Below are 132,898 nucleotides of genomic sequence, written 5' to 3' on the forward strand. Positions count from 1 at the left end.
AAATACTGTTTATAGAACATCCTTGCAGCATTCTGAATCTAAAACAAATTAGGGTTGAGTCCAGGCACACCCTACCTGTGGCAGTGAAAGTCTTTGAAACCCTCTGATGGTGTGTCCTGGGTTGTAGTTTAGGATGTATTCTATCACCATCTTCAGTTAATGGCCCATCAATGCCTTGTGCATGACTCAGAGAGAACTCCCAGAGGGAGTTATCTCTCCTTAATGGGCCATCAAGGCTCTCTTCCATGACTCATTGTGAGATGCTCCGCCCACGGGGAGGAGCCAAGCATTCTCACCTGGATATAAGCTAAGGTTTAGGGCAATAAAAGCAGCCTTTGCCCACCGGATTCCCAGAGGACAGGAGCTACCAGACCTTTCTACGAGATTTCTGCTTCAAGAAGACCACCTCGTCTGGACTGTTTCCATCACCCTGATCAGGTTGTATTCTGACTCTGTCAGTGGTTTTTCTTTTTGTATTTGTTTTACTTTATTTTTCTTTTCTTATTAAATTTTATTTCTGACTTAAAGCCTCTCACTTGGTTTGTTTTCAAACCACAACATGGTGGTTACACACTTCCAGTTGACTCCCTATCATCTGGTTCGGAGTTCTGAGAAAACCTGTCCAAGTCTGCAACTGTTTGGACCCAGCAGCTCACATTTCCTGCCCTCACACAACAGATCTTGCCTCCCCTGTGTTGGAAAAGGTTAGTACACATCGTTCTAAAAAGTGGCATTATCCTTTCACATGACAGGCTATTAGTGAAAAACTGAAGATGAACTGCAGAAAAATGTCAAATCCAGTTTTCTATTGCCACATAGGAATAAAACCACCTTTTCTGGTGTTTAAATTTCTCATCATGTGAACCTGTAGAACTGAATTTGTATTTACCATTCACAAAAAGCCAGTAGGAAACTCACAGCTGAGATGTGTTTAATACCTAAGAAACATTTTTTGTTTCAGGTCAAAGTACAGCCAGTTTATGAGGTGCTAAAAAAACAAGGAACAAATCCACCCCTGTACCTTCACTAATCACATCTCAACTTCTCAAACAAATATTGGAAGACCCAGAGAAATAATTTTTAAGCTGTCACAGGCAATGATACATTAAAAATATTTCTATGCAAAAACACTGCGAGACTAATAAATTATTTGGCCCTTCCATTAACCTCAGGAACATTAAATTCATGCAGTGTGGCTCCAGAGAATCATTTAAGTTTTTTATAGATCATGGGATTTTATGAGAGTAAATTCCAAGTATCCATTCTTTGCCTAATGTTTTGAGAGACTAAGTAATGCCTTCAAGCTTTTAGCTCCATGGATAGTAGCCTACTGTGAATCAGAGCTTTCCTGTGATTCCCTGGCTCCCAGAACTGGCATTCCAACCAGGACAATGAAGCCACATGGAACAAACAATCCGCAAACCGAGAAGATTGGGGGGATGAATAATCTATTCCAAACTCCCCAGATTTCATAACTACATCACAGATGTAACGCCGCTCAGCAGCTGATGTCCGGAGACATCTCTGCTGCAGGACGATTTGTCAGAGCTGCCACCAGGCAGGTGGCAGAGGCCAAGGAGGGGGCTTGTCCCCCCAAAACAAAACAAAAACAAAACAAAAAAACAACCCCCAAAAAAACCAAAAAAACCAACCAACCAAAAAAACCCAACCTAAAACAAAACAAAACAAAAACCAAAAAACAACAAACAAACAAAAAAACCCCAAAAACCAAAAAAGGCAAAACAAACAAACAAATACACACCATAAAAACCCCAACCAAATCAAACCCTTTATCTCCACCATAAAATCCAGTGCATTCTCACCAGTAAAAGTCCCAGCCCTCACAATGCACTTCTGCATACAGAGAGGTGAAGGGGCAGCATATCTGATCGACCAAAGCTGCTCTAGAGCAAACTAGAATCAGACCTCGGCTGTCCCTGTTGACACACTGGGCTCTGGGGCTCACATCACATCAGGACCGGTGCGGAGGAGCCTGGGCTGCTCCATGGTCTCTGCAGGGATCCAAGTCTCTCACCCCGGGGCTACCGGAGCCAACCTCTTCTGTCCTTCCCAGGTGCCACAGAAGGCACAGGGTCAAAGACAAGGAAGCCGTAAAGTAGCACACACACATCCACGCCCACATCTGGTGAGAAGTACAGACGGGTTTGTCACACTTTCAGCACAAACTGAACCTAAAACGGCTCTGAAAATAGAAGGTGCCTCCAAAACAGCAGTACGTGGTGCTGAGGTGGAGGGTGGCATGTCAGCAACACCACCGACCACACAGCATCATTTCTGAGGGTTCTCTAAGCCATGACACGCAGGCACTGAGTTGAAATTCTTGCTCCTAAATAGTCAAATTTTACCATTTTCCAGAAAGTTAAAAAGAAGAAAGCTCCAAATAAAAAAGCACACCTGTGTAAAACCAGTTACACTGATTTTTGTAGGGGAAAGAAAAAAGGAATTATTTTCCTTAAAGTTCACACTTTATTCCCATCAAAATATGATCATGAAACAGAGGGGAATGCAAATCAAGGCCTTCTTGCCATTTTTTTTTTTATTTTTTGTCTATTGAGATATGTCTATTGAGATATTTATTTTAATTTTTTACAGTTCTGCAAATCAAGAAGTCGCATATACTGTTGATGGTACAAGCAAAATTATGTCATAGTATACAATTCCCAATATAAGCACATCTCCCAAAAAACTTAAATCTTGTTTTCAAAGCTAATGCCCACCTGGAAACTGTTCCGACCTTAACAAATCCTCCAAAATATCACCAGTCTCCAAATTCACAGAATAGGAGGCAAAGTAACAATATGTACTGAAACATTCTCTTCCTTCCCAAAAAGTAACACTTTCTTTAAAAGTGGACTTCTTAGGAAGCAGGGTAACCTTATTGCCATTTTTGACCTAAAAATTAGCAATCAGGGAATTAGAATTTATTTGCACTGCTGATTAAAGTGAAGCAATACTTTGGTGGACTGCAAAGAGAGAATACCAGGAATCCTCAAAGTCACTACCTCCCCTAGTTCTTAAACTGCTCCTTTGCATTTTGAAGCTCTGCCCAAAAACTTCCTGCCTCAGATTTCTGTCTGGGCTACAATACAAATACCTCTACTTCTGTAATTTTTAGGTTTGTTTTGCCAGTTTCATTTTCTTTTGCAGAAGACAGTTGTCATGAGCAGCAATTTTAGAGAGGTCTGTGATGATCCATTGAAGCCTTCTGACCTCCAGCCTAATATTCTTTAAAGCTGTGTAAAGGCTAATACAGATTTAATCTCAAAAAAACCCACCCAAACAACAACAACAACAAAAAACCAAACAACAAACCCCTTAAGAAAATTCTCTATTATAGGACACAAGTCTCATGTGAAAAAATGAAAAGCTCTATCAGCATACTCCTTGAGTTTTGCCAGAAATAGGCACCAGAGCATATCGGTCCCTACTGGTGTTTCCTGATATTTCTACAGGAATCTGAGTGAGAAGGAGGCTACAACTTTTCTGCTTATCTCCTTTTCCCATCCAAGATGAGGAATGATGGTTATGCCCTTCCTTCTTCCATTCTGCTAATGAACAGAGAACAGGCAATTTCAAATGGCAAACTTATACAACTTTTCAGATACCCCCTTCCTTCTCTTGACCATAGGTGCAATACCTGCTCAGAGTTCTTATTTACCCTATCACTTTGTCTTAGCTGCAGTATCAGGACACAACAAATTTAATTGGGATTAAGTATTTATTTGGACTTTTTCTCCCGTCTGACCCTTTTTAGTTGCCTAGTGACCGTCCTACTTGCAGATGGAATAGAGTTCATTTTTTCTTAGTAGCTCTGTTTTAGATTTAAAATAAGAATATGGACTTGGCAGTTTTTGTCCTTGCTCCTAAAGAAATATAGCAAACTTCAATTAATTTCATAGACACAGAGACTCTATTAATCAGTGATTTCCAATGTCAAACAACAGTAGTGTGTCAAACAGTTGGTTGGGTACTATTAATGTGTAAAAGCATGATTTTGAAATGAAGACATTGACTTTTTTTTCTCCTCAGTCAGAAGCCAGTGCTGTCAGTGCTGTAATTTCTCATTTCTGTGTCTTTAGAAACACTGCATTGATCAATGTATCATCCATCATACAGGTACTGTATAAGGAACACCAGACCTGACTGTACAATGATAAGCTGCCACACACGGCTAAACACCCCTGACAGGAATAATTACCTGTTTAACAAACTTAACTGTCTACAGCAGCATACAGGATTTTTAATAAGATACTTGATGCAGGGCATTCATAATGAGCCGGACCAACTATACTCACAGCAGACAATTCTATTTGGTAAACTGCCCTGATTAAGGATATGAATAACACAGTCCTTACTTCATTTGCCACTAAAATGCTGGAATTTAGCAACTTGCTTTTAGTTGCTAAGTTCCTTCTAAAGTATTTTTGCAAGCAGGAGTTTCTGGATTGCTGTCTCAGCTGCCCTGAGGATGCTAATGCAGGTGTGTTGGTCTCACAGCTCACTCTCAGACTGTTCATGTGATCAGCCAAAGAGCAGGTGCTTGAGCTCTTGTTTCCATATCCTCTCTCCAGAGCTGCTTAGCACTGCAGGGATTCCACAAGGCTGGAACCTTCCTGTCACGCTCTCCTCCCTCTCACTGAAATATAGAGCACTGACAGTTCAGGCAGAGCATTAACTCACAGAAAGGATGTTTTAAACCAACTCACTTAAATGCATGAGTTTTCGTTGTAAAGATTCCAATCAGGGAAAAAAAAATCCACAAAGCTGCTCCTTCACAACTGCTTCTCATTTCCATCAATACTTACAGCAGTCATAGTGAGGAAGAGGATGGTAGCACAGTGAATGTTCCCAGTACATATCTGCCCTTCCACTGCCATCCCAATGCACACATTCTTGGCAGCCTTGTGTAACAGAGGCATACCACTGTGCGAAGACATCCACTGAACGGGATTTAAACATCCTATTTTTAATTGGCATTTCCCCACACTAAGGAAATGAATGTGTTTTCATGGCAACCTTCATCAATGTCAAGTTTCACACACAGAAATTACATTGTAAAATGCTGAAAATACCTACCCAGCCTTCTGAGAAGTTCTAGCCCATAGCCAGTTATGTAAAAGACTGAACAAAAGGAAGTTTTCTCAGGAGTATGTTCAACACCCACACATATTTGCTGAACTCTGCCTTGCAGAAAAAAAAAAAAAAAAAAAAAAAAAAAAAAAAAAAAAAAACAAACCAACAGTCTTATCTGGTAGGAAAAAATGTGGTGATAAGCAACAATAAATTATCCCCTATCTCCATGCAAAAGTTCTAGATATTACTCTAAAAATATATATACTTCCAAGTGGCATTTCAGTAACTTAGCTGCTTTGCTCTGATTTGCATGTATAACAGAACAAATAAATTGAATAGTGTTTTTAGTACATCTGAGGATACACTTCATCCAGAATGCTTAGCTCTCACGTGACCTACAGATGAAGAGAGTGGATTTGAAAAGCAGCCAGAAAGAGAACATGAACTTCTAAGGCAGCGACATCTCCCCTCTGTGATCTGGAGAATAAAAGCTGTGATCCTTGGGGACAGATGCTAAAAAGAAAAACAGCATTAGCTGTGATTCCTGAGTCTTCTCCTCTTAACCTGACTGACATGTTCAATCACTTCTGTCACAGCAGGAAAACTTTCTGGGACAGTCTCCTCTCGTAGGCTTCCCACTGCTCCTCACAAGCAGAGACAGAAGTGCTCTGAACTGTTACTGCCCTTTCCTCTCTCTGGCAGTTCCCTCCAGTGGCCCATGGCATTACAGTCGGGAGGGATATTTATAGAAGGTTTCTTGGTTGTGTTTTTGGAGAGTTTGTTTGTTGGTCCATTTTTTAAACTTGTCTCATGGCTGCAGAACTCTTGGAATCGTGTTTTCAAGTATTTCCCCAACATCATGAGAGCTATCAGAGCATATTACAAAAAATCTGATGTTTTCAAAGCAGCTCCTGGGTTCAAGAGCTTAGAGTTAACTGCCACTAAAACTAAATGCACCTAATACAACCTTGGTGTCAGCAGCTATAAGAAGTGGAGCCCATGTCCTGAGCACACTTTTGGCCCTCCTTCTGGCATGCCCTCAACAACAGGCTCTGCACTGAGGAGTGAGGAAAGCTGGGTCTATCACTGATGCTTTCTTCACAAGGATAGGAAGAAACTTTTCTTTTTTTTTTTTTTTTTTTTCTTCCCTGTTAATTTCAGGAAGTATTTCTGTTCTTGGTAAGAAGGGGTTCTTACTTCCTCTACAGACTCATCAATATACAGAAATACCTCCCTCATCCCAGGACTTTGAAGTACCTGGGGATCATGGGGCAGTTGTTTAAAGAACATCACCAAGTTATTTAACTCAGTTAGTAAAAATCTATAGTTACAGTTGTGTTTTCTTGTTTCTTATTTTTTAAGCAGATTTTTTTTTTCATCCTCCTGGAGGAAACAGGGTAAGGAACTATGCCACAATGATCAGGAGAACAACACATCTATTGTAACTTACAAAGACGAAAACCCAGAGGAATAATACTTGCAAATATCAGCTGAATTGATTTATACACTGCTATAGTCTATAAGCAACACTTTTTAAACTGTGTTCGTTTTTCCAGTTCTTCAGCTACCACTAAGCAATTAGCAGAACTCATTAACCAAGTGACATTTTACAAATTAATAATTTACTCCTGTAAACTAGAAATGTGTAGTAAATAAATCTTGAGTTAAATAGGATCACAAAACACTCAGAATTTAATCTGCATTCACAGTTTTAAAAGCACAACTACTGAAAAAATGATCTTCTGTTCCAGCCTAGATTTTACTCTGCAAGACTTTCTTTTTCCATGAAATTGTTCAAGGGTAATTTTGAAAAGACAGCAAACATTAAGATTTTAAGGGACTGAAGAAAAGGCAATGTACATACGAAGAAAGACTGAAGTTCCTTCAGTGGACTTCCATTACTGCAGACATCTTTAGATTTTAGTATATTCAGAAATAATCCCTTATCTCCCTGGAGCAAGAGAGTAATAAGTGAAAAACATTCAGGAGTCTCCACTGTATTCATTGCAATTCAATGACCTGACTTGTGAGCCACCTGGGCTGGGTGACACTTTTGGTGTAGACAGCTCAGTAAATTCTGAATTAAAAGACAACCTTTAATATTAAAAGTTCTGCCTCTATTAATCTGACTGTAGCTGTCACTGCACCTCATGGTTGCATTCTCCAAGCAGTCTCACAGGCAGGGTGATGGCTTTTCAGTAAGGCAACTGTACCTACGCTTTAGAGCTGAAGAATAATGGAAATGTTGATTCTGTGGTTTAGTCAGAGGAGGGAAAATTTAACTTAAGATCGGTAAGAAAGCTTTGGTGTATTACCAAGGTTCTTTACACTGTGTAGATACTATGACCTTTGGTCTAAATAATGAAAACCAACTTATTTATTTTCTTTATTCTATTTATACACTATCCTCCTTTCCCAAGGCATAAGCATTTTCCAGTCACTCTAGCAATTTGACAAAGTTTTTCTCACAGCTTAATTATATTGGGTTTTTTATCATAACAAACATGCTATACATGTATGTCTCTGTGTTACACATGGAAAGAAATTTGCTAACAGCTCCAAATACAACCTATGCAGTGAGACCCACACTGGCTGTGGGTATCAAGTATTATTTCTGCTGAAATTCACTGTATCAGTGAATCCAAACATGAAATTCTGCTATTTTCATCTTGGAACCTTATGCATTTCTTCTGGAGCAGCACACAATTAGAGTGACTCCCAAAGAACAATTACTTTGAACCTCTCTATTCTGCTACCGGACTTGGCAAAATCCTATCACAAAATGAAATTAAAGTGCAGCAGTCTATGCTTCAAGAAACAGCAGAATTTCCTAATACTAAGAACTTTTCCAAAAACATTATGAAATTGTACTTAATAGCTTAGGTACTTTCCCTGTCCAGAGGGAAGAAATACAACTCCAGAAGGAGTCCAGAGTTAACAAAACAAAAAAGGTGTTGTTTGTTTGGGTTTTTTTTGGGGGGGGAGGGAACTGATGTTTCAAGGCACAGGTCACTAGAGCATTTGTATCTGAACAAAAACTAGTTGCTGTCAAAACTGGAAATGAATTGGTGCTCATTCCCTTTGTTAGCTTCAAGTCTTGGATCCTAAGAGTCAGTAATAATTACCAATAACCCATGACATAAGGAATACTATTTGGTTTTCTGTGTAAGTACTCAGTAGGAGAGAAACAGATCTTCAAATCTTCTATTGAGAAGTTTCTAAATACAGAACTGACCTCTCCTTACATTATTCCCCCCCTGCTATTTTTACCTGAATCTTTGAATGATATCAAAATGATGTTATGAGCTGCTGAATTTGTCTTTAGTCAAGTATCAGGTTCTTGATAGAGATAATAATAAATTCATTTCCCCTCCCTACAATGGTACATATCTTTAAAGCCATTGTAGTGAGTACACCTTAGAGTTATTGCAATTTATCCATAACCTTTCCATTGCCTGTCTGTGGTGTTTTTTCTAAAAACTACCAACATTTTTGGGCATCACAGTCAGTGTTTGATTTTTTTACACACTCCCTATCTCATTTGTCACTGTAAAATACAGGATGAAAAAGTTATTTTGAGTGGAATTTTTGGAAGCCTCCAGGAAATCTAATAGAAATTCCCTTTATTTACAAAATTTTTTTTATAAAAATGCAATGGAGAAACTGGTTCAGTGCCCTTATACTACTTCAAAAATTCATATTTTATTATTTTGAAATAAAAAAAGATAATTTTACTTCTTTTTCCCCTCTCATCTTTCATTCTAAATTTTTCACTGACTCTATGTGTCTAGCCCTACTTGTTTTCCTGTACAGTCTTTCCAGAACAAGCAAATGATTTCAGAAACCTGGCAGATTTTAAACTTTACAAAACTGTATTTAAATGAAGGGGATTTCAGCGGATTTGTATTAATTGGTATCAAGCCAGGCTGTGGGGTGAAGACCATTTATCTTCAAACTTCCAAACCTGGAATTGTAACCAGCTCCTGCAGAAAGCACAGGTTTTCACACATGCTGAGTATCAGAATATTACCTGTCTTAAATCATGATACAAAAAGCAATAATAAATTAAAATTACACCAACCACAAGATTAAGTAAAAGGTCATTTTGCTTACAAGTTAAGCCATTAATACTGCTTTTGCTACAAACTTGAAGATATTTATTGCTAGTTAAGTCATTATTCCATTACTCAATATTTAGACTGGATTTTAATAATGTATTTTCAATAGAGATAAAATGCATTTCTGTCATAAGTAATTTAAGTATTAATTTAAAGTTATGATAGCTTTTCCTGTTTTGAAGTATAGAAAAGTTTAGGTTACAAGACAAGGCAACAAATTCAGAAAACTCCACAGCTTAATCAGCATAACCATTCCTTCCAAAAAAATTTTAGAATAAAATACTGACCTAGTTTCAGCCAAGACAAGTACACAATATTAAAAATATAAGAGGAATACTCCATTTAGAACGATTTCTACTATTTTTGAGGAAGTAGATGGGATTTTGAGACAAGTAAAAAGCACAAGACCTTGCTATGTTATCGTAGTCGTCTCCTACAGGATTGACAGACTGACTGACTTTCTAAAACCCTGTAACTCCAGATTTGCATTGCACAAAACAATAACCTGTCAGTGCAGCACTTCAGCAATTTTTGGCAAGACAGCCTACAACCACTTGAATTCCCCATGCAAACAATGGAGCAACACATGCCATGAAGTATGGAAGGGATGGGAGAATTCACCTCATCTCAGGAATCTCGTTGGTTACTCAGCTCAAATGAAAGCATTCCATATTAGTATATGGAACTATTTCTGTATTTTAAGTAATACAAGATAAAAACTGTTCCCAAATTCCCCTGATTGAAACAGGGCATTTTATTTCTCACCAAAACTTCCAGCTTGGCAAGTTTCATGGTTTTATGTTACAAAGGTAGAAAGAAAGGAAATTTCAGTAGATTCCTAGTACAGAAAAGATCCCCTGGATCTCATTTGTCTCTGAGAGCTTTTTCTATCTCAAAGTAAGCTGTGATATTATGATCTACTGTGAGCCAGAACATTGTGACATAAGCACAAGCATGCCTTTGCAGATATATTTACTCAATGGCAAGACAAGATGAATTTTCATTTCAATAGAATTGTTTTCCATCATTACTGGGAGTTCACAGTTAGACACAGTTTCCCACACTAGAATCCACTAAGGAGGCATGCTTAGCTCTACTTCCATATTAGTTCCTCTCCTAAGCAATCATATAGTAAAATTCTGATTTTTAGAGCTCCCAAAGACACACTTAGAATTTCTAATGACACACCAGGGGAGACAAAGAGCACATCTCCAGCTAACCATTGCTACTGCAATTCCAAGAAAGGAAAAGCTCCGGTTATATATGAAATCCAGAAAAGGAGGTTGCCAAGGACCCTCGTCTCCCCAAACACCCACAGCTCTTGCTGGGTCTCAGCCTGATGAATCAGACTGCTCAAATGTGCAGGTCAGAGCTCACACGTTTGGGTCTGGAGTGCTGAGAAGCTCCAGGAGCTGCTTTGCCCTGCATCAGCTCATCTCACTGCTCTGTCATTGAGAGATTCTCAAATCCTCACCTACTTTTAACTGCCAGCCACTGCTCAATGGCCAGATTTCACTGTGAATTTCCACTTGTACCATCTCCAGCTTCCACCGGCTAAGTCCAGTTCCCTCTACAGGGTCTCTCTTCTTTTCATCCACAGTTTCTAAACATGATGCCCTTCATAAGGCTGTCTTAAAATACACACCAACTGTGACTTTGAACATTGTGACCTACAGTGCACAGCTGAATGGCATCAAAAATGACTTTTCTTTCCCTAAATGGGTGTGAGACAGAAAAAGCAATGATGACACAGCTTAAGGCTAACAGTGCCAAGAATCTTTTAGAATATTCTTTCAAGCTGTACACCAGCAGAAAAGAATTTGAGGCCTGAAGCAACATATTCATTGTTAGAGAATATTTCAGTATTTTATTGATTTAGAAACATGATCCACAGTCCTATTAAGTTTGACTATGAAAGATTATGTGCTGGGAATGGGTTCCAAGACTTTCAGGAAGCCTAAAGTCCTGGAGACAGTCATACAGTGGTACCAAACATGAGTAAAATTGGAAAGCTCACCTAAAAAGAGTAAAATGCATCAGAAGGTTGACGCATTGTCTCATAAACCAGCGTTGTCCCGTTATAGCAGCAGCACCTGTGGATTGCTGTATGCAAAGGGAAGCAAAAAGGCCACCAGTCCATACAGTGAATATGGTGTATGCTTTATTCTATTTACAGAACATTTGTTATAAATATAATACATTTTTTGAAAATCTCGAGTAGGTTTTTTTTGAACAGATCAGTTGTTATAGTTACATAATAAAGTAAGTGACAATTTAAATGACAATCTCATGGTTGTGAAATAGTGCATTCTGTTTTGAGATGAATGAGAAAATACTCAAATGGGTTCAAATTATTTTTTAAACACTCTAGGTGGACTTTTATGTAAACCTTGAAAAGCCACCAGTTGCCATAAATATGAAACCAAAATTTTAAACTAAAGAACTGAGAATCAGAAATGCATTTGAGAGACCTCATTTAACTTCACCGTAAGGTTGGGATTTACCATGACTAATGGCTTCAGACAGGAAAAAGCCAATGAGGTTTTCTTCCTGAACCATATCCTAAAACAGCCACAAATATTAAACACACCATGCTGGAAGTTGTAACAGCAGTCAAGCTGCATTTTTGACAGGGCATTGGACATACAAGTATGTTCAGATCTGCAGTTAGAGTATTTTATGAGTATCTTAATTACCAGAGAAGAAATACATTATAAAAGGATAAACGTATTTTCAGTCCAACGTGCCTTGCATCAAGAAACAAACTGATAAGTCATCTGAATATTTTGCTATTTTCTTTTCTACACGATCTTTAGTAACAAGTTAGATGTTTGAGGTGCTATTTCAAAAAAACTGCAGCAAAATGTCAACCAGCAACGTAAGAAAAGAATCCCATTTATTTTGTCTTTTAGTGCTTTTTTTTTTTTTTCCAGGAAGTGGTCAGATATTATTGATAATAATCAGTGCAGGCATGGAGTTCTGCTGACTTGTTTCAAACAAAGTAACTTGGTCCACGAGCTTGGCAAATACTCTAGGGGTTCCAAGGTTATAGACACCTGTATGAACAAAGCAAGCTTTGAGCTGCAAGCTATAGACCTCCTGGCCCTTAAGTTGAAGCTTGTACTGTGTTTGCCCAAGCCATGTAAAAGATCCATGTATTTCTAGTGCTTCAGAGCTGAAAAAGAAAAAGATTAAAATGTTAATTCTCTGCACTTGAAGCATATATTACCTATTTACAGGACTCCTTCCTACTTCAAGTTTTCCCAAGATTTCAGAATGCACTGTGTCCCCCTCACCAGGCCCTTACAAAGATTTATACTTTCTAAAAGCTTTTCAGAAGTCAGGACTAGGGAACTTATGTTACTATTCTGGCTCTCCTTGGATGGGTGCCTGCTGCCATTTGTCTTTGAAGCTGTTGAGTCTTTTTTACTGCTTGCCTACAATCACTACTCTTAAATCACTACCTTCCCCAAATGCATACTTCTGTCTCTGCTCTGAGAGCCCTCCTTAAGAGACTTATGTTTATCTAGCAAGATGAAGCTAAACTTTGCAAGGATTAACAGTTGCCACCGCAGCTACAGACAGAACTCCACTTAACATTTTATCGAGATACTATTATACAACTTAAAAAAAAAAAAAAAAAAAAAATTCACACGTGTCTGTCTTCTTTCCTACTACATCCATACCCACACACATGTGTTCCCACAAATATATGCAGACTCAGAGTACCCTTAGGCAAATTTCGGGATGCTTATGTCCATCCATCAGCTCAATTTAACTCTGGGTCTTACCAAATATTTTTTAATGTTCTCTGACTCACTTAAAAATCCTTAGAGTGGCTCTCCTCTTAGCTGAGCTGAATCACCACAAACTTTTAAAGTATTTCTTTGGTTCCTAATGTACTGTACAATATACACAGGACATTAATCACACATAGATGTACAATTAAGAACTCAGTGTATTCTCAGTATTCTACATAACTAGCATAAAACACTAACATTAAATGTAGTAACAAGATCCAAACTGTCACAGTTCAAACAAGTCCTATTTAAAGCATTCTTAGGCTTATCCCATGAGCTACAGTTAAATCAAACTGCATGTCACACAGGAATGGTCAACATGGATATATGCTGCTTTAGAGACATTGCACTAATGCATTAGAAGGGAGTGTTTGGGGGCTTTCTTTTTAAGCAGTTTCAAGGTACATGAGTACACATGAGTCCTTCCAAACACATGTCTCAAAATGTAACAAAACACGACCATCTGGAGAAAAAACAATAGATCCATGAAAGGCTTCCTAATTGGACCTGAAAAGTAAAACCACACTTAAATCTTCAGCCTTCCATTTCTGAACCTGTGTATTACACTCTGGGCTTTTAATACCTTACTTGGCTCCATGTACTGTCAGCAAGAAGCAGCCCCCAATGTCTTCACAATCTTTCTCCCCTCCCTGGTGCAAACAAACTAGGTACTACTATATCTAAGAGGGCAGAAAGAAGGAAGGGGAGCTGTCACATGCATTATCCATGAGTTGAAGCTGCCTTGTTTGAACAGAAGTGGCAGAATTACAATAATATAGATATCGTGGTACTGAATTCTCTATCCCACAAAAATTCTTCAATAGAACTTTTAGAAGAAATTCATGAACGCTTCCTCAAAGCTAGTATTTTCCTCACATGCTACTACAGTTCTGTGCAAAAAAGCAGTCATAAGAATCAGCTGCTAAACCTAGAGAATGTTTTAAAAATATCCAAGGTTCTATAAAATTTTACACTAAGCCAAATTGCAGGAGGAAGCTGTTGTCCACTAACTACTCAGTATTTTAAAAACGAAACCCTAACAACTTATGTTTAATAAAGGTTGGTGAAGCTCCTATTTCACTAATGGAAAAGCATTTCCCTTTGTCTAGAAAAGATGCACAGAGTTTTAACTATTCAAGAGTCACAATTAAAGGCTCTGTCTTAGCAGAGACTGAAAACAGTTAACTGTATGAACCCTTTATGAACTTTCATTCTTTCAAAGAAGCCACTGTTGAAAAAAAATCCTATTCCAGATATTCAATATAGTTAAAATATTACAAGACTCCCCAAGCTAGGATGGGTTCTTAAAAAATATTGTTTTATTAACATCTGCACACTACCTTGTTGGTTTATGCCTCAAATCAATCATCACATCTACAACAGCCTGGGAACAATTGGAAAGTAGGAGAGTCACAGGTACCAGACAGAGGCTGCAAAGAGAAACAGTTTCACATTAAAGGAAAAAAAAATCTTATTCTGGATTGTCTTAATTATACTTTTAAACAGTTAAAATTAATTCCAGTAACACAGAATTTACATACAGTTGTCAATTATGCCAAAGTCAAGAGAGTGTAGGCAGCAATATAACCATTAGAGTCACTTATAATAAAAGTTGTCAATTAAGGCAAACAGCATTGGCTCATTCTCTCTCAATCTCAGTTTACAGGAAATCTACTTGTGTGACCAGAGACATTTCAGAACGAAGTAACACGATCCAGTATGCTATTTTCTGAATTTCTGGTTGGCACATCTTGACTGGATACTTTTCTTCTGCACTGCCTCCTGTGCAGGAATTGTTGGCATTGGGCCTTAAGTTATAGCATGAACAGTGCCCAAACAGAACACACAGCACATGCACATCTGGATTTAATGCAAGCCTTTAACCTCAATAAAACTAGCAGTTAATGGATATTCTGCTAGTTCACAATTACTATTATTGCTTCTACGAACAATGCTGCAGCAATATATTGACAGGCAGGAACACAAACCTACTGCAGCTGAAACAGCTCTATGTATTCAGCAGGTGATTTGTGTCTTTGGAATTCCTTGCCATCGCTTAACAGTCTAAATATCCTAAAATTTAATTGTAATACAAGAACAGACTATAACCGTAAGAGGTAAATATCTTACAGAGATAATGCATGCTTTATCACTGTCATTAAAATACAGCACCTTAAAACATTTAAATGTTAGATTTTAGAAACAAATCCCTTTCTTTTCACAACTTACATTTAACTGTTATAAAAACCCGCAACACAGCAGAGCTTTCAGATAAAACAACTTAAACCTAAATAGGTACCTTCATGTTTCAAGCACAACCCATTCAATGTTCAGAACTTAAGGCAGGGGGTTTGTTCATATCATTACCATTTAGAAAGACTCATGGATTTTACAGATTCCAATCAATTCACTCCAAAAAGCAGCAGGCTTTTTGACAGAGGTTAATACTGATATTCTTCCAGGAGACAAGCCCCACTGATCTGAACAGTTACCACCTTTGCTTTTGACATAAGTCAGAACCATGTGCAGCTAATCTTGGTGAGTGAGATGCTGTAGACATAACAGCTCCTTTAAGCTAAAAGTACGTCTTTCTTCCTTCTCATGATCCCACTTATTACTCTGACAACAAAAATAAACACAAAGGGGGCAGACTTTTTTTTTCAGTACGTTTGATAACATTACTTGTTAACATTAAAACTATGTGAGCTATGGTATTACAGCCCGTTTTTTTATTACATGAAACTTTAATTTTACCTATAAAATTCTGAAGGAGTGAGTTTAAAAATTGAACGAGATTTCACCAGACTTTGATACCATAACCCACATAGCATCTCTCAAAAGGATTTATGTCCAGTTAACAATGTTTCTGAAGTTTCTAAAGGTAATGTTCCACTAACCTTTTTTGATGAAAAGAATGATTGAAGGACTCTGGATAATGAAGACTTGTCTTAATAAGATTAGAAAGCTGCTCTGGTGTTGGTCTTGCAGGTACTGGTGTGTTTTCTGGTCGAAAAAACTTTAATAGAACCGTTTCTGGTAGTTCCTGAAACAAATTTAGAATAACACTGAAAATAGTAAGGTAAGGTACAAGATATCTTGTTACAGAAGTTACAATTTTCCATTTTGAACTATAGCTCATAAGAGAAACAAGTTTGCAGCATCATGAAGCTCACATTTTTTTCCAATGCAGTTTGTATCTAAGCATGCTGGATGAGCAACTGGTATGATTTACCTATTACCTTCTTTTGAGACAAATTTCACAGTTGCTTACGAAAAAACCTATCTGTACAAGTTTCACAAAAGCATGCCATTGCCGCAATGGTTTGCTAGTCCTTGGATTTGGCTCCTAGGGAAAAGGGACAGCATTTACACCGTTCCCTGTTCAGCAGCTGTACCTAACAACAAAAAATTCTGCCCTAGGAAGTTCAATACAGGAAAGACAATGCACAGGTCTCCCGGAATAGATCCAAAGTGAAGCAAACAAATTTACAGGAACATGTGAACACTGACAGAAGGATTTAATAACAGAGTATCTTTGAAATGCATAACAAGCACTTGCAGATATGGAAGTTACCTTTTGTCCCCAGCTGAATGCCCAAGACAAGCTCTAACACACTACTTGGGATTCCCCCTAACCCTTTGGATGGAATGAGTCTCTGAAGCAGAAGAAATTAAGTGACACAGAAAGCTGCAACCAGCCTGCATTTGGTGCAGCATTTGTGTCCAACATCATCTAATCTCATTTGCAAGCAGGATTTATTCAGGAAGGGGCTGCCCTTTAGAATTTCCCTGTGAACCTATTCTGCAAAAAATCCATCTTTAAAGGAAAAAAAGAATTTACATCAGTAAATGTGACTGCCTACTAAAAACACATGAAACAAGATTTTTTAGAAGCCACCAGTAAGTAGGTACAGTATAATAAAGTTAATACTTTTCATTAAAAGGTGATAGACTGTACCTTCTAAGTTGAAAAGAAACACTATAGGCAATGAAACTTGATGTAAAATTCAAACACTGGGTGTTCAGAAACATGTATTAACACCTTAGTCACTGTGCTGATAATACCAGGAAGACACCAAATGTTTCAACAGGCTTGCAAGTCTTTCCTTCAAAAGGAAGAGTAGTTTTCTCAAAAAGTAATTTGAGAAGAAAAAAAGATATTCCATAATAACAATAAAATATATTTTAAGTGTTGAATGAATTTGGTGTTTCCATCCTACTCCAACAATGCAAACAGCATGAAACACAGCAGAGGTTATATGTTTTCATTTAAATTATTCTCTCCCCTCAAGTAGTCCAACCAATTTTCAAGCCTGCCTTCAACCACACAGCAATATCCTACATACTGTAGTTTGCCCTAGAGTCAATTACCTGTTCCAAGTCCTCCCAATCAGAATTCCCGAGTATTTTTTTAAAACCCTACAAAAGACAAATATGAATATTTACCTCTACAAGTAGACAGGTACATCAAGAAATGCAGCAGAAACATTTACTGGTGAAAGTGCATAGTGCTGTTAATACTTCAAATCTTTAGTTCTAGTATTACACCTCTGTCAAAGGACTGGAAAGCAGCAAAATTAATCATTTTCCAGAAGAGCTAAACCTTAACTCCAGCCAGCTTCTGGGTGCCTGAGTCAGAAAAGATGTCTCTCTCTCCAAGTTTAGCAGCTCAAGCTCTAGGCTTTTGTGATTGTGTACCTAGAACAAAGGCTGAGATATGACATTTAGCCCATGATTCTCTTATCGAATGAATGGCTCAGGAAAGAATTAAGCACTTCCAAATGATAACCAAGAACATCAGAAAGCTATGCAGAGACAGCAAATAAATACTAAGTTTAAGGATGCATTAAACTCCTGTCCTACTCTGGATCTCGTGAAATTGGATCAAGTCTTAAAAAAAAACAAAACAAAACAAAACAAAAGCCCATAGCTACTTGGCACCTGTACCCTCCCTTCAAGAATATACACCAAGCAGTAACAGCCTTATATTTAGAAACAAAGCAAAAGAAAAATCAAGAACTGAACAGACAATACTTTGTTGCTGATATCCTAGACTATCATCCCAAGTTAAGTATTGCCTTTTAAAAGGGGGGAAAAAAATTCTGACACCTAAAATCTGCTTGCTGACCCAGCATGGTTCTTTGCAAAGCCTACAGAAATGTCACAAGCTCCAGTAAACCAGCATAAACTGCACACAAGAAGGCCGCATCAGTGGTTAGGACTGTCTCTTTAAAAAATCAGTTATGGTGTAATTTGAGTGTCTCATCTATACAAACGGGTAGAGGTAGAGAGGCTTGACTGGAAGAGACTTTGTAACAGACTGGAAAGAGGGGGCTGTGTTTTCATAATCGTTTTACATTTTATAGCTGCATTTTAAAGTTTTGGTTTTGCCTAAAAATACGCAACAGGCATTAGAACCAGAATGACAGTGTGGAACCCTCACTTAAGTTTCAAGAGCTACAAACTGCACAACTGGTCCTTGGAAAGTTGTTTCCTATTTTTAAAAAGCTTCTTGTTGCCATTTACAAAGGTCAGCTTCAAACAAATACACTCAAATCTAGACACAAGATTTCTGATTCAAGTAAAATAATCTTAACATCTTCACTTATTTGTGTTACAAAAAAGTCCCAACCTTTAGAGTCTGGTATTTTGCTACTTTGAAACAGCTAGAAATCATCTCTATATACACTTCTAAAATGGTGCTTTAGTCATTCATACCAGTTTCAGATTTCTCCTGCAATCATACTTGGCTAAAAGTTGAAAAGCAACTTTTTTAACAATTCAAAGTATCTTTTAATAGATGTAACAGATGAATCTATCCATAATACATTCCTTAATATCTTAGAATGCATTTTCAAATTGAAAAGTTCTTCCTTTTCATCAGATGGACAGAAGTGATGGTATTTTCCCATACAGTCACTTTACAAGATTTTTATACCTAATATTACACAACAAAAAGGTTTTTTCAGTTTCATAAACAATATTCTTAGAGACTGGGTCAATGTGCTCTTAGGCACACCAGAAAAAAGTAAACACTGCAATTTGATTTCCAAGTTGTATGGAAAATCAGCATATTCGCCCCATAAACCACAAGTCACACAAAGCCAAAAGGATCACTGACATGCTCAGTCAAATATGAGGGAGCAGTATGCACAGCACAGAAGAAAACCTTAACAGGAAACTCTTGAATGGAGCTAAGCATAAGTAAAACCAGAATATATGAAAGCAGTACAGTAAGAGTGAGACATCTAAGTGATGTGCTTTTCTCCCTTTCCCATTTTAGATCTGAGAATTTCCATTTCAAAATCTCAGTTTTAAGTTGCTTCCTTCAACACGTGACTCATCAATATTCATTCTAGCTCTCAACTACAGAAATGACAAGTCCAGGAATAGTATTTTACTGGCACCAAAAATAATACATTTGAAAACAGATACCATGAGGTTTACATTCCATAATGGGTAAAGCAGCAGATGAAATGTTGCAGCTCTTTGGAATATTTCATTCATGATAATAATATAAGCCAGTCTTCCCAAACTGCTACTGTATCTGCTCCATTAATTGATACAAGAGAGTGAAAAATGTGTATTTCAGCTCTTGATGTTGATTTGCCCTTAAGAACTTTGCTTTTTCTCTACTGAGGTGGTTTAAGGAAAGTCTTAAACCCATTCCAACAATCTGTTTTATTCAACCATCTCCTCCCACATATTCTGTAAAAAAATCCTGAAGTAGCAAAAGATGTCCCTTCCAGTAATAGGAAAAATAGTCATTTCAACCCTACCCTCTCCTACATTTCAAAAATTCCTGCTTCCAACTGAACTGTTGCTGATTTACTAAGCTGCACTTATTTTAAGAAGCAGTTTTACCAAAAATTATCCTCTCTGCAGTGAAATACTGCCAAAAAGCCTGCATCCATCCTATATACATTTTATAGATTTTTGGGCTAACACTAGTCTAATTCACAGGACTATATATGCAGCCCAGAACATCACATGCAGTCTTGAAGCACACCTGGGAAGGATAGATGCTATTCCCAACATGCCACCATTCAAATGACAAACCTCTAGGCTGCTTCTCACCTTCCATTGGTGTGGAGTCTTTGCAAACCAGAAGTGTGTCAAATGCCCTATTACTTCCACGATTATTTCCATCCCACCATATTACAATGCACTTTCTTTTGTCATCTTTTGGATTGAATTCACCAGATTAGAAAAACAGGGAAGAGAGCAGTAAGAAAGAATATTAATCAACAGCCCTCACTGTGACTGGATGTTTAATGCACTTGAAATTATTGTCCTTTCACTAATTTAGGGTAGAGAGATCAAGAAGAGGAGGCAGAATAGTTGTCTTTCTAGTGCAATCTTAAATTTACCTTCAGTTGAAACTACCTGATTCCAAAATGCATGTTTCAGAAGAGAAACAGAACCTTTAGCATTACGATTGTCAAAAAAACCAGCCATGACTTACAAATACTCAGCTGAATTTGTGAGGCTTTTATTACTTGGCCTGAAATGGATCTGTTCAAAGCATTTCACTTTACTTACATCTTATGTGATTTTTTTTTGTCTTCACATGTTGTTGCCTGTGACTATTAACGTATCATTTTGTGGCACCCTCTGATTCAAGGCAACAAACTATATTTAGTATTTTTCCCCTACCTTTAGCCAAAGGACATTTTTTCAAAAATACAAATGAAAGGAAGGATAAGAAGATAAATGTTTTCCACATAATCCAGAGAGATTTCTATATGAAACAAATAAATGTTTTAACAAAGTCCATATTCTGTAAGTGTTCCTTCAGCACACTACATGTTATGGCTCCAAACTTCTAGAGCATAAAAGTCTAAGTAAGTAGATCGTCACATCTTCTGGTAGGTCTACTGTTTCCAGTAGCCTAGGCTCAAAAGCAGTGCTATTTTGTTAAACAAGAAAATCTCTAGTGTAAGCAAGAATGAAAAACATCTGTATTCAGTGACAGAAAGCTTTAAAGTCATAGTTTTTAGTGGTTGGAATGAAAAAGGATTACTATTTCTAATTCTAGTTTGAACAAACATGGGAAGAGAAGAGAGCACATGAATTTGTGCATCAACAAACTTGTATAGAATTTCACTGTTACTTACGTTTTTAAAATGTCAGTATATATAAAAATTTTACCCAGAAAAACGTTTTAGCCTTTCCCCAAGCTCCACTGTAAACAGAGGTTATATCTTGATTTTATCAAATACTACAGCAAGTTATACTACTGCAATAACAGTACCCTGCTGTCTGTTCCACATCCCTGATATGCATTAAATGTCTCACAAGGAACCAAGCAGAAGTAACCACCCATCCCTGTGGCTCAGACAGCAGCCAAACATCTTACACGTATATGAGGATGAATTTATGACAGGTCACCCAACCACCAATCTGCCAGCAACTGCTGGAACAACTTAAACATAATAGTGCTGAAGAATATCAACCTCCTGTTCTTCACTACAGTGCTTTACTGAGGCTTTGCTTCCCTGAACAGTAGTAGAAGCTTTTGTGAATCTAAACTACGTATTTAGAAGCTGACAAAGTGTTAATCAGAGATACACCACAGTTGACAATGTAGCAAAAGCCAACCAGAGGATTTAACCGAAATATAAAGTAAGCAATCTCATTTTGTTCAACCGAGTTACTTGAGTAATTTGGTTAAAATTTGAACGATTTCTCAGAGGACTAAAAGAAATAAGGGGCAGGGGGGTGCAAAGAGAAATTTTGTTCATGCTTCCTCAATGTCCACTGTGAGACTGTTCTTGTGCTGGGAGGAGCTGTGTCTGCCAGACACACAAAAACTCATCTGCTAGATACAACAGCATGAAGCAAAAAAAAAAAAATGTCAAGAAAGTCACTGTAAAGGAGCAACAAATAAAACTCAGCAATAAATGCAGAGTGGACTCTTGCATCCTAGGTGACACCCTGTTCAGAATCTGCAAGTAATTTATTTTTTTCCCCAGGTCAGAGCAGTCTATCATTTACGAATTAGTAACCCACACTGTTGGTAAAAAGCATGCACCTCCATCTCCCTCTGCTGTTGAGTCCTCAGACAACAACCAACTTCAATAGCATCAGCACAAGGCAACTCAAGACAGTCTAGCATACTTTTGTTGGTAGTCTACCAACCACATTCATAACTTAGGAGGATAAATACCAAAAATACAAAACTATGTACTGAAAATATTAAATCAGAAGTAAAGTCTGGGTCTGGGATTTTATACCACTGCTCCTCCCCAGTTTTCCACTGCTTGTGATACTTCAATGCGAAAGTGAGATAATTCCAAGACAATATGCAATTCTTAAGAGATTAAGTACATTGTTTTCTCTATCTAGCCTAATTTAATTCTATTTTTGGGGATGCTTTTCATTCTGAAATGTGAACTGAGTGAAGTAAACTGCTGCAAAGTCTCAAATCAATTAATTTGCTATACCTCACCTCCTACCTCAGAGCAGCTTATCTGCTCTCCTCACAGTATAATGAGCCAATTTTAAAAAAGGTAGTATATGTCAGGATATGCAATTTCTCAATTCTTAGCAGTCCTGAGATCACAGATTCTTAAAATTTATGCTAACTCTGGGCTTTGGTTATCATGAGGACACAGAATTTACATGTTTATTAAAAAGATCCCCAACAACCAATTACTCTTATAGCAGATTTTAACTGCATGACAATGCAGATGTTTTTTGCTTCCAACCAAGGTACAGAATGCCTCAAAGGATGTGTGTTCCTCATGCTCAAGGAAGTGAATACAACAACCAATGTAGAACCTATATGAAGATAGTTGCACTAAAACCTGAGGAGAAACAGATTTTAGACAGAGAATGGTAATATAGTAGCATATATTCCTCAAAAAAAATTGAGAGTACATACAGATCCTCCTTGTTGCTGCTGGCAGGATTAATTTCTTTAGTTTGAAATTGATTGTGATACAGATAAATAGAGTACCAGTCAACAAGAAATGCAAACTTCTACCCATACCCTATTCAGTCATTTATTTTAGGATGCAGATGTGACTCATTTCTATTTTCTCTTCCTATTCATTTCTGAAAACCAGAACTTAATGAGATCAGAAGTTCACACTAGTTTATCTCCTAGCCTTAGATGTGTACAGTGTGATCTACTGTTCTACATATACATTAAGATACGGAAAGTAATACCTGAGGGGGCAGTTGTCATTAGATTAACACAGTCTCTTGTACTGCTCAGCATAGCTAGACCCCATGTGTGCAAATTCGCATTTACTTCATAGCACAAAGAACTAAATGGAAAAAATTATCTTAGCAATGTAAAAATACTTAAAGACTTATGAACCAAAGCCAAATGCACAGCTTCAGAGTAATTCACTACATGCATTATAGCATGGTATTTACAGGAAAACATTTGTCCTGTATTGTTTTCTTGACAAAATTAATACATAGTACTCTTTGCTGCAACTTTAAGAGCTCACTAAAAGCTATATATTATGTTTGCAATATTGGTAAAAACATTAAGAATAGCTCCAAAACAAGAAGGAATAGCAATATGCTGCTCAAGGGAAGACAAAACAAGCACAAGATTTATTTCCTCTTATTCTGCACATTAGTCTTCTTCATCCACATAAACTAAATTTAGTACAGATGTTTTTACAGAATCTTATCTGTAACTTCCATAGCTGTTACCAGTTCATGTACCAGAAGACAGCCACCAGTTTTTTACAGATTCTGTTTTCTTTCATTAAGCTAAACAACTATAAATTTCACCATTATACTATTAACTTCATTATGGATAATAATCATTGCCTTTCATACCATGAACAAGTTTCTAGTTCTACCTGAAACACCAAAGAACAGTTTACTTCAACAACAGCTCATCAACATGCTTACCTGCATTTTGCTTTTCTCATGTTTCAACTGGACCTGGCTAGTTCAATACAGAAGACTAAGCAAATCTGGAGTTAGTCAGCCCAAATTATTTAGTAATAACACGTATCTAATTATAAGATTGTACCGAAGTTTCCACTTATATACTAGAGAATTCATTAAGTCCACTTACAGAAAGAAGAAATTCTAAAGGAAAACTTCACAGTAGATTACCTGCTTCTGAGGAAATGAAAAGGCCTCCTTCCCAATTGTGTTAAGGGCAATATGATGCTGGCCCTCCAAAATAAGCTGCTTGCTGTCTTCCACAACATATGCCTACAGAACATAATACAAAAACATCTGCAGACCAGAAACTATGGTAAGATTCACAACACAGAATTACTGACTGCTCCCTAACTTAGGTGGAGCATACTGTACTGATCAAAACTTAGAGGCCAGCATGACATATTTATGCCAACTTTCACTGCTTCAAATGAGACTCTTTTGGTCAAAGCAGACTGGGTCACTCCTATAGTTCTGTAATATCAAGCATTAACAAATATCTTAGCTTAAGATTTTACAATTTTCTGTTTTAAAAGAGAACTTAAAAGAACTGGGCACATCCAGAGTAATGTAAAACCATTTAAGGACACTTATTGCAGTAACATATACTAAGGCTATCTTTGCTTCTTGTATCATTATAGTTCTTTTGATTGTTTTCAGAAAAAAAAATCACCTATAAATTTTATATGCATATGCCTGAAAGTTCAGAATGCCACATTATTTTCTAACTGCATTGTTCCATGTCCAAATGACACAAAGGCCACCATACATACCTTCCACAGTATCACAATGTTCAAATCAACTTCACTGCATCTTTGTATCAATCTGACTATTTCATCAAATGATTGTTTCACTGCCCTTTGTGATGCATGAGTATGAGATTGCACATGTGTTCTTTTATACTCAGAGGATAAGCTTTGAAAAAAGAAGTCTGCACAAGGACTGGCTGAACTTATTATCTACAAGAGAAAAAAAAAGAAGTGTTCAGAACAGGATGTGAGCTGACTGAAGTTGCTCTAACAGAGCTCATCACTGTAGCATTTCAGTTCCATTATCCTGGCTGGCTTTCCTTTGCAAAACTACAGGATGCCAGACACCTTGGCTTCCATGCTTGACCTGTTAGAGATCAGCCCTATCTAAAGGGCTGCTCAAGTTAATACAGGGAAAACAAAGCTATAACTTGCTAGCTTAGAACTACAAATACCAAACTTGGAAATGGGAGCTTTAATTATTATCACAAAGCAGCCTACTGTGATATATCAAGTCTATTAGTGAGAGCTGAAGCATACAGCTACGTCACACAAAAAGTCGTTTTTGCTTACTAATATTTTCCTCAGCTCAGCTAGAATTATTTATCTAAGTTAGGAACATACACTTTGCTAACAATAGCAGAGATAATAGATTGCACAGCACATCCCCAGAGACAGATGGCACAAACAGAAGCACTCTACTGTCATGTGTACCAAGCTCTTCCAACACCAAAGCCCTGGTAAGGAAACTGGTTTTTAAGAGCAACAGTATTGATACTGTGTTCTGCTGGAGACAACACGATAAGCAAGCGACTTTAGCTTAGCAACCCCTCCCTTTCAAAAATGCTAGCTTTTCCAGAATATGCTGTTGCAGAGCTGCTAATTATTGCACTAGCAGAATACTGATACCCAGGGAGAAAACCCACTTCTGGAGTAACTGCACCCTCCTCATCTTCCCACTCTAATAAAATGTTCTCGAGGAAAGCTAAAGCTCCTGTAGCTCAGATTCCAACTCTAAAAATGCAGAGGGATCATCTACCTCATATTTTTAGTTCTAACTTCAATTTATATGCCTATGAAATGAAATGGCAGAGAATAGGTTTGCTTTGGCTTTAAAAGCTGAACACATACAAGAAAAACGTATGCTCAGCAATAAGCAATCTGATATTCAACTGACTAAATCCACTATGCAGATTTCTGACCTAATGCAAGTGGCCTACTTTCCTCAGGTTTTGGAAAAGCATTTGTAGTACCAAGATCATTTACTGAAAGAATTATTCAATATCTGCATGTTTAAAAAAGATTACAAGAGATGGTAGTCTAGAATCCTAAACTTCTAGAAAAATCCAACAGACTCCTTGAGCCCACTGCAATCTCCTGTAGTAGTTTTTAAATTCTGGGACTGACATCCTTTAAGTTTTCCAGTTTTTCAAATAAGCTGCAATTAGAATTTTTAGCCTGCCTTAGTGTAATTAAAAGTGTAATTAAGAACAAGAATCTGCTAACTGCAGGCCTCTACTAGAAAACTAGAGGGCTGGGACATATTTAAAATAACTACTGTGAAGAGCTGAAAAGGAAGGAAAAGCATTAGCAAAAAAAGCCAGTAATGTGATTGCAAAGCAGTTCAACTGTAGAGCTGGGATCCTAATATTCTGACTATACACTAGCCTAGGTGACTCTACCACCTCTTTGTCCTTACACATGACAGGGACAGCTTACACAAGACAAAATATGCAGTTGTACCCATGTACTTACCTGTTCATTTCCAAAGACAATATCTGCAAATGTGTAATTTTCTACGGGATAAAAAGAGAAAGCATTGTTTTAGCATCATGACAAGTTACAACTTCAGCATACAGTATCCAAAGAGTATTTTTCTGAAAAAGTTACCACATTCAGGAAAGAACATACCTTCTGAATTTTTGCATCTCACTGCTTTAAAACATAACTTTGCTCTCTCTCTGCTAGCCAGTTTAGTATCTGAAAGAAAAAGGCGGCGAGATTTTTTTTTCACCCGCAGTATAATCCGAGTCTCTCAGAAAAAAGTCACAAGTCCTGAACATTCACAATCAGGAATCATACTGATGACACTCAACAAACACAGCTGATCAGACACAGCAATGGCACACAATACAACCATATTTCTTGTGAGGGGAGTTATCAGCCACTCCTGACATGGATTTCTCTACATCACAGAAATAATTTACCTGTAAACTAAGCTTGTTTTTAAAATTAAGTATGTCCAAATAAGTTATCTGCAAACACACATTTTTTTGAAATATAACAAAAGAAGGGCTTCAGTATGTTTGAAATCGACTATTATTCTGAAAGTCAAATTCAGGTCCTTGTAAGATTCTTTTAATTGCTTTTATCAGCCAGAAGCTAGACTTGCCATCATTTTGGTGATAAAAAGATACACACCTTTGTCTCCAGAGATGTTAACAGATTTTTGAAGCTTCCAGTGCTTGCTATTGCTTGAAACTTGCACTATGTGAAATTCCTTTACACCCGTCTCACTCTAAGGAACAGACAAAAGTTATTCAAAGGAAACAAATCACAACTGTGACATGCTACATTGCACAGTAAGTGTTCACTGCAAGGTGGCACTGTTAGAATCCTAATTTAACTCATTATTCACACCACACAGTACTTAAGAGACAAGGAGAGATTTCAGACCCACTGTAAAGTAAAGCATCAGTCCCAAATCACAGCAACTTCCAATTCCAGTAAATAAAGCCACACAAAGAAGAAAAAAGGATCCCCCAGAAAAAGACCACAAGCTAGTATTTTAGATTAAGAACATCTTTAAGAAAAACTAGGCTTTTTAACTCCACTGCAGAACACTGTCCACAAGGATATTTAGTTTCTAGGATTGCTTTAGAAGAATTGCTGTAGCATAAATCTCAAGACCTATTTTGCGTGTACATATATACACAATAAAATATAGCTTTTGGAGTTGGCTCTCTTTCTTGTACAGAGTGAGGTGATAGTGGAAAAAGAAGCCTCATTGTTAACTTGCTAAGTCCTTTATAAAAACATTCCTCCCTCCTTCAAGGAGTGGACAATATTCAGTAAATGAAGAAAAAAACCAGAGTGAACACACCTTTAAAAGAAAACTACAAATCAGCTCAGTGGTTCCATAACCAACTAAGCGTCTATGAATTCTACAAACAGACAATTCAGTTACCTTGCTTTGTGATTGAAAAAATGGGAGCAGCTTTACCAAAAAAATGAGTAAATTTAGATTAGCATAGTTTGAAAAACTGAGTATTTTCACCTGCTTTAGTAAGTCAACTTCAGATCACAACGACATAACTGTATTTGGATTATATTAGCAAAAACGTCTTTATAGTTTGGTGACAAATGTAAACACAAACTTCCTTCAAATTGGAGCTTAAATTTTGACTTTGACATTACCACTAATTCTACCAGTGATTTCACTGCAAGGTTGCAGGGGACACAGTTCTGAATGGGACAACCTTGGAATGTGTGATCAAGACATTGATCAATTTGGAATAAATATTCCTAAAAGCACTATGAACTATAGTCTTGCAATTCTCTGGAAACTTCCAGAGAGTTAGGATATAACTTCACATTAATACTCTTTCCAACAATAACTGAATGATCAAATATGCAAGGTTGTTTTTGTTTTTTTTTTTTGCAAAACTACTGTAGAAAAACTTGAGTCTTGGTTCCTATATGCTGAGCTTCAAGACAGTATTATTGTTAAAACAAATATGAACTTACAGTATTGATATTTTCTACATCCACAAAGAGCAACATGTTGTCCCCTCTGCCTTCTTCATCCCCAAGTGCATTACTTCTGCAGACAGTAGCCCGAATGTGTAGAGATCGGCTGGTACAAATAACTGCAGTGTGCCTTAATACTCTATGGCTAGGAACAGGAGGAAAGGGATGGAGAGAAAAGAAAAGAAGAACAAGCCAATATTTTGAACAATCAGGACTAACAATCAGGACTACCGAGATTGTGACATCAAGAAATTTAGCTTTTGTGTTTGTCAGTATTAAGGCCATTAGACAATTTGTTCATTTCAATCAAAGATAAATTTTTCACTGAAGATACCCTATCAAACCTACTTTATTTTTAACCATCTTGCTGCATGGGTAGGTGCTCTTTAAACACACAGTCTCAGCTAGTGTGAAACACTGGAGAAAAAGGTTCAGGTGTTACTATGAGTAAAAATACTTCAGAAACATTTCAGATGTGAGACAACTGGAAGAGTGAAAGCAAACAGACATGTATTGGCACACAGGTATCATTAAGCTATCAATGCCACCAAATGCTGTGGAAAACAGTTTCTGAGTTAATAAACCAGAGAAAGACCATTACTTAGTCACATCTCTTGCCATAAATATTTACTAAAGAGCACTCAGAATACCACTGCATTCAATAAATTCTCCTGAAAAGAGAATTTTAAAAAAAGAGAACCAAACCACTACTATCCTGCCTTTTTCCAGGCATGCTCAACCTCCAGGACAGCAGTCCCTTTGTGGAAATTATCTTCCGGCTTTTCTAAAGATGAATACAATTCCATTCTTAGACACCATCAAAACACATGAGCGTTTCCTATGTAGAAGCTTTTAGTTACCGTAACTTCCACTTGGCAACATTTTAAAGGCATGTAAAAGTTTGATACACATTACTTATTAAATACCTCGAAACATTATGCCACACTTGGTTTTAGGAGGGAAAAACCAGTGGCTTCCTAAACTCTACTTTGCAATGTCACAATTACAAAAGAAATTTTTTAAGTTTTGTCATTAATATTCAGATACACCGATACATGTATAGCTTTCAAGTACCACAAAAAAGTGGTACATCATTTTTTGAACACTTTAAAAAGTTATGCTGAGCGTACAAAGAGCACTGTTAAATCAGCACAGCTCCCTTAAGTTCCCCTCAAAACCTCAGTACAGTAAGGAACAAGTACATAACTCAAACAACCCTCTTCTATCTCTCAATACCTCTGGTATCTGAATACTATCAATTGTAGAGTACGAATTCCCTATTTCTACAGACTACCTTAGAGCCAAATGAAATGCTAAATTTGGTATTTCAGAAGCTACAGAAAAGCTTAAACCAAGGGTGCATTTGCATGACTTCAGTTTTAAGAATATACTACCAATCCACTCTCTCAATCATCTTCAACTTACTCTGTTTTAGTTTAGACTGCAAGCAGTCTCACAGCACACGAACTTGGTTTCTCTCTCAGAACTAGCCTAGAAAACAAGCTTCTGGCACAAGAAGACATTCAGTCCATCTTACCAGAGCTTATCTGAAGTAACCCTGGTACAGATACCAATTGTGAAGGTTTAGGCTGGGATAGTTAATTTTCTTCACAGTAGCTGGTAAGTGGCCATGTTTTGGATTTGTGCTAGAAATAGTGTTAACACAGGAATGTTTCTGCCATTGCTGAGAAGGGCTTGCACAGGATCAAGGCCTTTTCTGCTCCTCACCCCACCCCACCAGCAAGCAGGCTGGGGTTGCACAAAAGGGTGGGAGGGGACACATTGGAACAGCTGACCCCCAACTGACCAACAGAATATTCCATACCACATAGTGTCATGTTCAGCAAAAAAACTAGGGAGAAGGAGAAACAGGACCTGATGACATGTCTTCCCAAGTCATCATTACACAAGATAGAGCCCCCCTTTTCTGAAAACCTGCCTGCCCACAGGAAGAGGTGAATTAATTTCTTGGGGTTGTTATAACTTGTGGTGTCAAACTTGACTGTGGACTCACTCAAGATGGTCCAAAAAAAAGTATACAAAAGCATGCAAGTCAAACTTGGTATTTAACCCCTCCAAAGAGAACATATTTCAGCACAATACAATTACTAACCAAATTTTAACTAAGAACAAAATCTTTCATTCAAGGTAGACCAGATTTTGTTTTATAAAATGTAGAAACCTATTAGGTTATGATTTTTCACTCTATGCTTCAAAGAGGTGGTTCCAGTAGAACTAAATACAAACAAAGTTTGTATTAACAGAATTCAACTCCTATTAAATTATTTGAATGATTTAGTATTTACTACTTCAATAAAAGCAGTAGGCTTTACAATTTGTAGCCTATATAATTTCCTATGGAAATTAGATCATATAGTAGAAAAATACTGCTTAGAATACCAGATAACAGGCCACTCTCACATCATCACAACAATTGAGAAAAATTCAGTAATATTTACTTTTACCATCACAATCACAGAATCTAATGTGTCTAACAAGTATGACAGAAAAGGCATATTAGAAAAACTTACCACATTTTTGAGTGCTTTTTAATACTTTCGTAGTAAAACAAGAAGTTAATTTCATGAACACCTTCTTCATCTGGCCCCCGTAACCACATTGGCAGCTGCACTGAAGCCCCAGGAAGAAGAACAGCATCGGGAAGCGGAACCTGTATTACTTCAGGTGAACCTCCCGTGCCAACCCCAAAGTCTGCAGAAGAAGCTGAAGACAGCAGTGCTGTTCGCACAGAGGTAGGGTCTGTCACAACAGTCTTGTAAGCACTACAGTTCTCAGAGGCTGAAGGACTCAGTGGCGTTAGGACAGCAGTATTTCCACCAAAAGTGAAAAATTCTGGATGCTTGGACACGACCTTCAGTGCAGTAAGAGGACACTTGCTTACGTTCACAAATTCTACATATGCTTTTCTGATTTCTCCACAGAGAAGCCCTGTAGGGAAATTTATAAAGAACACCTGCATGGGAGAGAAAAGCAGAAAATAAAAACCTGAACACTGAGCCAAGGTGGGAATGCTATGAAAACAACTATTAATACAAACTACTGCCTAGAGCTTCCTGAGGGGTAGTGAAGAGAGAGAAGTGCAGATCTCTTCACCCTGAAATCCAGTGATCAGACATGTGGGAATGGCTCAAAGCTGCACCGGGGAGGTTTAGACTGGACATTAAGATGCATTTCTGCATGGAGAGGGTGGTCAAACAGTGGAACAGGCTTCCTAGAGAGGCGGCCAATGCCCCAAGCCTGTCACTGTCCAAGAGGCATTTAGACAAAGCCATTAACATACTGTAACTTGGTCAGGCAGCTGGACTGGATGATCACTGTAGTCTCTTCTAGCTGATCCTTTCACTCTACAGGGCCCTGCCATTAACAAGTTACTCAGAACATTTTAATAACCCTAGAGAGGAAAAGCAGCATATTTGAATTAATCAGCTGGAATAACTTTTCTAGAAGAATGGCAAGCAAAGAGAAAAACATTTCTTTCCCTGCTCCCCATTCACCCTAAAATCTGGCTACCAAAGGTGTTGCAAACTAAAATTCTAACGGGAATATAGCAACTGCAGGAGGATACTAATTTTGAGGCTTCAAGTTTCAATTAAAAAAAATCCACACAAATTTGTCACGGACAGATCAGAAATTACCTGGAAAGATTTAGGCATTAACAAATTCCAAGCTGCCATTATTAGAATTACACTTATAAATTGCATTTAGCAATTTCTTTTCAAAACTGCCAATAGGAAGTAGCTACATACCTCTAACAAAGGCATTTCTTCTGTAATAATGGGATCCAAACGTCGATCAGGTCCATATTTAATCGATGTTTTTTCCTCTTTTGTGTTATTAAGTCGAGGTCCTTGGATTTCTAAATCTTGTCGTCCTCGTACAGATAACCCATTGGAAACAAACTTTCCTGAAAAAAAATTTAAAACTTTTGTTTAATTGGGATTTTTAAGTAATTCCTGACTTTGTCTCTAAGAAATGATCTAAAGCTCTTAATCCAATCTTAAAAGTAGTTTTAATTTTTGTTATTGGGCACACACGGTGTTCACTGATTAAGCAGCACCACCAGCAAAGAATTATTCAAAGCTTACAATCACATAACACATGGCTAGTTCAAGTTCCAACAGCCAGTTATCCATTGTTGTGGACTTACTCTGCCCTTCAACAGTTTGACTACAACTGGAAGGGAAGTGGCAGACATAGTGCATGAAGCTGATGCTTTGATTTCCTTTCCCAATTTCTACCAGGCTGGAAAAGTCGCTTCGAGGATTATTTCCTTTACAGACAGCCACCACTCCTCAAACGGTTTTTCTTCAAAAGGTTTTCAGCCTCTAGATAAACAAGTTTCTGTTTCTTTCAGACACTTTAATACATTTTAATCTCCATTTCATCTAACTACTAAGTTCTCCATGTGTGAGACAATTTCAGATGAATGATTCAACAAAACAGATCAAGAAGCATGCAATTAATTGTCCATTTATATATTAATGTAAAGGAAAGAATTCAGGATGCTAAAAAAACTTCTATCAGCCAAATTTAAATTTAGAAGTCTATAAAAAGGACTTCAATGCAACATTTGGACAAAAGCTGAAAGTTATCACAAAAAGATGCCAAAGAAAAATTAACAGCAAGAGAGTCAGTGGCAGTTTTTGTAGATTCAACATGGCATAGATGGAATACGTACATTTTGACTTTTTAATGGTTTCAAAAACTCAATTTATTGGATTTAAATGGAGCAATAAAGTATGGATCTGGCATCCTTCCTTGTGGGATTCCTACAAGAGCCAGTTTGTTCTTTTCCTGTTTCAGTTGTTTCTTAGTTCTACATCCCTACCTGATGGAAGGCCTTGTATCATGGTAGTCAAACACTAAACACTAGAATGTAGTTCTACTCTGCAGAAGCCATCTCTCCTCCTTCCAGAAACACATAATTTAAGGTAATAATACACTTACCTGCCTGTAATCCAATAGAAGGATCTATCCCATCTAATGACACAGCACCTTGAACACTGCCAAGATTATAAACGACTCCCAGAATATGTAGCTCCCCTGTTTGATGGGGAAAGAGCTTTAGTCTTGCCTGTGGAGATATGTTAAATTTTTGTTGTTGTTGCTACTAGAAAGAAGTATTATTACAGTTAAATGTCCAATCGCTAAACATACTCACAGCTACATTTACTTTATAGCTGTGTCAGATAACTGCAACAGTAAATACAGATCAATTACTAGATTCAAAATTTCATACACACAGAATTCACCAAACCAATTCACAGTTGAGAAATGCTCATTACATTAGGAAAAATTCCTTAAAGTTAACTTTTACTGTGATTAACAGGGCCAGAATCACAGAATGATTGAAGCTGGAATGAACTTCTGGAGGTCATTGTGCCCAACCTGCCTGCTCAAGCAGGGCCATCTAGAGGCAGTTGCCCAGGACCACATCCAAAGGGCTCAACATCTCCAAAGATGGATACTCCACAATCTCTCTGGGCAGCCTGTGCCAAGTGCTCAAGCACCATCACATTTGCAAAATAAGTAAGTGTTATAAATGAAGGTATAACTGTTTCCTGATGTTCAGGAGGAGACTCTTGTGCCCACTTTCTCTGGTCCTGTCACATTTATACAAAGTGATAAGATATATGAGGTACTGGACTTTCTGATTAAGCCAGTGTTCTGCCAGTTTAGCATTAAGTTCAGATCACAACAAGTCTGAAATGCACACTAAAGCTCAACGCTGAAAAGACTATTTTTAAAATGAAGTACAGTACTTACCACTTTTGTCTCCTCACTATTAATTAAAAATTCTGCTATTGCTTCAGTTCCTACCATATCTTCATCACACGTACCCTGAAAAGAAGAAATAGCTCTTTAGATACTATTACTCCTAGGCAGAAAAAAAAGTCATAAATATTTCCAATCCCCTTCCTAAAGTGTTTTGTGAAAAAAATCATACAAATTTCCAAACAACTAGGAAAAACAATCACTGCATGCTCAGCTTCTCAGCACTGATGAATTAAAAAGCAGCTCGAGAGCTCAGTAAACATTTATTTAAGAGAAACTTAAGATTTAGCACTATAAATTGGAACCATTCCCAGTCTGTTTCACTGATATACACAGAAGTATTTATCACATCAATTAAGTAGCAGTTCAGATCCGAGCATTAGGGAAAGTGTATGGTAAGCCTTGAGGCTTAAACTATGTAGAACCATGTTTATAACTCTGGTAAATACTTACAGCACCTTCAAAGATCATGTGCTCACAATATTTTGGGCCGGAAAACAAATTATTTAGAAATTTACTGTACTATTAACTATTAAAATACATTAAAACTTTTAAAACCTGGATATAACAACAGTCCATCAGAGGTATTGGCAGCATTAGTTGAAGTATTAAGTTAAACAGTAGTACAATAGCTCATCTTAAGTATTCAAAACATTAATTTTCAATACAAAAAAATTTTCATTTCTTTTCTAATCAAGATACCAAGATATTCCTATATTATACAGGCAGTTTTTCAGAATACACATTTCACTACGTACAGTAGCTCCAATAAGAAAAGGGTATTTGATAATCTACCTACTGACACTCATATTTGGAGATCAAGGCTAGTGTGACTCAAAACAGATGTAGTACACATACAGTGAAATCTTGGAAGTACCTTGTTTTGCATTCAGTTTTACAATACACATTACAATTCGTTTGTTGACTTGGCTACTTTATGCCCTAGAGAGCTAAGAAAATCTAGCTAATATAAAAACAATATCAGTAGCTACTTTTCTCTTGCCTTTTTTCTTAGTTTACACTTAAACCTTTGTGTTTAAGGTTTATACTTAAAGGTTTTCATACTACAGAATTCTGAATACTCAACATATACTCCATACCTGCAGCTGTTTCAGGTGGAAAAGAATGAAGCTTCCCCTACCTGCCCTTTTGTTTCTCCATCATGTTTTGCACTGAAGTCTTTAGGTTGAAACTTCCACAGCAATGAAAGGTCAGTCAAAAGAAGTGGAACTTTCAGAGGGTTTCGGAAGGACACTTCTACAGTTATTGGTTCTATTAAAAAAGTGCAAGAAAATAATGACAACAGGCTTTACCCATCACAATCTGAAGGCTCACCTATCTCAGAGTATTCACATATGAACAACCTGCACAAGAATGTCAGTTCAAATCTATAATAAGACAGGAAATACTAACACAAATTTATCTAACTCAGTTTATTTCTGAAGTGTAAAAATCTTGACTTTACCTTCTACCACAGCAAGCGGAAATTTGGAGTTATCTGAGTAGCGATTTAAACAGAACTGTGTTGGTTGGAAGTTTGGAGGGATTGTTCCCTTATTTATCACAGACACAACCTGCTCCTCAAGCTCCTTCCACTGCTGTGATGATTCTGAGTCATACTCCTGATCCAGGCTCACGTGCGTAGCTGCCTGCTTTTCACCTGAGGAAAGAAAGGCAGTCTTAGAAGGCGAGGACAGCAACGTACAACAGCTGCATCAGAGGGCTGCACTGCCAGTGTGCTAACCATCCCTGAAGTATTTTAAGTTCTAGGTCACTCAGTATAATTCTTATGCCACAATTGATTTAAAAAAAGTGAATTGCAGGACATTTTGAAATAAACACATGGAAGATAACACTGAGAAGAATTTGAATTTAGTTCAATTTGGAGACCATGGCATTCCAAGATTTTAGCAAGCTACATGGTATACTCAGGCTACAACTCATTTTTACTTTATAACAGACTACAACCCCACAGTACAGCCCTGGTAAATATAAGAATTTCCACTCAGCTTTCTTTACATTCAGGAATCAGAGTGTTTCAAAAATTTCATCCTAGAGAAAGTTAATTGTAAAGCAAACTTGTAGCATTGCCACAGCATCCAGAATTTGCTACAGCAATAATAATCCCTTTCATGTAGTTCACTATAGACTTGCATTGAAGCATTTCAAGTGTGAACAGTGATAGTCAGCACAACCACATACACAGATTTCTTATTTACACAGGAAGTCTGAAAACATCCAGCAAGTAGATATTAAGCTCAAGCTTTCTTTTGAAATATTTTTAAGTTACTCAGTCACTTTAGTTTTACATTACGACAGACTTTTTTTTAAATGGCACCAACTCTTGCATGTATTTTGGCTCCTTAAAGAAAGTGATGTGAAACTGTTTACTTAAAATTTTCTAACCTTCTGCTGGTCGTCGATCGTGGCCAAAGAAAACACGAGTTGCTGAGCTGTTAATATATGGTAAAGGAAGCTGTGGTAAGGGACCATCAGGTGACAGCTGGGTTGCATTCTGGAGCAAAGGAGCAAGAAAACAGAGCACCATGTACATTACCAATGGTTGAATGATAAGGAAGTCAAGTTAAAAACACTCAATGTTTGAACAGGGAGTATTTTTAAGATGGAATAAATAATTTCAATTACCATTTTACCTTTTTTCTTAGTAAGAGTTTAAAGTTTGTGAAATCTTTATGGGAAAAGGAGAATGATTATTTTAACCCTGAAATCTAATCACTACCGTGGCTGCATTGCTGTTACAAGCTTTACTGATGCAAAGCTTGACTCCTTAATGCAGAATGTGATAAACAAATTCACTATCCCACCACAATTAAACATGACTCTCAGGAAGCTGAGCTGTGGACTCAAACAGCAGCCTTTGAGTAAGGTCTGCCATAACCTAAACACCTCAGAAATTCTGTCCATAGGCTTTAAAAGACAGTATCTACATAGCTGTACATTGTGTGGCAATATCAGCACTAAACACCCCGTAATGTATATTATATGGTATTCTGCAATCCAGAATCACCCATGAACTTCAACACAACTCAGTGAGTCACTTGATCCATCAAATTTCATCCCTATTCAAGAATGAAATTCACTGTATGGATGATGACCAAGCTACCTAGCCTTAATTAAACATGTATTATCAAAAAGCCCCCAAAATCATTATAAATTGATCAAAACAGAACAGATCCATTTTCTCTAAAAAACTGTGACTTATGACAACTACAATTCAGCCATGACCCTCAAAAAGATGACTTTATTGTAGTAAAACACATACATTACTATAATAATAACCCATACTTATACCCATCTGTGAAAGTACTACACACATAAGATGCAGCATATGTGGGCTTTCTGAAGTCTGAAGTAAAAATTGAATATATCAACTAAATTAAAATTAAAAAAAAAAAAAAAAAAAAAACCACAACCCTGGAACAAAGCTGGTAAGATAAAAAATCATTTAATGATTTATTTAAAAAATGGTGGTAATAAAATTACTTATTACTCAAGAAACAGAGACAAGGAAGTCATTTACCTTATAGACATAAAGATATTCTCTTAAAAAAGCTCCTTGCTGAGCTGGAGGTTGTTTACTGTCATTGATCAAAATATGCCTGAAGGCAGACACAGCGTTGTCCAGCTGTCGAAGCGTAAAGGACTGACGACCAATGGTGAAGTTAATGTGGTCTTCTGCGAGAGACCAGCCTTTCCCTTTGTAAACCTGCATGGCTTGACAGTAGCAACGTAAGGCATGTTTCTTCTGCAAGAAAAAAGGTAACTTCTCAAATAATCCCATTATGCACTGACCGTAATCACAACACTATAAAGACTGAACAGTAAGTCAGAACAGAAAAGCAGTTTTTACTACAATCCCTGCCACTATAAGAAGTGTAATGTTTCAGAACAGTGTCTCATAGAATCTGGTCAATACTAATCTAAGCACAGAAGTGTTTGTTCCTACAGTATGGAGCCTGGTTTCCAGATTATGTTGACATTTTCAAAGCCTATAGTAACAGGCAGTAAGTTAAAAAAGCAAATAACATGAAAAGACTACTTTTAGAACAGTGCGGGGACTTCCTTTAGGACTGACTGATAAAGTCTACTGAGCTCTACTGCCAAGCCTCAGGACATAAACTGGATTTAACACATTTCATTCAACCCAAAATGAACTTTCAGTGTGCTGCTTTCAGCTACTGCTGTTCAGTATACATATCTGGAACAAAAACCCATGCCAAGAAAACCAACGAAACACAGCCTTACAGTACATACAACAAAAATTACCAATCCTCACATCACCCACTGGGAGATGGAGGGCCTGATCTCAGTTAGCTCCATAGTTCCTTTCCTGTACATTACATCACGACCCAGGCATTCAATCCCAAGTCTAGGTATTGAACACATTCACTGTATAGCTACTGGTCAGCTTCTAAAAATAGAAATAGCAATTCCTTACTTACAGCACCAATGGAGGAAAAAAATCTAATATATGTTCACGTTGGTATGGTGATGACAGCAGAGTACAAGCAGCTAATCCTTAATGTTAGCATATACTAGTGACACTTTAAAATATGGTATTATGGTCTGCAGCTAAACAGCCTGGCTGATTTCAGTAGCATTTTATATTTTGATACCTCTAAGGATATCAAAAAAATTAGCTACATTTCCTCTAACATTGAGAAAGTATTTCTTGGAAACCAGAATCCCTACAAATATTAGACACAAACTATGAAGAGAACTCTTACACAAAGTCAAAACTTTACAAAATGCATTCACTTGCCCAGACAGAAGAACAAGATATAAAAGAATGAATACATGAAAAACCGATCAATAGCTTCCTGTTGGTACTATTCTGTCATAACAACAGACAAGAAAATTATTGCATGAAGAAAACTAAAGAGGGGGAAAAGTATTCCTTCTATTCCACATACCATAGAAGCCAACTATGCAAAAATACATATTTTAGTCCTTACCAGGACAGTGAGGCTGAGATTGGGTAGGGTGGGAGAAAATCCCCAGCCAAGATCGGACAGTGTCCTTCCAAACAGAATTTTGACACCTTGGTTCTCCTGTATTACTGTCTTGCAGTAACAACCTCAGCAGGAATCAAGCACAAGCTATCTTTACAGAATGTATCCCACAACTAATGCAGAAACAAAGCATCAAAGTTCTATCCAAAAATTTTTATCTGCCACAGTTAGAACTGTGAAGGAACATGAATGGGAGTAAAAATAATCTGATCTGTACTGGTTTAACTGCCACTTAAGTCTAACAGCCATAGAGATGCTTTGGTTTTTTGTGTAGTAACTGTTCACGGACCTGAACCTCCAATAAAGAACATGCATTAAAGGCACCAATTGGAAAAACCAATCTAAATTTTGCTATTACTCTAAGAAACTGAGTTTAACAAATAATTATCTCCTACAATTCACTCTTATCTCATGAGTAAAAATATTCCTTTGCCGAAAAAGCCTTGAAAATTACAATGTACAAAATGAGACTCAGAAATGAAAACACACATCATTTAAGTTTCAAGTCAGCCATCTTTAGCATTACTTCAAAAACAGAAGTAAAAGGCTGGGTGATTAATCCGAAAGTAATTTTCAGAAGATTACAGAACAGAATACTACAGACTAACATAGAAGTGTCAGAAGCTGAGCATCTTTTTACAGACTAATGACACACCTTAAATATTTTTCAAAGTATCTAATACTGGGCATATTTGCCATGTGAAAAGATAATACTTACCTGGCCTGCTTTACTAAATCTGTGACCAGCCAGTATCATATGAAATGCAAACTTCCTAACCATGGGACTTTTCATGTTTATAAAACAATGGGCTGCCTGCTCCAACAGGAGTGCACTGCGAAGGTCTGAATCCTGTTTAAAAAGAAAAAAGAAGAATTGGCCTAAGTTGTATAAAACCATAAATGTAACAGTGGCCTTGTTTTAATGCTAAGAGGGACAGTAAGTTGTAGGAGTTCTGTGAAGTTGAAGATGCTTTTATATGGAAGCATTATATACATATAAGGGCACATAAAAATATAACAAAGTATTTTTCAATAGTGTCCAATACCATCATGTTCTTAGTGCTTCTAGTGAAGAATATATGAACCTGCTTCAGCATGAGTAACAAAAGAAATATTTTCTGCTTTTTCAGCTACTCAGGCTACAGTTTCAAACACCTACCACTACCTCTGAAGCACTCTCCTGCCTTTTCCCCTACCTCTCCCTGCAGAAATTAAGGCTAGGAAAAAAAAAAAAATAACACCTCTACCAGGATGACTGAAAAATCCAGGGAGCAATGACACTTGGTGAATTTTTATCACATAAACTTTTTGAACCTATTGATTTCTTAATGTACAATTCCTTACTATTATACCCTTCTTTTCTCCTGCCAAGAAACAGCTATATTACTTCAACCAATGAGAACAGAATCTACTTGATTTTACCAGAGCTGAACTCCATGCTATCAGTGATGTTCAAGTATACATCTTGACTAAAAACATACTCTGAGAAACCAATATAGTATCCTCTGAAGATTTTCCTTGCAACTACCAAAATGCTCCACAGGCATACTGTGTGTAACTTTAAGTTGTAAAATGACCATGCAGGGCTAATAGTATTTAAATTCCTTAGGCTGCTCTTGTAAACACTGGTAGCAAGCTTAAGTTGAAAGGGCAAGAATGAAGCTACAAAGACACTTGAGAAAGAAAATTACAGAATTAAACAGATTTATTCCATGCTGAACCTGTCCCAAGAAAGTCTCGGAAGCATCACATTTGGTGCTGCTGGCCATGAAGTCAAAACTACCAGTTAGACTTCCCTCCAAGCTTTAAAGGAGATGCTAGACTATTACTGGAATTATATTTTTCTTCACTTTTCAAGCAAGACAATTCCTGGGTTAGAAGTTGATTTCATGCTTAATTTCCGCCAATTAATATCACAGAAGTGTAGGGTCTCACTTACACAGTAAGGTTCTAATGGTTCATACCAGCTGAGCTACAGTAATGCCTTAGTTGCTTAAACTATAGAGAACTTCTGATTATACATGGGATGGCATCCATTATGGCTCTGGCAGGCCATGCTAATGCTTTTAACACATGAGTTTGTAAGATACACCATCCAAGAGCTAAGCAGGAGTCAAAGAAAATTAGTTACAAAGCCAAAGATAACATACTTAGAACGGTTAAGGAAGGCAAGCAAGTCATTTGACTAGAAAAAGAATAACTGTTACTATTTCCTTCACTTACAGTGTAAACAGTTTTCTTCACTTCAAGCTCTATACCTGCTCATTTGTTACCTTTGGTTAGAAAATACTGTAGGACAAGAATCAGAAGGTAACCTAGAAGTGTTTGGGCAAGAAAATAAATAGTGAGAGGGCAGAAATGGAAAAAGCTACTAAGTTTTACCTCACTGGTTAAACGAATCAGAAGAGCAGCTGCCTCTGAATATTTGCTTTGACTTTTTAAGATTTCAGCACTAAGCAGTACACAGCGTTCAGCCAGAACCATGTTCCTAAAGTAAAAACATATATATATTAATAAATAAATAAATAGACCCCAGAAATTAACCTCAGAAAACTTTTTATCTCAAATCCTACTAATTTTCTACACACAGCATCAGACTGAAGTTCTGTTGATTATTCCTTTTAAAGCAAAACATATGAAAGGTTACCACATACAGGCTGACACATTAAGTGTCCAATCCTACTATAACAGGAGCTTTATGAAAGTCAAAGCTGGAGAGCATTTTCGAGAACAGTACTGTATTTGTAAAAATACCAACTAAAACAATTTGATAAACAAGAAGACCAACAGTTAGAAGCAGGTTGTGCTAGCAAGTTGTATCTGGGTAGCAGGTGTTCACCAAGCTGCTCTGTCACACCCCCTGCTCAGTAACACAGAGGAAGATCAGACTAAAAACCTCATGTGCTGAGAAAGGGACAGGGAGATCACTCACCAGTTAGTCATAGGCAAAACAGACTTGTTTTGGGGAAGATTAAATTAATTTATTGGCAATTAATAACCGAATGGCACAGTGGTAAATAAAAGCAGAAATAAAACACCTTCTCCTAACAAATCCTCCTTCCCAGCCTCAAGTTCGCTCCCAATTCTTCTATCTCCTCCTCCACACAAGCGGGGCAAGGGAACAGGGAAAAAGAGTTGTGGTCACTTGACAACATTTCTCCTCTGCAGCTTTTTCCTCCACATCCTCCTCCCCTGTTCCAGTGTGGGGTCCCTCCCAGAGATGCAGTTCTTCAAGAATGGCTCCAGCATGTATCCTTTCTGCAGTGTACAGTCCTTCAGGAACTGACTTTCAGTGTGCTTTCCCCACAGGGCACAGCTCCTGACAGCAGCCTGCTGTGGCATAGACTCTGTACAGGCTACAGCCACCTTCAGGGTACATTCACCTGCTCTGGCATTGGGACAGGCTGCAGGGTAGATCCCTGCTTCCCCATGCACCTCTGTGGACTGCAAGGGAAAATCTGTTTCAGCATGGTCTTCATCACAGGCTACAGAGAAGCCTCACCTTCTCCTGACTGTGGTATCAGCAGGGCTTTTCTCTCATCTTCTCACAGCTACTGCACAGCTATTTTTACCCTTTCTTAAATGTGTTATCCCACAGCTAACAGCAGCATGGCCAGTTTGGGCAGCAGCAGGTCCATTTTGGAGCCGAGTGAAAATTGATTCTGCCACAGGGAACTCCTGCTGTCTTCTCAAAGAAACCTTCCTTCCAGCCACTCCACTACCTAAAAATCTACCGTATGAATTCAATACATAAGTTCAATAAGCACTTTGTTAAGAGCAGCCCAGATCTCCTTTCATGCTTTTCTAGATATGTTAGTTTATCTTACTCCTTTTTATCCCCTAAAAAGCTACCATCACTCTGTGATCATCTCGTACTATTACTGGGCAGGGCAAGAAAGTCAAGCCACCAGAGATCTTTCAACTTCAATACAAAAGTAAACAACATACTTGCAGATATCTCGATAGGTCTGAATTGCTGTCTCCATATAATGAGCAGGATATGGCCTAGGAGCTCCAGGCTGAAGAAAAGCTGATACTGCTGCCATTTCCTACAACAGAAATTCAGTACTGTCACTGTAGTTTTTTCAACAAATCATAAACCTCAAAAGACTAAGGAACATGTTTCAATAGCTACTAGATTCAAGATCTCCATCTAATCAGTTATGGGGATAAAAGTATCCAATACACTGTAAGTGATAAAAGGTTTAATACAACAGCCTATTTATGGCTCTGCTTATAATTAATTAGCAAGAGAGTTACACACAGAAGTGTTTGCAGTTGACAGTACCCCCAACATTGTGCAGAAGCATTGACTCGGAAGCATTTACAAGTCCAAAAGAATTTCCTGAAGACTGCATTTTGTTAGCTTCAGGCAATTAGAGATTATTAGAAAAAGTTCACAGAATGTTCATATTATGTGAAGTACCAACCAGTGCTCCAGCTGCATAAAGCATTGCCTGATCATTTAAGAAGTCTTTCTTTGCTGTATGGTAACAGCTATATGCAAGTTCATAGTGTTGCACCAAAAAGCACAAGTCTGCCATTTTCCGAATTTGAAGCTCCGGCGCTTCTGGTGGATACCTAGAAATACAAATATTTAAATTCAAACTCATCCTCTCTCATCTTAATATCTATTCACAAAATAGTAATAAAACCTGCATTACTTCAGACTTGCTCAAAAACAGCTAAGAAAAGTCAATCTGCTTCCTTTCTGTCACATGTTACTTGGTTTCACATTCTACTTTCTGATTAGCAAGATTGACTGTTCCAGTAACATTCAAAGCACACACTCCCCTTAGTCAAGAAATACTGCACAGAGTTTCTAACTACCACCAAAACTGCTGAGATAGATTAATCATTAGAGCTAAACAGAGCTGTATGAGAATAAAAAAAAAAAAAAAAAAAAAAAAAAAAAAAAAAAAAAAAAAAACCCACAAAACCAAAATACTTTGACTGCTCACTTGGCTCTAATTTGTTATTTCTCCACATATCTCTTGAAATGTTAAGTCCACTAAAAAGCTATGCTTTATGCCAAAACTCTGTGCAAGTTCCTGCCCTCTACAGGCATCAATCTAATTTTTGGTTAATCCAATACATATATATGTTGTAGTAAAGTAGACAGGACTTAGTTTCTTTAGGCAGGAAAAGTTAATTCCTTATTTACATAAGTCATTTTATACAGTTTTCACAGACTTCGTGTTTAACTCTAATTGGCTAGTGGTTTCTTGTCACCCAATTAACTGGTTAAAGGGTGTTTTTGTGTGTACGTGCAAAGACTCTCTCTTACTTAGGACTTTATGTATTTCTTCGTGGATTCTTATGGGACAGATGTTTTGTTATAGTAGGTGTAACTTATTTTTCTCTACATGAATAGTTTATGCTGTTTATTCTTATAATTCTTCCTTATGAGAACTTACAAGCTAGTTGTTAGTTTAGCTAGAGGAGCAGGGTCTAAACTATATTTTGTAAGGCCTTTGTCTTATAGTATCTTTACCTGTATTTATGATTCACTTCAATAATAATCAAGTACATTTTCACAAATAATTGTATATCAAATGCTGTAGAAAATTAACTACACTTTACAAGTTCAAAACAGAAAGCTGGAATTAGCAACATTTTGATTACAAATCCAAAGACATGCAACATAGACATCTGAAGCTGTATGTGCATGTCAAGGACATTAACCTTGACCAGGTAATGGCCAAAATTATTTAGATTTCTGTAGTAAATACAGTTGGAGAGTGATTTTTGTGATTATACATCCTAATTCACAGAGGGAAGTTACCAAAGCATCCAGAATTAGTATTTTGGTAACACTTAAAACCTGATGTTAGCGTATATGAAGATATAGGTGCACTAAGTATGAGAGTTCCTTTAGTTTAGCTCTTGAACACATTGCAAAAGCAATATATTCAATACTTTGCTGGAGCAAACTGCACAGTTACATAAGCAAAGACACCTATACATGAGGTTTGATTAAAATGACAGGTAAAAAAGCTTATACGAATTTAAAAAAAAAAAAATCTCAAACCATAGCTTCTTTTCATTACTATTACTCTTAAAAACATGTGTTCATATTAACTTAGAAAGCTTCATTGTAAATAGAGCAGGCAGATGACTCTGCAAACAGCCTATTTTATCCCCTTCTTTAAGTTCTGCTACTGCTTTACTGTACATATTCAGGCACAGTACTTTTCATGATTTTTCTAACTGAAGTCATTCACAACATTGCTGGCTTAGTTCATTTTGCAGAACACCATCAAACAAGCACATACTTTCCCTCCTGCCCCTAGAAAAGGTGCATTTGCAGTTTAGATCTTAAAAATAAGGACTGAGATTACTTACAGCAAACCAGAAGTATTCTTAAGTTCATTTATACTTTTCTCTGGAACCTTGCTGCCACTAAACCATTTCTTAGTAGCAGTAAACAGTGATCGGCTCAAGCCTTTCCTGGATATTAACTGGAGAAAGACACTGAATTAGAGCACTACACTGCAAGAGATGAAAGTTAAACTAATATAAAAAGCCAAGCTTTGTTAGGGCTCTGTAAATTGATTTTTCTTCCATAAAACAGAAATAAATAAAAGGAGTAAAATAACTAACATACTTTCTTAGAATTAATCTCTGACACTGAGACAGACAGTCATATATTTATTTTCATACATTCTTATATTCATAATTCATATGCTTATTTTATCTCAGTTGAGATTCACTATTTTTTCTGTAAACTGGAGAAACATCCATCTTAAGAACTTGAACATTTAACACATCTGTTTGAAAACTAAATTCTAAATAATTGGAATATCTAATTTTGGGTATTAGTCCAACCTAAAACCTAGACTAAGTACATACCACAAGAAAAAACCTTCTCTCTGTCACCCACATAAAGCATTATCATACCACAAACATCAACTTCAAGTGTCAAAGTTTCAAGTGTCAACAAGGCAAGCAAGGTTACACGACTTCATTCTTTTAGATAATTTCCACTTAGAAAGAAACTTCTGCAGGGAATTACCACTCCCATCCTATAAGGCAAACTGTATCACTCCATAAAAAGTGGAGCATCTCTCTCTTTTCTTACCAGGACTAGGAATGTTATCACTGCATTCCTGTTTGCCACACTTTATAAAACCACCTCTTTTTAATGTTTCTTCATAAAGCTTACTAAGCATAAACATGGTCAGCACACACAATTCAATTCAGAGAGTGAGCATTCCTTACAGGACATGATCCTTAGTATGGAAAGCCTTCATACTTAAATTGTAACTTGAATAGACAATCCAATCAAAACAGAATCAGAGCTCAAATAACAGACAGATATTGGGGTCCAAGACAATGTTAAATACAGTAATTTGATTGCACAAACATAAGTCAATCCATCTCTGCAGCTACTTATGAGCATATAAGAGTGAAACACTTGTAAAAGAAATTACTTCAATGTGATGCAAGTAACTTTAACGCATGCCCTTAACTTAACATGGACATGATATTAATCACGCTTCCAAAAAACCCTAGTTTGAGAGCAGCATGTTCCCTGCAAAAATCGCTGAGAGCAACATGGTGACATGATTTGGGGTGTCCCTGCATTTCTTCCTTGTCAAGTAACAACTGAAGGATGCGGCTTTTTTTGCATATTACTGTAGATTAAATACATTTCTTAAATTTAGCTGTGTATTCTGATGTTGGAACACAAAGTCCTTTTTGTTCCACATGCTGGAATCATCAAAGAACATAGAATAGTAAGATTTTAGAGTCAAGAACGGGTTTCCCTAGAAACAGTTCAGACAGGCTTTCACCAAGAAGCCACCTTGCATTGGAGCTGTTCATACAAATTAGTTCTTGCTTTTTTAAAAGACAAACTGAGCAATAATGAGAACTTCAGTTATTTCTTTTAAATCTACTTAGAGTTTTCAGCAAGACTGTTAAATTATTAGATAAAGAAGGAATTAATACTATCAAAACAGATTTCTGGATAACTGGATTTATACTCCAACCATTTTTCCTTATGAGAGCACAAAGCATTTTTAAGGGTAAACTGACCTGATCATTGAGCTGCCGAATTGTTTTCTCTATGTGTGGTAGAAGTCCCCTGAACGTGAATTCCTGTATGAACTGCCTAATTCGATCGTGATCTGTGAGAGTTAAACAAGCACCATGAGGTGTCCCAGAGTTTGACTTCTTTGAGTCCTGCAATGATGTAGAAGCCTTCATGTAATCAGTGCTATCCAAACTGCCACTGGGATGATCCAGTTGAAGGGGGTGAGTCTTAAAGTTGTTTGACAAGCCATCTGTTGAAAGAATCAAACAAAAACCCCAGTAAGTACAACATTACTTAAACATTTTGGGTTTTAAAGGTCATTTTTACTAACCTACTTCAAAGCTTTCCTCACTCAGAACTCTGGAAAGCAAAGCAATTCACCACCTATTCTGCACCACAGATTAATGCTGAGCAGGCAGCAGCAGAGCACTGAGTATTGCATCATTCCTGGAACTTTCAGAAAGCTGAGGGAATCTCAAGAATTACAACGTGGCTAAATATGTACGGTTTTGGTTCTCAACTACAGCGCAAAAAATCTTCCAATATGCTGACTAGTATCAACGACACTGAAGGAAAACTATTGAAACATTAAAATCAAAATAAAACATTAATGAAAGTTGGAAATGCAGCAATTACTACAATGGACCATTGTGTCCATTCTTATTTTTCCTGCTTATGTTTCAAATTTTAAAAACAAACAAAACCCCCAAAACAAACAAACAAAAATACAAACAAAAACACCTCACAAAACTATCCTTCCAAGCAATCATGATGTAAAACAATTTCCTCCAAAATCATTTTTGTTCAGTGAGCAGGGCTGCTCACCACTATTACATTTAGCTCTCTGAAAGTAAGACCATGACACTACTTCACTCTAAGACCTAAGCAGTCCTCTTATTTATAAGAAAATTAGCTTGCCCTATACGGCACAGAGCAGTGCTGAGCTGTGAAAGGAAATCCTTAATGGATTTTACTCTACAAACTCAGCTTTACATTTAATGAGTTCAAAGTTCAACTGGCTGCTCCCAAACCACATCTGGGCTGCAAGACCCTGGAAATATGTCAACTCTAGGCTCTCCCATACGTGCCAAGTCTCCACCTGCCTTTCAGGTGAGTATGAAGGACCTGGGCAGGCCAGGCAGTGCATGGTACCTCATTTCTTCCCTATCTGATGATGCCTCTCATCTGAATCCTATTTTAATTATTTTTTAAGGGTGCATTAATCTGCACCCAATTTCATTTACTACTCTCTCCCATCCACAAGCTGAGTTCTAAGGCAAGTGCTTCCAAACAACTTACAATTTAAGCACTTCCCTGACATTTACAGATTTAATACCAAAACCAAGGACAAAAAACCACCAAAACCTCAGCTTCCAAGTTACAGCAAAGCACACAAACCAAAACTTCCACTGTTATGAAAACTGAGCATTTAATCCTAATTTATTTTTAATAATTACCAGCGTTCACAGACAATACGCTTAAACTTATAAAATATGAGCCAAATACATCTAAGAGATGTCACCAATCCAATAGGTCAGCACCACAGCATTTTTCTTTGAGAAAATTTAGAGCATTTAGAAAACCATTACTATAAGTTTCTTAACAATCACCTAATTAATTACCGTCCAAGACAAAAGAAAGTTGTGTAAATGCTATAACATCAAGGTTTTCATAAAGTTACATTAATACCTTTAATTTCATTGTCTATGCCATCTGATATCAAGTGATCAGTATTCTTGTTTGAAACAACAGTATAATCTTCATAGGAATCCTGCCAGAAAATGGGAAAAAAACAGTCAGAACTTTAATACTACTCAACCTCATACAAAAGTCAGTAAACAGTAGCTGTCAGCTTCAATAAGTTAACTGAATTACTACAGCAGCATGTTTGTTCATATATATTAATTTTTCTAAGTAGTTTCTGAGGGTTTACAAAACTGCCTTATTTTAATGATGAGAGTTACATTCACCAAATGAAGCAAGTACTTTCTGACTTGCTCAACTAGCTTCCCTGTCAACCCAAGCAACTCCAACTCTTACACAGCAGTGCCTACAGCAGCAGAAATATATTCCCTAAAGCAGCTCCTGAACAAGCTCACACACACACAAATCTATATTGCACAGTTGACATGAGACAAGGAAAAAGAAAAATATCTTATTCATTTATGGTGGGCTAAAATCACTGGTCCTCTTAGCTTATAGAATATGAAATGTCTTGATTTTCCAGTACCAGCTATATTCGGTAAAGAAATATGATTCCAGGAAACCTTTTAATCATACAGAGTTATAAGTGCAGGTCAGCCAAAAGCAAACTCAAAAAAAGAGTATTTTTGGTTCTAAAGCAAAAAATTATAGTTATTTATGGCAAACTCAAAACACACCATCACTTGCAATCTTAGCAGATGACAGACCAGACTAGACCACAAGAAATTATCACAAGAACCACACATACTCCCACAAAGCAAGTGAAGTACAGAAGACCCAGGAAAAAACAAAATTTAAGACTGAAGAAGACAAATGAAAATGCAGGTAGAAAGTTACCATGAACAAGACACTTCTGAGGTTACTTCCTCTTACAGCTCTTAAGGCACAAATCTATTGTTTCTGTGCTTCTGTCAGTCTATTTCAGACAGTCCAGTATGTCAGCGTTCCTTACTGTCAACTTAAGCAGCACAGAGGACAGTTCCTACTGAGGACTCATCTCATGCCCTCACAAAAAGTTACAGCTGTGTCAGAAGTGTCTTGACTACCTATTAGGTCATTTTGTAGAAGCACATACATATAACACTAAGGTGAAACAATGTAACTAAAATCGACTTTCATATGCCCCTTAAAGTGTTTTTAGAATATTATAGTACCTGGTTCTGGATAGTGCTCTTCTGAAGGTACTGACTCCAAGGATCTGGTATCTGTTCATCTGCTCCTCTATTAGACACCCGAGAATTTATTTTCAGCAAATAGCAACCCTGAGTTCCATATCTCTGTTTCATCTCTTCATAAATGGAGTCAGCTCTGAAACAGTAAAACATTAATCCTATCTTGATATCAAACTCACTTTAGAGCATGGACTGCAACAAGCTATTTTAGACTATTATCCATAGTACTTAAAAGGAAAATTCTCCTATTTTTAAAACCATCTGTTATGCAAGAGTAAAATTGAGAATCTTTGAGAATTAGTTCAGCAGGCTAGCAAAGAAAGCATCTACCTCAAAAGCTGGGACTGACTCATTTTACATGAACACAAGAAGATCTAAAAAAAAAACCCAACATTTTAATATCTGCCTTGATAACAGCATACTGGCTAATGGATCCTGTTGCCTGTCTAATCTCAACAGAATTTATCAACACAAACGTTACAAAGAGCTCATCTGTAAGCTCACTGAACGCAGATGACCCACCTTTGTTCTTCTCCTGTGCTTACATCATGCAGTAACACATAATATTTGAGTGTGTTTGGTATAAACCACTTGGGATATGAGTATTCACTACTGTGCTGAATCCGATGTTGTTCTTGGGACAGCTTCAGGAACTGCTCCACAGGGTCAGGTTCACTGGAAGAAACTACCAGCATACCTGAATTCATTATTAAGGACATATACCCAAAGAACACAGGGACAATCACTGATCACAGAATAAACTAGCAAGTGTATAACATGTAAAGAGGTGAGTACAATACTTAAGCACGTAAAACATGCCACATATCACAAAAGTATGTGCAACTAGAAATTGGCCTTAAGTCTCAATGAAAACAATCAGTTAACTAGTACCTGTAAAATGAGATGCAACAGGAGTTTGCTCCTATTCTGACAGTGAATCTAAGTTTAAGCTGCTACATGATAGCTCATTTAAGGTTGTAGATAGAGACCAGATGTACACATAGCAAACATGTAGCTGAAATTCACCCCCACTGTATTTTAGCTTTCAACTTCCAAGGAGAGTTGGGGCTTCAAGTTATCACCTGAACAACAGTGATGACCAGCATTCATAAACACAGCAACACCACGTGAGTAAAATGCAGAAGTGTTCAGATTTTTACCTCAATGCAACTACACAATCATTAGTAAGGAACATCTCACTCTGTTACATCTACTCACCCAATAAAAAGACGTTAATTCAGAGAAACCAGAAACCAAACTTATACTTTAAAAGTTATTAAAATTAAGAAGTCAGAATCAGTGTTTTGCAAAGTTAATTCTACACAAGTGTGGCCATTAACATACCTTTCCACTACACTGAAATTATAATGTTCAGTACAGAATTAGGAACACAGTGTAATAAAACCATCATAATTACTGTAAAGCTAAACACCAGCTACATAATGAAACAGTGATTATTTTCAATTTCCCTGTAGACAAGCAAATTTGGTCTAAGCTTTGGTTAAAAAAAAGTGAAAGTGTTCAGGCACTGTTCCAGTCTTTCCAGACTTCTTTTGTCCAGCATAGCTCCAAGTTAACCAAATCTCCAAAACATCTTCTCCCCAACCTCCACCACTCCGTCTACTTACAAAAAGCAGCAGATGCATCCCAAACACGCATTCCTCTGCTGTAGATAAGGGACAGTCAATAGAAACCTAAAGAGCTACAGCAGAAAGTGTCTTAGGAGGATGGAGTTTCAGGTGACAGGTATTGGCTTTGAGCTCACTTTGACACAAAAAGTATGTGGAGAAGGGGAAAAAACCCAATACAAATACCACAAAAAAACTCAGGCCAAACAGTCACAAAGAAAACCCTGATACCCTTACAAAATCAGTCTGTGTAGTCAGATGTAGCAGAAAAACATACAGGCTTCAAGACATGCTTGTGAAAGAGTTACTGCAAAATTTTCAGTGTCTCCTACATTACATTCAGCCTTCCCTGGAGCAGTCTGTAACATTCAAAGGATACATGCAACATAGTGGTTTAAGAATTCGTGATCAGATGCAGGCATGGACTGAAGAAAGCACTCTCTGTAAGACTCAAACCAAGGAGTAGTAGCTGAAATACACAATAAAACAGGAAAAATTAGACTATTCAGTGAATTTTGTTTACCCATTAATGAAAAGGAAGTATGAAAGACTACACCTGGAAGTGAAGCCTGCAAACTCTGACAAGGTTTGCATGGCAGTGGAAAGAAGGGAGAGCAGTCCAAGGAGAAAGTATTTTAGATGCTACACAAGTAGGAGAAACAGTAACACTTGAATCAAATCCTGTGAAACTGAATAGCATCTTAAGCACCACATTCCCCACCACTGAAGGCTCACATGTGTTCAATCCTAGTTAAACCGACTACTCTTTACCACCCCTTTAAGCACCCATACACTTGGGAAAGAAAGAAACAAATTCTTCTAACGGTCACTGAATTTCACGGCTAGGGATGTAAGAACTGACCAAGAAACAAAATTCATTTTTGAGTATGCAGAGGAGCTAAGGATCACCAAAACCCCGTACTGCCTGTTTTCTACAAGTGTTGACTGTTGACAGCAGTCCCTGTCCCACACCTTTCTAAAATAAACATTTCAGCTGGCAAAGATCGAAGAAGATAAAACCTCAGATACAGGTTGTGCCATTAATGCCTAATAATTTTAACCTGCAATGTTCAATGCCCTTTTACAGTAGGCATTTCATTTTCCTAAGGGTAACAAATCAAGGGAAACCAAGCATGTCTGGGATATCAAAAAAATATATGAAACTAGTATCATCCATTTCTTTCCACTCCAGCTATGGGTCAAACAATGAACTATTATTCCTTCTTTTAAGCCTGTTAAATGCCATCTTAATTCTCTAACTCCTTTCCCTTGAGTGGGAAACAGACTCTATAGCAAAATCAATTCACTTTCAATAACCTGATTTCACACTGAAGTAACTGGAACCTAGTGTCATTTCACCTGCGAACTAGAAAACAGTAACTAGTGGAGAAAAAAAAATTAATAAGCAAATCTGAAGGTATTTTCTTTATATGACCCTAAAACCCCCACATTGCTAGACTTGAGTAAATAAAAATAAAATAAAAAGTAAATAAAAGTTTCTTATGCTTCATAAAGCTCTCATGCACCTCCTCATAAAAGCCAAGCCAAACCACCACCTTGATTTCTTATGCTAACTTGAGGAAACAGGTTCAATTTTATGTTGGAATTATCTTGTAGGGCATTCATTTAATGCATTTTGTTTAATCCTACATCATCAAGCCATCTTAGATTGGCTTCAGACAAACAGAAGTCAGTTACAGCTACACTTGAATTCAGTCTAGCAGTCAGCACACATCACATAAAATAAAAAGCCTAATGGGAGACAAACCTCCAGCTTTTGATTACGGCCTTTCTAGAAACTGCTCTCTGAATACTCATCTAGGATATAAAAAGCTCTTGGCTTTACTGAGCCCTACATGCAAACATGCCAACTATTTAAATTAAGGAAAACACAGCCTGTTATTATTAAAAACAAGCCATAAGAAAGTGACTCAAACACATTTTTCACAAGTATAAGAAACCATGCAGTAACTTGGGTAAACACTGTTTAACAACCTAAGTAAACACTGTTTAACAACCTAAGGCAAAATTATCAACTACATTGTACTTTCAAGCACTGTTTTCAAATTTTCACTTCTGTTTTACAGCTGAATCACAGCGAAAGAAAAAAATTACATGTTTTTAAAAATCTAACAGTTACAAACAAGGAAGTATTACTTTGTTCTCTGGATTGGTTCCCCTGCCCTCTTTTTTCATTAGGCCTATTAAAAACCTTGGAATCAGCCTCGATGGCAACCGGATTCCCTGTATAAAGCAAGATTAACAGGATTCACTTGAGCATTTTACAGGGCTGTAATCACTTATCATAGATACTTGATAAACACACACACTGTATTTAAAACAAAAGCAGCATTTGAAAAAAATTTCACAACTGTAACATCTCGTAACATGTTACAGCAGTGCAGACCAACACTGTCATTCAGGTACTCAGACCTGTATGTTTTGCATTTTTCCAATGCCTCCAGTATGCTGGAACAGAACCGAAGTTTTGGCAAACTTGTTAACCTGTTCAGAACTTAACAAAAAAGAGTAATATTTGTACATAACAGCTTAAGAACGGAAAGTCTACTTCATGAAGTTTTGTACCCTTCAGGCATTTAGCAGGATCTGAACAGCTACTACTGAAAGGATAGCTATTATTAACCAAAGGCATAAACTATATTAATATATAAAACTCAAAAATATCAAAACCTGTCTCTTATAGACCACAATGCAGAGCCTTGAGAGGTCAATAACCAACGTGGTTTGGTAGCAGTAAGTCTCATGAACTACATAAAAATGTATTAGTAAGCTTTTTCTTTTTTTTAAGGGTCATACTCCAGAAAGAATGTCAATATAGCAGAGACATACGTGCTCTAAGTACAGTCAGCACTTGAGTTCCAACTTAAAAGGTGTTACTATCCTGTAGAAAGAAGTTCTCTGGAGAAGCACAAAGTACATTTGAAATACAGCACAGTGACAGTATACAGTTCCATAGGATCTAACAATTCAGCATTTTTAACAGCATCACGTAATTTACCACCACCACCCTTATTGATTGTATGGAAAGACCAAATGATTTTGATTAACAAGAGTAGAAATGTGATTAAAAGAAAAATTAAAACAACCACCACCAACGATTTTCAGTTAGGGGAAAAAATGGAGGAACACACATCTACGTCCAGAGAAGTGCTGAACAGTTGTAGCAGATGGTAAGGAAAGGTGGATGGGGCACATGGAAAAGGAGTAAAGGGCAATTTGGCAAATCAGCACCAACCACAAAAAAATACCTGAATAAAAGGTGGATGTGTTCAGTTCCATCAGTGTCTCTTTCCAATTACTGTACCAAGGAACACTAGCTTTAACTGAGCGATCTGATAGAAAAAACATGATATTATTATACTAAAAAGGGTCAGAAGCAAACACACACTCGGCTTTTACACTCTGGAAGCGTGAAGTAGAAAAAACCTACATCATGCAGGCCCATGAGGGGCACTGAAGAGATTTGACTAGAGCTAATCTTAATGATGAATATTTCAGGCTTCTGAACATTTGCCAGTGTACTTTAATGGAAATCAATATTAATTTCTAGTTCAGTCCCAATTCTAGACTCCAAAAAAAATGGAAATTTTAACAAGCAGCAACGATTTAAGTTGCATCTAGATGTTATTTCTATTTTACTAGTTGGAAGATACTTGAAATCCAAGGCACTAACTTGTGAGATTTCCCAGCCAACACTACTAATCAAAAGTAGCTGATACATTAGCTGCTGAAAGTGGTTGCCCCAACATTCTCCTTCATTTCAACCATATTCCTCCAATGCCTCGTGCCAGCATTTATATCATGCACCTGTGAGCAAACGTAGCCAAAGAACCGATCTAGGTGAGAAATAATTTTACTTTTCTCAAATAACTTAATTCTTTAGTGGGATAATTTTTCTTCACTTTCTACAGGCACCAGTGTATGAGAGAAGCAGGCCTGGCTGACCAGAAAGAATTTTTCAGCAACCAAGTAAGTCTCTCAGCACTAGATTATGGAACAATAAGGATATTAAACAAAATTGTAACAAGGAAGGATTACACAATACAACACAGCAGTTCTGAAACTTTTCTCAAAAATAGAGCAGGATTATGACCTCAATGCCAGAAACAGTCATACCTCAGCCTCATAAACAATGTTTATCTTTCTTCAAAACAGACTATACTTGATCATCATTAAAATTAAGGAAATATCTTTTAACATTGTTCTCCTAGAAAACTAATTCGCTCCCAAAAAAGAACAAATTAAAGAATTGATGAGAGTATTTCCCATTTACATGCCAAGTGATTATGCTCTGCTGTCAGGAATGAATGCATCCCTTGGTTTGAATAAAACACTCTAAGAAAATTGAAAACAAAAAAACCCTAAATGTCTTAGCAAATACACATATTCATCTAAGCATAAAGGAACCCTATTTGGTACTTCCTCATATTCTCTTACACTGTAATGAGATACAAGTACCTCCATCAAGAGCACTGTCAGTGTTACGTGCTAAACTCCTGAAACAGGGCTCCACTGAACAAAGTTACTGCATGAATTTGTCCTTCAGTGTGATCTTAAACAGCTTATACACCTCTCCTCTGTCAAATAAGAAGATAGTCAAACTGAATGGAAATGAGAACCTAATTACTGAGAGACAAAAGATAGTCAAACATGGTAATTTCTACATCTGAGGCTCCAGCAGCAAACAAAAGGAAAGATATCTGCTTCTATAACTACAAAGCATTGCTTAATATAGCCACTACTTTTCTTTCCTTCTTTCTATATCTCACTTCTAAACTAAGGTCATTAGAAACCTCATGGAAAAGTCTCCTCACTGAAACCATTCTGCTTTCTTAGGGATTTTTCATCTCTAGAATTGAAGCAAACTTTCCATCCGAAAAAAAAATTTCCTAACGAATTGGCAATTCACCAACTTGACCTATAAACAAAGGCCCAGAAATTGAAAAATTTGTGAGATTTTCAACATATCTCAAAAACAAGGGGTATCCAGCCTCAGGTCTTTTGTTTTATAACACAAGACATCAAGTTGAAGATGTACCTCATAAATTAGGTAACAAAGACATAAGAATTATGCCATTTTTCCATCCTCAACATAAAAAAAAAAAATTACTAGAGCAACATCAGTTACTAATTGTCATGAAGTTTTATCAGTCTATTGCTATAACAGAGCCAAATTCTTCACTGTAGGGTGAACTTTAAATACAATAAATTATGCATGTTTAAATAGGGCAGTGCATACATGCTTTGAACTAAGCACATGCTCAGAGGCTTTAATGGATTAGGGTCTTAATTGGGAGGAGTTTAATCTTCTCAGCTCCTAAGATCAGGTCTCATTTAGCATTATTCACAATACCTCATCCCTTGGAGATCTGAGAAAAAAACATTTTTAGAATACTCTAGTCATTTTGACAGTGAAATATGAAGCACAAGTTCCACAGAAGAAGAAAAAAAAAAAAGACAAAGAATCAAAGGAGTCCCACACCTTTCCTCAAAGTCTTTTTTCTTTAAGCTTTCTATGAATTTATCATAACAAATAAAAGCCAGGATAACTAACTTCAAGATAAAGCTGTACATTAGTATCAACACTATAACAATATAATTTTGATATTTATTCAGCCAAGTGCAACAAGTCACTGTATAAGTTTTGTAACAAAAAAATTACACAACCAAAGCATTATTAATGTAGCTAATTGCTACATTAAAATAATGATTTAACACAAGTTGAGAAGAACTACAACATTAGGAAAATTAATATTATTAATTAAGTTCAACTACTCTTCCAAAGGCAAAACTACTTGAAAATTCCAAAGTTTCAGTAAAAGCCATGTCTCAAAACAGATAAACTCTGCCATGAAGCTGAAGTGAAGGCTAGAAACCTCTTGGCCAATTCCAGTTTACATTATGAAAAATATAGTATCATTACATACCACTGATGTTGAGATCATAATCTCCAGCTGTGATCACATTAGCTACCAGTCCTTCAGCAGGCTGACTGACAGACACTACATCATGCAAAAGTTTCCGAATGGCACCGGGCTGAGGTGGGTGAGTAATGATGTTGTTGACAGCGATCTTCAAATTTTTAATGATGTGAAGCTGATTATTAGGATCTCTCATGTGAACTAAAAAGGAAAAAGAAGAGGATTTGTTGAGGAGTATAACAGAGAGCTAAAACAGTTGTCATAAATTAGCCTTTTTCCAACACGCTTTTTCTTTAAACTTCCCCATCATCAGTTTTAGATCACAGTCCATAATGCTTGACTATGAAAAGTGCAGGAGGGGAAGATGGTAACAAAAAATTACTTCATGTTCAACATTAGGCTCATCTAGGCAGACTGATAAAGGATCAGCATAGGATCTTCACTGGTAAAAATACCCAATCCATCTAACATAGTATGTGCACATCCTACACTGATGCACTCCTCTCCTTGTGGAACACATCAACTTTCAAAGAAAAGCCATAGGAACCATGTATGTATTTCACATAACACATCATGTTTCAAAGAATCACCAGTTTCCAAGAACCACCCCCCACACACAAATATACAGCATTTAAGAAATTTGACATGGATAACATAGTATTCATTTACCCAAAATTAACATGTCCTTAAAAACAAGCTGAGGGAATTGGGGTTGGTCATCCTGCAGAAGGGGGCAGACCTTATACCTAAACGGGGCTTTCAAAAGAGCTGGAGAGGTACAAGAACATGCAGTGACAGGACAAGGGGAAATGGTTTAAAGCTGAAAGAGGGCAGATTTAGATCAGATATTTTGAAGAAACTCTTTCCTGTGAGGATGGTGAGGCATTGGAACAGGTTGCTCAAAAAAGCTGTGGATGTACCGACATTGGAACAGTTCCAGGCCTGGCTGGACAGGGATGTGTGTAACCTGGTCTATTGGAAAGTGACCCTAACCATGGCAGGGTAAAGTTAGAACTAGATGTTCTTGAAGGTACCTTTAAACCTAAAGCATTCTATGATTTTTAACACTATAGCTTCCTCTGTAGAACCTCTGTGAAAATTGCTGCCTAAAGCCATCCGTTTTTAAAAAACTATTCATGACATTTTCAACACTTGTTACAATTCTGATCCTGCTGTGATTTTTCATGTAATTTCACCCTATTTCAAACCACAACCACCACCAAGCAGGCCAGACTGAGGGCAGGTAAGACACACTGACACACTGACTATGGTTGCCTAAGCCACCACCTGGTGCTATCACACGGCATGCAGTGCAGCCCTTGACTCCTCTGCACGTTATTTTCACAAATTCTTGTACAGCATATAAAAGGTAGTACAAAGGAAAATTCTTGCTGTTTCCTTCATCTTTCAATTAACTACAGGATCCACGCCATAAAGGTCTGAAACTGAGTATTCAATCTGCTCCAGCCTGGAAGGCACTGCACACCTTTTCCACAAACCTCTCCAGAAGTAACAATTGTACACGGCCGAAGTCAGATCACACTAGATGTGTTTACAATCCATCTGAAATGTTAAAACAGATTTCTAATGTTGTTCAAATCTGGACTGGTGTAGTTCTACCTTCTTCAATCACATATTCACTCCCAAGTTTTACCCAGCACTCAAGCTCATAGGAAAACACAGTAAAGCAGGTTAGAAAACTTGTCCTGCCAAAAACAACCTAAAAACGTGGGGGTTTTTTTCAGCAGTAAGTTTTAGATTGAACTCATGTATCATAAGGCTGTATCAACACCAGAAAGGGCAATTATGCTGGCTAAACTTCACTTATTTCAGCTCAGCCTTTCTATCAGAAAGTTGAAGAAGTTGTTCTGGATGGGGCTTTTTTCATCTTATCACATTGGTAAATTATCAACCTTACTGCCATGCACTTACTGAAATTATCAAATGTAAAGGAAGTGGTAGGAACAAACAACTGGGAAACTAGTTTGCCTTCAGCAGCACAGCTATAACACTATGGCTGGTATATATAACATACATCCTTGCTGTCTGTCCTAAGACATAACAGCCATAACAAGAAAGAGCAACCCCATTTCCATACAGAACGCAGATGACATCTCTGGCACATGTTTATCGTTAAGAACTGAAATAACAGACATACTTGGAACTCGAAAAAATGCTTGACTTAATACAAAAAAATCCATATCTAGTGTTAAACGTTTTCTTCAAATGTTTATAAGATCATTTCAGAAAGTACTTTGCCAAAAGTGGCAGCTGTAGCATGTATTAGAAAAGTATCTTTCTCACCAGAAGTTGAAAACAATCAGATGCTAAGATACACAGGAACAAGGAATTTCTAACATCACACTAAGCTCAAATAAGCACAGTGTTCCCACTATACTTCCTTACATCTTGCACATACTTAAGGCTTAGAATCAGATAAAGTTATCAGAAGCTTTTTTTTTTTTTTTTTTTTTTTTTTTGTTAAGGTCAAACACTTTGGTTTAAGAGTAACCAAGGCTATCTTAAAGTGATACTTGCTAATTGACATGTACACTAATTCTCCCTCCCACAAGGACAGTATTGCTTCACAGAGTATTTTTAAAGATTCTTAAAAACAAGATCCTATTTTAAACAAAACCTACCTATATACACAATATATGCCTACCAATATGTACAATGCATACACTTGTTAGATCAGGCATCAGTTGTTACTAAGAAACAAAACAGTTAAGAAAGCCACTTTGAGAATAAATATGAATGTATAAAATCCTCAGTATACTTTTGGTTTCCTTTTTTAAGGGAAGGTCAAAGTTCAGAGTTGGGGAGGTTTTGGTTTCCTCTTAAATCAAGAATTATTTAGGATAGTAAAGCTGTCCTTTCACTTTTTTTAAACTTTTCTCCTTCACTAACTGGAGGCAACTTACAGAACCCAAGAGGCTAAAAATTACAGGACAGAGCACCCTGAATCTGTGCTCAGGACACTCTACCATGGCAGTTTGCTGAGTATTGCAATATTTTTGGCTACAGCAACATTAGCAAGTCACTGATAGGCCAAAGTTGATGAGTAGCTTAAGTACCGATTTGTGCAAAGGGCAGTCCTGCTGCATCTACATCACATATCTTTGTGGGGTTCGACTTGAAATTAGACAGAATCTGGCCTCCTTGGATTGAGCAACGTCAACAGTGTGTGCTTTTACACTACCTGAAGAATCATGCTGTGTTCTGGTCCTTCACATCTCTGCTAGCACATGAAGGATGACTGGTATGTGCACAGTAGAGAGCTCGGCTAAGTTCCTGTTTATCAGAATTGCTCTGCACACATATCAGTAAATTAAGTTCATAACTGCACTGCTTCTCTAAGCAAGAAGGCTGATGAGCCTTCAGCTGGTTCATAAGCCACATAATTCCTTACTTCAGACAAAAATACATATTGTAACAGGGCTCTAAAAATGCAGTAGCAAACCCCTGACTGAGTTTTTCAAGTTACAGAAGAATTCTAGAATGCATGTATTTTAAACTTCTGCGTAAGGGACAGCTTATCTCTTGAGGGATGAAATACTAATCCATCCAATTTTATGTTACAAATGCAATGAAATAGCCACTAAGTAAGGAGAGCTGGTTTAATTTAAAATGGACAGCATTTCACACCCCCTTAAGAAAAAACTGTGCTTAGAAAAGAAGACACCAACACAGAATTACAGAATCACAGAATTGTTACAGTTGGAAGGGACCACTGGAGATCACCCACTACAAACTCCCTGCCAAGGCAGGAGGATCACCCCGAGCAGGTAACAGGAACTGTCTGGGTGGGTTTGGAATGTCTCCTGACAGGGAAACGCCACAACCTCCCTAGGCAGGCTGTTCAGTGCTCTGCCACCCACAATGGAAAGAAGTTCTTCCTCATGTTGAAGCAGAACTTTTTTTTAGCTTATGGCCACTGCTCCTCACAGAATCCTAGAATATCATCATATCATAATCATACATAATATGAGAATAATATTATAATCATAAGCAGAAAAACACACAGCATGTCATGTACAGACATCCTGCTGTACCACAATCAGATCATTTAATCATGCCTTCCTTCCTCTCTGTCCTTACTCTTACACGTACTGCTTCTAACACAAGAATTTACAGTCAGCATGCAGCAACATTTTTTCCTGGGAGCAGGAAGAGGAAGTCACTCTTGGAGTGAAGAACTGGAGTCAGGCTTGCGGCCTGTTGGATCAGAATACACACAGAGGAGTGCAGCAGCAAAACCACTGTACCAAATTTCACGCAGGGAACACTGAGGATAATTCGGGTTTGCAAGTTCTTTAAGTGTCATAATAATTGGACACCAAAATAGTTGCAACTAAGTGAATTAATTAACCTTCCAAGTGAACGCTTCATTTTGAATACTCTGTCTGGTTTTGTTTGCTTTTGAGAGCCTTTCACTTAAAGAAAGAGTTAATTAACTTCAGAACTCTAAAGATGTGAACACCTACATTTATTATCTTTATCTCTGCTGCGTTCTCACACAGTTCAAAACATTGCTAAACAAAATGAAAAACATTTACAAATAAGTTACAATTGATAAATTACTAAGATTACCTGAAAATTAAGGCAGATTTTTAACACAAAGTAGCTTTTAAGCTGCTGTCATTTTTAAGAGAGAAATGCAAAAATGTAATGAGAATGACAGTACAAGCTTCATTTTCTTGCACTCTTTCCTCAGCACAGGCTTTCCTCATGCAGAGGCTGCAGTCTGAGCTACACGTCTGTAAGAAACCAAACCTAAAAAATGCCATTGCATCACTATTCTGACAAGCAGTTCTCTGCAAACTGCTGTCCTGCATGCTACTGTAATGAGCAGCAGCTTGAAAGGCATAGCATACCTAAATTAAAAACAATCAAACAAATTCCGGATAGTAAGTTAAAGCATCACAGCTAAAAAAATTTATTGTTTCTCTTAAGTGTCAATCTCCAGTTTGTCTGCTGCTTCACGTGAATATTTCACCAATGCCAGTTCGATTCCCACTTCTTCTTCGCACAGATCTTACTCACAGATACGTCAACAACAACAAAAAAAGGCATACAGGATAAAGCTACAGACGAGAGAAAGGAAAGCCCCGCAACTTAAATGATGATTAATGTTTCCGAAAGAGTGGCCGTACTTTGAACGCCCGGCTACCACAGGTGTGAAATCCTCTAAAGTCTACAGCAATAGTGAGGTCGAGTACTAGGGAGGTAACAGCAATGTGATTTTAATGGAAGACAAAAATCCGCCTGGAAGAGCCGAATTTACAGACCCCTTCCTTTTCAGCCGTGGGATGTCTCCAGCAGAAGCCAAACTTCCCAGGTTGCGGAGACGGAACGCGATTAAGCTGACTTAACAGCTGTCACCTGCGACAACCCCGGCAAACGCGTGTCTCCCCGAAGCCTGTCGCGGTGACACCCACCCGAGCGGCGGGCGCGGCGCGGCTCGGGGCTGTGGAGCCCGTCCCGCGGGCGCAGCCCCGGCAGGCAGAGCCGGGCGGGACCCCCGGAGGCCGCGGGCGGAAGGAAGGGAGCGGCGCCGCCTCCCCCGCCCCGGGTAAACAACGCGCTCCGCTCCCGCCACCGACCTTCCGAGGTGAGGCGGCAGAAGGGCCTGACCAGCTCGGCGAAGCTGAGGTTGTTCCTGCGGGTGAGCCGCTCCGCCTCCTCGCTGCACAGCGCGGCCACCAAGGGCACGAACGAGTCCTGGATGAACTCCTGAACCGACTGCACGCACTGGGCCATCGCCGCCGCCGCCGCCGCTCGGGGCCGCCCGAGACGGCCCCGCCACCTTTCTCCGCAATTCTCCGGATTATTCCCTCCCTGGCCGGTGCCTGTCGGCGGCTCCTGCCCGGGCCCCGCTCAGCGCCCGCCGAGCGCCGCCATGTTGCGCCTCCTCAGCCGAGCCCCTCGGGGAGCGCCCGCTCCCGGCGGCCCCCGCGCCCGCTCATGTGATTGGGCGAAGGGGCGGCGCCGGGCCGGGAGGGGGAGGCGACGGTGGCCGGCCGGAGGGGGGGAGGGTTGGGCTGTGCGTTCTCCGCCCCCCCTCGGAGCGGAGAGTTGGTGCGGTCCGGGAGGGCGGGGGCGCGGGCCCGTGGGATGCTCCCGGGGATTCCTGGCGCCGGGAAGAGGGTTTGGCCACCCAACAGGAAAAGCGTTGCTGTCGGATTTAGGAAAAACAACCAACAACAAAAAGCCCAAAAATAACAACAGAAAGCGTCAAAATTCCCCCAAAACAAGAAAAAAAAAAAAAAAAAAAGGTGGGGGGAGTACCCGAAAGTACAAAAAAAGCGCCAAAATTACAACGAACCAAATCAGAACAAGAAAATGGAATTAGAAAATCCCGGCCAAAAAGGGCCAAAATGACCTCAAAACAAAGGCGGGAACAGTCAAAAACAAGAACAACAAAAATCCAAACCAAAACCAAAAAAAAAAAAGAAGCCCCAAAGCAACAACCATAGAAACACCAAAATAACCGCAAGGCGAAACAAAAGAAATACACAAAACAGCAACAAACAAGCACTACCACAACTACACAACACACACCCCTCTTCCCCAAAATTGGACGGGGGGGAGAAATCAAAAACCACCACAAAAAAAAAAAAAAAAAAAAAAAAAAAAAAAAAAAAAAAAAAAAAAAAAAAAAAGAGAGAGAGAAAGAAGAACGCCAAAATAGCCCCAAAACAAAACAAAAACCATACACACGAATAAAACTACACACATAATCACCATGAATGGTCAGCCATAAACTAAAACACAAGTTCCGCTTCAACACGAGGAAGAACTTCCCACCGAGGGTGGCAGAGCACTGGAACAGGTGCCCAGGGAGGTAATGGAGTTTCCCTCTCTGGAGACATTCACCCACCGGGACATATTCCTGTGTCACCTGCTCCAGGTAACCCTGCACTGGCTGGGGGCTTGGATAAGATGATCTCCAGAAGCCCCTTGCAACCCCAATATTCTGAGATTCTGTTAAAAAGTAAAGAGTCGCTGGGGTGTTCTCTGGCAGATGTGTCAGTGCCCAGTTGTATGCAGTGATAAAAATTGGGCCAGGAGACCAGCTCCCTTTAAATGCCTTTATTAAAATTCAGCTTTTAAATGGGATGCTCGTGGGTCGCCTGCGCCACCGCCGCTCCCTAGCCGATGAGTCACCACGGAGGAGGAGGTCGCTCCTGCTGCCGCTCGGGCTGCAGAGGCGGGGATCCAGCCTCACGGGAAACTCCCAAGGTCCTGCTTTTGGCTCGAAAAGTCCAGGGATGTCACTCTGGTCCAGTATCTTTCAAACTATGGCAAGATAGCAAGAATTAGTCACAGTTAGCCAAATACTTTCCCTACCGGATGGCATTGGTCCGGTGTCCAGGTGTTGCTTCGGCTCGTTGTTCTAGGACTTTGTCGATCCGAATCCCCCTTCCTCTTTAGTGAAGTATGCTGGGAGCCTGAGTGATTTCCATACAGGGCGGTGTTGGTGAGTGGACAGGCAGGCGAGGAGTTGTGAAGGCGAGGTTGAAACAATGTAACGAAGAGTCTGGAATGACGATGTGAAGGCGAGGTTGAAACAATGTAACGAACAGGCTGGAATGAGGCGAAGCAAGCGCCTTCACAGACAGGCAGGAACAACAGGGGTTTGACTTAACAAGAGAACATGGAGGGTTTAGGGGATAGGGGTATGCTATTTACATTACAAAACTATGGGATTTACAAACCGGGAATATAAGGCATTGGGGTAGAACTAGGATACAAAATTTCTTACATCTTTTCTAAATAACAGGTTTAACATTTTCTAATTTATCTAAAACAACCACTAAACAGGATTTCTTGGACCTTTATTTCTCTCAGTCCCCCCTCTATTTCTTTGATCGGGCTTTTGCCCGCATCAATTAATTGGCTGTCTCTGGCTCTTGGGAGTATATTTTTCTTAGTTTTTGGTACTGATTATAAATCTTTTTGGCTTCACTCAGTTCTTCCGGTTGGGACTCGAGTTTCATTATATTTATGGGCTTAGAGTTGTTTATTTCAGGGAGTTGGAGACTAGCCTGGACCGTAGATGTTATAGTCCGAATGAGACAGGGAAGGATACAAGGGATCAGTAGAAGGCTGGCTAGTGCACTGATAATAATAAATACTATCTTTTTCCACCACGCCCCTTTTAGGGACCAAAAGTTGTCCCACCAGTCGGTGGAAATCAGGGGTTTCCACTCTTGGGTGCCCACATAAGCTACTTTTCTAATTTCCTTTGAGATGTTTCTAATCACCTCGCTCTTGTCATCAATTTCTAAGCAGCACTCTGATGAATTGAATTTACCACAGATGCCTCCCTCATTTGCCAATAAGTAATCGACAGCCAATCTGATCTGATATACCACGGCCCGCGTTTGTGCCAATTGGTTACTTATGTGGTCCAGTGCCAGGGCTGTTTTATTTGAGATAACTTCTAATACGGCTTGCAGCCGAATTATCCTGTTTAACATGTAGACGGGAGTTCTGTATCCCCAGGATCCATCCCGCGCCCAGGTCGCTGGCCCATAAGTCTTTATAATTTGTTCGGGGGTCCAAATTTTGCCTTTCCAATTTTGGTTGCTGCCTAGATCTATGATGGCTCTTCTCTTCCGGGTGGTCCTCTTTAGGTTGTCATAAAGAGGTACACCAAGGTGGTTCCCTGATTCCCGAGGGAGTAGAAAGAAGGCAGGTTTAATTACACCGATGGTACAACTTCCTGCCCAGTCTCCCGGCAGATGTGTATATGCCATGTCCCCACATATCCAAAAAAGATGTTCAGGGGCCTTCCACGACTCATCCCCGATGTCAAAGGGGCGTTCCCAATACTTGGATATTCCCCTCACTCCCCAAAAAGGGTTTATACCTTTCTCTGCACACTCATGTAAATTATAGCCTTCATGGTAAATGCATCCTGTTGGTTTTTTCCCGATGGACCAATACCTATTAGGTTCTTGGGGAACCCATTTTTGGTATAATTCTTTCACAATCAAATACCTTTTGCATACCATTTCCCCAACAAATGTTTTGTATCTCTTCCCTGCTCTTTTAATGCATTCTTCTCCGATTATCTTGGATTTTAATTCCCATTGTTCCTTCCTCCTCTCTTGACTACCGGGAGGCTTTTGTTCCATCAATTTCCACCTCAGAATATCTAAGGGGGATAAACTCGTTCCTTCCCAGGGCCATACGTCAGACATTTGGGTACTGCCGCAAATCCAGCAGTTAGTTAGATTTAATTCATGACTGACTCTCTCCATAAGGTCAACAAAGAGGTTTTTACCAAGGACTTCATCTAAATCAGTTTTTTTCTTTACCTTCAAGGCTTTTTCTTTTATTAAATCGGCCACACCCTCCGGATTATTTAGGTTTTCGAAACAAAACCATTCTCTGATAGGGCATTCCCCTGTCAGACGTTGCCGAAAATTGGCTGTGCTCCTGGCAATCCAATACTTCTTCCCATCCTCCTGACAGGAGGATATTTGGGTTTTATCAAAACAGGTGTGCTTCACATGGGTGTGAACTTGTATTAGAGATTGTAAATTCTCCCCATCATAGACTGGTCGGTAACACTTTGAGCATGTTCCTTCAGCAATTCCGCTGATTACTAGGACTGCTACCAGTCCTCCCAAGAGTCCGGTATGAACCATCACGATCTCACCCGGTCTTGCCTCTTGGGGGAGGGGAGTCATATAGCTGAATTAGTCGGGCTTCCCAATGTGTTCTCACCTTTCCTTATCTTTTGGTTGGTCTTTCTGGGGTATGTCCTGTGAGAGATTGGTTAGGACTTTCTTTATTAACTTGTGTAGCGGTTTGAAACTTTATCAATTTCAATTAACTTGGCCTTATCACAACACTTCTTAAGTAATTTCTGATAATACACAAACGGTTCAATTATACACTGGAAACAGCTTTGAATAGCTTAGCACTGGAGAAGTTTCTTAAACTTCCCTAGTCCCTTTTAACGATATCAAAACACCAAAAAATTCCCCAACGATACCGAGAACTTCTCCCCACCACAGTATAGTCTTTTTAATTCTTAGTCCTTCTTTGGCTTCTTCTTAAAAGTCACTTTGAGCGTGTCTGGATCTTGAGTTACAATCCACTGGGAAGAAGGATTAGGGTGCAGGTCGGGCGGATTCTCTGGAGGTGGTATTGGTCCTTTTACCCGCGACACATGTGTCCAGCCTTTTTCTTGGGTCCTCACTGCCGTGTGTGTTGTCAGCAGGACCTGAAAAGGACCCTCAAACTTAGGGGTCAGTGGAGTGGCGTTCCAGGATTTTACTAGTACCCAGTCCCCTGGCTTTATTTGATGAATATCTGTGTCCAAGGGAGAGGTTTGAGGAAGATACCCTTTTCGTTTCAGATCTGCCAATGTCTTGCCAATTGTTTTTATGTATTCTTTGGTTGCTGCCTCTCCTTCCAGATAATCACCCGTGCTATATGGGGTTAACAAGAAGGGGAGTCCAAACATCATTTCATATGGTGATGCCCCTATATCTGATCGTGGCCTGGTCCGAATTCTTAATAGAGCCAGGGGCAAACACTTTAACCAATTAAGTCCTGTTTCTGTTATTAATTTGGTTAATACATTTTTCAGGGTTTTATTCATCCTCTCGACTCTCCCTGAACTCTGAGGATGCCAGGGTGTGTGTAGCCGCCACTTGATACCTAGTGCTTTGACCACATCTTGCAGCACTTGGGCCACAAAGTGAGGTCCTCGATCTGAGTCTATGTTGTTTACTAAGCCATACCTGGGGATAATTTGTTCTAACAATATTCTTGCTACTGTTTGTGCCGTTTCGGTCTTAGTGGGGAAAGCCTCCACCCAATGAGTAAGATGATCCACAATTACTAGGACATGTTTGTACCCCTGTACTGATGGCATTTCAGTAAAATCGACCTGGATGTTTTGGAAAGGTCGTAGGGCTAGAGGCCTTCCTCCAGGTGAGGCTTTCCTCATCACCTTTTGGTTCACCTTTTGACAGAGCAAGCACCCTTCTGTCACTGCCTTGGCCAAATTGTATATCCCTAGGCATACATGTTCTTTTAAAAAGTGGTCGGCTAGCCCCTGGGTACCCCAATGGGTTAGATGGTGGATTTCCTCTAGCATCTTGCGAGCAAGAGCTTTGTTCAGGAACTTCCTTCCATCTGGAGTCAGCCACTCCCCTTGTTTCCCCTGAAGTAATCCAAGTTTTTTTATTTCATTTAGTTCCTCTCTGGAATATATGGGTTTCATTCCTTCTTGGGCTGGTGCCTTATTCATAGCAAAAACCTTTATCGGGTCTTTTATCTCTTGTGCAGCTGCCTTTGCCGCTTGGTCTACTAAATGGTTGCCTCTCTTTTCGATAGTATCTCCTTTCTGATGCCCTTTTATGTGCACTATTGCAATTTCCCGGGGCTTGAGAAGGGACTCCAGGACCTGCTTAATTAGTTCTTTATGTACTAGATCTTTTCCCTTAGAGTTTAAATATCCTCTCTCTTCCCAGATCTTTCCAAAGGTATGAACTATTCCGAAAGCATATTTGGAGTCGGTATAGATAGTACCTTGGCCTGACTCCAACCGGTCTAATCCCCTTTTAAGAGCGTATACTTCACAGCACTGAGCTGACCAATTTGGGGGTAACTTCCCTTTTTCTACCACTTCCAGGTTGTCTATTTTTGTTTTCTCAACTATGGCATATCCTGACATCCTCTTCCCATCAACTATTCGGGATGACCCATCCACAAACAGCACCCTTCCATACGGTAAGGGCCTGTCGTCCAAATCTTCCCTGACTTTGGTGTGTAAATTCATAATCTCCAAACAATCATGCTCTAAATTTGGTACTGGTTCTCCGGAAAGGAATTGCGCTGGATTTAAACTTTTTGTGGTGGTGAGTTCCAAATTGGAACTATTGGTCAGAATGATCTCATATTTCAGGATTCTCGAGTCGGTTAGCCATTGTTGGGCTTTCTGGCTCAAAACCGCCCTGAGATCATGGGGAGTATGAGCAATGATTTTGCCCTGTAAAGTTAGCTTTTGTGCCTCTTCGATTAACATAGCTGTAGCTGCTACAGCTTGGAGGCAAGCCGGCCATCCCCTGGCCACTGGATCTAGTAACTTAGATAAATATGCGACCGGCTTTCTGTGTCCCCCCCATTCCTGGGTCAGCACACCATACGCAATTCCTTCTTCTGAATTGACGAATAGATCAAATTCCTTTTTTAGATCTGGGAGACTCAAGACTGGCGCTGTAGACAATTTTGTCTTCAAATTCTCTAGTTGTTCCTCATCTTTGGTCGCCCATGTTATTGGCTCGGGTTGTACCAATTTCTCATATAGAAATTTTACGCTTTGGGAATATCCTTCAATCCATAATTTGCAATATCCAAATAGTCCCAATAATTTTCTTATGTCCCTCTTAGTGGTGGGAGCTTGGATGGCAAGGATCCCACTGATTCTGTCCGGGGTAAGTTTCTTATACCCTCTTCCAATAAGATGTCCAAGATAGGTCACTTGAGGTTCTACAAATTGCAGCTTGTCCTTTGAGACTTTGAGACCTTTTTCCCCTAGGAAATTCAGGAGATTGATGCTAGTCCTTTTTACTCCATCCTGCCCTTCCCCAGATATTAACAAGTCATCCACATATTGCAGGATTTGTACCCTATCTTCTGGAATGAATTGCTTTAACAATTCTTCCAGGGCTTGTCCAAATAAATTTGGGCTCTCGGTGAAACCTTGGGGAAGGCGTGTCCATCTCAATTGTTGCTTTCTCTTATTTTCAGGATGTTCCCATTCAAAAGCAAACCAATCTCGGCTCTTCTCAGCAAGGGGACAGGCCCAAAAAGCGTCTTTCAGATCTATTACTGTGAACCATGCATGCTCTCTAGGGATTTTATTTAGCAAAGTATACGGGTTTTGGACTACTGGATATCTAGCAATGGTTCTTTTATTTACTTCTCTAAGGTCCTGTACCAATCTAAATTTGCCTTCCGCCTTTTTTATCGCCAGTACTGGGGTATTGTGAGGTGACATACAAGGCTCCAAGATCCCTTCTGCTAATAGATGAGAGATGACAGGTGCGAGCCCTTGTTTACCCTCTATAGAAATAGGGTATTGTTTGATCTTTATAGGAGGTGTTCCTTCCTGCATTTTTATTTCTATATGTGGGATATCCAGGTATCCATATTTTCCTTCTTCTGCCCATACCTCTGGCCTTATTTCATCTAGATCTTGGACTGTCAACCTCATCATTTGCACTACCATTTTTCCTTCCCTAGGAAGGATTCCTACTCCCAGCTGGACTTGTAGATCTCTCCCTAACAAATTACTATCTACCTTCGGTAGATATATAAGATCTACAATACACCTTTTTGAATTTCCTTTTATTTCCACCCCTCGTATTATTGAGGCTTTAAAGGGCTTCCCCTCTGCCCCCAATACCTCACAGCATTGCTCTCCAATATTTAATCCCATGGGGAGCTTGTTTATGCAAGACCGGTCTGCACCGGTGTCCACTAAAAATTCAAACTCCTCATGATGGGGACCTACTTCAAAATTTACTATGGGCCCTTCCTGATGTTTCTCTGGGTCCCCCAACGCAAAGAGCCCATGACACCCCTAATCGTCCTGGCCTTCTCCCTTCAGTATTTTCTCTAAGGCCTCCTGCTCTCTTGCAATGGCCTCATCAAGGGACTCCTTCCTACAGTCCCTTCTTATGTGTCCCATTTCCCCGCAATAAAAACATTTTCTCGTTTCCCCTGCTTGGGGAAACGTTTTCCAAGGTGGCAAATCCCTCTTCTTTATAGGGACTGCATCCCCTCTTTTCGGTGGGTTAGAGTTGCCTACTAGGTCCTTCACACTCTCCCTGGCTACCGCCACCATAATCTTGGTCTTTGACCTTGTCTTTTCTTCCTCCCTCCTGAGATACACTCTCACAGCCTCTCTCAATAACTCATTCATCCCCCTCTCCTGCCAATCTTCCATTTTTTCGATCTTTCTCCTGATGTCCGGCCAGGCTTTGGTGACAAATTGTAATTTTAACAATACCTGGCCCTCCTGGCTGTCTGGGTCCACACTTGAGTATTGCTGGAAACTTTCTCTAAGCCGGTTTAACCAGGCTGCAGGAGTTTCATCTTTTTCTTGGGCACCATCAAAAGCCAATTTGGTGTTGGTGCTTCTGGGCACGGATTCTTTGATGCCCCTTACTACTAGACTTCTATAGTCCTCCATGTTTCGCCTTCCTTCTGCCCTATTGGGATCCCACCCTGGATCCGCTATAGGCACTTTCTGGTCACCTGGAGGGCCCATCCGATTTTCCCTTTCCCAGATTCGCATCCCTGCCGTCCTGATTAACCGGACTTCCTCCGGGTTGAACAAGATATGTAATATGGAATTTAGTTCTCCCCAGGTGTAAATGTTAGGTCCCAGGAATTGATCCAATTGATTAGCCACCTTTACTGGGTTTTCCACCAGGTTCCCCAGCTCCTTCTTAAAACTCCTAACTTCAGAGGCAGTTAGGGGAGCATTTACGAACCCGATTCCTCCGGCCGCCCCTCCCATAGGGACTTCCCTCAATGGATAGAGCTTGGTTCGCGACCTGGTGCCACAGTAGGGTCCCTCTGGGGTGTCGGTTACTTGCGGGGACTCCACCTTTGTTGATGGTTGATTTTGGCCCCAATTAGATGGTGGAGCTGGAACTACGGACGGAGGAGGGGAGGAGACCTGGCCAGTATTAGTAGCCACTGAGGAACAGAAGGGGTTAGTTCCAGAGAAGGTCATCTCACTCTGGGGTGTAGTCACTTTTGATGGTTCCATTAAAGAAGTGGTCGGGGAAGGATTTATTGGAGAGGTCATAGGGTTAGTTGGAAGGGGCGGGGAAGTGGGGTATACTGGGGGAGGACTTATGGGAAGGGTTAGGGAGTTAGTGAGAATAGGTGCTGGGGACGGGTCTGCAGGAAGGGTCGGAGGGTTAGTAGAAATGGGTCTGGGGGCTTCAGGATAAACTGGGGGAGGGGGTAAATGGTCTAGGGGGTCCCACCTACGGTGGGTCTCTTCCGGTGTCACTTTCTCTTTACTTTCATTTTGCTCTTTCCCTTGGAGTTTACAAATTTTTGTTGTTCCTGTTTTTGTTAACGACTTCTGCCAACATGCAGCATATAATAGTTGTTCTGCGTCCCCTTGGGTTCTCAGATACTGATCTAACTGCGAGTACATCCAAGGGTCGCTAGTGCCGCACCACGGCCATCTTTCAGGAAGGTCTAGAGTTGGCCAAACCTTCATACAATAATGGATCATCTTTATTTGATCTAAATCTTTTGTCCTCTCATCTACCTCCCACAACCCTAGCATCCGTCCTAACGGGCTGTTCGACGGGATGTTCTTTATCTTTCCCTCTCCTTCCTCACGGGGTCTCTGTTTTCTTATGCATGACCCCATACTTGGGTCAAAAATTGGTGGATTCTTCCTCAAAAATTGATTTTACTCTTAAGAATTAGTTTCTTTCTCAAAAATTGGTTGGCTCTTGCACTCACACTCTCCCTGGGTCAAAATTAAAACTATAAGGTGCTCTTACCCGAACTTAAATTAAAGACGGGCAACTCAAAGTCCTAACATCATTCACACTGGTACCCCGAAAGTAGCCTGGGCAACCCGCCCCTAGGGTTCCAGCCACTACTCCGGCCTGTACCCACACTCACGTGCCCCGTAGGTAGCCTGGGCAACCCGCCCCTAGGGTTCCAGCCACTACCCCAGCCAGCACCCACTCACTCACTGCACGCGGTAGGCTACCAGCCCGAATACTATCCTGCTCCGTGCAATGCAGGGGTCCCTGTACCAGACTGGATCTTACTCTCCTACCAAACAAACCTTCTGCAGGCGGCCGGTCAACCTGGGCCCAGGGTGCCAGTTACCGTCTTACTTTGCGGTCACCGCCCCAGCCAAGGTCTGCTGCGTACAGCGGCGACTCAATCACTCGCCCTATGTTCAGGCCCCTCGCCTATTGAGGCCCCCCTAGAGTGCAGACTACCAGTCCAAATACTATCTAGCCACGTGCTATGCCAGAGTCTCTGTACCAGACTGGATCTTACTCTTCTGCACTCTCCACTCAAGGAAATACAGACTACCAGCCTGTTGTACTACCCTGCCACGTGCAATGCAGGGGTCCCTGTACTCACTGGATCTTACTCTTCTGTATTCCCGTGTGCAGACTACCAACCTAGAATCTCTTGCTCTGCGCAATGCACCAGGCTGGATTTACTCTTCTGCACCAGACTCTCCCACAACCCGGAAAGGAGGCTACCAGTCCTAGGTCCCACTCACCGGCTACTGGACCGGGTTTACTCTCCCCCTATCCGCGGCGTGGTGTGTGCTTCCACTCACACTCGGCCTCCCTGCACACTCGGGATGGCCTATTCTCTCACACGACGGGCCACTCCCACCTAATCCTTTTCCCTCCGCCCGTTCGGAGGGGGGCCCCCTAATGCCCCTGGAGGCGCCTCAGTCACACAGTGGCCACTCGCTTCCCCCTTTTCCCGGCCGGCCCCCTCGCGGGAGTCCGGAAACGCGGTACAATCAGGGGTCCACACTCGCTTGGGGGGTCCGAGCTGCCGGCCCCCCTCTCATTCACACCACACTCGTTCGCCTCCGCTTCCCGCCACCGGAGGATTTTACCAGTGCTCCTCCGAGGTGTCCCACGCTGCTAGGGTGCGCCGCCTTCTGGGTCCGGTTGGCCAGCGGTCCCGGAGGTCCGAGGTCGGGTGGCCTTCCCGTCCTGGTGTCCTCTTCTGGGCGTGGCTAATCCCGGACGAGCCCCCAGCTGATAAAAATTGGGCCAGGAGACCAGCTCCCTTTAAATGCCTTTATTAAAATTCAGCTTTTAAATGGGATGCTCGTGGGTCGCCTGCGCCACCGCCGCTCCCTAGCCGATGAGTCACCACGGAGGAGGAGGTCGCTCCTGCTGCCGCTCGGGCTGCAGAGGCGGGGATCCAGCCTCACGGGAAACTCCCAAGGTCCTGCTTTTGGCTCGAAAAGTCCAGGGATGTCACTCTGGTCCAGTATCTTTCAAACTATGGCAAGATAGCAAGAATTAGTCACAGTTAGCCAAATACTTTCCCTACCGGATGGCATTGGTCCGGTGTCCAGGTGTTGCTTCGGCTCGTTGTTCTAGGACTTTGTCGATCCGAATCCCCCTTCCTCTTTAGTGAAGTATGCTGGGAGCCTGAGTGATTTCCATACAGGGCGGTGTTGGTGAGTGGACAGGCAGGCGAGGAGTTGTGAAGGCGAGGTTGAAACAATGTAACGAAGAGTCTGGAATGACGAGGTGAAGGCGAGGTTGAAACAATGTAACGAACAGGCTGGAATGAGGCGAAGCAAGCGCCTTCACAGACAGGCAGGAACAACAGGGGCTTGACTTAACAAGAGAACATGGAGGGTTTAGGGGATAGGGGTATGCTATTTACATTACAAAACTATGGGATTTACAAACCGGGAATATAAGGCATTGGGGTAGAACTAGGATACAAAATTTCTTACATCTTTTCTAAATAACAGGTTTAACATTTTCTAATTTATCTAAAACAACCACTAAACAGGATTTCTTGGACCTTTATTTCTCTCATGCAGGACATTCAAAGTGGGCAAAATAGCTTCGTTTTTAAAGCTTTGCTCATTAAAGCATGATATTAAACAAAATCCTTTTGCATAGTGTGGTGGCCAGCTGTCCCGGGGGATTCCCTGGCACCAGGAAACTGGTTTGTGGTGGGATGAGGGCTGGCATTTAGCCCCAAAACCTCCCCAAAAGGAAAGAAGTTCTGTCAATTTTATTAAAAAAAAAAAAAAAAAAAAAAAAAAAAAAAAAACCACCAACACAATATATCCCCCAACGACAGCCACAAAAAACCAACAATAATACCCCCAAAAAACCCAAATAAAATCACCAAAACCCACACAAACCCACTCAGAACAGTTAATGCACAGGAGGCTCCACTTGAGCATTAGGAACAACTTCTTTACTGTGTGGGTAAATCTGGCGTGATTTTTAAGAGAGGTTTGCTGTTTCCCTCACTGGAGATACTCAAGGACTGTGTGGATGCAATCCCGTGCCATGTGCTCCAGGATGACCCTGCTTGAGCAGGGAGGTTGGACCAGATGGCCACAGTGGTTCCTCCCAACTTGACCCAGTCTGTGATTCTGTTAAAAATTAAGGAATTGTTTGGGTGTTCTCTGGCAGATCTGTCACTGCTCAGTTGTGTGCATTAAATTCAAATGGGGTGAAATATCTTGGGGTTGGGGGTTTTTTGGTTTGTTTTGTTTGTTTGTTTGTTGGGGTTTTTTGTTTGGTTGGTTAGTTTGTTTGTTTGTTTTGAGATCTGCATATTAAAGCACGATTATCACCCCAAGTCCTTTCGCATTTGTCACCTGAGTAAGGAAGTCGTGTGCAAGGAAGATAACAGTGATCATCCAAGATGAAATAAGTAATTTTGAACATGTTATTTATGAAAAAGGAGTACTGTAGTAGGGCTGACTTTTGACACCCTGCCAGGGAGAGTCCTTGGGACAGGGCTTATAAACATCACAAAAAAAACCATCCTCTGTGAATGAATAAATAGTTTTTAATGTAGACAGTAAGAAAAAAAATCTACCAGGCCATACAAGTTGCTGTTGTTTCAGGATTGAGTCCTGGGAATGTTACCTAAAAGCTACTAAATATTGCAGAAAAAAGTGGGGTTTGCTTTGATAGATTATTAGAACGAATGGAAGGCCAACTTCCACAATATTTATGGCTTATCCACATTTGGAAATTCCCCAGAGCTATTCCAAAAACATGTTTTTACAGATACTTTAAGCTAAGATCTCCACAAGGACACTTTCGGAGAATGGTGCTTCTCTCCCATTCCTCTTGATCCATTACTAGGGAGCACTACATGAGTTATATCCAGTAGAGTGAAGTGGATCAGAAGTCCCTGTGCACACATGACTTGAGATTAAAAATAATTTTAACATTCTGACCATCATCATGTCCTTCTGGCAGAGATCCAAATTTCATGTGGGTATTATCAATCTTTGGTAGCCGCTACAGAAGTACAAATCATTCATTTTAATTGTAATTGTGTAGGAGGTTTTTTTTAATTATAGCAGCTCTAAACTTATATTCGTGTGCTCAGAATTTATTCCCTGTGAAAGCAATCGTGTTTTTTCTTTTTTACCCGGCATTAAAAAATTTGTGCTTAGAATGTCTCTGTCTTTGGATGATCTCTCCCAGTAAGACACTGTCTACAGGACCAGTTTTTGTCACGCTAGTTTAATGCTGCTCTGCCATCTCCTGGACTGCTCTCCTAAGATAAGGTAACAGAATCACAGAATCAATTAGGTTGGAAAAGACCTCTGAGATCATTGAATCCAGCCTTTGGCAGAACACCACCTTGTCAACTAAACAACAGCACCAAGTGCCATGTCCTGTTCGTTTCTTGAACACCTCTAAGGATGGTGACTGAGAACCTTTTGGTGCAGCCTTGGACTTGCCTGGAGTACTGAGGAGGGATGAATAAACCCATCTTCAATGAGCACAACAGCTCAGGGTGTTGTATCCCAGTTCTGTTACTAAAAAATGGGGTAGTCAATTAGGATTCAAACACCTTTATTTACAAGACAGAAGATTCATTAGAAAGATCATATCATTGCTAATGACTTGTAGCACCCTAAGTCTGGCAATGTGTTCATAACATTTTGCTTTCAGATTCTGTGACAGATAGATAGGACAGACAGTGGACAGTAGAACAAAGGGATAATGCAATGTCATGAATCCATGCTTTAACCATCTGAATTATTTAACTGAAAATACTGGTTATTACAGAGAAAGCAGTGGATCAAAGGAAATGGTATCTTGTGATAAATGTAATGTATAAATTCGTGTATAAAATATTGTATCAAAAGTTTGGACTATTAAAAGGCTACTCAAGGGTGTCTCCAAGATTCCAGGGCCCATTGTCCAGCTGTGAAACCACAAAATTTGCGACAGAAACGAACAGGGCTGGACTGGCGATGGCCCATTCATCAAGGATGGGCCTCCACAAATACACAAATACCTGATATCAATCTTGGTGGTTATAATGTAAAAATTATAAAAACTCTAGTTTCCAACCTTCCTTTTTCAAATTTTCATCTATTTCTTCTCACACAGCTGCAGCATAGTGGATACTAGAACTGAAGGTAAGAGCAGTGTGGCAGGATTGCACAGTTAGGAGCAACTAGAGACTGCTTTGACTCCAGCTTGTTTATGCCGATTAATTAGAAAAAAAAAATGGATTGGATAAGATATTTAACTAGTTTCAGACATCAGCATCAGGCCAGAATGTAGGTAAAATAGAATCACTAAGGAAATATCTCCAAAAATACCTCAGCAAAAGATAATGTACTTTGATCTCATGACATTCACTCATATTTGGTATTAAGGCTTGTTACTGTGAGCGCTGCTAAGCCAAAGTTTCTGCGGCTCTCTTCCTGCATAGCCCTCCCTCCTGTTTCACAATTTAGTTGGTTGGTTACACTGACCAAAATATTGCAAATCAGAGGCAGAGAAGTAAAATGAGACATGATCAGCAGATGTCAAAAACCATCAGCAATCACGTTATCATCCTGGTTATATAAGCAGAGGGGAAGAGGCAAAAATCAAATGAAATTTGCTGTAAATTTTAAATCAAGGAGATTCTGTTGGTAAATTGAGACTCACTTGAGTCTTGCTCTGAAGAAAACGATTGCTATTTACTGTTTGGTGCAAGTTTTTACTGCAGAACATCTTTTTAAACTGGAAACTGTGGGTGGCACAGTGCTCCCAAAGAGCTGCAAGAGCAACTAGCTCAGAGGCTGAAATAGGTCCCAGGGTGTCCTGTTCAGAGCTTCCGATGGTCGTTGTGACTCCTATTAAAAGTCACTACATCTTCATCTCATTTTAAGTTATGTTTTTAAGGTCTTGTCATACAAACCAACTTTTAAATTGAACAAAGCAGATGTATTTCCAAGATTTCTATCTCCAAACAGAGATTGAAGGCGAAAGTCATGTAATGGTAAACATGGATTACTTATCAGAGCTGGCCTGACACACCACGGAAGCAACATACCACAAGGTAAACTCACAGACAGTGTGTCAGGACTCCAATAAACCTTTCCAACTGCAAATTCTTCATTGGGTGAGGAAAAATTTTAATCTGATAGAAATGCCTTAATCTTTGAAGGTCAAAAATTGCTATCAGAAACCTTGGGATCATGCAGAGAAAGCAGTTGCTGTGATGTGCATGTGTCAGCATGTTTTAATTCTGCCTTCCCTGCGTCTTCATGAACACAAAAATAGCTATGTTCCTGTGCTCCTCAGGCTCCACTTGGTGTTCACGCAGGGGGTTAATTAGGAAGGGAGGAAGAAGGCACTGCTTTAAAGTTGAATAGCATGGAAGGTCTCAGAGCAAGTAAAGGAAGGCAGGTGAAATCCCACACAGATTAAGATTTTTAATTGTGAGGGACTTCTGAGGTCCCAGTCCACCAAAAAATGCATCTGGAAAAAATGTCATGCACTGGCTACTGAAGCCTGGGAGGTATTTTCTGTTTGCTTTTTCCTTCTAGTTTTCTGACTAGAAAAACAGGTTGTAACTACTCTCAGGTTTTGAATTGTAAGCAAAGGCTATGATTCTCTTAGTGATGTAAAGCCAACAAGAAATGCAATCCCATGCCACACCATATCTCAGTACCTTTGATCTCCTCTCTTGTGTAGGCCAGGTTGTTTGCAGGCAGGACTGCAGCCACCAGAACCATGGGAATGAGAGGAGCAGGAGAGGAGCTGCAGAACCACCACCATATGGTGGTGCAGCAATGTGACTCTGGGGCAATTCTTAGACCTCCTTTCTGGAGCTCTTCCTGCAGAAGGAGTGGAGCTCCCCACACTGCACTGCTCCCCTGCTGGTTCCCCATCCTGGAGGGGCTGGGATGTCATCTCAAGGGACATGCAGTCTCTTAACCACACCATCTCACGATCCTCAGAATTTTCAATGTACCCATGTACCTATGTTTTTTCAAGCCTTGAAGGAATAAATACATGCATTCTAATAGCTCCTGCATTCTACTTTTAACAAGGATGGCTAAAAAGTAGTAAAAAATCAGTAGTACTTCACACTCAGCAGTGCCACACATTTTTACTGAGGGGAAATGATTACCAGTAAGCAAAATGCAACTGTAAATACATGGCCCAAATGCAGGGCAGATTTCACTGAGAGAAGGGGTACAATAGTAGCCAAAACCTCAGAGGATGTCTGCAAAGAGACTAGTGAAAAGCAGGTTGGCTGTATCTGTGGAGACAAACAGGAGGCTGAGGAACCATTTATCCTCCCCTTTAATGAAGAACTTTGTGAGGGTACAATTAGCCTTGGTTAGAAGGTGCGACTAAGTAACTGTTCAGAGACTCAAAAGATTTTACAGTAATAAACCAGAAACTGAATTTCACAATGTCTAGAAGCAGGAACAATGCCTATATATTTTATCCAGAAGGCTTCTTGGCTCTGACAAAACTATGACTGCAAACTTTGAACCTAGAGCTTGAAAAGGCAAAAGCTACAATAAAAGCAAGAGCTCATCCCAGGCTTGCAGTAGAGCAGTAAAATTGTCCTGGGACAACCCAAAGCAACCTGTTTATATCTGCTGACCAGTGATTTACTTTTGCTTCCTAACCTCATAGCATTGCACTTCCCAAAAGCATTTTAGACATCTGAGCTGAGGCTTTTGTTTCAGCAACTAAATACTTACAACATTTCCAGTGGTAAGTAACTTCAAAGTCCTGCCAGGGATCTATCTTGGAACATATTTCTTCTGTAGTTATATGCTTTCATCCGGAAGTATTATGCATTCAATCATGTCTGATATCATCCAGAGATACCTGCTGGCAATTTCAGACCTCATGAGCTGTTATTTTCATGCTTGCATACGCCAGAAACTCTGTCCTAATAGCCTTTACTATGTGCCTAGCTCTCCTCCCTTTCTGTGGTAAAAGTTGCTTCAGAGAGGATTTGAGCTGAGATTGCTGTTATTTTTTGGGGGATGATCTGGTGGTTGTTGGTGGTGCTGCATTTTTCCTTCTTTAGGTGGTTTTATGTTTCCATTTAGAGTTAAGAATGGAGTATTTTACAAAAAAAAAAAATTGACAGTGTTGTTTGTGGATAGTTCAGATGCACATATTCAGATGAGCCGTTTGAACTCTGCTCTGTCCATGATTTTCTGTATTGGGTGTTGTCTGGGTAAAAAGGGACAAACCTAACCCCCAACAGGTGTCCTGTACTGTCACACAGCAATGGATATATCTGGGGATTTTATGGAAGGAAATTCAGTCCCTATATATCAGTTTCATGATTAGTCATTGCCTCTGAAATACAGCTAATACTGGAGGAAGAGCGTGGGGAAGAAAGACTACACTGAGGAAGGCTGAATGAAGCCCAGGTGAACTCAAGGAAGGCTTCAAAAGCCCCAAGTTATGCTCCCCCAGGCTCAGAGACAGACCCAAGACCTGTCAAAGCCATCATGGGTCTGCTCAGGAAGACTTCCCTGGCAGCTCTACCCTGGAGCTGAATCCTTCTGACTTCTGCTCAGTAATTTCTTAGGCTGCCACTGTTGCAGCAGTAATGATATGTTCTTCATGGGGTTGTTTCAACTCTGCTATTTAATGCAGCTCTCTCAGATTTCTCTTGGATCCTGCCAGAAAAAAAAAAAAAAAAAAAAAAAAAGAGGATTTTTCTGTTTTGAAAGTGCTCTGTCTCTTCTCTGCTATCAGAGCTGGTCATGTTACTCATTATGACCAGTTAACTGACAGATTAAACACGTCTCTGTTCACAAATTGTTCCTGATCCTGCTTTATACTCACATATTTGTTACTAGGAAGGGTAACACCAAGCATATTTATGATTCTTTTTGATCCCTGGAGTATTCATAAATTGATCATAGTGGTTATTCAAGTGCTTAATCAAAGCTGGATTCAATCAAAGCACTTCTGCTTTGTCATTAGTCACCTAAAAGTTACTTGATATTGCCTTATCACTGCAGCTATGACTGCAAGTATTTCATCTGGCAATGATGGAAAGCATATCTCTTTTTCTCATACACCAGAACTGAAAGAAAAGATAATGCTTCTGATGTGGGCAGAGCTTCAGCACCTGCAGCAGTAGGTATTGTTACAGAAAACTGTTGTTAAAGAACAAGTTACTTCTGCTTCAACAAAAAAAGAAATAAAAATTGAATGATAGAATAACTTCTTGCAGTTAGTAATCATGATCAAAAGCCTGAAGTTTGTTTTCTTAAAATAGTTATCTACACCACATTTCAGCTCTGGATCATATATATGTAATGAATAATAAGAGGGCAGGTATAGGCTAATCAGATTCTTGTTCAGTCAACAGTCTCCCAAACCATTTTTTCAGTAATTTATCAGTTCTACTTAATGTGGTGCACGCAACTTATCATATATTGAAATTTCTGTCAGACTGATGACTGGATAAATGTAAGCTAAAAGGCCAGCAGCTGACTATTTAAAGAACATGGATGACAACATAGATGAAGATGAGTTATTAGTCTGGAAGGCTCACCACAGCTCACACTCCAATCCTTGAAACTCTTTCTTTAGCTTCCTTTGGTCAAGTTCCTGCCTCTCACACACTGCTCTGCCATCCTTCCCTGGCACACAGGGCTGGACAGAGCCTCATGTGTGGAGCACAGCCACAATTCTGTCTGTATTCTCTCAGTGGCTGTGTACATATGCATATGTGCAATGTGCACTTGTGCTCTGTGTGTGCCTCCTGGGAATGTGTGCTCAGCCCAGTTACTGTTTGTGTGGAGATGTGGCAGCTTCACCTCTGCCAGTTTGCCAGATTCAGCAGACCCCGAGCATGTGCACCATGAAAAGCACACAGCAAGTAGTTCAATGTACAAAAGAAATTATTAATACCTTCCTCTTAATCATTCAAAAACAGGTCTTAAAACAAAATTCCACTTCATCAAATGATCTGTAGTATAAAAGTAATCTAAAAACAAACAGATGTATCCTGTGTGTACTCATACAGCTATAATTGAGGGAATATAAAATTTTCATTTGAGGAAAGCAGGTATCTAGTAACACATTTAAATGTGTTACAGTCAGCACCTCATTCTTCTCTTTTCTCTACTGAAGTACCCCAAATCATCATTTCCAGTGAACTCAGAACATTGTGAAAGGGCTTTTTAAGAGAAGAGAACAACACCTACTGGAAAAAACGCAGGGATAGTAATTTCAATCTTTTTCTCTTACTTAGAAATAAACATCAACATCAGGTTTCAGCCAGAGAAAATACGATGAGAAAACATTTACTGGTACTCCCACTCGTAGCAATACCTCGTGTTTCATAATTGGGTTTGCTTCCAAATGCCTGAAGCAACATCTCTTGGAAAGAGTTAACCTAAGTTACTGGCAAAGCAGAGCCTGGCAAGTGAGGGAGACAAGAATTTCTGCAGAGCATTCAGATGTGAAGACCAGAGTGACCTCCTGCAAGGATTGTTCCTCTCCACTGATCCTACATGAAGCACAAAGCAATTGCTACTGACCTTGATGCTTCAAGGATGCATCTAACTTGAGATAGAATATGCCACATTTTATTTGTGTAGAAGATGCAGAAGAGTTTGTGTTCACCTGCTGCACAGGTCTGCAGTTACATTTTCTCTGTTGCCAGTGCATGAGCTGGAATCACAGATGGACCATCCAAACAGCAGAACAAAGTGGACATTGGTGGGTTTCAAACAAAGTAGGTAAGCACTGGTCTGTCTTTCAGCCTTAAGAAATAATGTGAAGTGCCATGTTGCTTTAGATCAGGGTCCCAAATATCAGGCCAAATATCAGCCCAAATCATGGCCTGATATCAATACTCAGATGAAATCCATGTGTTTTACAGTAAAACCCACTGCATTTGGAGCACACCTGCTACAGGAAAATATTTTTCCCCTGTAGTGTTTTCCTTTTCCTTTTGGAAGAAGTTTCTACAGTTAACAGTTATGCACTGTGAGCTAAACAGCATCTTATGTTCTATAATCTAAAAAAAATGGATTAGTATTGGCCAGTGTTTAGATACCTTCCCAAATACCAGAGAGACATAGAGACATTTGCAAAGCATCCATCTGCACTACACCTGTGCTGAAAAAAACAAAGCCAAGTGTGCATGCAAGCAGCCAAAAAAAATCCCAAAAAATAAATCACCAAACATATTCCTAAAACATTTCTAGAAATTCTAGCTTACAGCCTTGTGATTCAGATGACCTTTTAAATTTAGTTAATTTCATAAAGTGATCCAAAACTGAGACAGAAGTGATTCAAGCTACCTGTAAATTAATACTGAAAGGCAAAGCCCTCATGCATCAAAATCCTTACAAAAGAATGGGAGCATTTATTTCACACAAAAATTGCTGTATTAGAAGGGAAAACCCCTCCTACAGTACCTTTTGTCCCTGAAATGTAGTATTAGCGTAACTTTGGAGTACCCAAGCCATGAGAGAAGGAGCATAGTAAGAAAGGCCTTTTATTTATTATTTGTATGAAGAGTTTTATTTCCAAACTTCTCCCAAGTTAAGCAGTTATGAGTGGTGTGCAGATGATGCAGCAGTGGCACATTTACAGCTGCATTCATCTCTCACACAAAGGTGTCTTTACTTGTGTTTCCCACTGTCCTGCTTTCCACTAGGATAGAGTCCATTTTCTTTTCAGTAGTTGGTACAGTGCTGTGTTTTGGATTTAGTAAGAGAATAATATTGACAATGCACTAACGTTTTAGTTGTTGCTCAGTACTCAAGGACCTTTAAGTTTCCCATGCTCTGCCTTGGTGTATAAACTGGGGGAGTCGGCTGGGAGCTGCAGACTGCTGATCAGTAACAGGGTGAATGTCAGTCAGCAGCTGGTGAAGCAATTGTGTTGTGGATCACTGGTGTTTCTTGAGTTTTACTCCTCTCTCTCTCCCTTTCTCTATTTCTTTTTATTTATTACTGTTATTATTTTCACTATTATTATTTTTACTTTATTCCAACTAGCATAGCCGCTTTGTATCAACCACGAGTTTACCACTTTTACTTATCAAATTCCAGTTGGATATTAGGAATAAATTTTTTACTGCGAGGATGGTGAGATACTGGAACAGGCTGCCCAAGAAGGTGTGGATGCCCCAACCCTGGCAGTGTGAAAAGTCAGGCTGGATAGGACCTTGAGCAACCCAATCTGTTTAGAGGTGTCCCTGCCATCAGCAAGGAATTGAGAGTAGATGGTCTTTAAGGTCCGCTCCAATCCCTTAACATTCTATGAATTCCATTATTCTGTGATTCTCTCCCCATTCCACCAGGGGAAAGTGAGTGTGTGGCAGCATGGCACTTGGTTGCCACCTGGGGTTAAAGGAGTAATGAATTTCTAAGGCACAGGTTTTACAATGACTTGTGCATACCTGCAGCACATTTCTTTACCTGACAGCGTTTCAGTTTTCCATCTCCTTGGGCAGATGCTTTGAATGGGTTCTCAGATCAGCATGAAGCCTCTGCTGTCTTTCAGGCAGTATGGCTCTGACTGACAGCTCCCAAGTGGAAGTCAATAAAGTAATAAAATTAGAAACATAACTCACACCTCTTTAAGCCTGGTTCATCTGGAAGTACAAAGCCTTTTCTAGCGGGATCTGCTAGCATTTCTCATGTGCTGGTTTGCCCCAGTAGCTATCTGACTTGCACACATAGAGTCTTTTAGATGCTCGAGAACAGTAGGTAGAAGCTACTTAGACAACACGGGTAGAAAATGACAACAGTAGGAAAGACTTTCCCAGAAGAACACACAGGATTTTATATTATTTTAAAAACTCCTGAGAAATGACCACAGGTGTACCTCAATGCAAGAGAAAATATATTAATTGTTCTAAATTTGTTGCATAATATCTGAATATTTCTACTAGTAGCTGTCTCCTTGTTGGTAAAATGATTCTTTATTTCTATGGACAAATACAAAATTATTGAAATTTCACTTGCTTGAGCCATCCAGGTCCACACAAAAGTCCAGTCATGCTGAGCTTCATGGAAGGAGTAAGAAACTATTAGCCAGAATAATGGGGGGCAAAATCAAACCTCTGAAGTGATCACTGAGCTTAATCAGAAGGGCTGAAGTTGCTCCTAAATGGTTGTATTGCTAAATCTCTCTATATAGTTTCTCTTTCCTTAAATATAATTTGGGACAAGTTATCCATCACTCCTATTGATCTGATTCTCCTGAAAGGAGAAGCATCTCAGCTTCCTCTCTAAGCAGCTTTTCCCAGGATAATATGTAACAGCTTCTGGGTGGTTTATTCTTCATGTTTTTGTTCTAACTTTGCCCTTTTTCCACTTGCAGTCATATCTTGCAGAGGAGCTGGACTTGCTCTGTCTGGGGCAGTTGCCCATGGCAAACATATCTCAATGTGCAATTCCATTAACAAACAAACTTTTCTAGAGATGACAGGAAATAAAAACCTGGAGCACTAAAAGCTTGAATTAGTGCTTTTAACTAATGGCATAAATTTAATTTTATTCATCACCAAATCAAAGTATATGGTGTTTGTTTTGCAAGTGTGTGAGATTTATTATTAAGCAGTATGAAATGCTTTATTATGGAGAGGGAGGAAAGAGGATCTGGTGTTTATCACCCACATTCTTTTCACTGAAATCTGGTATTCACTTGCAATGCTTGCAACTGGTGTTCTTCCCCACTTTGCCTAAGACACTTATTTGCTCCCAATATTGATTTTCAGCATGCAAACCCATTTTGACAAAATTTAAAGTCATGAAAATCTAGGGCCTCAAAGATTACTTTATTCTGCTTGAGGACAAAACCCACTTATAGACACACCATTAAAATTGCTTCAGAGGATAAAATACTGATTTTGCATGATTGTGTCATCTACCAATAAAACATAAAGAGATGTTGGGTGGGAAGAGCTGGGAGACAGAGACTATTAAAACAATATGACGCTATACTACACTTTGGTATCACATTCCATTAAAATTTTTGATAGAAAAACAATCAGAAAGGGGAAAACTAGCACTTGGGGGGGGGGGAACAAACAAACAAAAAACCCAAACAAACAAACAAAAAACCTCCGCAGGCCAATATGTATTTTTGTAGCACACCCAGTGAGATGAGACAAGTATATTCAATAGCAAAGGCGTAGTGGCTCTCTTCAGTTACAATGAAAAAGCTCTGATGGTCAAAAACTCCAATTACCCCCTCCAGGGTTTTCAGTCACCAACAGAAAATGAGCCAGGTAGCATGACACAGTGATTATGCAAACCAGCTGTCACTGAAGAATAGCCTGACCCTAATGTCACCCAGGTTTTCTAAACAGAGAGATTAGACAGAGAAATAGTAGATTTCTGTGATCATTCTTCAGTGGGGTAAAAGGAAATAACCTTTGGTAGAAAGCCCCTCCTCATCCATAAGAAGATTGACTTTTGAGCTGTTTCAGTATTCAGTCTGAAAACAAAATTACTGAAGGTGTTTCTAGTAAGTGAAAAATCCCTCTATGACCACGGGAATAGGGAGAATGCTTCAAGCCAGTTTGGGTGGCCTCAGAGGGGGGTTCTGTGGCTTTGCTTGAAACAGGAGCCCTGTATGCTTTTTGTGCTCTCCAGGAGCAGAGAGGCCTGTGCACCATCGCACATCCCTCTAAGAAAAGTGAAAAATTACCTTTCTGGAGTGAAAATTATAACTCTCTGGATACATTACTCTCCCTAGTCCATAGCTGTAACCAGCTCTCTGAACTCTATAGGGCATGTGACACTGTTTTGTGGGCTACTTCTGGACCGGAACTACCCCAGGGGCAGATGATGCCCTGGTGAGGGATGGTGATGAGGGATTACATCCCCCCTGCAGCCAGGCTGGAGTGCTGTGCCTGAGGCAAGGCTCAGAGCAGGGCAGCACCTTGGCACAAGCACAGCTGAACAGCACTACTGTGTTGCCAGATTTGCATCAGGACTGTTTCCAAGCTGCACCATACAAGAGCTGCAGATTGACTATCTTTGCAGCAGGGCTGCACCAGAAAATAGATTTGGAATATGTGTAAACTCTAGTACAAAAGTCAGCTTCAGATGAGGGGGCTCCCGTGTACTGCCTGCAGCATCACGGTGACTCACAGAGCTGACACAACCACAGCACCAAGCAGCAGACATGATTCTACACAGATGTCACAACCCAAAAAATCCTGCCATCATTATGATAAATGTTGACTAGCACATGGGCTTTACAGTTTCAGCTTCATTCAAGTTTGACAAAAGTAAAAACAACTGAAAACAGAGTTATACTGGGTAATACCATCTGGAGCTAGGACAGAAGTCAGACTCCAGATTTGGAACTGGCCTTTCAAGAAAGACTTCTATAGCCTTCTGACATATATATTTGTATTTTAACTTAGATACAGCTTAAGGTCTGCAGATTTTTCTTAAGTATAGGTGGGATTTCTTGTTTTGCTAGAAATTTCTCAAGAAATTACTACTACAAAGATGGGAAAGGGTCTTGAGGAGAATCTGTGTGAGGACAGATGAGGTCACTTGGCTTGTTCAGCCTGGAAACAAAGAGACTGAGGGGACACCTCAGTTTATAACTGCCTCATGAGCGGAAGAGAAGGGGCAGACACTGATGTCTTGTCTGTGGAGAAAACGCCAAATCTGTGAAGCTGAAAAACTGTCTGCAGTTTCCATTTGTGTAATTGTAGTGGCTTTCCTTTCACTGAGTAAGAAAACAAGTTTTAAAGCAGATGCTGTAATACAATCAAATCAGGATGATGCAACCCAAAACCAGGGAGAAAAAAAAATGCAAAAAAGGAGTTTCGATAAATAAAGCCTCAGTTGTTTTTAAGGTTTGTATTGTCAAAGGCTGGTAGCTCCAATGGCAGTATGGAACTTCAGTTGCTACTTTGAAATTCCCTGACTAAACCAGTAACACAATCAGGTCTATCAGCAAACGGAAGGACTGTACAAGCTGGATTGAAGTTGTTTTAGTACTGCAGTAATATTTGTCATTTCCTTCTGAATTCACCCGTCTTGTGTCTTTTTGTGATCTTATTGTCACCTAATTTAATTAATTCTCTGGGGAAATATAGTGGAGAACAGAGTAGGTTGTAATTTATTTTTAAAACACCTTAATTAAATGCCCAAATCCCCTAAAATGACATGGAAGTACATAAAATGGACTTTATACACCAAAATTCTTATTAGGAATTAGATTTTCAGATGTCATGCATAAGTTAATTCTAATGAATTACTGGCGGAGAGGAGAGGAGGACTGAACATACTGTATGTTAAAAAATAAATTCTATTTTACATGGGAACCTTTGTCCACTGAAAAAAGAATGAATTTGATGACTCAATGAGATTTACCATTTCTAATGTTTATGATTCAGTATATGAAATATGTCCTAATTTCTACCATATATGATGCATACAGGAGGCATAAGAGATTCTCTAAGAAAAAAGAATCAGTTGATTTGTGGAGATAGAATTCTTAAGGGGCAGTGAAATTTAATCAGAGAATCATTAAGGTGTCAAGGAGAGAAATGGGACTTCGTGAATTTTGAAAGCCACATTTGCCATATTACCACATATTGTCTTTCTCTGTTCATCAGTGCAATGATGAGCAAGTTGTTGGTATGCATGAGCAAACTGAAGTCTTCCACTTCCAGAAAGTCTAAGTAAATTATGTGCATGGCTGCAGAGGTGCAGGTAGGTCTACAGAATGGATAACAGGGGCCCATGACCCTCCATTTGTTATTTGTTCCTCTAACCAGAAAGGAATTCTGAACACGTTTCTGAAATGTACTGAAGACAGAAGCCAAAGACCGTGAAGACAAAGCTCATCTCAAAGCAGGCCAACACATAAACCATAAAGAGAGGGAGGAGAAAAGCAAAAATCAGCCAGAATCCCACTTGTGGAGTCATTTTTTTACTTACCTGTTGAAAGCACAAGAAGAATAGGAAGGCCACCCTTGAGACAAAAACCAACTGAAAAAAGCAGGTGGGGTATTAAGGAGAGGGGCAATTAAAGGTGACCAATCACATGAGAGATTGAATTATCCAGTTGTGAGAGGGTCTAGCTAGAAAGGTGGAGCCAAACCACTTCCACAGAGATAAAAAGGAGAAGCAGGTAGGAGAAGACATCCCATACTCCCTGTATGGAGAGTCATGTGGTAGGGATTCACATGGTAGGGTCCTCTTCCTTCTTCTTCCCTTTCTCCCTCTCCTTGAAATTTGCTAACTAAATTCTTTCTTAGGGTTTGTCTTCTAATAATTTATAACATATCTAAGCAGAAGTCAGGCAGTATAGGATGGCAAGGGACAGGGGAGGCCTACTCAAGGAATGGCAAAGAGAACCAATAGTAATAAAGTGTCATGAAAAATCAGAGCATAAGCATCACTGAGACACAAAAATACATCCACTGCTTCAATTGTAAGAATAACCGAAACATGACTTTAAAATTTGGAGCTGAAACTGCCTAGTTTCTTAGTTTCTACCTTTTGCTGTTTCTTTGCTTCTGCCAGTTGTGCTTTTGTACTCTTTTGGGCTGGAAGCTTCCTGAACTTGTAAGTTTTGCAATTCTTTTTTACAGACAACCAAGCTAGATCTTTCTGCTGAACTCAGCTACTGCTGAGGAAGTTCATTTGAAAGGGTTTTTCCATCTGTTTATAAAATATTTGTATTACCGTGTAGGTTTGAAACAGAGGAAAACTAATATAGATTTGCAAGAGGGGCAATCTCAGGTTAAGTCAAATACTTTCATTTGCAGTCATTTAAATATGGGATGTAGTTGTTTCCCTGTGATAGTTACAGGCTAAACTACGTCCTCAAAAGTTCACAGCGTGGACTCTCAGCTCCTTGCAAACATTAACTGCTGTGATAAATGTAATGTATAAATTCACATATAAAATATTATATCAAAAGTTTGGATGGTTAAAAATCTACTTGGGGGCATCTCCAGGATTCCAAGGCCCATTGTGCAGCTGTAAAACCACAAAATTTGCAACAGAAAAGAACAGGACTGGACTGGAGATGGCCCATTATTTAAAGATGGGGTTCCACTTCACAAATACTCAAGACCTGATATCAATCTTGGTGGAGGATCCAGAGGATGATCAAATCAGCACCCCAAAGAAAGAATCTGGGAAGAACTCTTGAGATGTCTTTTCATACTTATGGGAACCCCTTTCAGAACCTTATTTGGGAATAAAGAAATGCATGAATATTTGGACTTTCAATAGACTTAGCCTCTGGACAAATAAACTGTATAAAAACCATACCCCAAGACCCAGCATTTGTGGCAGGGTTGGATGGCACCTTTGCTGCTGTTACCCTGTCCACCCAGCATTCGATCGATGTTGTCGGATTTTATTGTGGCTTTTTAATTTGATCTTGGAAAATTGCTAAATAAATTCTTTTATTTTTGATTGGCTTCTAATAATTTATAACAACTACCCATTTGAGTTTATGCTCAGTTCAAATTTCTCAGTTATAGAATTAATGTTTTTCACAGGAAACCCTCTACAGCATAACTTGAAATTAAATTTTTAAGATTTAGCTAAAAATCACACAAGAAGCTATCAATTGGAGGGGTGAAGTTGGTTGGCTGAGGGTTTTTTAAATAAACCACAGCAATACTGTGGTTCCTGCTGTCTGCCATGCATCCGTAGCCCTCTAAGTTTCCCTGCCTTCCACCAATCGGGAAAAGGTCTTGAAATGCCCTTCTGCAGCTTGCAAGACAAAAGAAAAACAACATGTGCACAGAAGAAAGAGGAACTCCTCCTAAGCTAAATCAACACAGCTTGTCTTTTCCCAAAAGACAAGAAAAAAAACCAGTTCTGAAGGAAGATTTTGGACAGCAAGAAAGTAAGAACTGTTCCAAGGGGCCTCAAGTGCGTGCCAAGGCCAGGGTGCTTGGGACATGGTCCAGGTGATCCTCTGGACAGAGTGCAGGCTGAAGCAGAAGGTCAGATCTGAAGCTGCAAGGATTAATGGGAAAGGTTTGCCCAGTCATGGTTCAATGTGGTCATCTTGGGGTTAATCTCCAGCTCTCCTGAATCAATGGTACACTCTCCCTGACTACTCGGGATTCCAATGCCCTTGATGAACATAGGATGGGAATGGGTGATTCTGCAGTAATCCTTCCAGGCATGATAATACAGCTCTTCCAGTGAACAGCTCTGTCTCCTGGAGAGAAGTAGGAGTAGCTCCTGATGATCCTGCTCTGATTGGGAATTCCGAAGTAATCATTCTCTATAACCTCTCTTTTGTTCCCCAGAACCTAGCTGTCTATTCAGCCCCAGATTAACAGCAATCTTCTGTTCTTTGCCGGTAACAACAGAGAGACACAAGTAGAAAAAAAGAAGAAATTAAGTAAAACAAATGGATCAAAACTCAGCAACGGCAGTCCCATTCACCACAAAACCTCGCACGTATATAAGTATTGCCCCTCTCCTTTTAAGAAAGAGTGAAGTTCTCATGCTCACTCTCTCACACACTCTCACACTTCCTTTTTCCTAATTATTTCAGAGGTTTCTACCTAAAATCTGTCATCTTTGCTGCTCATTTCCTTTAAACTGTAGTCAGATAATCTTTCTGATTCTGGAGGTCCCTTTGTCAGGGAAATTCCTTGGGTTGTTGCCTGCCACTTGCTGAAACTGAGTCACTAAACTAACAAGCTGGTTCTTCATTTATAGGCAATATTTTCACTAATTTCTCCAAAGCGGTTCTATTTTTGCAGTCCTAGTCACATGCAAAAGCCCTACATGTAATGTGTCCCTATAAGAAGGTGTCTACTGCAGTATTTATGACTTAGTATGTGTGTATAGCATGCGGCTTTGATTTGTAGGTGATCCAAAACGAGCAGGTACATTTTAGTGGATGGGATGCAAGCGCTGGTTACAGTATGCATACACAGAAATGTAGACCAATATCTGAAAGTATGAATTAAAACTGATTAATTAAATCTGGTTAATCAGATTCCACTCTGCTTTCACTGAGCTTAGCTAGCAGAGTGATATTAAATGTAAGCAATATAAAGACAAAGGGGAAAAGCCATCACTGGAGCAATAATTAGGTAAATGACAGCTAGCAATGTGGTAAGGCAAGTGGATATGTGATTTCATGAATATACTACATCTATTCACCTGAGGTAAATCCATTTTTTAAAAAAGTCAAATGGCAATGTGCTTTATGCAGAGAAATTTGCCAAGACGTCTTAGTACTGAACTTTTTCTTACCTTTTTTCCTTAAAACAGAGTCATGGCACCTTATTGTTATATCCAACCAGATTTTCTCTTCTATGTTCAACATATTTAAGTAATTACTCTTGGACACAGAAGGTGAAAATTAAGCAAACAGTAGATTCTCACTCAGAAATCAGTATTTTCCTGGTTCACAACGAGTATTTTTTCTGAGGTTTTTGGATACATAAATACAGTGCTACATAGTACAAAGTCATAAAATAATAAAAAAAATGCTGTGAGGTGATAACATCAGTTTTCCACTGTTCACCAGATATTACTCCAGGGGATAAAATCAATTTGAGATTTCCTGTCTTTCCTATGATTAGAATCACCTCTCAGTCCTTCCACAAACATACTTCTTTTACTACATTTAAGAGACAGACAAATAGAAAAGTCCAAACAAACTTTTCCTTGTCATTTAAAGAAATTCCGTCTTTGAATCAGCAGTTCAGATTTTCACTGCAAAATGTATTTCAATGCACTGGAAACAATAGGTACAAGGAGAAGCTAGAAATTACACTGTGATTTTATAAAACCAGCTTCATGTCAACGCATGCTTTCATCAGGCACTGTGTGTCTACTTCAGTTGACCTTACCCAATTACTTAATTCTATGACTCACTCTAACAAAGGTTAAGACATTAAGGTTTTAGAAAGTTACACCAAATAATATAATTGCCATAGATTGCTTTCTCATATAATAGTGTCATTAAAATCAGGTAAATAGATGAAGGGTCATGATGTAAGTAAGCTCACGGAAATTAAAATTCACATTTCCAGGCAACAGCACTGATGCCTAACATAAGTGCATGCTGTAATATCTCCTTTTTGGGAGTAAGAAATCCTTGTCTCTTTCTGACTTGCATAAATGACAGGAAACTCATGTGAGGAAATCCTCTACAACCTTAGCATTTTCAACTAGGACAAGAGAACAAAGAGGAAAGGCAACTTGGTGTACTCTTTCCAGATCAATCAACAAACATCCCTTGTTGTGCTTCAACATGTATCCTCAACTGTAAAACCATGGCTTCTGTGTGGGTGGGAAAATGCCCTGTGGTTTGTTTAACAGCAGTGTTCATTATATGTATGCGCAGGTTACACCAGAAGAATGTATCCCAGATCCTCTGCTTGGGAAATATTGCCCCGTTTCTCATCCCCTTCAATTATCCCCTTGTCCTTGTGCAGATTATCTGTGGGAACAGGTATTCTGAAGTATGCTATGCCTTGGGTAAGAAAAAATATTAGTCAGGTTGCACTAGCAGAATTTCTTTCATTTGCTCTACATTTAAGAGCAGTGAATCCAATGTAATATATATCCTATTTTTCAGCTTATACTGTTGTTTTTCACATCAGAAGTCATTTGGCTTTGTTGATAGCAGAGGTACCAGGGAAGTGCAAGCTGCTTCTCCATCCTGCTGCCAGGTTGTGTTCAGCTACTAGTTAATCTTCCAGAGGTATAGCACATATTTTTTTCCCCTGGATATATGAGATCGCACTTGACATTTTAGTATCTGCTTTCTCTGAATGGGTCCAATTTATCCTGGAATCCAGATTGTGCTGTGCAATCTATATTGCCATCATGATTTATCCCTTCATCTCTGCTTCCAGCATCTGCAAATACAGTCACTTGGTGGTTGTATATTTGTTTCCACAATGTCCATAAAAATATTACCTGTGGTAAGGTCAGGTATGTATGTTTCTGACGCTGCTTTGCAAGATCTGCCATACAGCATTTCTTGTTTCCCAAGTATTTCATTTATATTATATAATGTTAATTTATATTAGTTTGAAGGCCATGAAAGACAAAGTTAAATACGCTTGAAGGCCTTGAAAGACTGAGTTAAATACCCTATAGAAGTGTATTACATCAGCACAGTTACAAAACCCAATTATAACAGAAGTTCATCAGAGTACAACCTGAATTGAGCTTGCCAAGTCCTGTTTCTAAAACCAAATTAGTAAGCATCAATATGCTTCTATTGATGGTACTTCACATCTTTTACATTTTATAACTGATGGGGTCAAACATTGTTTGAGTCCAGCATTGGAGGACTTCTATTGCATGCTCAGAATTATTAACAATGATTAATAGCAAGACAAAAAACTCTTCAGCCAATTCATCTGGGGTTATTGTATGAAAATTCTCCCTTCCTTTTAGAATATTTATTTCTTTTCAGAATTTTTTAAAATGCAGTTTAGAACTCCTAATTCCATTTTGGCCTAGCAAATTATCCAGTACCCTGATCAAATGCAAGCACATCCTTTTGCTCCTTACCAAATACTGTAGTTAACATTAGCACTCTCCTATCAATCTAGCACCAAATCTTACCTGCAGTTTTACCTTCTTTTGTTTCTACTTTAGATTTCCTTCTGTTGTCCCTCAATTTACTAGGCTTGAAATTTCTTTGGATTTGTGTGATAATTTTTATTGACATATATATATATTTGCTATATACTTGTAACTACTGTCTTTCTTACCTTTTCCAGAAAAAGCTTTAAGTAAAATTGTTCATTTTAATATTTAAAATACCGCTTAACACCATGTAATGAAGTCTTCTGATACACACCCCAATTTTCATTAATATTGTTGATTTTCTCATCTAATACCTTTTCAGTTTTCCTTACTTCTTAACTAATTTTTTTTCTAGGAAACTTAAAATCTGGCGTACGTAGAATTTATTTGTATGTGTGTGTCCTTGGTAAATGCAAACACTTCTGTAAATGCCTACTCAGCCATAAACACATATAACAGAGCTTGGCTGAGCCTGTTCTCCCTGTGACCTCATTTGATGCAATTGGTTGTGAGCATTGTGTCTTCAGGCCACCACAGTCTTGCAGCCTGGTGCTCATTCCAGCCCTTCCCACCACAATCAGGTTTCCATGTGTGCCATCTATTAAGTACTGGAAAAATATCATCAGTAATCCCTGAAATCTCTAATGCAGTTTTACCACTATATGAGATCTCCATTCTTTATGTCAACAATGACAATGCCATTTCTGTTTTCACATATTATTGACAGGCACTTAAGAGCTTATTTGCTGGGTATTTTAACATTGGTTTGTTGGCCTGGTTTTTTTTAAAAGCTTTTTACTTTTAACCTTACTGATTGAATGTTTTCCATATATTATTCATTCTTGCATAAGTCAGATTTTCAATGCATGTGTGATTTACCAGAAGAAAAACCCTACAGATTTAGTCCCTGATTGATTTTTTTAATATTCTTAGCACTTAATTATCTTAGAATGGCTAATGACCTTTTATCACATTAGGGTATTAATGCAGTCATATGCAAAGAAATTGAATTTGGGTGTAATTCAGATCTAAATCTTAACCAAGTGACACCAAATGTTATGCACTAATAGACAAAATTAGAGTCCAGCCAGTGGCGTGGTATTACTATTTTCCTCATGATTTATTGGATACTAAAGAAAACCAGTAGCTGTCAGAGGAAATTAATTTATTTGATTCCGACTGACAAGATTTCACGTGTGCTGGAACATAGTTTGTTGCAGTTTCTGTAACAGTGCAAGCTGCTATCCTGGTTTTTGTTTGTTTTACCTAAGATGACGTACAATTCTTCTTATATCTGCTTTTATTATTCATCAGGATGGTAGCATAGGAGTAAATAGCAAGCACGGGAAATATTCCTGTCCTGTTGTCATTACATGTTTGATTTAGCAGGTCAATAACATGACTCTAAGGGCTGTTTATATGAGATAATAATCACTGCAGAGTTTGGGCCCAGAAAATGCTGATAACTTCTCCAAAACCAAATCTGTGATGAAATTTCAAGAAAGTCACTTTGACAAGAGATTATTAGTTTTACTTCAGGCCAGATGCAACCTGAAAGATAACTGAATGTGTTGATGCTTTCATCTTGGAGGTGCCAAGTCTACTGCATTTCCTATTTTATTTCTTACTCAAAAGTGGGTCATACTTGACTTTGCTTCTGCAAAAATATCAAGCTGGAGAAAATACATTGGATACTGGAAAATATATTCATAAATTGCCAGATATTAGTTTTTATGATTCTACACTCAAATTTTCTCAATAACAAAGAAAAATAATATTTTGTCAATAAAAGAGACACTGCCCAACAGATATTGCAACCTATTCCAATTGTATTTAATAGGGCAGATGCAACTTTTAGCCTAATGAGAAGAATCTGGACAGATCCCAGAACACTTTACAAGCATTATTGAATGTATCATATATTTTCTAGTACCTGCAGAAATAAGTAGAACACTATCTTTGTTCTTTGAGTGTTCACATGCCTGAGGACACCTAGAAGGAATCTGCTTTTCTTTTTCTTCATCAGAGGTAAAACCAACCCAACAGTTGCTTTGGTAGATTGCTTTGACAGCTGCATTAAGGTCACTGTGTGATGTTTGTACATGTTTAACTCCTTCCATGGTTTTCGCTTGGCTTCAGCACTGATTTCCACTGTGGGCAGAGAAGCTTCATGCACAGGGATGAATGATGTGAGAGAATATGAAAAGAAAAATCACAGCTTTGTTTCCACAGCTCAGCACTCCTTGTGCACCTTACCTTCCACTAAAATTAACCTACATTTGTGTCTGTTAGCCAACACAAGGGAATGTCTCATATCTTCTGTTGCCCTCTCTTTGTCACTTGCCACAGACATCCCCATCACATCTATCATTAAAGTACTGGGTAAAGAAATGACAGGCTGAAAACAGAAAAAAAAAAGAGAATCCTTCTTACCTATCCAACCCTTATAAATACAGCAAAATAATTTTCTCTGAAATATCTGTTGTCATTGTTTGTAACATTTAGCCGTTAAATCTTTCCCTATTTCTTTGACAGAGGTAGTTGATGGTTCGTCATGCCGGTACAAAATCTCCAGTGCTAATGGAAATGTGTTTTTAAAAGTAATCAATGACTGAATCATCAGCTTTGAGATAACTGACCTCTGCCTTCTGCTATTTTAAATGCCTTGTCAGTTACATCTATGCTCCACAGTTACTCCCTTTCCAAGCCGGGCACTTGGTACAGGCCTCCTTCTGCTGATCGTGGCAGGCAGAAATGTCACTTAAGCCAGTGTTCAGTAATAATTTCATGGGGAGAAAAATAAGAAAAAAGGATGAAAGGCTTCCTTGCATATTTCTGAGCTCCCTTGTTTCCAGGATCATTGGCCTCAGAAGCTTAGTCAGCTTTGCAGTGTCCCTTCCCAACAATGATCCAGCTGAGCAGTTGTGCCTTTCCCGCTATTCATCTGGAGGGGGCTTGTTTTCACTATTTATGCCAGGTCACAGACTGAGGAAAATTAGGTGCTCCTGAGTTGAGACACACAAATATATGCATACATGTCTAAAAGTGTTATAAATGCCTATTATAAAGTTGGCTTTTCGCAAGATGTGTGCTATATGATTAATAACCTTGTGGTAAGGATATAAGGTTTTTTTTCTGCTGTTAGTAAAGAAAATTAGGCATAGTGGTAGTAGTGATATAGTATGCTTAAACTGTTTGGCTGGGATAACATCCAGTGAGCATGTAAAGAAGACTGTGCTATTGATACACCAACTATCAGCATCTCCCATCTGAAAAAAGCATGGACCAAGGCCCAATCTGGAGGTGATAATGAAGACACAGCCAAGAAACACACATGCTCTAAAAAGGCGGACCCAAGGAGGGGCCATGCAAAACAGTCCCTGGAATATGGGAACTAGTTTATGGAAAAATATGAATATTCAACAGACTGATACAATAGAAAGGGTATTTAAAGAAAGTCTCTGGAATAGCAGGGTGTGGACTTGGCTGAATGCCAAGTCACCCGCAGTACATTGCTTTATCTCCTAATTGTCTTATCTTTTATTAAACCTATTTCTTAACATTCACAAAAAAAGTGAATCTCGTTTTTCACAAAAAGTGCAACTTTTTAGAGCAGCCTCAGTATCTCCCAGATGTACTAATATATTAGCTCTTGTTGCATTTGGGAAGTGTTAGGAAGTCTCTGGCTAAACACTGATGGCAATTGTTTGGAGGCTAGGCAGGAAGGCAAAAAATTGTAGGGCTTCAGCAGTGTTCAGAGTCAATATCCTGAGATACTTAGGTTTTATTTAATCTATCTGCACTGTGTTTTGTTTATTTGTTCTGTGTGTTTAGCTCTGAGCAAACAAAGTGATAAATTGGTTTAAGGGTGGAGGGGCTTTTGTGGATGAACCTGAAATTTTTGCAAGTTGTTTTTATAGTCAAGTGAAGAAATCGCTGGCTAACAGCAAAAGACCATTTGCATATAATGCATGAGTGCAGTTGTTCTTCACCAATCTTTGTATCCTTTATATCAACTCTTTCCTGCTACTGACAGTTTTAGAGGGAGGGTGAACAAACTGGCAAAGGGTAATCTGATTTTATATTCTGTTACATTAAAAGGCGAAAGCTCTCAGACAGCATTTGTGAACCTTGTACTGGGTTATTTATAGAAGATTCATCTGTTCCTCAGGGAAACAAAGAAACCTTTTCAACCCTGTCTAAAGTACAGGAATGATCTAAGTTAAAACCTGCCTGAGGGCAAGCACCGTGTTACAATTCAGAGTTTATCCTTGGACAGGGAGCATGTTGGGTCTCTGCTGTACCCTATTTGCACCTTGTGCAATCATTTATGCTTCTGTGAAATAACTGCAAAATACCACCTTTTGTCTGACTTAGGCTTTGATTGTATTTTACATGGCTCCTTGAAGCTATAGATGATGGTGGCTTCCAAAAAAGAGATTACATCTGAAATCCTCCAATAGCTGGATCACAGGCTGTTAAGTATGTTAGAAATGCTGTTGCAGAGTGCTCTGGCAAGCTTGGCAGGTTGTTTTACAGTGGTTTGAGGTTTTGCCTCAGTATCCAACCCTACTCTCTGCCGGAGCTGCCTTCTACACAGCAGAGCTGGTGGGAGCAATGTGGACTCCTGCTTTAGCAGTTCTGGTGCAAAGATTAGCATTTTAGCAACGGAAAATATAAGTGGATTCGCTCTAAAATGGCCAACTGAGTAGAAGTATCTGAGGAATAGTCTGCGATACACTGAAGGTTGCAGTCTGCTACAACAGCTTCTTCCAGCTCCTCCAGAGCCAGAGGGGCTGTCAATGAGTCAGTCAATGTGCATCCTTTCTTTTGTCCTTCCATGCAGCCCCCGGCTGTTATTTTGAGCTTCAGATCCCTCTCTCGACATGATGGCAAGCAGTGTAAAGGAAGGCCTTTTCCTCTCCCATTAGCACCAGCAGTTTTCAGTAGTGCTCAGACACTTAAAGGGCAGCAATGTTTTCTTTACACCTCTGCAAGAAAATTCACCAAAGCTTATCCGTCATATCTGACAAATTTGAGTAAGCTTAAAAAAACCCTTTCAAAAGCAGCTGCAGTGACCAGTAAATCAATTTGCTGTTATTCCTAAAGCCAGAGACGTGGCTAAAATACTCCCAGAGGTAGGTATGCCTTTACCCAAGCCAGACCCGGAGATGGCTAAATCAAGGAACCACTTGCCACGCGACAGCCTAACGATTCCCCTGCAACTGCTGGCTAACATCCCGAGTGTAACTCGCCATCTCCTGACTCCATCATGTGTTGGAGCTATTGCCTTGTCTCAACAACCTGGAGAGTTTGTAGCGTCATGGAATATCCTGAGTTTACAGGGACCCACAAAATCATGGAGTCCAGCTCCTGCCCCTGCCAAGGACAACCCCCAAATGGTTGTCCCTTATAGGAGCAGCACTAAGTATTCTTCTGTTTCTGAGCTCAGGAAGACTTTCAGTAAGCTGTTCATGTGCCTTTTTGTGACACTGTCCAGCAGCAACACTACAAAAATGAAATAATCTTTGCTGTGATGTCAGGTTTTAAAATCATTGACTGTAGGCTTTGCCTGACCCATGGGGAATGAGTTCCTCACTTCTGCTCCCAATGAATCCTCACACTCATTGTGCACTTTGGTGCTACCAGGAGGCTCAGCTTGTCTGTTTTCAGCACTCTGCTTGATGAAAGCAGGGCTGCAATACCAATTAGCATAATCTTAACAACATATTCTAAGAAGAACAAATATCCTGCATGCTACACCAGGGATTACTTGGTGCAAAATATTTATTCTTTTTTATACACCCAGCCTTATTGAAAGCCTATTTTAAAGCATTTGGGTTTTGTTTCCTTCTATGTATAGATTCTGTGATTTCTTTATTTCTGCAAGTTTAAAGAATATGGCATGCATGTGTCCTTACTGCTACACTTATCTTCCTTCTGAAGGAATTCCAGCCACTGACATTGCCAAGACAGAAAGTACACACTGAAACTGAACAGAATGCAAAACATGAGTTTGCAGCCTTGCACACACTGCTAAATAATTCCAGAGATGTATCCATGCATGAGAACTAACACTATTAAGATCCCTTTTTAATGACAGGTATAAACAGATATTCCACCAGCACAATGATGGAAGAATAAGTTTTTGTAATTCATCAAGCTCATATCTAAAAGAGCTCTAAAACATTCTGCCAGTGCCATTGTAAATATTAAGCTCAGATCTAAACCTATGGGAGCTGAATCTTCTTGACCCACTGCATTGGCTTTGACTGGAAAAACGACATAAAAATACCTCATGATCATCAGAAGTATAGTACTTCACTGTTATAGGAAGGTTCTGAGTTCATGGAAATCAGACAGCCAGTAGCAGCAGCAATATCAAACCTCAATTACCTTTAATGAATCTGTAAAAATGTTTGGCTGAAGACTACACTGAGTTCAGAATCAGGCTTTCACACTGGAATGGTTTTTTTGCTTTTAGTACAGTTGGTCTAGATAGTCATCACAAAAAACAAGCCAAACGTAATCTGCTAGGGTCCCCCTCTCCAAACTAAATTTTTTTCTCTTTTGACTTCCAGATTTAATTTAAAAATATTAAGAGATGACATAATGGACAAATAAATTCACCACAAACTAATAATTATTATTTCACCCAAATGGACTTTACTTTTATAAGCTGAATGTTATTATTATATAACATATTAGTTCAATACTGACCCAGTAGTAAAATACTTGAGGAACTGAGCCAGTAGCCAAAGGAGAGTCTTCCCTACGTATAGCCACAATGTTGTAATAAAGTTTGAATTAGAATATATTGAGTAATAATTTAGCACGAGTGAGTCATGGTATAAAACATAACAAGTTGCTGCTTCTCACTGCTTAGGTATGCTTGAGTAAAATGAGACCTTATTTAAGAACTTACAAAAAATATGTAGAGAAATACAGACCTATACAGAAGCTTGGACTTGATGTAACAAGGTAGACTTCGGTGTTGAAGACATTTTAAAAGTTTGTTATCCCAATATAGTGAATTCAATTTGGTAGAAGAATTCCTTGTTGATTTTGTTCTGTTTTGTTTTAGTTGGACTTGTCTCTGTTTCCTGTAATTCAACATGAATCCTTTACTAATATTTTGAAATTATAATACTGAAATAGCACTTAAGATGGATGCTATTTTTTGTGTATGACTACAAAACAACATATTTTACTAGCATTTAGTAGTTTGATAGAATTTAGCTTCAGATGACCTGCTTTCTAGAAATAGTCATATTTTGAAAAGTCAGCAGTTTTTGCTGTTTTTCTTGCGTGAGTATTAAGTTTACTTGCAAATAAACCTCCTTGAAAATGTTGAATAAGACTGATCATAATCTAAATGTAATTGCCCATCTCCTAAGAATTTGTTCATCAGAAATAGTTTTGAATTATGAAGATTGGCAGCTCTTCTTATTAATATGTAGTATACAGAAAGAATATATATTTTAAAAATATATGTATTTTGTATGTCAAAAGTTCAAATTCTTTGTTCCTTTCATTCTCTTTCAGAGCAGGACATGTTAGAGAATTTGATTAAGTGTGTATCCATACTAAAATGAATAAGATCTTTAAATTCATTGGCCTTTAGTTTTGTCCATTAATGATAAGGAGCAATTTTGGTATTATTGAAATGTTTCTATTTATGAATTTAAAGTCCCTATACTATTTTTTGTGTAAATTCCTAAATGACATGTTATTCAGGCTACTGAAGACAGACTTACCTCCTCATCAGTTAATGCTCTGATGCTCAGAAAAACTTGAACATTTGTCCACACACATTTGAAAATTGCACTGACCTGAAATTTTGTCTCCATCATGCAACAAGACCATGCTCTGTACTGAAAAATGAGTAGGAATCCTCTGCTAAGAGGTGTCACTACTCAGTGAGCACTCCTGAGAATTAAAAGTTTGGTCACGCCTGCTCCAAGAATATCACAGCAATTAAATTATGCTTTTAGAAAATGCCTGTAGTGGTAGTGATCAGTATTTTCATCTGTTCTTCTCTAAGGTCATGGATAACCATAACACAAGTTGAGTGCTTTTGTGGATCGATATTCTGACATGCTGGCACAGTTCTGTGCAGCATCCATTAGCAAGGCTGACCTCTTGCCAGCATAGCATACATCAGGTGCATGTTATACACCCGTGCTGCAGTCTGGCATGGCAAAGAAGGATCCTTATGATGTCTGGCCAAGGAAATCTCAATACTTCTGTTTTATGGTTTGTGGCACCAAAAATGCATCAGTTACTCAGCATCCACTAAAAACATACTTCTTATTCCCAGATCCTCTTTTCCTTATTGCCCATGCAAAGTCAATAAGGGTGAGCTAATGGGCCATGTCTCAGGCACCACAGATCAGAAGGGACAGTGGTAGTAATGCACATAAGCATATTATTTTACTGAATTTGCACATTAAACTGATTAATTCGAGCAACCATTGCTGATAGGGAATACGAGAGAAAGTATATTAGTTGTTTAATTGGTTTTGACAGCAGAGGACAAATGTACCTCTATTTTTTCCCCCTCCCCATCTCTCATAGACAGGCATACAATATTTAAAATTTTAGCACTCCTATAATTGTGAGTGCTGGTTGGACCACTGAAAATGTGTAGTAAGTCTTATAACGGATACAACAAACAGTTACTTACAGCCAAGTCAAGTGCTTTTCTGGAAAAGCAAGTCACTGTACAGTGACTTGCCTGATTTAAATCCAGCATGTGCTATTTCTAACTCAGGTTTGTGTGGCATTTCCTGCATATTCTTGTCTGGGTTATGAAGTTATAATTTGAAAACTGCTTATGTCGTCTTATATAGGAGTCTGTCACTATGTGGGAGGGTTAACTTTTTTTCTCTAAGTTTTGATAACTTCACAGCAATGCCTTCATTCTGAAGGTCCATGGAGGCTGTGAGGTCTTACTGTGACTCTGTAGGTTTGAGGTCAACAGGGTGTAGACTTGGATCTCAACAAACGTAATTTACCTCTCTGATCATTATTTGCCATGGCATTTTAGATGATGACTCTCACATCTCACAGAAGAGGTGTTTTAGAGAGGTTACAGACTCAAGAGGTTACTTTTACCCAAGTAAATGAAAGGAAACATTGACACAGAGTGTATACTTTATATAACTTTATATGAGTTAATGCTTTAATGTATACAATACAGAGGTACACTGACTTTTACAGCAGCCTCTCCTACTTGTTTGCAGCTCCATTGCAGGAGCAGGCCAATCTTGTGTGTATTGAGGATGACAATACAATGCTGGAGTTAGATGACAAACAGTAGCATTTCAGATGCAACAGGACCAAACAAACAGGAATGAATCCCCCCTCAAAACAGCATTGGGTCTACTACTGACTGCCAAGGGCTGGATGTTTCCATTTACAGTGCAAGATGAGACTTAAAATAAGCGATGTTGGTTAAATGAAAGCTGTTTGGAAAAGACAGCAAGAACTGAATATTCTATTTATAATAAGAAAAAAACTGAACCCTGTTCAAGAGAATGGAATCTTTTAACTAACCCCTATTCTCACTGTGTAAGTTTAAAAAAAGCATGTCCATTATTTTACACGTACAGTATAACATAATATCTTGTAAAGATGTACTTGATCTGTAAAAAATTAAAATTCATGTTCATTCATTGAAGCATATACAGTGATTAGAGCAGCTTTACTCACATGCTAACATATTAACAAGGAAACTGCCTTCTAGACTTGAGGTTTTGGAATCAGAAAGTGGCTCCTTTTTGCGAAAAGAAAGGTTCAATGTGTCACATGCCTGGGAAAGTTGCTTTCCTGTTCTTTGAGAACTGCCCTTGTGAAAGAAAACTCCTCAGCCAGAAAGATGGACAGTGCTGCTCCAAAGGCGTTGCAGTGTTGCTTGATATGGTGGGAACACTTGTGTAACTAAAAAAAATATCTGGTCTGCCAGAGCAAAGTAGCCTAGAGCAAAGGGAAAAAGTTATTTGATTTATGACTTCCTGGACATCCAATAAACTTTTTACGTATATGAAATAAGCTGTAGGATTGTTGTCCTTAGTTTTGTCCATGGCTGCCAGTGTTTCCAGATACACCTGTCAATAGCAAAAAAGAAAAGATGTCCTTGCCCTTGCACATGGCACCTTCTGACCTCTCTGGAGTTACACAGCTTTGTCTCTTTCCTCTTCTGCTCACATCCACCTTTGACTGCTCCCACAGAACAAATCTCTGCATTTTTCATATTGGCAAGTAGGTGCACTGTTCTTGCATCAGCATTGTCAAGAAAGCAACCAGGATAATAGTTGCACAAAAAGTATTTGTACAAAGTTGTACAATAGTTGTGCAAAGGTGATCTAAAATGTGCTTTTTGAGTGGCAGATTACCCCTGCGAACAGTAGTTTACAAGCAGTTCTAAAAGTTTTCACTGTTGAGATTTCATTTCACAAACACGTTTTTTCACAAGGAATAAAAAGTTGGAAGGGCCATTGGTTTCATTTCATCTAAAAAGTCTGATTTAAAATGGTCTCCTTCAAATAAATGTTTCATAAACTTCAGCTGCCTGATTTCTCTTTACATGTTGTTTATGTGAATGGCAAAAACTACGTAAGATTTACAAGGCTGCTGCCATGCTCTATATTGCTCCATGGCGCACCAGTTGTCAGCTGCAAGGTCACAGCTTTATTAAAGGATCGAGATTTACAATAACATTAACAAGAGCATGAATGCCTTCACAGACATCTTCCTGTAGTTTACTTCCCTGAAGTCACCCGCACAATTTCTCCCCCTGCCAAAGCTACTAATCGATAAATACTGCGGTCTCCTGAACAAAGTTCAAATGGATCTATCATGTTGCTTCAGTAATAAATCATTGCTTTTGTTTAACACCTGCTTTCAAAAGACATAAGCTTCTTTACCTGCAGTAATTGAACTCCCTAACATCCTAATTTGGTGATTAAAACCTGCTTCCTTTTCAAAGATTGAGAAACTGAGGCCATGTTTTGCTGAAGTCATACAAGAGGAGTAAGACTTGGAAGCTTGTCTCTTCCAGCCTACCGTGTGCTGAGGCTGAAGGCCACGCTGCCTGTACCCCAATGGTAGTTGTGTAGCATCTGAACTGAAGCTTTTATAATTCTTCCTTTTCATGTACTGTCATGGCCTGGCTAGAGTACCCCTGAAGCTGATAAACAGCTGTGATGTCATCCTCACTGACACAAGCACATACAAGAAGCACTCTGCAGGCTACTTAACACTCAAGGTGTAGCGCTGTGTCTTCCTCTGGCTGTCCCTGGTGCTGATGAGGTTACTGCCACCAAATGCTGCTAGTCACCCACTCAGATTGACTGGCCTGGCTTCCAGCTTTGTTTCATGGAAGATAATCACTTTAAACAGTAGGGGGTTTTGCCAGCCTATGAACAGCCCAGATAACCCTTAGCAGCAGTGATGAGAGCAGGATAGCAGTAACCTCCTGACCTAGCACAGCCACGGTTACTAGAGGACAACACAACACCTCAAATCCCAGACCTGTCTTCTCCCGGGAGACCCCTGTCCAAGGAGCTCTTCCTTTTCCACGAGATTTTCTCCCAACCTGAAGCATGGGCAGGAAATATCCCAGCCCAGGCAACTTAATTCACATAGGGCCAAAGGCTTTGGAAGTGCTTCCCTTGAGAGTTTCAGAAGTCTTGGTACTTAGAGCAAGAGTACTCAGGCAAATTTTGTCTCCATGAGGTCTAAAAAGAAGGTATTCAGGGCAGTGATTGGCTTTTATTCTGCTGTCTCTGCTCTTCCTTAGGAAGATACTAACATTAATAGGTAATAGCCATTGTGACAGATACTGAACAAGAACATAGAGCCAGCATCCTTCACAGAAGCACAGGATGGTTCATCTCTCATCTTCACCTGAAGAGAGACCTTAGTTTCAGCTTCACTCCCTGCCATTCCCTTTCCCCTCCAAACCATGAGCCCAGATGGTGTCATGGGCATTGCCTCTTGCTGCTGATCACTAGCAGCCTTAAGAAGCAGCTCTGATGGATGTCTAAAGCATTTAGGCTTTCATTCAGCTGGAGTCTGAAAGCATACGTGAACCACGGCTTTTAATATTTTGCGCTCTTTCTTACCCGAAAGTCTAACCCCAGGCCTGAGAGGGAGACCTCCTCACCTAGAGATGTCCTCTGTACATCTAACTATGGTACAGACAGCTGCAGTCAAGGAGACAGGGGAAGTCAAGATGAAGGATCCATTTTGTCTCAGTCCTGGCACTGGAACAGGTTGCTCAGAGAAGTTGTGGGTGCTCCATTCTTGGAAGTGTTCAAACCCAGCTTTGGATGGAGCTCTGAGTAACCTGGACTAGTGAAAGGTGTCCCTGCCCAGGGCAGTGCAGATGGAACTGGATGACCTTTAAGATCCTTTCCAAGCTAAACCATTCTGTAATCTCTGAGCAAAAAAGACCAGGCCTAATCTGAATCTTAGATTTATTATGATTATAACTGTGACGGAGGTTCACACTTGTGGCTGCTGTTAGGAGCACGAAAGGATGAAGCAGGCCAGCAGGAGGTCAAGCAGGAAAGCTTCTACTTTATTTTTCTGACTCCATATATATACAAATTTACAGACAGGCCAAGATTGGCTACACAGGTAGCCACTTCTTTGACCCCGTTGGTGAACATCACCATCAATCATCTTCCTCCTCCCAAAGGAGAAGAATGTAAACATGAGATTATTTTCTAAAAACATACATAGTTTACTTGAAGCTGCGTGAGAATAAAATGCAGTGAAAAGCAGGCAAACTTGAGGCAACATCTAACCTTCACAAATTAATGTAATTTATATACTCTGTATATCTGTATCTGTTTCTTTTTAAAGTATTTTCAACATCATAGTTTCTGTTTATATACCAAGAGCTGTGTCCAGATGAGGTGAGTGCTAGATGCGCTTAACAGGTCCAAAGTCTTCTCTACCTGGAGGAGTCTGCTGGCATCACTATACAGCTGGATAGATATTCTTTAAAGTCCTTATTCTGGAAGAAAAGTGCAGTAATACCACTGAATTACGATTTTTTTTTTTTTTTTGTCAGGATCATTCAACAGGCTGAAAACCTGCCCCAACTCGCAGTAACACCACTAAAACTACTCCATAAAATCACCGCTAGTGCCAGTCACAGAATTCCAGCATCAGCTAGGTTGGAGAAGACCTCTGAGATCATCAAATCCAACCTATGAGAGAACACCACCATGTCAGCTATAGCATAGCCCTAAGTGCCATGTCCAGTCTTTTCTTAAACATCCCCAGGAATGCTGATGCCATCACCTCACCTCATTCCAATGTTTAATCATCCTGAAGAAATTCCTCCTGATCTCCAACTTAAACCTCCTCTGGCACAGCTTGAGGCTAATTCCTCTTGTCCTGTCACTTGTTACCTGGGAGAAGAGGCCGATCCCCACCTGGCTACAGCCTCCTTTCAGATGGAGAGCGATAAGGTCACCCCCGAGCCTCCCTTTCCCCAGGATAAATAACTCCAGCTCCCCCAGCCGCTCCTCATTTGTGCTCCAGCCCCCTCAGCAGCTGGGCTGCCCTTCCCTGGACTGGCTCCAGCCCCCAGTGCCCTTCCTGGACTGAGGGGCCCAGGACTGAACACAGGATTCGAGGCGCAGCCTGACCGGCGCCGAGTACAGGCGGTCCGGACGATTCGATCTAGCAATAACGCAGAGCCCGAGCGCTGTCACCGTGAGCGGTGTCACTGTTGAGGTTTCTGAGCGGTGTCACCGTGAGCGGTGTCACTGCTGAGGTTTCTGAGCGGTGTCACCGCGCCCGCCTGCGAACGCCGTCCCCCCCAGGGCCGGGCTCCACGCACGGGCGGCGGGGCGGGCGCAGCGCGCTGGGCGGAGCGGGGCCGCCGCACGGACAGGGCGGAGCGGGGCCGTGTCGTAGCCGCCGCGCCGGGCCGGGAGGCGATCGCCATGGAAACCCCGGCCCCGCCCCTGCCCCCCCGGGTGCCGCCGGGAGCGCGGCCGGAGCTGCCGGCTCCCTCCTCCCCGGGCAGCGCCAGGTAGAGCGCGGGGCGGGGCGGCTGCGGCCCGGGCGGGAGGAGCCGCGAGGGGCGGCGGGCGGAGCGCCGGCCCGGCTCCTTCCCGGCTCCTTCCCTGCCCCGCCGCGGCCCGGCCCGGACCCCAGCAGGCGCCGCTGCCCCCGGCTGTCCGCTCTCGGAGCCCCGGCGGCGCCCCCCGGGAGCCAAGCGGGGCCGAGCTCTCCTCGGCCCGCCAGGGCGGGGCTTGTTCGTCGTCCCCGCTCCTGGCGGAGAGGCCCTTGCGTGTTGCCATGGCCGAGGGGGCCGCGGCGGCCCCGGCGTGCTTCAGCGAGGACGATTTTTACTGCCCGGTGTGCCAGGAGGTGTTCAAAACGCCCGTGAGGACCGCCAACTGCCAGCACGTGTGGGTATCCCGACCCCCCGCCCCTTCCCAAGCCTTTTCCTCGCCGCCTCCGGCTCTCCGCCTTGTGCTCCTCGGCTCCCCCCGCTCCCGGCGCACGGACCCTCGGCCTGGAGCCGCTGGCGGGGAGGATGAGAGCCCGGTGCTGCCCCAGCCTGCCCTCGCCTCTTTCTTTTGTAGCCGACGAGGACCGGTCATTTGGGGGAAGCCCCCCCGGCACCGCCCCGGGTGTCTGCTCGGCGGTGGGGGAGTTGTGCTGTGCTCTCTGAGCTAACTCGCGGGTTTTAACTTCGTGGTTTTCCCCCGTTCCTTTTCGAACAAGGACGGTAGTGTGAGTTGTTCTCTCTTTTCAGCTCATCTATTCAGCATTTTTTTTTTTTACAGAGGGACGTTTGATTACAACGTGCTACTTTGTAGAAAAGCAAAATAGCTTTGGCAGCTGGTGCGTAAGGAAAGAGAGCTGCAAAAGCTGGTGAGCTGAGGTCTCTCTGGAAACGCGTGCTGAATGAAGCTTTGCAGTGGTTTTGGCTCGGCTGAAGCACAATAAACAGGAGTTACTTTGATAAGATTGTCCAAAATCACGTGCTTGCTGCACCATTTAATATCTCATTAGTGATCAATCTGGTGTGCAGCTCGGTAGTACTAGTCAATAAATAAGAGTCTTACCTAGAGTGCATTGCCAAGCTCCCCTGATTTCCATATGCATCATCGTAATCACCATTATTTCCTATTTCTTTTAAATACCAAACTTTATATTCCGTAAACTATTATTCTGATACGTCTCTGTTTTTTTTTTTTTCCCCCCCTAACAATCATCCAGTTCTCTTCAAGGACAAAATATGTAACTCTGTATATTTTTCTAACCTGTATTTGTGGTAACTTTTCAATTTAGGTTTTGCAGGAAGTGCTTCTTGACAGCTATAAGAGAAAGTGGAACACACTGTCCTCTCTGCCGGGGGAGCGTGACTAAAAAAGAAAGAACGTATCCCAAAAGGGCTCTAGATGTTGAAAACAGTATGAAGAAAGCTTCTGGGGGCTGTAGATGCTGTGAGAAGCAGGTAGAGTAAAACTTTAAAAAAAGTTAAATAAATCTTTTGTGGTGTTGTCTGGACACGCCTTTACTGTGTGTCATTTTCATCTTGGAGCTGAAGAGCCTAGAGCAGCTTGAACTTAGCTTTGTATGGCTTGTGCATATACTGGGCATGCAGTGCCTGCTAGCTGTACCTAACAGGTGTAAACTGAAAGAGCATCCTGAATTGTCAATAAAGGCATTTTAAGTGGAGTGCCAGTTTTTCCCTAAAAAGATGGGAAAAAAATGGGTATAGCTATAAAACTGGCAAAAGGAAAGTTGAGGAGCTGAACACGAAAATTGCAGATACATGGAAAACCTCAGAAACTCTCAGTATGGAAATGCAACTGCTTTGAGCTGCCGTAAAATTTAATTTAAAACTAAAAAAAGTGAGTTGATCAGTTGCACACATGATCAATCATACGTAATTTCCTCCTTCCCCATCGGTCCTTCTACATTACTTTCATTTCCTTTCTAAAGGGATCATTATTTTTACAACACTAGGTGAAATTCTGACCCTCACTGAAAACAAAAGTAATGTCTCTTTTAATGTAAACAGATGCAGGATTTCAGCCACACTTTTTGTTTGTAACAAAATGCATCAAATCCAGGTAGTCTTTCTGTTGGTTTCGTTTCACTTGGGACTTCAGCCAATGTGAAGATCAGCACTAATGGAATCCTCAGCTGCTTGCATTGTTCCACATCATTCATTGGGATGAAAAGTGGGGAAAAAGAAACTGATAGCAAGTTGGTAAACTGGAAGGAAGAACCAAACAGAATAACTTTATTGGAATTTAGGCACAGGCATGTGAGATATGATCTTCTTCAGCCTCTAGACCTGTGAGCACCTTCCGACAGTGGTGTTGGACCTGAAATTCATATTTAGAGCATGTCCAGCACAGCTGTCTTCTGACAAATCTAAGCAATTCATTCTCTTAATTTGAATTAAAGGTCAATAGGCAGCCTTAAGCTGGTGATCATTCACCTGTTTTTTTTTTTCCCTCCCCTGCCAATAAGTAAAGGAACACACCTAATGCAGAAAGAAAATTTTCCTCTGCATGGGATAACAGCAGATCAGAGAAGACTGAAGGAGCAGTGGTGCTTATCCCATCCTCACAGCCACTCTCTGTTATAGCTCATCACCTATTGATCCTGGATCTGGGAGATGTAGTTCCAGTGACTTTGTTTCAGTTAAATGGTGTTTACTTGCATCTTTTCTCCCTGAGAGAGCTCTGAGATTGCCACTCAAACTGCTGGACATGTTCTTCAGTCTCACAGAGTTACACTGGCTCTGAGGAAAGAGGAATCGGAGATGTCCCCTTGGTGAAGAAGGTGTTCATGCTCAGAAGGGAGAGTCAAGTTCTGGTTTCTGCTGCAGAAGTGGTCTAAATAATTCCTGCATGCATTGCTTTCTGTTGGCAGAATTCTCTCTTCCTTCTGTCTATCCCTGGATTGTTTAGTATGATTTCAATAATTTGGCATTTTATTTTCAGGTTAGATTTTCATGGATGAGACAGCATTATAAAACGTGTAAGAAGTATCAGGATGAATATGGTGTTTCTTCAATTATTCCAAACTTACAGATTTCCCAAGATGCAACAGGGAACAGGTAATCAGGGTGTTCTTTGTGTAGTGCATCTTTTTTCCCCACCCCTTCACCCCATGGAAAGTATTTTTTTCCAGGGCATTCCTTCTTTTTGCATTAATTATTATCCATATTTTGTGCTTCAAAATATGAGTTTTTCCAGGTCTTCTTCTCTATCTTAGCAGACAGAAGGAAACCTTTCTGCATGATGGCTTTGAAATGACTTCTAGAGACTCTCCTGAAAAGTATTTAATAATTGCAGCTTGCTTTTGTTGCCTTGACAGCATTTGAGCAGCTTACTTTGTAACATATTTAATAGTAATTACCTCTGGAGAAGTTCCTGTCTATTTTTATTCTCCCTCCCCTTTCCTAAGTTTGTTTTAGTGGGTATTCCGTTTCAGAACATTACGGTGCAAGCTTTTGCTTTGTGATTGAATTTATTTTGAACAGATCTCTTATGAAATATATAAGCAACTCCAGTATGTTACACACCATAAAATCAAACTACACTTGCCATTTGTTTTCAGGTAGTAAAGCTAAATTTTTTTTTTTTTTTTTGTATAGTCTCACTGATGGTAGGGGTTGGGGATTTTTGGTTAGCTTTGAAAAGCTTTTTGTTGTTCATTTCAGAGCTTTATTATGTATATCACTTTTTTTTTTTTTTGTCCTTGATTTTCTATTTTTAGCAGTCTGAATTTCCCTGTGTTTGCTTTTCAACCGTCAGTCTATTGGAAGTTGAAGCTGTTACTGGAATTAGCTGCAGTAGTGTTTCACCAAAGTGCCTGCATATTCTGATAGCACTATTTATGCAGTTTGCCACAGTAGAATACCTGTGATCATAGTATCACAGAAGTATAAAAAGATTTACAGTATTTGTGTCTCTAAATATTCATGTTTTTAGCGTGTCTGTACTATTTCTTCTGGCTCAGCTAGAGGTGCATATATGGTCAAATTTACTTTCTAAAATGTTATTCTGCTTTACCCTTCCTTTAGGAAAAAAGGATTTTTTTGTGCTCAGCATAAGAAAACTTACCTTGCTGTAGTTTAAAGTATCAAAATATTTGTGTGAATACATAGCAGTTAAAGGCCTATTTATACCTTTCTATGTCAAAAAACTTAGGAAGTCCTATTTGTCTTACATTCATATAGTTCATAATACATTTTGAGCTACTTGGCTGTCACCTGCATTGCCAGTCTTGTTGACTAAATGATTGTTGTATTATATACCATTTTCCTGTAAAGTTGTGTACTATGCCACCAAGCATCACTGTGGTAATTGAATTATCCAGAGAGGTCCCAGTTGACTGGGAATTAGAAATGTAATGCTCATCTACACAAAGGATCAGAAGGATGATCCAGGGAACTACAGACCTGTTAGACTGACCTGGGTGTGTTGGGGAAGGTCATGGAGCAGATCATCCTGGCTACCATTACGTGGTATGTGGAGGACTAGCCAGAAATCAGGCCCCACCAACATGGGTTTACAAAAGTCAGGTCCTGGTCGACCAACCTGATCTCCTCTGACAAAATGACCCGCTTAGTAGTTGAGGAAGTGACTGTGGGTGCTGTCTATCTAGACTTCAGGAAAACATTTGACACTGTCCCACTGTACTCTTCTGGAGAAGGTGGCAGCCTATGGCTTGGACAGGTTTGCTCTTCACTGGGTGAAAAAACTGTCTGGATGGCCAGGCCCAGAGAGAGGTGGTGAATGTAGTTACATCCAGCTGGCCCCCTGATCACCACTGGTGTTCCCCAGGGTTCAGTTTTGGATGAGGGGATTGAGTCCACTCTCAGTGAGTTTGCAGATGACAGCAGGTTGGGTGGGAGTGTTGATCTGCTGGAGGGCAGGAAGGCTCTGCAGAGGGATCTGGACAGGCTGGATCAATGGGCTGAGGCCAGTGGTGTGAGGTTCCACAAGGCCAGGTCCTGCACTTTGGTCACAACCCCAGGCAGCACCACAGGCTGAGGGAAGAGTGACTGGAAAGCAACCCAATGGAAAAGGAGCTGGGGGTGCTGGTTGACAAGAGGTTGAGCCATGATCCCACAGTGTGCCCAGATGGCCAAGAAGACCAGTGGCATCCTGGCCTGCATCAGCAGTGTGGGTAGTAGAACCAGGGCAGTGATGGTCCCCTTGTACTCAGCACCAGTCAGGCCACACTTTGAATTCTGTGTTTAGTTCTGGGCCTCTGAATCCAGGAAGGACACTGAGATGCTGGAGTGAATTCAGAGAAGGGCAGTGGAGCTGATGAAGGGTCTGGAGCACAATTCCTATGGTGAGCGGCTGAGGGAGCTGGGGTTGTTTATCCTGGAGAAAAGGAGGCTCAGGGGTGACCTCATTGCTGCAGTTACCTGAGAAAGGTTGTAGTGAGGTGAGGGTGAGTTTCTTCTGCCATATCTTGAAGTGAAACAACGATGGCCTTCAGTTCCACCAGAGAGGTTCAGATTAGATAGTAGAAACTGTTTTTTACTGAGGGCGTAGTTAGGCATTGGAATAAATTGCACAGAGTGGTGGTGGAGTCACTGTCCATGGAGGTGTTTCAAGAGATGGATGTGGCACTTGGGGATTATTATCACTTATTATCACTTATTATTATCACTTAGGGGTGATAATGGTGGTACTGGGTTGAGAGATGATCTTAAAGGTTTCTTTCAGCCTTGATTCCATAAGTACTGAGACGTTCCTTGATCCAAAGGAAAAGTTGTGAGGGCTAGGAGATGTGCCACTGTACGTTTCCTTGAAATTCATGCCACTTAATGCATGTATTCCCCCCCCCCACCTCTGTTACTGTTAAACTTTTAAAATGTTGATAGTTGAGTAAAATCATCTCAAGTTCCATTGTGTTTTTTTCCTTCATTTAAAGTAGCAGGAGTGATGCAATATCTGATACTGGGGAGATGGCTAATAATCAAATACTTCAAGGAGAAACAAGGTAAGTTGCTTCCTTGTCCGTAGTTATTACTAAAATAGATTCTGACAGTCACAGTACAAACTTCTGCTAATGCAAAAATGCAAAAAACCCACACAAAACCACCAGGAGCTGTAGTTATAAAATCCTGTAGTTTCTTGTACGCTTGTATCTATTTATTAGAATTTGGGTGTTTTAGTACTTTTCTGAAGGATGCACTAAGAGGTGTTACAAGAAAGCAAAACCAGGGTGTAGCTGCAGTGGGAACAAAAGAAGCCCAAGTCTCAGAAGAGTGCATTTAAGCATACCTATTGTAAATGTACTTCAAAATTGCAGTTTGGTAGTAGCACTGGGACTCCTTTTGATGTGCTAATATGTCAGTGGGGGTATGGGGTTTTTTTTGGTTGTTGTTGTTATCAAAGCAAGGGAAAACGATTTCTTAACACTACTTCTTAACTACTTCCTTAACACTACTTTCTTAACACTACTCCTGAAACTCTTTTCTGTTTAATACTGCTGTATTTTTCTTTGCAGTGGACACCCAACCTTCAAATGCCCCCTGTGTCAGGAAGCCAATTTTACCAGACAGCGCTTGCTGGATCACTGTAATAATAGACATCTTTATCAGATCGTTCCTGTGGTGAGTAGAGTTGCTTATGTATGTTTCTTAAGCTACTTTCATTGTAATTATGTGGACAACTTTAAATGTGCAGCCGCTCCTCTCTATCTGTAATAATCACTGTGGTTGGAGAAAGACAGACAATATACTTCATGCAGTGCATTTAAATTGACTTTGATGTGAAAACGTTTCATGTCCAGCCTGCTGGTTCTAAGGGATTTCTGACTTAGCTGTCTCATTTATCTTGATGTGGAACAGGCTCAGTTTTTGAGCTTGATGCTTAACTCTTCTTTATTTAGTAGTTTAAGTATGTTTCTATAGAATCCCGTTTGTAACGTAACTACTGTTTCATGTGAAAGCTGCAGTTACTTGAAAAGTAATCCAAGGTAACCAAAGGGTCTGAAAGAGAAAAATCTCTTTGGTTTTCTATTATTTTCATCTGTATAGGGGGTGTTATTTTTTCTTTTGGTTTACTTGATCATCTCAATTGTGTGAAAAACCTTCCAAACAATAAGTAGGATATGATAGTCACTTTCTTTTCTAAATTAACTCAGACAGATACAATAATCTTCCATTCCTAAGAGAAACACTTTAGAAATCGACCAAGTTGAAATGTACTTTCAGAGTGTTACACAACTGAGGAAAAGCACACTTAACAATATGATTTGATGTTAATGTCTTACTGTATTTTGGTAGCGGATGAGCAATAGACTAGTTATTCCTGTAGAACATGCCTTTAATGCATTCTGTATTGCCGATAACTTTTTTTTTTCATTCTGTCTCTTCCCTTCCCCCTCCAAAATTCAGATCTGCCCTATTTGTGTATCTCTTCCCTGGGCAGATACTAACCAGGTTACTAGAAATCTTGTTAGCCATCTAAATCTAAGACACCGGTTTGACTACGGAGAGTTTGTGGTAAGCCTTTTCTTTTTTGATGTGTGGAGGAATAAATGGTAACTTTTTTAATAAAAATCAAAATGCCAAATAAAAATTTTGCACCTAACTTGTTGTCTGGGTATGCTGTGTTCCTGTTCTGTATGCAACTCAGAAGCAGATCTGTTCTTAAACTTCATTATCAACATGAAATGCTACCAGGAATAGGTGTTGTCAATAGTTAAACTGCTCCAAGGTGATGAGTTAAGTCTTTGGCTTAGTGTTCTCAATCTGAACTATTTATTGCATTTACTCTGTTTATTAACTGCTTTATTAGCTGTTTATGAGAACAGTTAATTACTGCTGTTTCTGAGGGAAATAAAATAGATGCTATTCTATTTTATGGGCATTGTTGACCTTTTAATGCAGAAATTGTGAAATTATATTCTCAGGAGTCAATGTGCAGCTTGACTAGCTGGTATTGCTGCTACAGCTGCTCTTCCTGCATGTTGAGAGACTGGAAAAGAAATATGTCATTTAATCAGTGTTTAGGTTACTTCTTTTCAGACTCTTTTTGAGTAAATGACCCTTGAAGTAGATGCAGGACTATACACACAGATGTAGTCAGTGGCTGATTTGTCAGTTAGGCCAACCATTTGGGTTCTTCATGTGGGATCAGAGGGCTGGAGAGTTTGTGGCTTTTTTGACAGAGTTTGACAGGCTTTGGGGTGTGCAACAGGTACCAGTATTTGAGTCACAGGTGACCTCACTGCATCTGGAGGGCAAAGATGATGTATTTTGTGCTTTGAGTTGAATGTATTGTGATAAAAGCCTCAAGAGCTAGGGTTTGATAGGGAGGATTGGGCTCTTCACCATGAGTGCGTGTTTGATGACCTAAAACTGGTGATAGGAATTCTGATTTGGGGAAACTGCCAGAATTGCACTTAAAGATTCATTATTCTGGCATATTAAGAACCTGGAGGACACTTCTGCAAAAAGTAGCAGACTTTTTGTGTTCTGTGTTTGCTTTCTCATTTTAAGCAGTGTATTCTCAACAACCTATGATTACTGTTATCTGGGGATCCCATTTTGGTTTTATTAATGGAGGATGTTATGGCTGGTTAGAAGCCCTGTTGAAGGAATTGTGTGACACAATCAGCTTTCCTGAGCTGGCTGTTACGTAATGTAATTGAGCCAGGGAGAGGAGATGGACCCTTCTGCTTAAAGAGCCTTGTCCCACTCAGCTGATTCTTCTCCTGTCTCATGTGTCTCTTGGTACTTGGTTCAGTAAAACGTTCTGTGCAATATAAGCAATCATCCAGTAGCATAAAGAGTCTTTGTCTGGATGCCATTTCCTATGTAAGAACATAGCAGATGAATGATTAAACTAATGACTATGCAACATTTTGAGTATTTGTCCATTTTGATGATGTTTTCATTTTGTTTAGAATCTTCAGCTTGATGAAGAGGCCCAATACCAAAATGCAGTTCAAGAATCCTGTCATGTGAACTTTTAAAGTAGAGCCCCCTTCATCTTACTGGTTGTCTGAAAGAAAAATGACTTTATTCTGTTGGTGATCCGAAGGGTATGTTAATAAAAAGGTTGTTCAGTAACCACTTTTCAGGCTAAGCTTCTTCTCACACTCATAAGGACTTCTGATAAACGATTTTGCTGAAACTCAAACTTGACATCTTGACTGAGTTCTGCCCCTGTGGAATTAGGGACATTTTTTGGAACTTTTCACTCTTGATTTTCTCTAACTTTTACTGCTCTGTTAATTAAATGTTCATATGAGTAATGTAGGGTGTTTTAATTCACCAAAACCAACTTGGAAATTACCTTTAGAAAGACATGCAGTGATGCTCTGTTCCACTGTTGGGTTTCTTCAAGTTCAGCTGTCTTCTAAGGTATCTTATGAGGTGATAATTTATTTTTTTTTTCTCTTCCTGCCAAGGACAGGCATTTGTCCTGCCAAGAACTAATTTTATTTTGATGTTGTGATTTGTTTTTTACTATTCCTATGTGACTGAAAATAACAACAGCTTAAAATACTTCTTTTCTATTGATCAACAATGCAGAGCGGGGCTTTTTTCACCTTTCATTGAGAAAGAATGATGCCATTGCCTAGGAATAACTAAATTTATTTTTTCCTCTTTGAGAATAACTAAAATAGGATGCTTGCTTACTAATGTGATGAGTGAGGAGTATTCTCTGTACTCCCAACTCCTAAGGAAGACTACGTATTTTCTAAGCAATTCAGGATGACATGCAAAGGTATACTTTTTTGGCCTGTGTCTGTGACCAAATTTTGCTGGAGCTTTTTAAGAGCTTCTGGTTTTGCATTTGATATTGAAGTTTTGGTCTGGCCTGTCTTTCGTGGAAGGCTGTGTAGCTAAATAACTAAACTGGCTTCACACCTACCAAAGCTTTTATTTTCGTAATGCTATTTAAAACTTGTACATCTCCTGCATCCAAAGGCCTCAAAAAACAGTTGAGAAGAAAAAAACTTTTTTGAAATATGTTGGTAACTATTTCAGAGTGTTTCTGTTCTAGATTTCCACCTTCCCAGCAAGAACATCATTAAAATTGGAGAAAATACTAATACTGCAATTTTGAATTTAAATGAAAAATCCATTTGTAAAAACTTTTAAGATCTTTCATGCAACACCAAAAGGGAGAAGGGGAAAGAAGGCTGCACAGCATGCATTTTGGAGTTTTAAAAAGTGTTCTGAACATACACCTGTTAGGACTGACTGCATTCTGTGTTTCCATCACCCATTCTCAAGCTATTGTTATTAATGAGCATTGCGTATGTGTTGGAAAACATCCCCAGTAATTTTTGTAGTCTAGGTGGTGATTAATGTGTAGTAATATCAGTTGTGCAGCCAAAGTACAGTCTGTTTCTTGTGCCCTGCCTCCTTGTTCCTCTCCAAACAGAGGTTTTGATTATTCATTAAATGCTGAGATATTTAATATTCCAAAACTGGTAAGGTTGAAATGCCTCATTTTGCAATGTAGTGTGTTTCAGAACTGAAAGTTCTAATTTATTGAGTGTTGGAACTAACCCGCTATACATTTTAACTTTACTTTTCTATCTTAATTTTTTTTGAGTGTAAAACATTACTGAAGGCATTGCTAGCTAAAATTCAGAGCAAGTTGTCTATTTCTGAAATAGTTGTGTAAGATTTCAAAAACTTTGTCTGAAGGTTGCGTATTTTATATAACAACATTTTTTGCATTTTGTTACTGTCTCACTAGAGTATTTTGACAGCAGACCACCCCTGGAACTTGTATTTTAGTTTCCCTGTTTGCCCCACACACATCTGTGTATTCTCACTTGTGTGTCAGCTCTGGTGCTTGTGCGACCACATACTGATTTGGAATGGTTCACTGAGCTAACAGAAAAAAATTTTTTACTTTTGCTCTGTAAAGCAGAAAAGTGCCCTTTTACAGAACAGAACATCAAGATACCTGATGCTGAAATTTTACCTTTTTAAAATAAAAACACATACTGTGGGTGATTTATTACTGCATACATTTCCTTTAACAGGAGTTTAACAGTTACATGTAAGTTTAGTTAACTTTTTTAGATTCAATAAAATGTTTCTATGATCTGGCAATAAATGCCTACAGCCAATACAGATTCTGAATGTCTCACAGACACTGGAGCTAGTTATTTCTATTACTTGAATAGATCTTGGGAATTGTGAGTGAAATGACATCTGTTTTAAAACTCTGGGAAACAATTTTTTCTATAGCAATAATTAGTTGTCACTTGATGCATAGTTGCTGAGCATTTTAGTCATATTTAAGTGTTGAGTGACTTAAATACACATTTTAAAGCAACAAATGTGTATTAATGCAATACAAAAATACCTTTCAAAATGTTTATCCTCTTTATTTAAAATCTGTATTGGCAGGTGCTGCCTTGCTTAAGATTTTGTACTTTTAATATTAAGAGATTGCATCCAATACATTCACTAGGTAAGCGTTTAATGAAAGTTGAACTATTTGAATATGTTGCTGCTGGTCATGATCTTTCTCACTGAAACTCAGATATGTGCAAAAAGCTGTGTATTTGTGATGGGTGATGCCCAAAACATGAAACCTTTGCTAGAAGATTGCTTCTTAACAATGTTTTCATGTTGACATTGCATTATGTATGGTTTCAATATGTTATGTTTGAATTGTACCCTCTGGGTTTTTTTCCTATTAAAATTTTTCATATTAATTTTTTTATTTTATTTTCTATTTGTCTTTTTGTTGCATAATAAAGATGATCAGTTCCCTTGGTGCTACTTCTTCCTTTTCAGATGCTTTCAAAACTTGTGTTCAGTTGTATGTTTACACACTTTCAGTTATTGGAATGGTGTGTATGCTGCTGGAATGATGAGATGTGACTGGTGATGCATCTGTGAGCTGACAAGTTATCTTGTGTCATACCTTGGGTATTTCCAGCAAGCAGAAAAGGTTATAGGTTGGCCCAATCTACGCTGTGCATCTTTTCTCACTTCCATGTTTGTTTATTGCTGTCCCATGTAATGTTAGTAGAGAAATAACATCCTAAAAGGAGAAGGAAAGAGGTGTGTAACACTTGGAGTAATTAACAAACCTTGTTATTTAAAGGTAGGTTTTCTGAGAAGATTTAATGCTTTTCTGAAGAAAGAATTGCCAGTAAATTTGGACTGGTTGCAAATTTTAACCAACAAGGTGGCAGCTAGATGATTTATCCTTCTGTCCTTTGTTCTTGAAAAAAAAAAAATTCCTTGTGGTTTTGCATTTTAAGGACGCACATGGTAATACAGCAATAAAATTGACTTAATGTGTTACTTTAAATGACAGAAATGTAACAAAATTATGTAAATTTCCTTTTTGATAGTTAATTCTTTCCCAATAGAATCTAATTTTCTAATCTCTAAGTAAACCACTGTATTTTCTCAAGCTGTTTATTAGCTCTTTGTTAGAGATTTCATTTGGTTTGATTTTTATAGCAGCAATTCATATTTCATCACTTAAAGAGAATGCATGTGATGTGTTTAATTCTCATTGGCAGTATCTTGGTTATAGACTACTTGAGCGCTGCAAAACTACTCTTTGTTCTCCAGTCTTAAGCCAGGGCCTTGTTCCCGGGGAGAGAGGGGGATTTTTTGTGCACCCACTTCTGACAGGTAGTCGAGATTAGAAGGCTTTCTGTGTTTGGAAAACATTCCTGGGTCCCTCTTTTTTAGATTAGACTTTTGAGTCTGGTGAGATTTGAATGAGTGTCTGTGATGACTCTGCTGTAAAAGAGTGAATAGTGTATTTTTTTATATCCTTCGTTTTATGCAGAAACAGACTCACCAATTCATGAACACTGTTAGGGGATGGGAGTGTTTAGTACACATGGTGAAGTGCACATTTGTGAAATGGCTGCAGAACCTGGCATTCAAGTCTGCCTTATTGCAAGACAGAAGACTTACAAGAATATCTGACAAAGGCATCTGCAAGTTTCTTTTAGAATTGGAGAAACAAGCAATGAAAGGGCACAAAAACTACATAGTCTGTTCTCCATACAGTGTACATTTGCTCCAGAAATCAGGTTTCTTTCGTTTCCTGTTGTGGCTGTCTATGAAAACATATAGGAGACAAAATTCAGGGAGTCGGCAATGAGAAGCCATTTGAATAATGTTAAAACTTCCCAGGGAATTGCCAGACTTACTAGGGTCAAAGCATGGGGTGTTTTGGCTCATGAGTGGAGTAGGTCTATACTGTTTCTTATATTTCTCAAAATCGAGGTCTGCTTTGGGAAGGACCAGTTTTCACCTCCTTATTTTTTGACTCTAACCAGCCTTATTTCATCTATGACATTTTTGTGAACATGATCAGAAAACAGCTAAGAAAGTGAATTTTACATTTATTGCGTGACTCGCATTGTTAAGAAATTGAGGGCAAGGAGGGAGGAAGGAGTCATCACTGCTGCATTCTGTGGAATAGCATTTAATTCTATGTCAAATCTGTGCCCTAAAGTACTCTATACATTTAGAGGCATTCCTCAGCTCTGTGAAGCTGTAGGTTATTTCCCAGGGCTTAGAGACAGAATACTGTTTTTATGAACTTGCTTAATCTTATGGACATGTGTAGTCACTAAGAAAAGTGCTTCTCACTATTACTTTATACTCTTTCTCTACTGTTGTGTTTCTGTCACTCATTTTTTCATTGAATGGCTCAGGTTAGAATGAACCATAAAGATAATCCTATTCCAGCCCCTTGCCATGGCCACCTTCCACTGGCCCAGGTTCCTCAAAGCCCTATCCAGCCAGGCCTCGAACACTTCCAGGGCTGGGGTTTTCACAGCTTTCTTGGGTAACCTGTTCTAGTGTCTCACCACCTGTTTTCCTCTATGTGCATTTCCCTGCAGCAGTTCTCATAAATATACACTACCCGTTTCCCTCCCACTCCCTTTTGCCTCTTTTAAAGTAGTCAGCAATTAAATTGTGACGATTATATTACTTGGCTACTAATTATTGTTTCATATTCTGTATGTTTTATAAGCTCCTCCGGCTGTGCCCTTAATATGGGACTGGTGTTGGCCTCAGGGGTAAATACAGTAACTAAGAAGCTTAGCACCAATAATTTCCAGAGATCTCCCGACATGTTTACTTCTATGTCTAGAGGAGTTTATGTTTCTCAGAATGTGTTTGCACACATCTGAAAGTCTTAGCAGATAGCTTTTTATTGCCTTTAAACACATTTTAAGGCATATACTTTGTTGTTTTCTGTTGGGGGAGGATCTGGTTTAGGATTGGAGAGGTTAGGATCAGGTTGAAAATCAAAAAACTTTTCACGAACCCCAGTTCTTTGATGGTAGTGGCACCCGTTTTTGCCCAGAAGACCTTGTCAGGTTGTCTGGTTTTGCAGGTTAGGACGGAAGAGTGTGGGTTGTTTTTCCCCCAGGGTAACTGCTGTGGTCCTACTGCTATAGAAGGAGAGATTCATGTGCCACCTTAGTTGTGAGACTGATCAAACTTTAGTAGGTTTTTTTTTGTGTGTGTTTGTTTGGGTTTTTTTGTTAGTTTGTTTGGTTTTTTTGGTAGTGTGGGGGTTTTTGTTTGTTTGCTTGTTTGTTTTGTTGTTGTTTTTTGGGGTGTTTGTTTTGTTCGGGTTTTGTGTGTGTATTTTGGGTGGTTTGGGGGGGTTTTGGGTTGTGGGGTTTTGGGTTGTGGGGTTTTTTTGTGTGTGTGTGGTTTTTTTGTCTTTCATAATTCAAACCACCAGAGGGCACTGAATATTTTTGGGTACTCTCTAAATAAATATTTAAGGGTGATAATTCAATAAGTTGTACCCTGAAACACTATTAGATACGGAATTTCTCTCCTGATGTTTCATAAAATGCAGTAAATCTTATATGGAGTTTGGGGGGCTTAAGAGACTGGCTGGGGTCATTCCATTCTACAGAAATAATATTTGAAACTAAAGTCTTGAAATTACAGATTTACGTGTATTGCTTTATCATCTGTGGCAAGTAGAGCAGTGTTGCCCCCTGGACTGCGCTCTGGGAAGAATGGAGTGCTCCCCTGTTCACGAGTGAACATTAAATGTGACACGTCCTTGCAAACGCCATGTACTAGCTGGACCTCTCCTTGCCCCAAGGGCGTTCTCCAGAGGCTTCCCGAGCTCGGGCGCTGTAGTGCAGGCGGCAGGCACACGGGGGCAGCTGGGGACTGATGCATTCTGTGACAGTGACAAGGGGTTAGTGCTCGTTCCTGGCTCCTCGCTTTGTGAGGCTGCACACTTCTCGTCGCCCTCGCTTATTCCGTCTGCCGCCGTGGTGTGAGGTCTGCCAGATGCCCCGGCCAGGTGCTGCGTTATCCCTTCTTAGCACTCACAGTAGTCTGGGGTTGGAACAGCCCTCTGGTACGAAGGGAAGACTTGTACCAGCTAAGGCTTTTGTTGCCTCGTCTGAGAAAGAGTGAAGTCTCCCCGGAGTGTGCTTCTGCAGTGGCATAATAGTGGCCAGCCACAGCCACTTTAATAGCTGCTGATCAGTGACAGTTCATTTCACACCGTAATCTGATTCATATTCAGCGTGAAATGTGTTTGTGTAAAAACATGTCAGACATGATTCAGCACCCTGGGCGAGGTGTAATCTCGTATGAGTAGTTATTTAATTTATGAAATACTGTTTTCTTACACATACAAAAAATGATGGTTAAAGTGTGTCTGAAGTGGCAATCGTCAAGAAGGTGTGCAATGTTATACCCAAGCTTCTGCCATTTTCTTTTTAACCTTGCTTTTTAATTTACCTGTAGCTAAGCAGTGCAAGGAAGCTGAAGGTCTGCTTCATTTTCTTGGAAAACTCTTAATCAAAGCAAACATGCCTTGTTTGCTCCTCGGCAAGCAGTCGAAACACTTGTATCTGGTGTCATTTTCACTTTTTTACGTTACATCCCACATGATGCTTGCTAGGTTTGTAAACACTGGAGCTTCCCAACTTTAAATATTTAGGTGTTCGACTTGTAACTTTCTGGATTTGATCGAGGGTCTGTTATCTAGCAGGTTTATCTGACAACTCTTATCTTCATTGCTGCTTTTGCCTCATCAGCCAAGGAGATAACACTGCAACAGTATCTCTGTTTGGGAGATAAACTGAAAAAGTGAACCTAATTTGTGCAAGGTAGTGCAGGAAGCTTGAGACAGGGCAAGGGACAATCCACTATCTGAGTGTAATAGACCATCTAAGTATGCTCTTGCACTATTCACATTTGAACTACAAGCACTGCTGGGAGTGGGGTATATAATGTTCTGCAAACCAGCACTTTTCATCTTATGTAATGAATCCATATCACTTGAGGCTGACAGCGAAACTTGGGATCAGACAGGTTCCACCCAAATGTCAAGGAGCAGTCATGAAGCACTATTGTTTGCTGAGCAGTATACAGGTGGCAAAATTACCAAAGCATCTCTGCTACCTTAGAGAAAATTAACAAAACTATTCAAATATGAAACTACCTACCAAAAATTCTGAAAAGTCCCTATATATATGGGGCTAATTTTACTTGGGTTTATGGTTCTCTGTAGTTAGCTGAAATTGCATTTTGCGATTAAGTTTTTTTTGGCTTTTAAAAGAGCGTTCTTGCCTTCCTCCTCTCATTTTTCCCAATCTCTCTGCCCCCATTACTGTCGCTTCCCTGATTATTACAAAGCTTTGTAGCTTTACAAAGAATAATAAAACAGGTGATGCTTCCCATCTGCATTGGATGATGCCTGATGAATGTTCCTCCTGCAGCAAGGCAGGAGAAAAGCACTGCAGTATCTTTATTGCTGTGCTGTGGAAGTGCCCACAGGCAACAGTACCAGTAGGAAGGGACGATAACGTGGTACCTGTCCCAGGGAACATGCTTTCTGCTCTGGAATGCTCTCCATCTCTCTGGTGCTCACAAAGTGAGCTCAGCAGGAGGTCCAGGCTGTCATTTGCAATAGATCTGCAGCAAGCTCGACAACAAGCTCTGATATCTTTAATTTTCCTTTTTTCTCCTAGCGGCATGAGAGTCTGTGGGGAAAGAAATGTAATTGACTGGCAAAACCTCAGATTTTGCAGGTGTCTCTTACAGTTACTCAGGGCTCATTAGATATCTTAGCACTCGTAGAAGTTGTGAAACATGTTCAAGGCAAAGAATTGCAGGAAAGGAAAAAGCAATCAACCAGTTAAAGACCTGCTCTTTCTCCTTCACATTTAATGCCTTTATTTTTCTTCAGACTCAGAGCTTGCAGTCAGACTGGTGGTCTGCTTGCAGATCAAAATGTTAATGGAAATAACATTCTTGAATACCACAGGTGCCTGTCTGTGTCAAGAAAGACCATGCATTATTTTGGCTGTCATATGTTAAGGAAACTTCTCAGCCTGACCATTCACAAGACTCTCAGGCATCTCAGTCCTCAGCTTGCAAGCTGAGCTATCTTGACCAGGTGTGTTCCTCAACATATATGCCCTGGTAGCTGTGGAACAAAGACATTATCTAAGACTGCCATTCTTTTTGTTCTTCTGAAAATGCACACTGTCTATTCAAGTAAGTTGCACTACCCTTTATTAATTCATCTCCAATAATACTCACTTATTTCTTAGAGTGGGCCTCAGTCTTGGAGGTATGATATGGCTGTATTCATCTGGTAAAAAAAAATAAATGCAAGGAGTCCTGTAGGAAAATCCTAAAGAAAAATAAGGGGCGGGTATATTGCCTGAAAACAGACAGCAAATCAGTAATAAGGCAAGATGTTTGTCATTGTAGAGAACATTGTCACAAAAGTAGATAAAGTCTGTTGAAAAGATCTTCCATGGTTAGACAGAAAAAAACACTTCCTGAAGACTGCCCCTATATGAATTACTTTCTTCTCAACAAGTATTAAAAAGCCTGTTTTAGCAACTTACTGGTGATATTCTGTCTGATCAGAAGTCCTGATGTTCTGTTATTAGCATATAATTCGTTTTTCCATTGTATCTTTATTTTACCAGATGACTGGTTGAGGTGTCAAAACTCTGAGTTTTTTAATGAAACAGCAGTGTGTGTTAGCATATAACTTTTGTGCCTTCTCTCTTTGGTGTCACTATATGCCAATTCCCACACCTGCTCATTTTTTCTTTATGTAGCTCATTTTTAGCCAGTCCTGAAAGCATCAGTGGTCATGACACAGAGGTTCAAACTCTTCATCTCTCTATCTACTATTGACAAGAATTTGGTGTGAGCTCCTAGTAGTAGTAGTAGTAGTAGTGGTTGATACATCTTAAAAATGGGGATGAGGAACAGAGAGCAATTGTAGTGATTATTTCCATTTAAAGGGGAGCAGAAAAGCAGGGTGTTAGGTTTTCTTCCAACATCAAGTAGTAAGACCAAAATTGTGCCATTTCTGTTGAGTTCACTACCTACAGATAACCCTTGTAAGGTACTATAATGGAGAAAAAAAATAATACAGTTTTTTAGTTTTGATCAGGAGTGTATTTTTTAAGCAAGCATTATCATCATCACCATTCCTATTTATCATGCTTTTGCTCACATCACAGAGTAGCTTTGGTATGTACAAATTGCATTCCTTGTTTTGAAACTAAGGCAGAATATGTTCTGCAGATCCCTGCCTAATGCAGTCTAGTTGTTACCACTGATGTCCAGTCCTTGGGATCAAAACAGAGCCAGACTAAAGCAGAACCCTTGGAGATTTGTACAGCATAGGTGCCAGGTTCTTACCACCAGATATTTCAATGTATGGATCTGTTCCAGTTGGTTTGAAGTAATGGTTACTGTAGATATCGCCAGTCTAACCAAGGGAGCCTTCAAAGCACTGCCATCATTGTGTCAGGAACCAAAGCTGTGTCTAAGGCCATATTTGGTCCACTGTTGTGCACGTTAACAAGATAAGACAATGAAGAAAAGACAATTAAAGAAACCTTTTTTTTTAACTGGTGGGAACTTGACCCTTAAGAGAAACAATGTATTTGGTCAATTGATGGGAACCTGACCTGGGAAAGAAGAACAATGCACAATGGAGCTGTTGTTAGCATCGAGTTGGTATCCTGAGCTGTTGTGGCCTCATCTCACGCTCTGGCCAAGTGTGAGATGTTGTCATAACTAGAAAAATTCCACTCCAAGAGGAGGAGATATGAGGTGTGGTTCTGGGGTGGAGGGGCTGAAAAGGGCAAGATGCACTCCATTTCAATCCAGGGGACTCCTTGAAGGTGCAGTGCCTGCCTGTCCCTCCCACCTGAGCACCATGCTCCATCTCCTCCTCCTGCTCAGCGGCTTTTCAAAAAATCCAGGGGTTGGTATGTATTATTAGCTACTGCATGGAATAAAAACAAATCTGCTTTGCAATCACAGTTGGGTTTCAGGTGTTTTTGTGCACAGGCATCCTCCAGAACCCATAACTGTAATGGCGATGAGGATGGGATGCCCAGAGCACGCAAAGAAGGGTCAGGGCTTGGACAGTGGGGTGTGTGATTGCACCGAGGGTGAAATGCACAGATCTACTGAGAGACACTGTTCTGGATCTGTGTGGCATTAGGATGGGCACCCAGTTGTGTGGGGGAACTTAATAATGTTTTTCTGTGTCCAAAGTGTAATCACTGTCATGTGTTGTTGTGCAGTGTATTGTAAACATAGTTCAAGTACGTTTCAGATTCCATTAGGAAGAACTCTTAGTCCTTTCCATTTGTGGTGTCTCTGGACAATACCACTAGAACAGAGTTATTGCCCTCACTGTTTTTGTTGGTGTCCTTATGTGAGTGCTGTGGTAAAGATGTTTCATAAAATGGAGCCTTGGGCCATGGCTCCACCAGTGGAGCAACTAGAGTGGACACTGGAACCGTGGAGCACATTGTGGGGCAAGCTAGAAACTTGTACAAGTATTGACCCCAAGCCATGGGAGGCTAAAGATCCTATCGGAGTGTTGAAATATTGGGGAAAGTCTGTGCAAATTCCTCAAAAATGCTATAAAGAGTGGCTTTTCATGGTGGACACAACAGGCTGAATGCCTAATATTTGCATACAAAGTTGCAATTGAAAAGAATACAGAGCTTGAAAAATAGTCAAACAAGACAAGGACATAGAACAGCTGAGGGCCAATTTAACACTGCAAAGGCAAGCATTTGTAGCTGCTTCTGCTGCACTGCAATCTGAGATCTCAGTAAGTTAGGCCTGTAAGTAACATTAAGTTTTAAATTATAAGTTAGTTAAAGTGCTGTTAAGAGTGATTCCTCTGTTAAATGGTTACAGTTAAGGTATAAATCAAGTTTAAGTTGTTAGGCATAAGTTTTGTTCCTTTGTTAAACTTTTAAGTTTAAAGTATAAGTTTAAGTACTATTGAGTAATATTAAGCTTTTAACCCATACTCCTTTTTATCCTTGCCTTGCTGTGCTTTGTCACACACACACGTGGATCGTTCCTGGTTCAATTTTGTTTTGATTTGGCTTTTATTTGGCTTTGTTGTTGCTTGTTTTAACTTGGGATGCCTTAACTGTTCTGTAAGTAGTAGAGGGAATCTTGTCAACAATTTTGTTGTGCTGTCACTTAATATTACACTGATACCCTTGCTGATGATTCTTTAAGCAATCTCTAACTCTTTTTCATAACCTTGGATGCTGGAGACTGAAAGAAATTCCTGGTGCTAAGCCCAAATTTCTTTTCAAGAGAATGCATTCAAAACTAATGCACAGGATACTGATTTGCTAGCTATGGCTACTCAGGGATGTAGTATTGAATACCCCACAGAAAATATTTAACCAGGGTCAGAGTGTCTGTGGTATACCTTATGGGATTGTATACAGTGAATGAAGGAGGAAGGAATGAAAGCGCCAATTTTTATTGGGGACACTGACACTCTGGTTCAAAATCTCCATTTGTTACCATGAGAAATAAACTGATTAAGACTGCTCCCCCAGCATATAAAAATGTGATAATGACCCTTTTGATTAATGACACAGGAAATCCTCTGGATGAGATAATTGAAAAAATACGGCAGCTAGGTAACCTTGGGGAGTGGAACCCCCGGGGAAATGCTGGGAATTGAAAAAAAAACCCTACCAATTGGGCTTTTGACACCATGTGGTGGCTACATGCCAGAACTAAGATTCCAGGAAGAGATGCAGAAATCCAAGCAACTATTCATTATTTGTTACAAGCAAGTGTTTTTTTATATTTTGCTTTCAACCCTGTGGTAGTAGCAAGTGGATTTGTAGTGTTAAATTCTGTATACACACAGCACAAGAGCAGCCTTACAAGTTGCTATTTTTCATGTGTTTTGAATCAAAGTGTATAATGTAACTTGTGTTTCAGTCTTTTGGAGTGGAGGTTTCAACATATGAATCTTAACGTATGTGCTGCAAGTTCTGAAGTGTGACAGAAAAGAGTGTGAGATTTTTTGCAGTAGTGTTGGAGAACTACTTCTGAGCAGAACCTACACAGTAGGTCTGGTCCATGCCATCTATTGGGAAGGGTTGGTAGTGAGCTATCCACAGAGCTGCCCTCACGCTTTGACGTGAACAGAGCTAGCTGATTACCTTCAGAGCAGCACTGGAGAGCACAGTAGCTAGATGGCCTCCGCCAGGGAGATTGTCAAGGAGCTAAGCACAATTTGAACACGTCCACTGAGGTCTTAGTGTGATGTAGTTCATCTGGTGAAAGATATGATGCCATTCTCGGGTAATGCAGGATACAGAGCCAAATACTCAGCTCCTATAGCAGTTTTCTGGAGTTGTTAGTGCTTCTAATGTATATTACCAAGTTTCATCTAGTGTGAAAATTATGACCTTGCTGTTTTCCTAGCCTTAATCATAAGCCTATCCACAAGGAAAATGAGGCCTAGAGCAGCACAAGAAACCGAAAAAACATTTTCTGTAGCTTGATCTAACATTTTAATAATATTGCTTTACTTATAATCATCAATTTAGGTAATTTTCATAGTTTTTCTATTTTTATGATTTGTAATATTATACTGAACTGCCTTCACTATTGATTTAAAACAAAACTTGGTTCATATTTCTCACCATTGTTGAATAAAACTATTGTTCTGGAAGTTATCTTTCCTCTCCTTCACAGTGTATGCCAATGTTGAAACAACACTCCCTATTGTCCCTAAACTGTACTTTGCTTATCGTTGTGGGATGGTTTTGGCGCACATGGACTGGATGCCTTTGGATAAAACTAAAATCCTCCTGATTAAAAGCCTCTTTGTGTAGGGGAAGGATAAAAAAGCAGAGGCATTTTCAGATGTATATAGTTTGTTTTTAAAATTGATTTTACCTTTGTTTCAGAGGAGTTATTCTATAGTTGCTCTGTTTTAAATAATAGGAAAATAAACACCCACTAAGTTTAGGCGTTAGGAATACCACTCCTTCTATACTTCTTCGTATACTCCCCAGTGGAACTATTGGGTTAATTTTCTTTTGGATTATGCTGCCCTATCCATTCAAGGTCCTGTGCAGTTTTACTTTTCAGGTGCAAAGGTATGGTATCAACCCCTGATGGAACCTGGTTCAGTGACTGCTGAGATGATAGCAGCAGAAGCAGAGCAGGTTACTATCACCATTCCAGGGAACAGCACTGGCACTGAGTACCTGCTAAACTTACATCAGTGGGAGTAACAGGTGGGAGTGGGAGAAGGGGTGGGGAGGTGACTTTTCTTCTGCTGATGTTTTAGCAGGGTACCTCAGGGTACCTCAGACTCATACCCACCCCCCCTTGGAAAAAACTTCCGTGTGACTCTGCCTAAGATGACCAGACTTTATGATGCCTTAGCACTGCTGTGCCTCAGAACCCATTCATGATGTGTCTGGTTTGTGTCCCTCTCACCACCCACAAGATGCAGCACTTACATAACAATGCCCCTGCATCTGTGGCCTGTCCAGCTACTGGATTCTGGCGACAACTGTCCCACCTCAGGAAATCCCCTGCTTTACTCCAAAGGGAATTGTGGATTTTAGACACTTTGAATGCAGATAGTTGTACCATCTTTAAATTTATTAGCACAAGAAATATCCCTATAACTTGGTGGGTCAATGCCATAGTTCCATGGTATTAAAATACTTCATGCTGGTATAATTCAACCACAGCACAGCTAACCCTGAGTTTTAGTACATGTATGCAACTCCCATAAGCTTAATCTGCAGAGACCGAGCTTAGGCCATAGTGCCAGTGGCAATTAAAGGTAGTCCATGCACCTTAATAAAACAAACCTTCTTATCTCCAAATATAACTGCTTCAGTATGGATACAACAAAACCGAAATCACTGCTGTCACACTCAAGAGCATACATGCTTTTACTCCTGACTACAGAGAGACAGTTTAACTCTAGAACACTACTAAAACAATCATTGCTTCTTCATTTGGCTCCTGGGGTTGCAAGTGCACAAGCCCTCATGAGCCTGAATAGAGTTAGTTGTTGGTCAGCAAAGTTTAGCAGTACTACTGGCACATCTATATCTGATTCGTTAACTGATGTAGAAGACCTTAAACATGCTATGCTACAAAATCAAGAAGCCATTGATTTTTAGCTTTTTACACGAGCATGGGTGTGAAGATTTTGATAAGTTATGTTTTATAAACTTAAGTGACCATTC

General features: G+C 39.6%; 2 protein-coding genes across 7 annotated transcripts; one reads left to right on the forward strand and one right to left on the reverse strand.

Moving 5' to 3' along the window:
- Window positions 1-11,351: 11,351 nt before the first annotated feature.
- On the reverse strand, window positions 11,352-64,230 carry TRAPPC8 (trafficking protein particle complex subunit 8). 5 transcript variants are annotated; one of them, XM_066330399.1, is made up of 31 exons: window positions 63,348-63,744; window positions 57,748-57,942; window positions 55,069-55,152; window positions 52,179-52,268; window positions 50,694-50,868; window positions 50,154-50,307; window positions 48,985-49,066; window positions 47,298-47,545; window positions 45,603-45,718; window positions 43,688-43,838; window positions 43,206-43,306; window positions 41,640-41,745; window positions 39,976-40,107; window positions 37,766-37,990; window positions 36,631-36,739; window positions 35,690-35,884; window positions 35,366-35,496; window positions 34,216-34,290; window positions 33,397-33,523; window positions 32,196-32,353; window positions 30,960-31,402; window positions 28,426-28,573; window positions 27,100-27,196; window positions 26,590-26,658; window positions 26,434-26,474; window positions 24,703-24,888; window positions 24,101-24,202; window positions 17,384-17,431; window positions 15,910-16,055; window positions 14,353-14,442; window positions 11,352-12,387 (listed from the first exon to the last, which is right to left on the reverse strand). In XM_066330399.1, exons 1-31 carry the CDS (start codon window positions 63,502-63,504, stop codon window positions 12,153-12,155), a joined length of 4,416 nt encoding a protein of 1,471 aa, XP_066186496.1. In that variant the 5' UTR covers window positions 63,505-63,744; the 3' UTR covers window positions 11,352-12,152. The 5 variants fall into 5 exon arrangements, with proteins under 5 accessions (XP_066186496.1, XP_066186510.1, XP_066186504.1 ...); XM_066330413.1 differs by lacking the exon at window positions 55,069-55,152 and having other exon boundaries at window positions 63,348-63,743; XM_066330407.1 differs by lacking the exon at window positions 17,384-17,431 and having other exon boundaries at window positions 63,348-63,742.
- Window positions 64,231-109,482: 45,252 nt separating this feature from the next.
- RNF138 (ring finger protein 138) lies at window positions 109,483-121,048 on the forward strand. Of its 2 annotated transcripts, none has more exons than XM_066330438.1 (7): window positions 109,483-109,767; window positions 110,657-110,822; window positions 112,327-112,442; window positions 115,283-115,348; window positions 115,859-115,964; window positions 116,751-116,858; window positions 118,265-121,048. In XM_066330438.1, exons 1-7 carry the CDS (start codon window positions 109,655-109,657, stop codon window positions 118,331-118,333), a joined length of 744 nt encoding a protein of 247 aa, XP_066186535.1. In that variant the 5' UTR covers window positions 109,483-109,654; the 3' UTR covers window positions 118,334-121,048. The 2 variants fall into 2 exon arrangements, with proteins under 2 accessions (XP_066186535.1, XP_066186528.1); XM_066330431.1 differs by having other exon boundaries at window positions 109,486-109,767; window positions 115,280-115,348.
- Window positions 121,049-132,898: the final 11,850 nt, after the last annotated feature.

The sequence above is a fragment of the Sylvia atricapilla genome, chromosome 1 (genome assembly GCF_009819655.1).
Source record: "Sylvia atricapilla isolate bSylAtr1 chromosome 1, bSylAtr1.pri, whole genome shotgun sequence".
Taxonomy (NCBI): domain Eukaryota; kingdom Metazoa; phylum Chordata; class Aves; order Passeriformes; family Sylviidae; genus Sylvia; species Sylvia atricapilla.

Bases quoted from the DNA above. Each gene is read 5' to 3' on its own strand.
- TRAPPC8 (XM_066330399.1), bottom strand. From the start codon at position 63,504: ATGGCCCAGTGCGTGCAGTCGGTTCAGGAGTTCATCCAGGACTCGTTC. The intron at 31,403-32,195 runs GTATGTAGCTAC...TCTCCCATGCAG, and splicing joins AAGAAATGCCTTTGTTAGAG to GTGTTCTTTATAAATTTCCC. The intron at 17,432-24,100 runs GTAATCTACTGT...TGTCTTTTGTAG, and splicing joins TTTCATTTCCTCAGAAGCAG to GGTTTTAAAAAAATACTCGG.
- RNF138 (XM_066330431.1), top strand. From the start codon at position 109,655: ATGGCCGAGGGGGCCGCGGCGGCCCCGGCGTGCTTCAGCGAGGACGAT. The intron at 110,823-112,326 runs GTAGAGTAAAAC...TTTTATTTTCAG, and splicing joins GTAGATGCTGTGAGAAGCAG to GTTAGATTTTCATGGATGAG. The intron at 115,349-115,858 runs GTAAGTTGCTTC...TTTTCTTTGCAG, and splicing joins ATACTTCAAGGAGAAACAAG to TGGACACCCAACCTTCAAAT.